Source organism: Ornithorhynchus anatinus, chromosome 10 (genome assembly GCF_004115215.2).
Source record: "Ornithorhynchus anatinus isolate Pmale09 chromosome 10, mOrnAna1.pri.v4, whole genome shotgun sequence".
NCBI lineage: Eukaryota > Metazoa > Chordata > Mammalia > Monotremata > Ornithorhynchidae > Ornithorhynchus > Ornithorhynchus anatinus.
In genome coordinates, this window is record NC_041737.1 from 11,308,153 (window position 1) to 11,438,862 (window position 130,710).

The following is a 130,710-nucleotide window of genomic DNA, read 5'->3' on the forward strand; positions in this document are numbered from 1 at the left end:
CTGAGGTTCTATATCGCGGAGGTTCTAGGTTCCGGGGTTCTGGGTTCCTGAGGTGCTCAGCCCCAGTTTCCAGCCTCTTGGAGAATCCAGTCTCCTGAGGCTCTGGGCTCCTGAGGTTCTAGATCACCAAGGGTCTAGACTCCAGAGTTTCTAGATCACAGAGGTTTGGGATTGGTGAGGTTTCTGGATCGATGAGGTTCTAGACTCCTGGGGTTCTGGATCACCGAGGATCTAGACTCCCGTGGCTCTAGGTTCCCGAGGCTCTTGGCTCCCGAGTTTCTGGCCTCTTAGGGTTCCAACCTCCTGAGATTCCAGGTTCCTGATGGTCCAGCTCCTGAGGTTCTAGGTTCCTGGGGTTCTAGACTCCTGGAATTCTGGGTTCCTGAGGTTCCCAGCTGAGTTTCTGGCCCCTTGGGGCTCCAGCCTCCTAAGGGTCCTGAGACTCTGGAACCTGGAACCTTAGGTGGCTGGAGCCCCAAGGCTCTAGTTCGTTGAGTTTGTAGATTCTTGAGGTTCCAGGTTCTTGATGCTCCAGCCCCTGAGGCTGTAGAGTCCTGAGATTCTAGGTCACTGAGGTTCTAGGTTCCTGAGGCCATCATAATAACAGTGGTATTTTTAAGTGCTTGTACAGAGCGCTGGGGTGGATACAAGCTAATCAGGTTGGACAGAGTCCCCGTCCCCCACGGTGCTCACAGTCTTAATCTCAGTACAGTGCTACAGTGCTTTGCACACAGTAAGCACTCAATAAATACGATTGAATTGAATCAGTATTCATTTTATAGATGAGATAACCGAGGCACAGAGAAGATAAGTGACTTTCCCCAGGTCACACAGCAGACAGGTGGCAGAGCCAGCATTAGAACCCATGACCTTCTGACTCCCAGCTCCACGCTCTATCCACCAAACTCCAGGACCATCCATACTTCAACCTCAGGACCCAAGAGTACCTCAATAAATATCACAACGATTACCACAGTAGCTCAACAAATACAATCGACGGTCTGACTGTGGTAAGGTGACTTAGAAAAAGGTAAAGGCAGCAAAGGATGACTCCCTCTCGCTGGGACGGGGCAGAAGACTCCCAGTGAGAGGGGCATTTCTCTCAGCTTTCTGTTCCAGGAAATCCTGAATCTGGAAGTTGAGTCCCCGATGACTTACCACAAATGCTGCTGGCCCCAGTCCAACACAGTATTTACAGAAGCCAGTAAGCCATAACTCTATTTAAACTACCTTTGACCGCTGGCTAAATTCACATTTGTGTTGACCCACGTGTTAGAGGGAAACCTTTGGAAGCTGGATGCTTTGGTGCTGAAGACCTGAGTTGTTTTGGCAAATAGAAAATAAAAGAGGACAAAGAAATGATGTCTTTAGACCAACTGGAAGCCGACCACAGCTGTCAGGCCGTCAGTGACTTACCAACTGTCCACTGAAGCCAGAAACCAGAGTACTTAAAGAGTTTGATGCTTAAATTGCATTTACCCATCGATCCAGATGTGCCTCGGGGAGCAACAGCTCTGTGAGGTATCTTGAGAGAGACCTGACACAGAAAAAATAATTATTAGTTGGACATGACCTATGGGAATAAGCTCCCTGTCTCCCAGAAAAGCCACTTTCAATGGTCCCCGATCCTAGTTGGCATGGAAAAGGATTCGTCCCACGCTTTCGGGTAATTATTTATCCATTTTTTAATGTCTGTCTCCCCCTCCAGACGATATCCTCCTTATGGGTAGGGAATGTGTCCTTCAATCCTACTGTACTGTACTCTGCCAAGTGCTTAGTACAGTGCTCTGCCCATAGTAAGCCCTCGATAAATACTATTGAGTGAATACTTAGCGCTCAATAAATACCACTGATTGATTGATTCTTAGTGGGGAGGAGGGTGGACTTCTTGTAGTGACAGAGGACAGGAGCATCTCCGAGCAGCTTTGCACCCAGAGACACTTTCCACAGTGAGCCGGATCCCTCTACATGCATAAAGATTAAATAGCGATGAGACGTTTTCGAGGGCGGCGTCCAAGTCCCTCCCCCCAATTTTTGATGGCAGGAACTGTTTTTAATGTTATTTGTTAAGCTCTCACTAAGTGCTGGGGTAGATAGAAGATAGTCAGGTTGGATAAAGTCCCAATCAAGTTGGACACAGTCCCTGTCCCGTTTGGGGCGCACAGTCTCAACCCCCATTTTACAGGTGAGATAACTGAGGCCCAGAGAAGTTCAGTGACTTGCCCAAGGTCACACAGCACACGTGGCTCAGTGGAAAGAGCTCGGGCTAGGGAGTCAGAGATCATGGGTTCTAATCCCGGCTCCGCCGCTTGTCAGCTGTGTGAGTTTGGGCAAGTCGCTTAACTTCTCTGTGCTTCAGTTACCTCATCTGCAAAATGGGGATTAAGACTGCGAACCCCGTGTGGGACAACCTGATCACCTCGTATCCCCCCAGTGCTTAGAACGGTGTCTTGCACATAGTAAGCGCTTAACAAATGCCAATATTATTACAAGTGCGGGAGTCGGAATTAGAACCCAGGTCCTTTCGACTCCCAGGTTCGTGCACTTTCCGCTAGGCCCTGCTGCTGATACTTGGATGACAATGGATATTCATTCAATAGTATTTATTGTGCGCTTACTATGTGCAGACTGTACGGACTGTAGTGTTTGGAATGTACAAATGGGCATGGATATGGAGGAGGATGGCCTAGTGGATAGAACATGAGCCTGGAAGTCGGAAGGTCATGGGTTCTGGTCCCGGCTCCTCCACCTGTATACCGTGCGACCTCGAGCAAGTCACTTCATCTCTCCGTGCCTCAGTTATCTCCCCTGTAAAATGAGGGTTGAGGCTGTGAGCCCCACGTGGGACAGGGACCGTGTCCAACTTTCATTCAATAGTATTTACTGAGCGCTTAGTATGTGCAGAGCACTGTACTAAGCGCTTGGAATGTACTTATATCGACTTGTCCCAAGGTGAACTGGGGTACCCACCATCTCAAGGTCGAATGCTATCCCGTGGCTGCCCGAGTCAGCAAGGTGGAACTCGGATACCTCACCCGCGACCGAAACCTCTAGATCGACGGCCCAAACCGAGAATAGAGAAGGTGTCCCTCGGTCCTGTGCCGGTTAAATTAGGTTCGGAGAAGGTGTTACTATTATTATTTAGGTATCATTGGCTATTATTTTTTTTCTCTTGCCACAGCCCAAATTTCCCTAGGCCTCTAGTGAGTTCCCCACGTAGTGGCCTTCAATAACGACGACTGTGATATTCTTTTTTATGGTGTTTAAGCACGTAATACGTTCCAGCCGCCGTACCAGGAGCACAGGTGATAAATCCCCGCGGCCTCTGACCTCCCGGGCGGCGGATCGAGATTGGCAGCGGCCGGCTGCGGAGTCACCTCTGGCCAGAGCGGGGAGGTCCAATCTGCCTGCAACGAGCGAGGAGCCGTGGGATGGGTGAGTGGCCCCCGAACGCTCGGGGGGGGGCTGGAAACTAGGGTGCTGAGCCCCCGGCGTGGAACGCAGAAATAGATTCCTCCCAGGAGGGACACGTTCGTGGGTGGGAGCTGGATGCCTCGCCAATGCAAACGAGGCATAAGTGAATTCCTCCTGGGTGGGAAGCGCTGGTGGGCGTTTCACCAGATGCAAGTAACGCATAAGTATATTTCTCCCGCTAGGGAAGCTCTAATATCATTACATCATCATACTCCTCCCGATAGGGAAGTTCAATTCGCCGTGTCCAAAATAATCGAAGAATTCAATTCGTCTCGCGGAATAAATCTCGTCTAAAACTCGGCCTTTCTGTCCCCTTTCTCTCTCTCGCCGCGCCGATTCCCGAATGAACCCGTCCCCGGGTGACACCACTTCAGCGCCTAGTACAATGCCTGGCACATAGTAAGCGCTTAACAAATGCCATCATTATGATGAGGAGGAGGAGGAAGAGCATCGATGGAAAAGTTTCAATCCTGAGTCTTCAGGATCAGGAACCTGTGCGAAGGAATCCTTTACTTCACCGGGCCACACCATATTAACCTGTATCTACTGTAGATACGATCTAATCTACCTGTATCTTAGTTCAGAGCTAGACACGTACTGCGTGCTCACAAATACCGTAATTATTTGTTATTATTAGGTAAATTAAAATGGAAAGAGCACGGGCCTGGGAGTCGGTCAGGAGGCCTGAGTTCTAATCCACCATTTACTCTGCTGTGTGACCTCGGGCAAGTCACTTCACTTTTCTGGGCCTCAGTTCCCACATCTGCAAAATAGGGATTTCATACCCGTTCTCCCTCTTCTTAGAGTGGGACCTGGTGAGCCCGGATCAGTGGAAAGATCACGGGCTTGGGAGTTCGTGGGTTCTAATCCCGGCTCCGTAACTTGTCAGCTGTGCAATTTTGGGCAAAGTCACTTAACTTCTCTGTGCCTCAGTTACCTCATCTGTAAAATGGGGATTGAGACCGTGAGCCCCACGAGGGACAACCCGATTACCTTGTATCTCCCCCAGCTTGGCACATAGTAAGTGCTTAACAAATACCATCATTATTATTATTGTTATTATTATAGCTACCCCTGCACTAAGAAATATTTGGAAAAATAACAATAATAATAATAATAATGTTGGTATTTCTTAAGCGCTTATTATGTGCAGAGCACTGTCCTAAGCGCTGGGGTAGATACAGGGCAATCGGGTTGTCCCACGTGAGGTTCAAATTTAATCCCCATTTTACAGATGAGGTAACCGAGACACAGAGAAGTTAAGTGACTTGCCCACGGTCACACATCATGTTGGTATTTGTTCAGCGCTTACTATGCGCAGAGCACTGTTCTAAGCGCTGGAGGAGATACAGGGTCATCAGGTTGTCCCACGTGAGGCTCACAGTCTTTATCCCCATTTTCCAGATGAGGTAACTGAGGCACAGAGAAGTGACGTGACCTGCCCACAGTCACCCAGCTGACAAGTGGCAGAGCCAGGATTCGAACCCATGACCTCTGACTCCCAAGCCCAGGTTCCTTCTACTGTTTCCCTACCTAGTGAGTGCGTAACAGGTAACACAGTTATTAGACGTAGGGCCATTCCGTGCTTCAGTTCAGACTTGTGATCGTTATCTTCTCCACGCTCAGTCGTGAGACTGATTTTCTTAGCCTGCGGTGCGGATCTGGTCTTGGAGCTGTTCAGAACCCCGTCATGAATAGAGAAGCAGCGTGGCTCGGTGGAAAGAGCCCGGGCTTGGGAGTCAGAGGTCATGGGTTCGAATCCCGGCTCTGCCACTTGTCAGCTGGGTGACTGTGGGCAAGTCACTTCACTTCTCTGGGCCTCAGTTCCCGCATCTGTAAAATGGGGATTAACTGTGAGCCTCACGTGGGACGACCCGATTGCCTTGTATCTCCCCAGCGCTTAGAACAGTGCTCTGCACAGAGTAGTAAGCGCTTAACAAATACCGACATTATTGTGAATGAGGTGAACATCACGACTACTTCCACAGAAAATTAGGGAGGTGGAGAGGCCAGTTTCTGAGCGGAAGGTTGCTAGAGAAAGGTGGGCAAGAAGATAAAAATAACGATAATGATTTTTATTAAGCACTTAATATGATACATTCTTCGCTAGATACTGCAGGAGATAAAAGATAATCAGATCGGACGGACCCCGTCCCGCTTGGGCCTCACAGTCTAAAGGAGGACAGAGATCGGGAATTTAATCCCCATTTTACAGAAGAGGAAACTGAAGACTAGAGAAGTGATATGTCCTGACCGAAGCCCCGCAGCAGGCAAATGTCAAGGTCGGGATTAGAATCCAAGTCAGCCGATTTCCAGATCGGTACTTTTCCTACCGGGCCACGACGCAGGTAAAAGACCCAAGTTTGGAAACCGTTTCGACCTTAGCAGTTTCCCATGAACGAAGTAGCATGGCCTAGTGGAAAGGGCACGGACCTGGGAGTCAGAGGCCCCGGATTCTAATTCTGACTCCACCGCCTACCTGTTTTGTGTGACCTTGGGCAAGTCACTTAACTTCTCTGTGCCTTCATTCCCTCGTCTCCAAAAATGAGGCTGCAATAGCTGTTCTCCCTCCTAATCAGATTATAAACCCCAGGTGGGACCTGATTATCTTGTATCCGCCCCAGTGCTTAGTACAGATTTTGGCATTTAGTACGTGCTTAAATAAAAATGAGAAGCAGCGTGGCCTAGTGGAGAGAGCAAGGGCCCGGAAGTCAGAAGGACCTGGGTTCTAATTCCGGCTCTGCCACTTGTCTGCGGTGTGGCCCTGGAAAGGTCCCTTCACTTCTCTGGGCCTCGGTGACCTCATCGGCAAAATGGGGATTATAATAATAATAATAATTGTGGTATTTGTTAAGCGCTTACTATGTGCAAAGCACTGTTCCAAGCGCTGGAGGGCTACGAGGTGATCAGGTTGTCCCACGTCGGGCTCACAGTTTTAATCCCCATTTTCCAGATGAGAGAACTGAGGCACCGAGAAGTGAAGTGACTTGCCCAAAGTCACACAGCTGACGAGTGGCGGGGCCGGGATTAGAACCCATGACCTCTGACTCCCAAGCCCGGGCTCCTTCCACTGAGCCACGCTGCTTCTGACTGTGAGCCCTATGTGGGACAGGGTCCGTGTCCAAGCTGAGTAGCTTGCATGTACCTCAGTGCTTAGTACAGTGGCTGGAACGTATTAACTGCTTAAACACCATAAAAAAATACCACAATTATTATTATTATTGAAAGCCACTACCAACCTCACAAGCAGGCCTCATCAGAAGCCCAGAGAAATTTGGGCTGTGGCAAGAGAAAAAAAGAAACCCAAGGCTTTGGGAGCTCAAATTTCACCCAACTCAAGCTAACAGCTGTCGGGGGAAACTTTAACAAACAGGTTGCGAGTATTCTCACAACTAGAGAAGCAGCGTGGCTCACTGGAAGGAGCCCGGGCTTGGGAGTCAGAGGTCATGGGTTCGAATCCAGACTCTGCCCCTCGTCAGCTGTGTGACTGTAGGCAAGTCACTTCACTTCTCTGGGCCTCAGTGACCTCATCTGTCAAATGGGGATGAAGACTGGGAGCCTGAAGTGGGACAACCTCATTCCCCTGTATCTACCCCAGCTCTTAGAACAGTGCTCGGCACATAGTAAGCGCTTAACAAAATACCAACATTATCATTATTATTAAGTCACTCAACTTCTCTGTGTTTCAGTTACCTCATCTGTAAAATGGAGATAATAATGTTGGTATTTGTTAAGCGCTTACTATGTGCAGAGCAACTGTTCTAATTCATTCATTCATTCAATAGTATTTATTGAGCGCTTACGAAGTGCAGAGCACTGGACTAAGCGCTTAGGATGAACAAGTCGGCAACAGATGGAGACAGTCCCTGCAGTTTGACGGGCTTACGGTCTAATCGGGGGGGATGGACAGACAAGAACAATGGCAATAAACAGCGTCAAGGGGAAGAACATCTCGTAAAAACCGATGGCAACTAAACAGAATCAAGGCCATGTACAATTCATTAACAAAATAAATAGGGTAATCAGGTTGTCCTACAGGAGGCTCACAGTCTTCATTTCCATTTTACAGATGAGGTAACTGAGGCACAGAGAAGTGACTTGCCCACAGTCCCACAGCTGACAAATGGCAGAGCTGGGATTCGAACCCATGACCTCTGACTCCCAAGCCCGGGCTCTTTCCACTGAGCCACACATGGGATGACCTGATTCCCCTGTATCTCCCCCAGCGCTTAGAACAGTGCTCGGCACATAGTAAGCGCTTAACAAATACCAACATTATTATCATTATTATCATTATCATTATGCTGGTCTCCCTGAAATTGGATCTGCTTTGAGCCGGTGGTCACCTGCTGCCCTCTAGCGGCCATCTGCTCTCATTACAAAGAACAGGATGGTCCTGGCGTGGCCTTCTTCATTTTTCCTCCATTTCTTCCTTTTTTTATGATATTTACTAAGCGCCTATTCTATGTGCCAAGGACTGCACTAAGCGCTGGGGTGGATTCAGTCATATTTACTGAGTCCTTACGGTGCATAGACCATCGCCCTCAGCGTTTGGGCAAGTACACTACGGCAGATTTGGTTGGTTTGGTCCCTGTCCACAAGGAATTGGAATTCATTCATTCAATCGTATTTATTGAGCACTTACTATGTGTACATGAGCACTGTACTAAGCGCTTGGAAAGTACAGTTCGGCAACAGATAGAGACAATCCCTGCCCAAGCACGGGCTCACAGTCTAGAAGGGGGAGACAGACAACACAGAAGCAGCGTGGCTCAGTGGAAAGAGCCCGGGCTTGGGAGTCAGAGGTCATGAGTTCGAATTCCGACTCTGCCACTTGTCAGCTGTGTGACTGTGGGCAAGTCACTTCACTTCTCTGGGCCTCAGTTCCCTCATCTGTAAAAATGGGGATTAAGACTGTGAGCCCCACGTGGGACAACCTGATTCCCCCGTATCTACTCCAGCGCTTAGAACAGTGCTCGGCACATAGTAAGCGCTTAACAAATACCGAAATTATTATTATTACAACAAAACAAGTAGGCAATAAAACGAATTGACAGGCCTGGAGAAATGGTGTGGTATAGCGGCTAGAGCACGGACCTGTGAGACAGAAGGTCATGGGTTCTAATCCCCACTCCGCCACTTGTCTGCTGTGTGACCTTGAGCGAGACATTTAACCTCTCTATGCCTCAGTTACCGCTTCTGGAAAATGGAGATTAAGACTGCGAACCCCATGTGGGACAGGCTGATGTCCGGGTATCTCGGCACATAGTAAGTGCTTCATAATAACAATAACAATAATAATGTTGGTATTTGTTAAGCACTTACTATGTGCCCGAGCACTGTTCTAAGCGCTGGGGTAGATGCAGGGTAATCAGATTGTCCCACGTGGGGCTCACATTTTTTAATCTCCATCTTTACAGATGAGGTAACTGAGGCACAGAGAAGTGAAGTGACTTGCCCAAGGTCACACAGCAGACAAGGGGCGGAGCGGGACTAGAAGCCACGATCTCTGGCTCCCAAGCCCGGGGTCTTTCCACTGAGCCACACTGCTTCTCTATACCATAATTATTATTATCTCATATTTACCCCGGTGCTTAGTACGGTGCCTGGCACATAGCACTAAAGCATCATAATCATGACAATTATTATTATTGCAACTAGTTTGTCCCTGGGAAGCCCCACACATTACCAAAGCTTCATCAGCAATTCAGAACATCATGGTGTCACCAAAGAAATTCGGCTGCTCAGGTAAAGCGCTATCCAGGAGTTCTCTTTACATGTGTGGCCCACCAGGGCCTCTAACTCAATCCACAGCAAAAATTACACTCAACCTCCCTCCTAAACCTACTCCTTCTATTTTATTTTCCAGCTCAATCCCACCGCCGTCCCCTCTGTCCCAGAAATTTACAAATCCATTAAAAATAATAATAACGTTGGTATTTGTTAAGCACTTACTATGTGCAGAGCACTGTTCTAAACGCTGGGGGAGATACGGGGTCATCACGTTGTCCCACGTGAGGCTCACAGTTAATCCCCATTTTACAGATGTGGTCACTGAGGCACAGAGAAGTGAAGTGACTTGCCCACGGTCACACAGCTGACAAGTGGCAGAGCCGGGATTCGAACCCGTGACCTCTGACTCCCAAGCCCGGGCTCTTTCCACTGAGCCGCGCTGCTTCGATAATAATGGTATTTGTTAAGTTCTATGTGCCGAGCACTGTTCTAAGTGCTGGGGTAGATGCAAGGTAATCAGGTTGTCCCACGTGGGGCTCACAGTCTTCATCCCCATTTTGCAGATGGGGTAACTGAGGCCCAGAGAAGTGAAGTGACTTGCCCACAGTCACCCAGCTGACAAGGGGCAGAGCCGGGATTCGAACCCATGACCTCTGACTCCCAAGCCCGGGCTCTTTCCACCGAGCCACGCTGCTTCTCTATTACCGATTTTGAGTCCTTTTTCACCCCCTACGTGCAATCGTTAATTCTCCCCATTTTTTCCCCTTCACAGTATTTCCTGAATCTGCTCTTTCTTCTCCACCCTTAGAGTCACAACCCTAATTCAAGACCTCATTAATCCCAGGTGGATTACTGCATCAGTGTCCTTCCTGGTTTCCTCACCACCGGTAGCAAAATATTCAAGTCAAAGGACACAAACACTCTCTCCCTTTCTCCCTCTGAAGTTGCTGTTTACAATTTTGTCAGTGGCCAGAGATTTAAAGTTCTTACCGCTGAATGTGGAAAAGAATACCTAAATCGATCATATCAAAAATACACTTGGCATTCCGGAGGCATTTATGTATCCAAAATAAAAATATTTGGATTAATCACTGACATCCAGACACACATCCCTACCCTTTCTAAAATTTCAGGTTCGAAAACTCCAAGAGCACTGCCCGGAATTACAATTAAGAGTGGTAGAAGGTAAGGAAATTTCCTTCCAATAACACTTGTTGCACGTTGACTCTCTCCCACACCCTAAAGCAAATGGTTGAAGCTCGTGACTGACTACCTTATTCCGACAACCTGGCCTTGTTGATTCCCCTTGGCCCTCGGGAATCAGGGATTCGATTGAGGTGGTAAAATCAGCAAAAATGTTTATCAGCACCCTAAAGACGCGCATTTTCCCAGTCAGCTCCTTAAACGTATAAATATCCAAGCGGTAAGGACACGAACCATGAAGTCCAAAGCCGACTGACAGGTAGAGTGCAAGCTCATCATGGGCCGGGACCACGTCTGCCGACTGTTTTATTGCACCGTCCCAAGCAGTTGATACAGCGTGGCTCAGTGGAAAGAGCCCGGGCTTGGGAGGCAGAGGTCATGGGTTCGAATTCTCCCTCTGTCACTTGTCAGCTGGGTGACTGTGGGCAAGTCACTTCACTTCTCTGGGCCTCAGTACCCTCATCTGTAACATGGGGGTTAACTGCGAGCCTCACCTGGGACGACCTGATTACCCTGTATCTACCCCGGCGCTTGGAACAGTGCTCTGCACATAGTAAGCGCTTAACAAATACCAACATTATTATTATTACAGTGCTCTGCACATAATAAGCGCTCAGTAAATACCACTGTTAATAATGAGTGGGCAGAAAATCAAATAGTCCAACATGGACCTTTTCCCAGCCGGCTCCAGCCCTCTTCCACCTTCCCTTCCCCTGAGGATCTTGTGCTGGGCGTGTCACTTTCCCAGTCACAGAACAGACCTCTGCTGTCTGCTGTGACCTTGGGCAAGTCACTTCACTTCTCTGGGCCTCAGTTACCTCCTCTGCAAAGTGGGGATTAATAATAATGATGGTATTAAGCACCTACTATATGCCCAGCACTTTTAAGACTATGAGCCCCGTGGGGGACAGGGACTGTGTCCAACCTGATTAACTTTTATCTACTCCAGCGGTCAGAGCAGAGCTTGGCACACAATAAGCGTTTAAAAAGTGCCATAATTATTATGATTACCTCCATAAAACAGGCAGCAAAGTTGTGTTCTGGGAAGGTCCTGTCGGGTCTCAGCACATAGGACTGGTGGGATGGGAGGTGGGTTCCCCCCCCGCAACCCTAATCAGCCCCGGCAGCCCAGGGTGTGTCGCTGGGCTGATCCAGGCCGCAGCGATAGATAGAGGGATAAAAAACTCAACCACCTCCTCTCCAGATTCCCCTTTGGTTCACTAAACCGGTCTGAGCAATAGTCAGCAGTCCCCAAACAGTCTTAGCGGGGCTCAGTGGAAAGATCTTGGGCTTCGGAGTCAGAGGTGATGGGTTCGACTCCCGGCTCTGCCACTTGTCAGCTGGGTGACTGTGGGCGAGTCACTTCACTTCTCTGGGCCTCAGTACCCCCATCTGTGGGGTTAACTGTGAGCCTCACGCAGGACAACCTGATTACCCTGTATCTACCCCGGCGCTTAGAACAGTGCTCTGCACATAGTAAACGCTTAACAAATACCAACATTATTATTACCTCCTCTTCAAATTCCCCTTTGGTTCACTAAACCAGTCTGAAGAATAGTCAGCAGCCCCCAAACAGTCTTTAGTGCTCACCTGACCCGAGTATTCCAGACTGTAAACTCCTTGCGGGTGAAGAACCCTTTTGTTTACCCTCCCAAGCGCTTAGTACAATGTTCTGCACACGATAAGCCCTCAATAAATACCATTCATTCATTCAATCATATTAATCGAGCGCTTACTGTGTGCGGAGCACTGCGCTAAGTACTTGGGCGAGGAGGGCAATAAACAGATTTATTCCCTGCCCTCGACGAGCTCACCATTGAGTATGCAAGGGATGAACAAGTCACTTACACAAGACTTATCTGTAATGCCTGTGTGTTATCCACATGCATATGGGCGCACTTCACATGGCGTAGATGTGAAGCAGCGTGGCTCAGTGGAAAAGAGCCCGGGCTTGCGAGTCAGAGGTCATGAGTTTGAATCCCAGCTCTGCCACTTGTCAGCTGTGTGACTGTGGGCAAGTCACTCAACTTCTCTGTGCCTCAGTTCCCTCATCTGTAAAATGGGGATGAAGATCGTGAACCTCATGTGGGACAACCTGATTACCCTGTATCTACCCCTGCGCTTAGAACAGTGCTCTGTACATAGTAAGCCCTTAACAAATACAAAAGTAAATTCCAAAATAGATGCTGTTATTGGACATAGAATCTCTTCACTGCATTATCTGGTACCTAATGAGCAAATACTAAAATAAATGTTTATATAATGGATGCTCAAATGAGGCTGATTAAACAAAAGATGGGTCACACAGCTAAGTGATGAAGATTAATATTTAGGTTTTCAGGAGTGGCGTAATACCACATGGAGTTGAGGAGAATAAGGGGTGGGGGAAAGCATGTCATTTACTACTATGGCAGATAGTTTCTAGAGCTCATCAAAATTGAAGAAATCAAAATCAGGCTTGCCTTTGGAGCTCAGAGACAAAAAATACGTAATTCGACTTAGAAGCAAAATACAATCACCTCCCCATGTTTGTTCTACATGTTCTTTTCTATTTCAAACAAAACTGTGGGCTTAATATAATCTCAAAAGGAAAAAAAAGAGAAAAAGGTTACCCACCTCTCTGCAGAAATTCCATTCTTTGTACGTTATTCAAAATGCACTGAATCAAAAACAAATATGCACTGATCCCCAAGAGTGGGATGAAAATGAAATCCTACTATTGTGTAATCTTGCCTATATGCCTTTCATCGATCATGTATAAGTCATTGCTTTCAGATAAGCAGTCTACTTTGAGTTTGGGTACTCATTGTGAAGATTTTGATAAACGTATTATCCCTTTCAGCATTTCCAGGGCAGAAGATTGATATTACTACACTCATTTTGCGAATGGTGAAAGGAAACACAGAAAGGGCAATTTGTCCTGGTTAGCAAAGCAATCCACTAATTCAAAGATCCATAATCAAGATACAAGTATTTACAAGAAGCCGCATCCCAGGTTTCGTGGGGGAAATTCTTCAGATTTTAACTTTGAAAAAATAAAAAACACTATCTTCTTTTCACTGTTCCCTCAGCCAACTTCCTATCTAACCAGTCAATTCACAATACACCGCTCACACACATTATTAGCATAAGGAGAGTTGATTCTACTATTCCCAATCAACTGAAAGCTGACATTACCCCCACCTCTGCATTTCTGGTATTCTCCAATGTCAAAGAAAACAGCATTAAAAGAACATTAACAAAAGAACCCTCTCCGGCAAGAGGAAAGAAAGCACCGTACGTCCTCGAAGAGAGAACGGAGGCATTGTTGAATTATAAGGTCTCGTTCGCCTAACCCCACACCTAGAGTCTTGATTCCCATTTCACAACTATGAATTCTATTTAGTGAACCACAAGCTGTGGCATTGAGTCAGTCCCTTTTGATTCAAACCACCCACTCGGAGGAAGCAAGGAAAAAAAATGGAGGTCATCAAGATCTTCCGCTCTATGTCATCAGCTCTTCTCTTTCCCCCCAACGTTTGCACACCACCGTCACTCTGCCACTTCACTCCCAGAAATGGGGGACCCACAGCACCGTCACGGTTGAGTCCTATTTCCTTGTCTTCCATCCTTGACTCTCCGGTTTTACTTCCCCAAGCCGAAGCCCTCTTCTATGCCACTGAGCGCGTAGGTCTCCAACGGACGGGTGGGAAAGTACTAACACGGCCAGCCGACGATACCATATACTCATCCGACCTCCTCTGTGCTGACCTGCTGGACGGGGGGGTGAAGACGTGTTGGCTGTATGGGAGGCCAGAGGAAAGGAAGTACAGAGAAAGAAAGGAAAAGCGCTCTAGAACACCACACTACATTAAAACATGATCAGAACCAATAGCCGGAAGCAGCAGCAAGTCAGTGTGAACGTGCAGGGAAAAACTAAACCGATTCAGGTCATTTTTCTCAACTTTTTTTTTTCATATCCACCGAGGAAAGACCAGCTCTCCTCTACAGACGCCCAGTGCTCCTCCAGGATGTCCAATGACCCTATAATCCTTCACGGCACTTGAAATATTCCACTCCCCTGTCCTGAGTAGTGATTTTCTCACCGAGGCCTCTTCAGCTCTTCTAATCTTAATCCTCTTCGGCTCCCCTGAAAGTTGGTGAATGGAAGTTTACAAAATAGCATTCGCTTAAATGATATTGATGGGTAATGTGCTAGATGGTTTGCCTCTATGACCCCAAAAGAATTGGGCCCCAAACCACACTTTAATCTCTACGACTTTTGGGGGAGAAAAGTCCAAACTGGGTCCTCACAGGATATTGGTGTCGCAGATCATCATCATTTACTAATCATGTTGGTATTTGTCAAGCGTTATGTGCAGAGCACTGGTTCTAAGCGCTGGGGGAGATACAGGGTAATCAGGTTGTCCCACGTGAGGCTCGCAGTTAATCCCCATTTTACAGATGAGGTAACTGAGGCACAGAGAAGTGAAGTGACTTGCCCACAGTCACACAGCTGCCAAGTGGCAGAGCCGGGAGTCGAACTCACGACCTCTGACTCCGAAGCCCAGGCTCTTTCCACTGAGCCACACCGAACGCTTACTATGTGCAGAGCCCTGTACTAAGCGCTTGGGAGAGTACAGAGTAGGCAGACATATTCCCTTCCCCCCTCAGTCAGGGCTGAGGATGACTTCAGAAATAATGTGGGACAAGGGAATATTTCCCAAGACTTATGGGCTAAGAAGTGACTCTAAAAATGCAGATGTAGCAATAAACACTTTGAACACAATACAATTTTATAATCACAAATTTGAGCAATGGCACCGAGTTAAGCAAGGGGGAGTCTTCTATTCCTGAAATAACATAATCATCTCATTCTTGAAGATCTTTTAAATCAAACTCTTTGGCAAAACCAATGACGGCAGTTCTATCTTTTATTTACTACCAAACAGGATGTGGTTCAGTCACTAACTAATAGGGTTAGGGCTAGTCTAAAGAGAGTGAGTCTCTGCGAGGCATTAACAGGGGAATTTAGGGCCTTCTCCTCTGAAACACTATAGAAGATTTAAAAACAAGCTAGAAAACCTGAAGAGTTTCTTCGAGTCTTGCCATAACTTGATATTTTGAAATGCAGTTCAGCCCTGAACCTATATCCTTTGGAAGATCTGTTCAACAGGGATAACTCACCTAACATAATAAAGCATATTTCACACTGTGTTCTCGCTCTCCGATTCCTCAAGATTTTGTAAAAATTTCTCCATAATTAAAAGTCTACCAGGCTTTTTAGTTTTAGAAGACAAAAACTTCCCCTGAAAAACTAACCTGTACATAAACAAAACTTGGGTAGAAAAACTACCATACAACTAAAATATTTACGCTCAGAAAAGATATGCTACCAGTAACTGGAATATCATTCAGCCCTAAGGAAAAAAGATGAAGAGAGCTAATAAGAGAAGGAACAAAAAGCTGTAAAAGTTTAAAATCAATGTGAAATTAAGAGAAACATCTGTATGGCAAAATAATCCACATTTATGGACAAAGTATGACGTTTCAAAATATTCTCCTCCATTCGAAAAGCAATCTCCCCTGATGACCACGCTCCATTTGTCCTTTAATAAAGGAGGATGAAGCCTATCGGGTTTTACAGACTAATACCTTAGACGCTAGGCAAGGAGACGTCATTCTGAAAATCCAGTTTTATTTTCCGGGTAGTGGACAGATCCAGTCAGTGTAGTCAGTTTTTCTGCACGTGTAGTCATTTATCAAAATCTGCAAATCTTCCCACAATATTCTTTCTCATCATCTACTCTGAAAATCCTGGGTCTTGCGGCGAACCTACCGAAAGCTCTTGATTTCAGATCGTATCTAGAAATCTTAAGGAAGTTTGGCGAGAGTCTTTTCCTTAACAGTTACTGCACTACAAATGGCTAAAGAGCAATGATGTTTCAAAAAGGGAACAGTACAACAGCTCAGTTCAGAAAAAAAAAGTTTTAGTGCACTTGCTCCAATTTTAGCCAACATGCTACATTGTCCATTTTTTAGCGTACAAAGTGGCCTTGAGGATTTTCATTGTAAGAAAGAAATATGACCGCAAGCGAAACAGTGTTTGTTAAGTTGCCCTTTTTTCTTTAAAGACCTCGACATTTTAAGACAGAAGCTTTGCAAAACATGACACATTTTTTATTAAATGAGAAACAATCTCATTTGTTACATCGTCACATTGCTAGTCAGAGAAATGCTGCAGTGATGAAGAGAGTCAACGCTGGATCAACCAAAGTCCTCATTTCTACAACATTCATTTACAAAGAAATTATAGTAATGTTCAACACGGCCCAACACAACATTCTTGGTTCTCTTCGTAAAGAAGTCCCCAGAGAATCTTCTTCTAACGGGGCATTTTACTACATAAATGAGAGTTCTTCGTTTTTACAATTCACCCCCGAACGGTATGAGATGTATCACGCTAACACTTCTAAAGCTGTGAGGGAAGTCACACGTCGTCGTCGTCGGATGTGTCGCTGCTGCTCGTCTCTGTGTCGTCATTCTCGATAGTGGGCTTGAAAGTGCTGTTTTTCCACGGTCCGAATTTGAAGTCACAGATCAGGCCATTTTTCAAAATGCCATTTTTTCGGAGGCCATTTTTTTGTAACTGAAATATAAAACGAGAGGGGTCTCAGTGAATAACTTGAAAATTCCCAGCCACTTGTTTCAAAAACAAATAACCCTTACCGTCAGCCCAGTGCTGTGTACCAAGCCCCGCCCACAGGAAGCGCTCGATAAAGACCACTGATGGATTACCCAAAATGAAAATTTCCACTCAAAGTCCTGAATCTTTTTTCTTGATAAAAAAATAACTGGTGATCCTGAGCTAAATCTTACAGGTATCCTTCCTGGATTGAAGCCGGGTGATGAGAGAGGGACATGAATTCCACCTGTAGATGTCTCCCCCCCTTCTGGACTGTGAGCCCCTTGTTGGGTAGGGATTCTCTCTGTTGCCGAACTGTACTTTCCAAGCGCTCGGCACAGTGTTCTGCACACAGTAAGCGCTCAATAGATACCACTGAATGAATGAGTGAATAACTGCAGTCCACTAGATGGAACCTTGTGGTCTAGGACAGCTCTTGCACTTCACCAGTCTAATCGGCATCTAGGGAGAAATTCATTCATCTAGCGGAGTAGGGAGCACAAAGTGGGAAAAAGGCCATCCGAATCCATGTTCCGGCAAGCTGTCGGCTTTTCCGAAAGACACAGGACCCACCTCATTTCGAATCACTGACCTTTCTGGCTGACTGAGGAGCCCCATCTTTGATCTACACCAAACCCGCCAGTGTCTGGATCACAGGTCGGGAAATAAGGCAACTGACAGCCCTCCGGGGGTCAGGGACCCGACCGCCTCCCTTGCATCAGCAGAAACCGTGCTTTGGTTTGGAAAGGGGCTAGACTTGGCTGGCCCCCGGCTCAGAGACCGAGGATGCCGGGGGTTCGGGGGTGAGAAACCGGACCCGGGCGGCTTCCTCCCTTCTCCGCAGCCTTGGATTCTGACAAGAGGTGGGCGACTGTCAGCCTCCTTCCAAGCCGGAGGTGCGGGTCACTGGAAAAAGTGTACCGGGAGATCCCTCAGGGCTGAAAAATCAGGGCCATGTCTGCCTATGGGAGTTCACTGCCTAAAACTGTCTACTTCCGCTCTCGTGACTCGTACACGTACTCACCGTTACTCTCGGGGATTTTCTCTGGCTCTCAGAATAAATCCTCAGCCTCAAACTTTCCTGGACCCAGTGAATGCTACCCCATCTTGAAGCGAGCTCTCTTTGCCTCATCTGCTTCAACCCGTCTTCAGGCTGCCTTGCACTCTGGCAACTCAACTCTCCCAAACGCTGCTGCTGCTTCTGCATCTATTTTTCTTACCCTTCATTCCATCTCAGGACCAAAAATTTACTCTCCCTCCCCTAACCTTCTATCTCCACTCCTTAATTGGAAAACTGTGTGCTGTGCCGACTCCACGTTCCATCCTTTCTGCTCGAGTTTAGTCTTGGAGATTAGAGAGCTGAATCCCTAACCTATGAATTACACTGGGTCCGAATCTGCTGACTCAGATTACGACGCAAATTCTTTTTCACACCTGTTCTTTCCTTGTGGAATTGACTGCTTTAACTCCGTCTGCTTGACTGAATGTATTTAGACCAGCTGTTTTTGTACTTGCATAAGACTCGAGATTATCAATTAAAAACAAAAATCCCAGCTCAGCCACTCGTCTGCCATGTGGCCTTGGGCGAGCCACTTCACTTCTCTGTGCCTCAGTTACCTCATCTGTAGAATGGGGATTAAGAATGTGAGCCCCATCTGGGACAACCTGATTACCTGGTATCTACCCCAGTGCTTAGTACAGTGCTTGGCATAAAGTAAGCACTTAGCAGATGCCATTACTATTACTATTAAATTAATGTCAAAAGATGATTTTGCTCAGGTGTCATTAAGGGAACTATATATTTGCATTAGTATCTTGGTCAGATATGAATTGTAACAAAACACTTAAACATTCCCTTTACTCTTTCAACCAAGTTTAACTTTCTTGATGAGTAGACAGTGAAAATGGGAAGGATCAACGAGGCTGGACCACAGTTATTAATTCTTTACAGTCGTGTGACTGACGATCCTACCTCCGAAAAACTCGAAAAAGGCACACGCATCTTAAACCTCAACTCGCTCTCCTACCTGCTGCTCGGATAGGAAAAAAAACTAAGTCACAATTCATCACACTAAGTAGTCCTCCTGCTATCCTTCGGTTATGCTTTGTTAACAAACAAGTAGATGCGATCGTGAATGACTTCACGCCTCTCGGTTAATACCTGTTCACTAATGACCTGGAACTCCCTCATTTCATCTTCAGTTAGTGGTGCACATGTTTCATCATTCTCACCGTCTTCCTGCCAACCCATCTCCTTTAACAACCTGAAAACACAAACACAGGACACAAAAAGTCATGACTTAAAAGTACAAGACGATCGCCCGCTTGGCAGGAGAAAGAGATGTCGCATAGCTCGTGCCCAGCTGGAGATGAGCTGCCACATGCTGACGTTCCCACGGTTACTGAATTTACACTCAGGAGTGAAAAATCATCTTGAAATTGCTGAAGGAATGTCTGACGTTAACTTTGTTACACAGTCCAGGGCTAAAAGGAACAACTGTTCCAGGTGCCTTGGTGGAAGGGCCAACTGTCACATAAAAATACTTGAGAAAACTGACTTGATCTACATAAAAAAACCAGAGTAGCAGTGCTTCTGCTGTCCTTCGCCCACTACGTCCTGCCCCTCCTATTTTGTAGTTCTGAGGCTTTCTGAAAATGCTACTGCTTTTCCAAGATCTCTCATATAATGAAGTTGTAATCAGGGGGTCAGTGAAAACAATGGACGAGAAATACGATTCCAGTATTTAACGGTTCATTCAATTCATTCAATAGAATTTATTGAGCACTTACTATGTGCAGAGCACTCTACTTGCAGACCGAGGTGGAAATTAATACCACCATTGACTTTTACTTATAAAATGTCTTCCTCTGCTGAACTTCCCCCACTTCCAAAATATGGCTCATGCTACCTCAACCACTTAAATACTCCCGTTTCTCTTTTATTCTTTCCTTCCTTGAACTCAGCTAAAACCCACTTCCTTCTATTACTCTTCCCATATTAATCCCCCATGTGCTGATCAGGTTATACCCTCTAGCTTCACATACACCTATGCCCCAGAACGAATTTGTGTTTGCCTCCAGCTGCATCAATTCCTAAGGTTCTTGAACGCCGTTCTGAAACTCCACACCGACCTGGAATAGCCCTCTGCAGGCAGCAGACCCTCAAAAAGTGCTGTTGATTTTAATGTGATGCTGACAGTCAACTATCATTTCACAGGGAGAAATTGATCTTTTGGCAATAAATCACTTCCCCTGTGGCTCCAGACACATTGGAGATGCATTTTATTTTTCGTCTTTGACTGGTGCAACACACAAAGATCTGAAATACGGACTTTATTTCATTTAATTCCAGGCTTTCGCCTGTCCAAAACAAATAGCTAGAGAAGGATGGAAAGTGTGGGGTGATGGAAATGGAAATGGAGAGTGAGCTAGTAAAAACAACTATGTGGTCTATGTCCATTTTTGTACTCATTTAGAAGGCTGGGCTAATTTACTTTCCAAACGCAAGCAATATGGAAAAGCGGGAAGGCGTAAAATAATACATTTGAAAAGAGGGTGAATTATACATAAGCCGACCAGTGGAAGAGAAATACCAACCATTATCCTCAAAAACAGGTGTGAGTGGCAGCAGAGTACCGAACAATACTACTTAACGTCTCACTCACCCTTAAACTAAAATGTACCCTAAGCACCTCTGGCTAAAAAGGCACCCTCCTTATTTATAGATACATCACGTAAACACAAAAGAACCGTCTTTGAGCAATATTAGCCCAAAGGATGACTATCCTTGTTTGCCTTTGGATTATCAAACCCATTCTCTGTTTGAAGGCAGGTATCATCCATGTGGATCAGGATGGCTACAAAAGAATCTGTATTTTAGGAACAGTTCTAACTTGAGATGCTGAAATCTTACACGTCTACAATGATTGCAAGGGATAAAAAAAAATCTAGAGTATTCCGAAAAGCACCACATGAGGAACAACATTTAGATACTCTCCACAAAACAATTGCTTGCTGTCCCTATCATCCATTTCAACCCCACATAAATTAGTTCCTCTCCCCTCTGAACGACAAACAAAAATACTCTACTTTTCACTGGTGGATGTCACTTGTACCCATCCACACAGACAGAGAGACAGAGCCAGTTACCAATGCAGGTAAAGGGCGTAGAGGAACTGGAATGTGCAAGGACTGGCACTCGCTCAAGCGTAGTGCTCACCATGTGAAGTGATGAAGGGTGGAAACAAAACCCAGGAGGGGTACGCCGAAACCCAAGAAGGGTACCTGACCAAAATCATGCCCTGGTATAAGAACCATATCGGCCAACAGATCCTTGGGACAACAGTAGGAGAAATTTACAACGACACGACGTGCCTTTTCCAGGAGGAAAGGGAAGACAGAGTTTCTCCTTGGGGGTTTCATGGACGGTCTGCCCAGGGAGGCCTAGCAGTGCACTGTACGTTCTATATAGAACGGAGGCATAAGGCACATTCTCTGCCCAGAAGGAGTTTCCACTCTAATGGCAGAGGCAGAGAAATACCAAATATGCTCATCTATTTATTAAACCATATTAATGTCTGTCTCCCCTCTTCTAGGCTCTAAGGTCGTTAAGGGCAGGGAACGTGTCTGCTGATTCTGTTGTACTTTACCCTCCCAAGCGCTAAATACAGCACTCTGCATATAGTAAGTGCTCAAATACAGCACTCTACATATAGTAAGCGACTGATTGAGTGATCTCACAAATGCTGGGTACAGAAACAAATAAACGTGTGGCTGATATAAAAGTGGCTGAGGTTGGATTCCGATAATAAGCCAAGGGAAGGCCTAGCAGGGCTGCCAGGGAGAGGGTGACCGGGCAGCAAGCTATTCTGCTACTTAAGCATAGCCAAGACAACCAATCCAACAGCTTCCTCTCTCGCGATGCCTGCTCTGAGCAACTCTTCTCCAGGCTGCAAAGATCCTTCAGTTACTTCACTTCGAAATCTGTGGCTTCTGCAAGTCCTTTGTGAAACTATGCAAAACACTTTTCGGCAGTTGATTTATTGCATCAGGCTTGATTCTTAAACACAACTCCAGCAGCCCTGCCCTTTCAATTATTAGAAAAGTATTGAGGGGTGAGCACCTCTGAGTGTCTGGAGAGTCTAGGGAGGGAATAATTAGGAGGCCTTGAATTTTCACGTTCTTAGCACAACAGGCATAGGCACGGTCAGAGAAATTAAGGTTCAAGTACATTTTAGAGACAAGTGCCCTTAGGTCTCTTATTTAGGGCACAGACAGTTAAAAGGCAGAATCGCTTTTCCTTGGCTCATCTAGTCAGAAGCTAATGACGACTCTACTTTTGGACTGAACTGCAAATGAGGCTCCTAATGTGGTTGGAAACACCAGCTACATGGGAAGAGGAAAATGCTAATGATTTAAAAAGCACCTTTTGTGATACTGGCCCAAATCCATAGTCCAGCCTGTTCTTCAGGTCAAGGACTGATTCTTAGTAGAAAAAGTATATAAGAAAGAAGAAATTAAATTGGTTCTTTAATCCATCACAAAGTGACTTTTTAAATCTAGCTTCCTAGCTTTCAAAGCATACAAAGATCTACAAGGGAAAGGACAGAACAATAAAACATGCAAGGATTCTTGGATTCGCACTTCTGAGTCTGTTTGCTAGTCCATCCAAATGAACTACTGTACACTACGAAAATCCTGACCGAGAATGCACGTTGAGGAATACGAACCTGTGCTCTGCCTCGAGTGAACTTGAAAGTATATCTGCTTGCGGGAAGGTGGACGACCGAATGATCTGCTGGGAAATCACTGAAGCATTCCCATTTTCTTGAGGAATTTCATTTTCATCAAAGTTTCGGTTTATGTCTCTCTCGTGGTGAGGATTGTTGCTATTATGCAAATTAAATGACTCATCATCCTGTTTTTAAAGAATCAAAAGTAGGTATTAAGCAGGTCGAATAGGAAATGCCACAGGACAAGCAGCGCATTCACAAATATATTCTGGCAAAAGTCTCATTTGGATGACAATTCTTAAGGTCACAGTTTAAAATGAGAGTTCTGTCTCAAGAAAACACCCCACTTCTCCTAGAACTCGGGGCTGCGTACTTGCACAACTCCGCATCAAAGGAACATTCACGGGTAAGAGAGTCCCCATGTCCACTGCCAGGCACACGACCGTTTCTCTGGGAGACAGACTTTGTTGCTCTAACACTCCCCAAGATGTACAATAGAAACACAAGTTCCAGCAGAACGAAATGTTCTTTAAAATCAATTCAGAGCTAGAGTGCCAAACTGAAAATGATTTGGTCAAATCTCATTTTCCTGGAATTCTTTTCTTTGGGAACTTGCCTTCTTGCAAAAACCATGCCCCCCGCACCGCTTTTTTTGGTATTTGCTAAGCACTAACTATGTGCCAGGCACTGTAACCAACAAGCTAATCAGGTTGGACACTGTCCCTTGTTCACACAGGACTCACAATCTTAATCCGCATTTTACAGATGAGGTAACGGGCACAGAAGAGTTCAGTGACTTGCCCTGGGTCACACACACAGCAAGCAAGGGGATGAGCCGGGATTAGAACTCAGGTCCTTCTGACCCACAGTGGTCTAGCCACTAGGCCACACTGATGCCCTTGGCCACTGCCTTATTTTCTTTGCTCTCCAGTCCCATCAGCATTGTTTGGGTGGGTAGTGAACAAAAGCAGCTGCACCTCCAGTCTTGCTACAGATTCTCTGACGAGGAATACTATTTTTATGTGATTTTAAAATTTCACTGCAATCAAATGATATTATTCTATTTGCTGTCTTCCCCTACTTAGATTGTAAATTCAGGGGTGTGTCTTAGTTTGATCTTTTGGTGTTTTACTCCAGGATTTAGTACCTAGTGATACTTAACAAATGTCATTAGTAGAAAGAATAATTATCATACTAATTACATATTCTCAGCCAGAGCTGCAGAGTTTCCAACCCCTTTATCAGCGTATCCCCCAAGCAGCTGTGAGCATAGTGATAAGTTCCCAGAAAAAAATGTAATCTTATCTATAAAACAGAAAGAGTCTTTTTCTGTACACAGTCTTGCTAAACCGACCCAACCTTGCTTCGAGTACTACTACAAAATATACCCGTATTTGCAAGTTTTGCTCAGTGAGGTTTTTAAAAGCAATAGGCAAGGAAAAAATTGCCAAGATTGATACCAACGGGAAGTACGTGGCCTGGTGGAAAAAGTACGGGCCTGGGAGCCAGAGGATCTGAGTTCTAATCCCAGATCCATCACTTGCCTGCTGTGTGACCTTGGGCGACTCACAACTCCTCTGCGCTTCAGTACCCTCATCTGCAAAATGGACATTCAATATTTTTTCTCCCTCCTACTTATACTGTGAGCCCCATGTGGGACCTGATAAACTTGCATCTACCCCAGTGCTTCATAGAGATCTTGGCACATATTAGGTGCTTAAATACACAATTATTATTATTATCAATAAGGTAGAGAGGGAGAAGTGAAACCTAAGTCATCTCATCTCAAGCTGTCATGAAATTCTCCCACACATTCTTATCCAAATTGAGATACACCCAAACTTTCCTTTGAAGGAAAACTTCAAAGATGGGGAAGCTACAGACTACTTCAAATACTTCTTGGCACTGGTAGCATTAAACAAAAAAGGAATGTTCACACTCCTCTCTGTCCACAGCTTGTGAAATCACAGCGTGGCTCAGTGGAAAGAGCACGGGCTTTGGAGTCAGGGCTCATGAGTTCGAATCCCAGCTCTGCCACTTGTCGGCTGTGTGACTGTGGGCAAGTCACTTCACTTCTCTGTGCCTCAGTTCCCTCATCTGTAAAATGGGGATTAAGACTGTGAGCCCCACGTGGGACAACCTGATTCCCCTATGTCTACCCCAGCGCTTAGAACAGTGCTCGGCACATAGTAAGCGCTTAACAAATACCAACATTATTATTATTATTATTAAATCAAGGTCTCGATTGCTATCGTCTTCTAGAAAGGGCTCTCCCGCCCCTCAATCCCTGCCCCAGAAGATGGAGTGGTGAGAAACCCTTGTTAAGGAGACACCTTTCTTCTTTCACCTGAGCAAGTGGCTTGGGACTAGGAAACTCTTAATTTTAATTTGTTCATTCATTCATTCATTCATATCCTATTTATTGAGCGCTTACTGTGTGCACAGCACTGTACTAAGCGCTTGGAAAGTACAATTGGGCAACATAGAGACAATCCCTACCCAACAACGGGTTCACAATCTAGAACGGGGAGACAGACAACAAAACAAAACAAGGAGACAGGCATCAATACCATCAATATAAATAGAATCAAAATAGAATTATAGATATATATACACAGGTTTTGGCAACTATAAATGGGATTCGCACTTCCTACTTTCTAGAGTTATTATAGATAATTAATCACTGTTCAGTAGATAGTTGCCTGGAACTTGAGACAGTCATGTAGGAAGCCTTAAAAATTGAAGAAACGCTGCCTATTATTTCATTTTACCTTTTGTTACACTTTCACAGGAATTTCTGTGTGGGGGAATAATTCTGAATGTGCTGGTTACTGGAAAACTCTTGGGCTCTCTTACCCAGTAATATGGGGAGAATGGTGTTGTGGGTGTACTAAGTGCTTAGTACAGTGCTCTGCACACAGTAAGCACAATAAATACAACCAAATGAATTGAATGAAAGGAGTGGATTACAACAAGGAATGGGGAGAGAAACGGAACGGGGATTGCCGTTACTAACTGGGGTGCAGAGAGTCAACCCAGAGTGTCACCAAAGTGAGAGAGATTGCACCCCTATGGCTAGCAATCTTGCGCATATTTTGGTAGATCAGAGCCAGGGGAAACTGAAAACCCCAGCAAATGCACGTATTAAATAACGCATGGTCAGGAAGTCCATAAACACCCATCGAGACTTCATACAGTGCACACCAAGTGTTTGAAAGGGACTGTGGGCCGCCACGGGGTGACTCTGGGATCCACAGGTAATAAGTAGGACTGTGGTGAGGCCACAGTGTCCTCTCTGGGCAGGTGGGAGATTCTGGGAATCTGTGATTCAGTAGGAAAACGAAAGAGAACTTTTTTTTTTTTTAAGCCACAGCCACAAGATGCTTTGTAAATCAAACTACCTTCTCCTGCCCAACATGACTTCCATCTTCGTGCTCCTCTTCCACTCTGTCCCTTTTCAATGCTTTCAAGAACTCACTCTTCTTATCAGTACGCATTCGAGTCAGTTTGGTTAGACGAGGCTGACCAAGTTTGTCAACAGGAGAAGAGGAATTTGAGCGATTACACTAATGAGGAAAAAACAAAAGAAAACATAGAGAAATGGTTGGGTTAGAAATACCTACTAGCTAGTGCACAAAATAAAGAGACCAGGGGAACGATATAGTTTCCCCAATTGAACACTTAAGCTATTTTTCAGGTACCAGCCTAAAATGTGGCTGTGGGACATCTCAGAAAACTAGAAACACGTTAACAATAAAACTGTTCTTTTCCTTTTCGAATCCTTTGCCACAAATTATAGTTTGGCAGGACTTTCCATTCAGAAAAGATTCAAAAATGGTTTATAATAAATCGGTTCTGTTTTTAAACACCCGAAAAGACTCTCTCAAGGGATTTTGTATTCATATCCACTTATTCCCATTAACATTCAGTGAAATGATGTGGTTTTAATTCTATCAGTTACAAAGTATTTCACAAAAGGATAAAAATGTTACTGTACCTCCTTCACAGAATTTGGTGATACACTAAAGTTCTTGGCTGTTGACTTGAAAGAATTGAAATTGCCAATGCCATACGTGGACTCGTGGGAAAAAGAAGTGCCAAGCTTATTTTCTTTAGTTTGGCTTTTCCACTGTATAGGCTAAATAAAACAAAATACAAAATGCAATTACCAGCTAGAAGAAAGTCCTTTGGAAGACAGTGAAAGAATGAGGCATTTCAAAGGGTAACAAATGACCTAAAAGAAATTGCTTTTGCCTTATTTTGTACTTGCATTCATATTTTAATATGTTCGCCACCCAACACTTGAGCATTAAAGAATAAACCACGGCTACGGCGATTCTGTCCAAAGCCTAGCATTTTTCTGCATTTATGTAAAATATTTCAGATAATGCAGTTATTTCTGTACCCGATAGACCTTCTTTTGCACTGCAAATAAGTGGTACTGTCAGTTAACTAACAGTTACGTATCGAGTCATACAGGAACATTTTTAGCAGATTGACCAAATGTCAAACTTTGAGAAAACTGGACTTGGCCCTACACTGCCTAGAAAGGAAAGAGGTAGTTTGGAATGGATAATTTAGAGATGTTCAACATCCATACACCAATTTCCCTCGACCACTATTCTGCTGTGCTGCCCCTTTTCGGAGGTCAGGTTCCACTTTTCCCTACGACCACCAGGCCTCACTAGCATCTTCTCCACGCACGCTAGGCACCTGACCTTCCGAACCCCCCACTTGAGATCCTCTCTTGCAAGGCCGTTGGCCTTATTGGAGAAACACTGCCTCATTCACAATGAGTATCGGGGTGGGAGAGATGAACTGCTCCTTAATGGAAGATTATGCATGGCTTATCTGGGACAGCTGGGTTACTTTCCTTAAACTAATCAGTCCAGTTCATTACATCACCAAATAGGCCTAGCTGGTCAAAATTCCCTCACCGGACGCAGAATGCAATTGAATATTTACAGTTTAGAAAGAGCATAAACTTACCTTTGAAGGGGGAGCGGCAGGTTTAGGGACTAAGCCCTTATAAACACTTGGGCCAGTCCCATTCTTAACTGGCTGAGAGTGGAGATTTCCTCCTACCGGGAATCCAGATATCTGCAAGTCTTTTGTACTCCCTTTCTTAATGACGAGCATTCTTGGAGCTCTAGATTTAGGATTCAGAGGATATTCTGGGCAAACAAAGGGCAGAGAGTTTATACTTTTAATAATGCAATACATCTGTTTTATAGAACAATTTGTCCATCCATTTCCAAAGAACCTCTATATAAATTTTGCCTTCAGCAAGGCATTTAAAATGACTAAAACCAAACAAGATCTCTTGAACTTCAAAAAACAAAAAAAGAAAACAAAGAGGTGCCACAAGCATAAGTTCATCTTGTCAGATAGGTAAAATTGTCCAGTGCCAACCAATTTTGTTCCGCTTTACTGAATTTAACAGGAACCTGGCTGTGCCAAGGCACAGAAATAGGAGAACTTAAATCATTTCACAGTGTGCATTTATAAATTTTCACATGCCTAAAATTGAAGCTATATTTTCTCTAGATAATTGAAACTTTCAAATTAACCGAGATGAAGAGTAACCGGGCTATCACTCGGGAAAGGGGAAGTTTGGGTGGAGACAGTTCTACTCAGCATATAACTTAAGAAACTGTCCCCTCTTAGGGGGAAGGGGTGGTCTGAACCCTAGGAGAAGCTTGAAAAACTTCAGTGAGGATGCCAAGGAAAGAAGGGCCAAAGAAGGAGCCCTCGGGGAAAATGGAAAATAAACAGGAAAACCCAGACATCTTGGTTTAGGAACTTACTGAAATTTCTTTGAAACAATGTGATATAGTGTGAAACCACTGCTGACTAGAGTGCAAGATAAACTGGGTAGGGAATGTGACTACCAACTCTGCTGTGCAGGATTCTCCCAAGCACTTACTATGCTACTGTGCACACAGTAAAAGTGCTTAATGAATACCACTGATTGATACAAGTTGTAAGCTGTTCCATAAAGAGAGAAAGGGAAAAGGAAGGGCATGCCTTGTACATCAAGGTAACTATATCTACTGAGACTGCTAGCAAACAAAAGGCAGCCAATAAACACAGACATTCTGGGCTAAAGCGAAAGATGGAGAAGTCTATTTTAGCCATTTAAGCCAAAGACTTTTTCAGTCAACTCAACAAAGTGGTTCCAGGTCAAGATCAGATGACAGTAAGAGACTATGAATTCCCAGAAATCTATTGGAAGAGCAAGTCGGTGAATCCCAAGTCAGCAAACAGATTTTCTGGATTACCCTGGAGACAATTTTCTTCTGTACAAAATTGAGGCATTGATTAAGGCAGATGTCCCTGATTTGAACCTTACTATGGAAGGAATTGATTGGGAATTCAAAGGTGGATGGAAACTTTGGTAAGGGATCATAATCAAGATCTTAAAAGAGGGGAAAGAGGTGAGTCAGCAAAATACTGGAAGTAAATGGGAATGGGCTGAGGACACGCAAAGGACCTGATGGAAGGAAGGTCTAAATGGAATCCAAGAAAGCTAACTGCTTTTTGAAAAAACAAAATCTCCAGGTTTAGGAAGTTTTGGAACAAGGAAGACTTGAGCAAAGGGAAGACAAGAAAAGCAGCAAGATGCCAAGTTAGCAAAACCTTCCAAAGACCAAAAAAGTATATGAAAAGGTTCAAAAAGTGAAAGTTGGGCCAGAATCCTAAAGAGGAAAATAAGGAAACTGTGCAAGAGTGTTGGAACGAAATTACAGAAACTAAAGTGCAATTAGTGTAAGATAAGAAAATAATCATCAATTATAGGCAAAAGAGGTCTAGCCTGTAAGCTCACTGTGGGCAGGGAACATGTCTACCAAACTCTGTTGTACTGAATTCTCTCAAGCATTTAGTCCAGGGCTACACACGTAGTAAGCCCTCAATAAATATGACAGATTGTCACCAAACCTCCTTCTCAAACTTAGCTGCAGACTTCCTTCCAACTCCAACCAGACTCCCCACCAACCTCTTGCTCCCAACTATCTTCCTGTTCTTCACCAATCCCAATGCTAAGTTCCAGTTTCCTCTTCTTTGGCAACTCCTGAACCAGACCGGGCCCCTGCCCTCATGGTCCTTGGCATGGTTGTGTCAGAGTGACGGGCTCTTCATACATATTACTGTTAATGCAGACGTCACTTCAGGCGTCTAACAACACAACACCGATGTTAGCAACAGGAGTAACCTACCCCTATTCACTCCTCTGCTTGGTTATGCCCAGAGATGAAGCTAGAAGAAGCACTGTTTGACACTGAAATCAGGTTAAGAATAGATTTTGTTTTACAATATTTAGGCCACATTGGATTATTCTAATGCGTTAGCAGGCTGAATCCGACAACTGGATATTATTGTGAACTCCATCATTCCATTACACTTCCCCTGGAGTCTTTAAAAAGCACTGTTTTCCGTCACGTAATAACGTTCTTTCTTCTGCAATGCTAAATTATTTGTCAGTTTAGCTCTGATTGCTATAAAAAGTTGTCTTCAAAAACCATAACTATGGCGTAGGATTAGATCAGACAAAAATTTCTGTGATAAAATGCCATTTACCTCTAGACTGTAAGCTCGTCTCTAGTCTGTAAACTCCTCGTAGGCAGGGAACATGTCTACCAACTCCCACATATTGTACTTTCCCAAGCACTTTGTACCGTGCTGTGCACACACTAAGCGTTCAATTAAATACCACTGATTAATTTATCAGGTAAATTTTTCCAACTAAAAATCCCTTCCCTAAAATGCCAAGTGTACTAGGACTATTAATCTAAGGATATGAACCTTTAAAATACAATAAATTTAGAAATTCAAGTCTTTGGGAAATGACAAAATGTTGGTTACATATGGTTCAGGTTTAGTTAAAATTGGCAAACTACAAATCACTCATTTAAAAAGTTTACATATTTTTGTTCTCACAAAATTTAAGTCCCCTACATGAAATAAATACAAAAATTAGTCATCACTTCAATACAGTCAAGCTTAAGCTGGTTGGAACTTTCGCAAATTACTCAGGAAGTCACACTTTGTAGGCAATATTTCTCTTCAAAAAACCAAGTCTGACTTTTTTAAGACCAAAGAAGACTGCTTCAAACAATGCCTTGGAGAAAACAGGTACACGAAAATGAGAAAGAAAGAATTTCTACCCATTTACTGCACTGTATTTTTAACTTGAAGCAATTCAACAGTTTATCTACTAAAAGTACAGCTCAAAAAAAACCACCAAAAAATACCACTTACCCCACACACCTGCCGCTAAAGATTTATTCTGGTTTGGTTCTCGTTCATATTCAGGATTTAAAGATGGCTGAAAAGAAGCATTAAAATGCTTAGCTTGTGAAAACAGTAATAACACTTCTTGATAAAAGAACAAATGGAATCTTTGCTGCTCTCAAAAAATAATTTGAATTCCAAATGAAATTTTCACGTAGAAAAGAGGATGGAGTGAATTTCTGTCAGCCTCCCATCATCCCCATCACTCACTCCTAAACTGTGGGCGTTTCTCAAGGGACTGATGTGGATTGTCTTCACTTCTCACTTGAAACTCAGTCCCCCAGAGAGCTCTATTCCTATGGCTTAAGCTACCGCTTCTACGCAGACGACTCTCAAATCTACCTTGCTAGCCCCGGCAGCTCCTTCTCTACCATCTCACAGTTCCTCCTACCTCCAGGATTGCTCTAGATGACTATTTGGCACCTCAATCTCGAGAGGTTCAAATCCTAACTATCTCATCCAACCCTTTCACATCATCTCCTTCACCTAAGTTTCTCGCCTCGGTTCACAATACAATCCACCAGTCTCCCTGCCTGTGAGGCTGGCAACCTTGGCATTATCTGACTCCTTGCTCTCATTTAACATTCACTGGAAGGTGGTTACCAAATCTTTTCGGCTTTTCATCCAGCAAGAGCGTGGCTGAGCGGCTAGAGCACGGGCCTGAGAGTCAGAAGGACCTGGGTTCTAATCTCAACTCCAGCACTTGTCTGCTGTGTGACCCTGGGCAATTCACTTAACTTCTCTGGGTCTCACCTGCCTCCACTGTAAAATGGGGGTGAAGACTGTGAGTCCCATGTGGGACAGGGACTGTGTCCAACCTGATTAACTTGTGTCTACCCCAGGGCTCAGAAGAGAGCTTGGCACAGAGTACATGCTTAACAAGTACCATAATTATTCTATTATCCACAACATTCCCAGGATCTGCCCCTTCCTCTCCATCGAAACGGCTACCAAGGTGGTCCGGGTTCTTGTCATATCCCAGTACGAGTACCCCATCAGCCTTTTCACCAACTGTAGTCTCTCCCCTCTCCAACCCTTGGCCCAGATCATTTTTCTAAAAAGTCTTTCTGCGTACATCTCCCAAATACTTAAAAACTTCAAAATGGTACACCCACCCCTCTCCGTATCAAGCAGAAACTCCTTACCATTCACTTTGAGGGTGTCATTTAGTTCTCTCCACCCTATTTATCCACTCTCTTCTCCCAGTACACTCCGGCTTGTACTCTTTGCTCCTCTCAAGCTAGTATAGTCACGGTACCTTGTCTTCCTCTCTACCAACAGTGATCATTTGCTCACATCCCTACTCCACCACCTGAAATTCCTCATCCTATAAATTTGACAGAATCCTGCTCTCCCTGTTTTCAAAGCTCTTCAGAAACCCAGTTTCTTCCAGGGGTCTTTCCCCAATTAATTTCTAATCCCCTCTGTTTATATCCTGGTCTCCCCATTTTCAAATTTCTTCCAGAAAGCCTCCCCAATTAAATTATAATCCCCTCGTTTATATCCCTCAGAATACCTGTTCAGCTCTTCTGCTCCACTTCTGCATGTAAGTACTTTCTTACATATATACCCTCTTACTTAACTAACTTCTATATATATGTATATACATGTATATGTGTATATATATATATATATATTCCCTTTAACTTCTTCCTCTTTACTGAAAAATCCTTGAGGTCAGAAATCATTTCTATTCATTCTATTGTACTCCTCTGTACAATGTTCTACCGTCAGTAAATGTTCAATAACTAGAATTGATTAAGAGAACTTGGGACTCGAGACTATGTCCCACTCCTTGCCAGAAGTCCTTCATAAATTGCTTTGTCCAACTAGTTTTTAATCCAAGGCCAGCTGGACTGTCCTCAGTAGCAAATTCCAAAACTTGCAACTTGAATCTTGCTTTCTGATAAGCTTATCATTCTTGCTATAGTCACGCTGCTGGTCTCCTGCAAAATCTAGAAATGATGGCTCAGATTGAAAATGACCATTTTCGGAATAATTTAATACCAGGTACTCGGACACCTCTAAAATATTCCCTTTAAACTTTAAGTTAATGGTGGAAAATTGTTTTTTTCTTCAATGATAATCACACAGAAATCTAAGGGGAAGTATATGTAGAAAGCTAAAGTAGGTAAAAGTGACTGGAAATATCAATTATGATTATTCATTTTCTCACCAAAAACTGCTTTTCTCTGTTTATCATCGGCCTTATTTGAAAAATGAACACCTGTGTTAATAAGAGTACAGTTGGCATTTGAGGAAAAGAAGACTGGTTTTATAAAAAGACAAAAGTTTTTAATCTAACAACTGGACAAAACTTTGAAAAACAGTACAGTGTCCGCATGCCAAACAATTCGGAAAACTAATTTAAAAACTTAGACTCACAATCATAGGTGGGATCCCTAAGAAGAGATCTCTAAAAATAAGGACCTTTTAAGGAGCTGCATGAAATTTCATGAAGTAACTTAGCGAAATGGGTAAAAATGCACTTGCAGAAGTAATGAAATCTGGTTTGTATTAGAGAGACAAAGCAACTTACAAAATCCTCAGCCTCAAATTTTTTGCGTTCTTCCTTATCTTCTTTTTTCTCGGTTTCATTATTGGGGGCGTTGTTTTCGTGCAATCCTTGGTTTTTTCCAGAGTGGAAAGTGCTGCTACGAGAACGGGAACTTCCACCATGGTAGCCTCCTCTATGATTTACGTTTTCAGTACCATTTCTGCCATGTGTACGCCAACTATTTTTTTCTTTCCTTCCAAAATTACCTTTGGTCATAAGGGAAGATTATTACTACCACACCAAGGCCGAGACAACCGTTACACTGTACTCTCCCGAGCGATTACTACGGTGCTCTGCACACAGTAAGGTGCTCAATAAATATGACCGAACGATTGACTGAAAAGAGTATGCTAACCCACAAGAAAGAAAAAACAATGAATTCTGAGATCTGACGAGAAGACACAGCCAGACACTGTTTATACCTAAACAGATTTTAAGATATCCTTTAGGAAATTTTACCTCCATTGGGACGTCCAATACCAGAATCAAAGCCATCTGAAGAGTTGTGCCGTCTACGATTAACATCATAGCGATTCTCTGCCCACGGGAAGTTTTCAGAATGCTTTTCAAAATTCAGTGATGACTGGAATAAGCATATAAATTACCATCAGGGTACACTCTGTTTTTCCCTACTACACATTTAGACGACTTCGCAAAACGTCAAAAGGTAAACACGTGGGATAATGATTAGCTTAAAACTTTAACAGCAAAAATGCAACTGGAAATGAACACAACATAGTTATTGTGCTATTTAAAAGGCAATGTATTTTTGATATCACAGAGATGTTTGTTGACCATGTAAACTGCCTTCCTTCTAAATACTGAATTTCGCTTCCTGTTTATTCAAGTATTTTAAGTAGTTAAACAAACAACACGCACAAAAAGGCAGTATCACAAACAGAATTATTTTTTCTTTTCTTTTTCCCCCTTTAGAGTATCGGGATCACTGTAGAAATTTTTACAAATCCTACACATGGGTGGAAAGCTCAGGTCACTCAACAAAATAGACATCCAACATATAGTATTACATCAATCAAGTAGAAAAACTAGAGAAAATTTTTTAAAGTTGCCCACTGGCAACATGAACTGTCAAACTTCAGACTTATATTCAGCCATTCTAAAGGGAAAATCCATTCAAATATTCTTGGTAAACTGGATAAACAAGGCATTTGCCACAGAAAATTTTTTGATATTTTTTAACATTCAGCTTTTGAAAAGTGCCACAAACACAAAAGACATTTATCAATTTTGTGAAGCAACTGTGCTCATTTTCCACTCAAACTTCTCACATCACTGAAAAAAAAGTTAAGAATTAGCCCCCAAACCAAAAAATGAGTTCAATCAAGCACAACTTATTTTGAGGCAGCTCCACAAAAAAAACCCCTGAATATATGGAAGTTGATTTCTCATTCCAAAAAGTGAATCCCAGCAAGCAAGAAGTTCGTTCTTGCTATAGGTATAACAGATGTTCATGAATAGTTTGTGGTTCAAGGAAAAGATAGTGTTTGGGAGTCAGAAGTCATGGGTTCTAATCCCGGCTGAGCCACTTGTCATCTGTGTGACCTTGGGCAAGTCCCTTCACTTCCCTGGGCCTCAGTGACCTCATCTGAAGACTTTGAGCCCTACGTGGGACAACCTGATTACCTTGTATCTGCCCCAGCGCTTAGAACAGTGCTTGGCACATAGTAAACGCTTAACAAATACCATCATCATCATCATCATCATCATTATTATTATTACGAGGAGTCTATAATTCTGCTCCTCCAGCCACAGCTCCCTACTGACTCTTGTTTTTATTTTTTGTATCACGTACCTTATGCAGTATTAATGTATTTTTGTTCTCTTGTTCCCAATGCGTCTCTTTTCATAGATTATGACTCCCTCAGGGGACAGGGTCCATGTCTAACCACTTGTATACTCTTTCCCAGAGCTTAATATAGCGCTCGGCACACAATAAGTGCTTAATACACACTATTACTATTATCAATTAATGGTATTTATTGAGCACTTACTGTGCACAGGGCACTATACTAAATGCTTGGGAGAGTACAATACAGGACCGTTAGTAGCCACGTTCTCTGCCCACAACAAGCTTGCAGACTAGACGTCTGGTAGTAATAATCTACTGTTTAGTAGTAGAAGTGATAATAATGTTAGTAATATAATTATAATTAGTAGCATATTAGTAATATTACTCATATAATAATATAATTACTAAAATAAGAAAACGGATTGCAAGAGAACAGTGCCAGAGACAAGGAACCTGACAAGGAGGGAGTTCTAGGAGTTCATCTGAAAGAACTTTTAGCAGTCCATTTCAGAGATTATGAGGGTCTGCACTGAGGATTTGGTATGGTGGTGTTTGTTGAGCACTTACTATGCGTCAAGCAGTTGAGAGAAAGGGACAATCATGCAGTGGCTTTGAAGGGGGAAAAATGACAGATTTTGGCAGGAGCCAGGGTGGAAAAACAGTGGAAAAACGGAAGTTTCTTGCTTAAATTTCAAAAGCTTAAATTTCTTGTTTGTGTAACAGTGCTCTGGAGGTTGTTCACATAAGACTACTTTGGAGGAAATACAGATTTTTCTCTGCTGGGCTGTTCACATAAGACTAATTTGGAGGAAATACAAATTTTTCTCTGCTGGGCTGTTCACGTAATACTACTTTGGAGGAAATACAATTTTTTCTCTGCTGGGCTGTTCCTTTGGGTTGCAATAAAATGTCCTCTTTATTTTCTGTGAAGTGAGTCTGGGGATCAGACTGTGAGTATAGAAGTCAAGCACAGTAATCAGAGAGATGGGTGCCAATTAACAACCGTGACGCCAACGAACGGCGAATCTTGAAGGGATGGCAATAACAATTTAATAATCTTAATATGCCTTTCACCAATGAGGATGAGACAATAATTACTCAATTAGCATGCGAGACAACGGTTACCCTACCAACGTGGGCTTTGTGCCCAGATGTGATGAAGTCACCACTACAGGTAGTCACGAAGAGACTTAGTCTGATCTGTCATCTAAAGCATAAATACACCTACTCCAGAGACTGGTCCAAAATAATCTGTAACACTTCTGATTCCACTTTTAACAGTCTAAATTGCTGAAGTTACTGAAGTTCTCAAAAAAAAAAAAAAAAAGGCCACGCCACATCAGATTACCCCCTTATTCATTCATTCATTCAATAGTATTTATTGAGCGCTTCCTATGTGCACAGCACTGTACTAAGCGCTTGGAATGGACAATTCGGCAACAGATAGGGACAATCCCTGTCCAAAGACGGGCTCACTTATTAGAACGCCAGTGCTCAAGAGCACCAAGGATACTCCCCCTGAGAGGAATGAAGCACTCACTTCCCTTGCCCTCAATCTGCCTCTGTCGTTTTCTATTCTTTGAGAAGCAGTGTGGCCTAATGGATGGAGCGCAGGCCTGAAAGTCGGAAGCACTTAGGTTCTAATCTTGGCTCCGCCACTTCTCTGCTCTGTGACCTTGGGCAAGTCACTTCACTTCTCTGTGCCTCAGTTATCTCATCTGCAAAATGGGGATTGAGCCTGTGAGCGCCAACACTTAGTACAGTGCCCTGGCCCTTACTAAGCGCTTATCAAATGCCACTAAAAGAAGTCACTCATCTAGTGATCAGAGCCTAAAAAAATCTTAGGAATTAGATTTCCCAAGGCCTGCCTCTCTTGTCCAAAGCAAATTCTGAAGCTATCTGTGGAGTTCTGGTCCTCTGACGGCAATGGAATGAGTGATGACAATATGTCCTGACCTACACCTTTGGATGACCACTTCCCGCCGCTACCTTATCCGAGACGGCAGCTCCTCCAGCCTGTTCCTCTTCCCATCCTTTCTGTACCCTGAGTCTTCCCAAGAATTCCAGATAAAATTTCTCCAGAGGACTAGATGTAGAGGTTACGGCGCTAACACTTTCGTCGTCTCAGAAGGTCTCGGAAACACCTAGGATCCAGACTGAATTGGGAACTTGGCTTTCCTCCCTACCTCCCAATTTACAGTTATCAACCCGACGACAGAGCTTGTCTCTACCACCCGTGGCTAAATGTGGCTTATGGGAACAGTCAGGGCAGAGGGAACTGCCCGGCCCTCCTAATCTGGAGATTTCCGAGGGTGCTTTTCAAAATGTCTCCCAGGTGGCGCGTCCCAATAAATGTTCTTCTCCCCAGGTCATCTTCTCCCCATATTTGCACTTTCAGTTCCTGAAACATTTCTGCCAAGATTTATGTGCTTCACTATTTCAGGACTTATTTATTCATCTACCCATCCTTCCGCTGTGTTTCACCTTCTGCTGATAAACTATTTCCAGTCTGTCTCCCCTACTAATAATAATAACGTTGGTATTTGTTAAGCGCTATGTGCAGAGCACTGTTCTAAGCGCTGGGGTAGATACAGGGTAATCAGGTTGTCCCACGTGAGGCTCACAGTCGTAATCCCCATTTTACAGATGAGGGAACTGAGGCCCAGTGAAGTGACTTGCCCACAGTCACACAGTTGACAAGTAGCAGAGCCGGGATTCGAACCCATGACCTCTGACTCCCAAGCCCGGGCTCTTTCCGCTGAGCCACGCTGCTTCTACTAGATTGCAAGCTCCTAGAAGGCAGAGGTCATGTCTTCGGGAGGAACTGACTGTACTCTCAACTGCATTATCTCCAGCGTGTTAATAGGGTTTGCTGGGCACAGTTAGGGCTGGAAAACTACCGAGAAGCAGCGTGGCTCAGTGGAAAGAGCACGGGCTTTGGAGTCAGGGGTCATGGGTTTAAATCCCGGCTCCGCCCCTTGTCAGCTGCGTGGCTGTGGGCAAGTCACTTAGCTTCTCTGTGCCTCAGTTACCTCATCTGTAAAATGGGGATGAAGACTGTGAGCCCCACGTGGGACAACCTGATTCCCTTGTGTCGACCCCAGCGCTTAGAACAGTGCTCTGCACTTAGTAAGCGCTTAACAAATACCGACATTATTATTACCGATGGATCGGTTTACTTAATAGGTGACTCTTTTGGAGCTGCGGACCTCGAACCTACATGCAGTTTAAACCGTTGCCACATGATGGGGCTAAAACTCTATTCGCCTTGGTTCTTACTTGGCCCGAAAAGGCATCATCTTCGCCCTCCTTCTCAAATTTTCATACCAGGCTCCTCCACCCCGCCAAAACTGTGCGTTTGGCCAGATTTCAGAGCTTTCCAAAGGAGCGAATAAGCCCGTCCCATCGTCTCTGTTCCAGCCTTTTAGAAACGCAGAGGATCGTTGCCTATTCTCTACCTATCGCCTTCTCTGCCTACTACTTAGCACCGTGTTGATTTATCTCCGCTTCAGCATTTTAGAAACGCAGAGGACCGTCGGCTATTCTCTACCTTTTGCCTTCTTTGCCTACTACTTAGCGCCGTGTTGATTTACCTCCGTTTCAGCATTTTAGAAACGCTGAGGATCGTAGGCTGTTCTCTACCTATTGCCGCCTCTGCCTACTACTTAGCACGGCGTTCATTTATTTCTGCCGCGGAGGGTATCCCACAGGCTGGGACTTAGCCAACGGGCGGGAGCGCCATCAAGACTGCTTCACCCCAAGCTTGCACCAAGTAGCACTGGGGGGGACCTTCTCCCCGCAACACAGGGGTCCTCTCGGGATTCTGAAGGGCTCGGGCCGCCCCTCAGCTCATATGACCCACTGGAATTAAAAGGCGACGGAGGCCATCGCTGACCCCGGAGCCATTCCATTTCAGCCCTGAACCCTTCGGAACGTCTGAGGTCCCGGGGGGATCCTGAGGAACCCAAGGTCCCCGCAAGCTGCCCCGAAGAATCCGGGACGAGCTACAGCCGGCCAACACGATACTGTGTCATCAGCTCTTTTGCTAGAGGCTGGGAGGGGAGGAAGAAAAGGAAGAGCGGAGAAGAAGGTGCTCAGAGAAAGAAACAGGCTTGGGTAGCCTGCCGGAAATGAAGCAAATTTGGCTGTGTTTTCAGAACGCAGAGAGAACTGTAGGAAAGGGGGATTGAAAATAATAATAATAACAGTATTTTTAAGTGCTTACTATGTGCCAAGCACTGTTCTAAGGGCTGGGGTAGATATGAGGTAATCAGTTTGTCCCACATGGGGCTCACAGCCTTAATCCCCATTTTACAGATGACGGAACTGAGGCCCAGAGAGGTTGAGTGCCTTGCCCGAGGTCACAAAGCAGACGAGTGGCAGGGCCGGGATTAGAACCCACATCTTCTGACTCCCAAGCCCGGGCTCTTTCCATTAAGCCATGCTGCTTCTCCACACTTCACTTCAGGATCCCCGGCCAAATCAAACTCGGATACACTTAAGATTCAAGAGCCTAGACGCTAAACAGTGCTCTGCCCCAAGAATTATTTCTACCGCTCATTTTTAACTGAAGTCTCAACAATACCTACAAATGGTCCACTTTTCTGCGTATTCTTTAAATTGAAGAAAGAATTTAATAAACATCTGAACAGATTCAATTTCTACTAAAATACAAAATGAGGTTCTTCCTGGAAACAAAGTATAATTAAAAAGAACCATGGGGTAATGTTTTGGGCACTCTAAAGATGCCATGGAGAGATGTTCGGGTGTTGAAGTAAATGAAATGACCCGAATCGCATTTGGGAATAAAGGAATCAAAGAGAAAAGTAAAAGCACTTGGCAAGCGTATCTTCTTCATGCTTCCTATGAGTTCGAGAGGAAGTCGGAAAGCCCTGACCTTATTTCACGCAGCTCAGAAAATCGAATAACTTTCCCAAGATCACAAGGGAGCAGTGAAAAGAATCTAGGGCCAGTCTAATTTCCAACCGCATGGCTAGACCCTCTCTCACACTCTAAGGCACAACAGTTGCCAGTGGGTGAACACAAACAGCAGAATACCGTCCCAATCGCAGCGGACCACAAGCTGATCTTCGGTTCTTGTTGCTTTTTAAAAAGCCAATCGGTGGTGTTTGTTGAGTGTTTACTTGTGGTGAACACTGTATTAGGTACTCAGGATTTACTACAGACTGTAAACTAGACTAACAACTCTGTGATAGTGCCTAGAACAGTGTTCTGCACACAGTAAGTGGCCAAAAAACTGACTGATTCGTATACATACAACAGAGTTAACAGACAGGATCCTTTCCCTAAAGGGTTTTACAATCTGGAAAAAACCTAAGACACTTTTAACCACTTTATATTTTAAGATTCCCTAAATGCTTCCCATCTTACTAAATAAATTTTCTGTCACATTCCTTGGGATGGAGAAGGAGAGGCTGACTGCGGTGGCCCTTTCTGAATCAAAAAAACTGCTTCCCCCTCTTGTAGGAGGAAGGCTGGTGGTTATACAAAACCCCTGCTTCATTCCACACCGGTCAGTCGGCAAGCAGGGACTTTGGAAGCAGTGCATGTCTACCCTATGATATGATACGATTCAGTTCCTTGAAAAATGGGGCTGCATCCTGGGGTGTGATTCCTCAGGGATTTATATGTTTTAAATTACTAGATTAATTCAATAAATTAGGCTTCCAGAAACTCTAGGAAAGTAGCATGAAACGAATTCCTTGACGTGTGCTGTACTCTGACAATAAACGTCGCCGAATTACGGCTTAATCTTAAAGTAATTCAAAGCATAACTGTAAATAAACAAGCTGTAATATAATAATGATGGTATTTGTTAAGGTCTTACTATGTGCCAAGTGCTGTTCTAAGCACTGGGAAAGATATAAGGTTATCAGGTTGTCCCACTTGGGGCTCACAGCCTTGATCCCCGTTTTACAGATGGCTCACAGCCTTGATCCCCGTTTTACAGATGAGGGAACTGAGGCACGGAGAAGTTAAGTGACTTGCCCACAGTCACGCACCTGACAAGTGACGGAGTCGGGATTAGAACCCACGTCCTCTGACTCTCAAGCCCGGGTTCTTTCCACTAAGCCATGCTGCTTCTCTAATATAGATGGTTTTGAGGCTTCGCAGGAAGCTACAGCAATAGAAGTTTGTTGGCTGCGCTAAGTTGTTGCTCAACTTGAGCAAAGATCTGTGAGCCCGTCATTGGGCAGGGATTGTCTCTCTGTTGCCAAACTGTCCATTCCAAGGGCATAATACAGTGCTCTGCACATAGTAAGCACTTAATAAAGACTAATGAATGAATGAATGAATGTGTCCAACTTCAGAAGAACAGCAACTGCAGCCTTTCCTAAAGTACCTGTATCAGGACAATTCCTGAACACCTCTGCACGTCTCTCTGAACTCCTCTCTCCGTTAGGGTCAACTGCTCCAATTACATTTACAGATTTCTCTACTTTCTCGAAAACTGACGTGAGACATTTTAATCCCAAGATTTGGGCCGGCAGGAGGGGGGGGCACCGTATCCTCATCTATTCAGAATCACTGAATTACTGAACTGTCGCCGACCGACGATTCCTCTGAAGGAGATGCGATTAACTCATCGACTTCCGCGTCGTCCACTGCTAAATTAAGCTGCCTCCCCAGTTTAAAACATTCTTCAGCTTTTTGCACGGGAGCCTCTATCCAGGTGAACAACTGACTGAGGCGGTCGATATTCCCGAGCTAGTCTCCGGGAGAAGGTGTTTGCCTGAACACTCTGAAAGGAAGCATTAGGGAATAGGAAGTATTTAGGGAATCTTAAAATAATAATTAAAATCGTAAAAGGTGTGTTACATTTTTTCCACAATTTGTAAGATGTTTGAGGGGAGGGATCCTGTCTACTAACTCTACTGCATGTATTCTAATCAGTCAGTTGTATTTCTTGAGCACTTACTGTGTGCAGAGCACTGTGCTAGGCACCTGGAAAATTACACTGTAATTGAGTTGCTACTCTAGTTTGCAATCTGTAGTAAGTCCTAAGTACCTCACACGATCGGAGTGAGGTGCGTGAGGAGTTGGGTTTGGGGCTTGGTCCCAGACGGTGCAACGTCACTACTCAGTTAAGAACTCCATCCACATTTGTAGGAGGGCTTCAAGAGAGCATACATTTTCTTGCCTAGGGCTAGTTCGGGATTCCTTCCGAGTCAAGCTGGGGAGAGAGAGAAAGAACATTTTCTTGCCGAGGGCTAGTTCGGAATCCCTTCTGAGCCAAGCTGGGAAGGGGGGGTGGTGATGAAGGAGAAGCGAAAGAGAGAAAGAAAGAGAAAGTGAGAGCGAGAGAGAGAAAGAGAGAGAGAAAGAGCTACTGTTGGACTCTGAGGAACTCCTGGCTTCAGTGGCTGATCTGGCTCTCTCAGCTGATCAAATCCGGGAGTGGGGTTAATGAGCAACCTGGGGAGAATTCAAAAATCAAACTCCTCACCCACCATACTCTGTGTGGAGAGCGCTATATTGGGTACTTAGGATTTATTATGGACTATAGACTATCAACTCTATTATATTGCATTCTCATTCACTCATTCATTCAATCGTATTTACCGAGCGCTTACTGTGTGCAGAGCACTGTACTAAATGCTTGGGAATTACAATTCGGCAACAGAAAGAGATCATCCCTACCCAACGACGGGCTCCCAGTCTCGAAGGGGAAGCACACTGAACAGTAAGCACACAAGAAAGGCTCAATAAATACAACTGACTGATTAGAATAACCCATTTAGACTGTAAGCCCGTCACTGGGCAGGGATTGTCTCTGTTGCTAAATTGTCCATTCCAAGCGCTTAGTACAGTGCTCTGCACATAGTAAACAGTCAATAAATACTACTGAATGAATGAATACATATAATAGAGTCAGTTGACAGGATCTATGCCAGACCAGGTCTAAGGGACCTCGGTTGAAATATATACTGGCCCACCTACCCAGCACCACAGAAATATTCTGGGATAGAAACAGGTGTGGGTTCTTAGAGATCCACCGGGTTCAAGGCACCCCGCCCATTCCCTCATCCCCCGTGATGGGACCCCCAAAACATAATTCACTTCTGCTGGGGAGGAGGGAGGAACTAGAGGCGTAAGAAAGGCTTCCTCCTTGATATCCATGAGGCAAGTAGGGGAGATTCCTAGGATGTGGACGGCAGTGGGAAATGAATTTTGCATCTGCATTCTCGGGACCCAAGACCACCCATCTAAAGGAACAGGGCTTGGCATCCCTTAGTCTCTTCCCATTGCTAAGGTATTACGCACAATATGCGCTAAGAAATGCAGAATTTAATGATCTGCAAACATACAAATCACACTCTCGTCCTTGACCGTCCCGCCATCCATCCCTTGTTCACACTGTTTCCTGCCTTGGAATTCCTCCCTCGCCCACACCGGACAGACCACAGCTCTAGTATCATTGCTTTTTTTAAAGGATTGGGGGAGGGTGTGGAGTGGAAAGAGTAAAGAAGGTACAACAGCACAAGAAAAAAATATAGCCTATCCAAAACTGAAGGCCTCAAAAGGTCAGATAAAACACTTTCCTTCCATCTGGAACCTAAACGGATGTGGAATACTGAAATGGGCCTGGCAGAGAAAAAGTGGAAGAAGCAGAAGTTCCAGAAATCGTTTTTTGCCCTGTGTTTTTCATTCTTTCTCCATGTTTTTCCCAGTTTTTTTTTCCAGTTCCTCCAATTTTTCACCTCCCCTCAATGCTCTTCTCCCGGTCACTCTATTATTTGACTGGCAGGCAGGTATATTATTTGGGGAAAAACCAGACCTGCAAAAAGTGTCCCTGAATTCTGCTGGCAGCAGAATCCTAGCCCTTTTCTTTCATTCATTCATTCAATTGAATTTACTGAGCGCTTACTATGCACAGAGCACTGTACTAAGCGCTTGGAATGTACAATTCGGCCACAGATAGAGGCAATCCCTGCCCAACCACGGGCTCACAGTCATGTCCTCTCTAGATCTTAAAGCTTACTGGACCTTTTCTGACACATTTTCTGATTTTGTAGAGAGGGGAAAAACCTCAAAAGCATAACTAGGACTAGGGAGCTCGGGACCAAAATAAATGGGAATTGCCCCCTCAGTTCAAGCACCCGGGTCCTCAGGGTTCACATGGAGCTGAAAACCCGAATAACCCGCCCCTGGTGCTATCTCCCAAGGAAGGGATCGTGAATCCTGTACCCCCTAAATGCCCCGCTCGGCACTGCCGCCCAAGGGAATCCGGGTCCCTTTGCTTAATGAGTTGCTGACATGGGGGGCTTGTTCCTGGGACAGCTTGCTGACCACCCGCAGCTAGATTAGACCTAAATGAGGCGTGCCACTTGCAGGATATGAATTCTGACTGGTCTTGGGCAGCTTCTGCCCCCGGGAGGGCTTGCACCCCGCAAAAGGTCGAGGCACTTGGGTGGACCGTGTTCGGCGAGGCCCAGGGGGCCGGTGGTCCGCTAGGTGCCATTTCCACGACTAGGCCTCCTGCAACCCAGGAAGCAGCACAGGCAAGTGAGGCTGCTCAGTTATGGCCGTCACCCTCGAGGGTGACGAATCTATCAACGGGGTCACGGTACATTCACCGTATCTCAAAGAGGGGCTTGTTTTTACGCAAAGTAATTATAAAATGTTTTCCCAACGGTCACCTTCCGAACAAATGTGCAAGCTACAGAGACTTGGGTTATAAGTATAGAGAAACAGCCCGGCATAGTGGATAGACCACGGGCCAGGAGTCAGGAGATCGTGGGTTCTAATCCCATGTTGGCCATCTGTCTGCTTTGTGACCTTGGGGAAGTCACTTCACTTCTCTGTGCCTCATTTACCTCAATCTGCAAAATGGGGATTGAGACTGTGAGCTCCATATGGGCCAGGGACTGTGTCCAACCCGATTTGCTTGTATCCACCCCAGTGCTTAGTACGGTGGTTGGCATATAGTAAGCATTTGACAAATACTATCATTATTATTATATTATATAGATAAGGGAGGTAGCATAGAGAGAGCTAAGTTCCTCATAATTCAAAACATTTTAAGAGGAAGAATGTGCATATTTAGCCCTCTGGTTAATAAATGCATTATAAAGGGACCGAGTATGAAAAAGTTTTGCATATCTGATTAGTCTTTTTCGTATGAATTTCGCTGAGATACACAGCCTAAAAATAGCTAATGAGTTAAATTACATAGGTCCCAGTGTGCATGTGTTACGCATGTGTGACTGAATTGTTCATGTTCTATTATAGGGCTGCGTATGGATGGGTTTCATTAAGCACTCTGACAATGACTGGTTAATCCTATGGCTAATGACCAGATATTTAATTATATGACCATAATTAATACCCGGAGTCCCAAAACGTACTGTAAATTGTAGTTTTTGTTTGTAAATAAAGATAATCTTCCAGATCAGAATGCAGACCATAAAGTATAAAACCTTGAGGTTGATGGGTGTGTTTTACAAATGTTGCAAGAATATCACATATGAAATGAATATACCATAAATGTGGCACGGGGGCAAGGGGAGGGAGGGTACGGTTTCACGGGAAGGTGGCTGCAGGATTAAAATAGGCTCTATCAGTTGGCCGACTGCCTGGGTGGGAAGAATCTGTCCCACGAAACCTCGGGCAGAAGAGAGGCTGCCCAGGATCCAGACCGCGTCGGGATCATCCCCTTGCTTTGATTCGGTGGCTTCACACTTTCAGAGGACAATCTACCTTCCTGCTGTAATTTGGCACTACAAGACAGAACAGTGGGGCCACAGAGTCTTCTCTGAATCGTAGAGGGTGATGAGAAAACTCATCAAAGGGGAAAGGTGCCCTGGTCCACAAACCATGTGAAGCCACTGCTGTGCTCACAAGGGACAAATGGGAAGGTTTTTCTTAATGGATGGGAAAAAAAAAAGTCAAAATGTATCCAAGCAAGCAGCCCTGGGCAAAAACCCAAGCTCCAAGATTTTTTGACACGAAATATTATTTTAAGAGGAACACATGAAATGCCATTACTGGGATAGGCCGATGGTCCACCCAATCCAATATTTTGTCTCTTTTATTTTATGGCATTTGTTAAGTGCTTACTATGTGCCAGGAACTACGTTCTAAATACTGGGATAGATGCAAGCTAAGGGGGCTGGACACGGTTCATGTTCTACATGAGGCTCACAGTCTTAATCCCCATTTTACAGATGAGGTACCTGAGGCCCAGAGAAGTGGACTGGCTTGCCCAAGGTCACCCAAAAGACAAGTGGCGGGGCTGGAATTAGAACCCAGGTCCTCGGACTCCCAGGCCTGTGTTCTATCCATTAGGTCATGCTGCTATCCACTGCCGACAGCGGCCAAACAATGCCTGGAGGAGCAAGCCCTCTTTCACATCGATCCTAACGTTTGGTGGTGGCTCGTCGACCATTCTTAACTTTACCCTCTACGGCCTTGACTTTTGCTTTCGTAAGGGTGGGCCCTCATTCAGGAACCTATCCAAACTCTACCTTGAACTCTACATCCGGCATGGCTACGTGAAACTAATTCCACTAATGTCATGCTCCGTTTGAGCTATGCAGGAAAAGCCAATGAGGAGATATGCAGCCGGGAATTTCCTTTTCCCATTCTTGCCACAGACACCAATAATATGGAGTACAAATAACAAGCACTGATTGTCGGAAGTCTGCTTTCCCAAAAAACAACTTGAGCAATTTAAGAAAGATGACAGTGAGAATAAGTTTAGTATGTGGTATGTAGAGTCTGTAGCACTGAAGAGGCATTTTAAGATGAAAAACCCCATTTTCACCAAACTGGAAAGATCCTGAAAATCTGTTCACATAATTAATTTTTTTAGAGCTATCCTCAAACTTAAAAGAAGACAAGATGGCATATTCTGGTCTGGCCAACTGAGCACATCCTAATCCCTTGGCTGTAATGACCTCATTACCTCATCTTGGAGCATACAGACCATACGGAGAAGGCGGGAGCGTTGGATCCTTCTCCGAAGGAAGGAGGAAGTGAAATGCAGTCCGAAACCGAGAACCCATAAGCAGCCTTGGGAGGGAAGGGCAAGGCTACTTACCCAGCCAGAGAAGATCTTGCCCCATGAGCCAAAAGAGAGTCTAGAAATGATCCCCAGACCACAGATGAAGCAAACCTGGTTCGGCAGTGACCTATTTCCCCAAAAAATACCCTCTCTGCACTAGGGTCAAGTGCACAATGTTTGGAAATGCTTCTCTTCAAGGTAAATCTCTCAATTCCCTTCAATTATTCCATTCAATCGTATTTGTTCGATCGTATTTATTGAGCGCTTACTGAGTGCAGAGCACTGTACTAAGCGCTTGCAAAGTACAATTGGGCAACAGACAGGAGACAATCCCTACCCAACAACGGGCTCACACCCAAAACTATCTCTGCATAACTGCCTTCAACCATTTTCCACAACTATGACTGCATTACAGGAAACAGAAAGGAAAATGCCTACAGGAGAAAAAGCCAAAGGGGAAGGGAAAAAAAAAAACCCCAATCAAAATACTAACCCCCTAAAAACATAGAAGTTTTGGTTATTTTGGAGGTAGAAACCACAAAACCTGGCACTGTCACTTGAGATAAAAAGCAACCCAATACATCTGAGATAAAATGAAGGGGATTTAAAACTGAGTTGTCTTTTAAATACCTTTTGGCCCAATTAGGGAGTCTTCTTCAGAAGGAGATATCTGGGGTTCCTTATAGGATTACAGAAAGGATAGAGGAAAGAGTACCTTTGTTGATGATGGTGGAGTAGGAAAATTAAGCCAGGCTGGAGCAAAGTCATGCTGCGCCATTTAGGTCCAGTCTCTCCAACTCGGGGAAACAAGGCTTCAACACCTCATGGCAAGTCCCTGTCGTTTAGAAAAGGAAGGCGTTATAATTGAGACTCGTAACTCTCGGCCAGTAGTCATCATACGCTCTGTCATAACCTCCCTTTCAATTATTATCGCCAACAAAAGTCATTTATCGGGGTTCCTTAAACATTTTAATATCTATCAATCTTATCGAACACCTGTTCTAGATAAATGAAAGCAGAGCAAATAAGTAAATGCTTTAAATATCAAGGTTTTCACCAACCCAAAGTGACTTAATTGCTTTTAAAACACTTTCAACTTTAGGAATATATATTACCAAAATCCCAATTGCCACGTGCAACTCATCAGACAATCCTATATGTTCTAAAAACCGGCCCACGTAACCTAATTAACCCAAGAGGGAAAAAAATTGTCACAGCTCTGTCCGCCGCTAAACAAAGTGACTGCCTTTTATCCGATCCTCTCCTAGAAAACAGGTCACGGATTAAAAATTAAAGATGCCATTCGCTTTTTGTTTAAAATTGCTTCTTAGACAATAAAATCATGGTTATTAGCAGCACTTGGGAAAAACTTTTGTGAAAAAGTATCCCTTCCATCACCCCCATGTAGTTGGCAGCTCTGGTGAGCCACCAAGAAGCTGTGGAAGGGGTGTTCCCCCACAGAGGGAATCCATGAATCAAGGAGTAGAAGAAGCTGCTTCGGGCTGATGGGCGTATTCCCATTTAGGTGGAGGCCAAGAGCCTATTAAAACTCTGTTTAGCAAAGTTAAGAGGGATAGAGGGAGAAAGGTAGGGAAAGAGGGAGGGAGGAAGGGAGGCAGAGAAGGAAGGGAAGGAGGGAAGGAAAGGAAAGACTCTACCTAGTAAAGTTAAGAGGGGTGGAGGAAGGAAGGAGGGGAGGGAGAAAGGGAAAGAGGGAGGGAAGAAAGGGATGGAGGGAGGGAAGAAAGGGATGGAGGGAGGGAGGCGGAGAATTCATTCATTCAATTCAATAGTATTTATTGAGCGCTTACTATGTGCAGAGCACTGTACTAAGCGCTTGGGATGAACAAGTCGGCAACAGATAGAGACGGTCCCTGCCGTTTGACGGGCTTACGGTCTAATCGGGGGAGACGGACAGACGAGAACGATGGCAATAAACAGAGTCGAGGGGAAGAACATCTCGTAAAAACCGATGGCGACTAAATAGAATCGAGGCGATGTACAATTCATTAACAAAATAAATAGGGTAACGAAAATATATACAGTCGAGCGGACGAGTACGGTGCTGTGGGGATGGGAAGGGAGAGGTGGAGGAGCGGAGGGAAAAGGGGAAAATGAGGCTTTAGCTGCGGAGAGGTAAAGGGGGGATGGCAGAGGGAGTAGAGGGGGAAGAGGAGCTCAGTCTGGGAACGCCTCTTGGAGGAGGTGATTTTTAAATAGGGTTTTGAAGAGGGAAAGAGAATCGGTTTGGCGGAGGTGAGGAGGGAGGGGGTTCCGGGACCGCGGGAGGACGTGACCCGGGGGTCGACGGCGGGACGGGCGAGACCGAGGGACGGCGAGGAGGTGGACGGCGGAGGAGCGGAGCGTGCGGGGTGGGCGGTAGAAAGAGAGAAGGGAGGAGAGGTAGGAAGGGGCAAGGTGACGGAGAGCCTCGAAGCCTAGAGTGAGGAGTTTTTGTTTGGAGCGGAGGTCGATGGGCCACCACTGGAGTTGTTTAAGAAGGGGAGTGACATGCCCAGATCGTTTCTGCAGGAAGATGAGCCGGGCGGCGGAGTGAAGAATAGACCGGAGCGGGGCGAGAGAGGAGGAAGGGAGGTCAGAGAGAAGGCTGACACAGTAGTCTAGCCGGGATATAACGAGAAGAAGGAAGGGGGGAGGGAGGGAGGGAGGGAAGGAAAGGAAAGACTGCTTAGCAAAGTTAAGACGGATGGAGGGAGGAAGGAGGAAGAGAAAGAGGAAGGGAGGGAAGGAAGGGATGGAAGGAGGGAAGGAGGGAGGTGGAGAAGAAGAAAGGGAAGGAGGAGTAAAGGAAGGAAAGACTGCTTAGCAAAAGGGATGGAGGGAGGAAAGAGGTGGAGGAGGGAGGGATGAAGGGAAAGGGGGGCGAAGGAAGGGATGGAGGGAGGTGGAGATGAAGGAAGGGAAGGAGAGAGAGAGGGAAGGAAGGGAAAAAAGCTGTTAGTGATTCTAGCAAGGTGAGCCAGTAGAGGTGGGGAGAGGGAAGAGGCGGGAACTCCCCACCCCCACCCAAAGCCTATGGCACTCCCACCACTGATGGACCGGGTGACCCCCTTCGTGGAAACCTCACATTGGGTGGGGGGAGAAGGGGTCCTCACCACTGCAGAAACTCCCCTATTCTCTGGATGCCAAGCATCCGATGCCTCCAAGAGAAAGGAGAGGCCTCCTGGGCTTTCCCAGGGAGACTGGCCTTAAAGAGACTTTTTCCTACAGCTTAGCTGGGCCAGATAATAGCTGGATGAGTATTAGTTATGATTCACTGGTAGACAGTGGTAGACAGAAAACCAAGGTACAACTGCTTGGCATAAGGGTGAGCCCCTTAGGCGGGAAAACCCTGCATTACACTGACAATGAAGTTCTTCAGGCCTCTCCAGTCTGAACTGCCTAAAGCAATCTATTCTCTGGACTTCCAGTGATGATCACATGATGCAATTAGCCAGCTGAGAAAACTCCCCTGGCCAAAAATACATAATTATATTATCTTTCACACGAGATGACTAAACCCACTACAGCTGCTCTCGGTATCTGAAGATGATTCTACTGACAGTTCACCTCGGAGTATGTGACGGAAAAGGCCAAAACGAAAACAAAAACTGGAAGCCATCGTCCCGGCCACACTGGACCCCCAGAAAGGCTGCCCCTTGTTGTTTTTAATGGTATTTGTTAGGCGCTTACTATGTACTAGGCACTGTATTAAGCACTGGGGGAAATTCAAAGTAATCTAGTTGGACACATTCCCTGTCCCACCAAGAGCTCAAAGTCTTAATCCCCATTTTACAGATGAGGTCACTGAGGCCCAGAGAAGTGAAGTGACCTGCCTCAAGTCACACGGCGGACAAGAGGCAGAGCCGGAATTAGAACCTCGGTCCTTCTGACTGCCAGGCCCGTGCTCTAACCACTAGACCGTGCTGACTCTGTGGAGACGGAGCAGCTAAACGGTACGTCGAACACGGCATTGTATTAGGTGGTGTATATTAGGATTCTTGGGGTCTCTTTGGCCAGTAAAATCTAAACAGAATCACTGCGGCGAAAGCACAATCCCCTCCCAGGGCTCTAACGTGCAGAACAATGGCCGAGCCTGGCGGGGGTCACGCCAGACCAGCGAAGAGAGACCAAGGCAGAAGCTCGTAGGAGCAGCAGGAAAGAGGAAGTGATTCTGAAGAAAACAGGAAGGGTTTCACAGGTGGAGAAAGCGAGAGCAGGAGCGCAGATGGAATCAGCAGGACGATTTGCCTGATACTGGTGGGAGGCACAATCAAAAGCCTGCCCACTGCCCGAAAACCCTGGAGAGCCGGGCCAGGAAGCCAGGTGACCGACAACACAAGCTGGACACCTGCTGCCACGATGATATTGGCAATTCTGGCGAGGGGGTGGAGGGAGACACCCCAAAAAACATTTTTTGACAGCACGTCTCAGGTAGGATTACTGCTCATTTTAAGGTTTGTTCCTATCCGCCTTCCAGGTTACGGTGCTGGGTTTCACAACCCTGATACTCACTAGAGATCCGTGCCTTGGGCCAAGGATTTAAATGCTAAAAATAATTTTCTATGACGACATTGTCCGTGGCTGATTAGTAATATTTCGACTAGGGTTTAAGAATACACAAACTCGGCTATTCCTGGCCAGTAAGGTACACTAATATAAAATTTCCTTACATTTAAGTTTCACTGTGGAATAGAACAACTCAAGCGTTTACAAAAAAAACAAAAAAAAAACAAATATACTGAAGCTAACATAGATTTGCTGTGCACTTGTCCAGCTGCTGAAATTTTGCACAGAAAAACCCACCTAGAGTTCCCAGACCTAACTCCCCTTATCGTAGTAATAACTAGGTCCTTTAACTACAAATTAACCCCAACCCACTTTCGCTTTGGGTCCGGCTTATTTTCAGATCCACCACAGATTTAAATGCTACGGTCCTCGGCTGGGTTCAGCTCATACAGGTTCTACCTCTCGCAAAATACATCCACAGTCAATCGTATTTATTGAGCACTTACTGTGTGGAGAGCACCGTGCTAAGCACTTGGGAGAGTACAATATAGCAGACATATTCCATTCATTCATTCAATAGTATTTATTGAGCGCTTACTATGTGCAGAGCACTGGACTAAGCGCTTGGGATGAACAAGTCGGCAACAGATAGAGACAGTCCCTGCCGTTTGACGGCTTACGGTCTAATCGGGGGAGACGGACAGACGAGAACGATGGCGATAAATAGAGTCGAGGGGAAGAACGTCTCGTAAAAACCGATGGCGACAATAGAATCGAGGCGATGTACAATTCATTAACAAAATAAATAGGGTAACGAAAATATATACAGTCGAGCGGACGAGTACGGTGCTGTGGGGATGGGAAGGGAGAGGTGGAGGAGCAGAGGGAAAAGGGGAAAAAGAGGGTTAAGCTGCGGAGAGGTAAAGGGGGGATGGTAGAGGGGGAAGAGGAGCTCAGTCTGGGAAGGCCTCTTGGAGGAGGTGTTTTAAGTAGGGTTTTGAAGAGGGAAAGAGAATCAGTTTGGCGGAGGTGAGGAGGGAGAGCGTTCCGGGACCGCGGGAGGACATGGTCGACGGCGGGACGGGCGAGACCGAGGGACGGCGAGGGGGTGGGCGGCGGAGGAGCGGAGCGTGCGGGGTGGGCGGTAGAAAGAGAGAAGGGAGGAGAGGTAGGAAGGGGCAAGGTGACGGAGAGCCTCGAAGCCTAGAGTGAGGAGTTTTTGTTTGGAGCGGAGGTCGATAGGCCACCACTGGAGTTGTTTAAGAAGGGGAGTGACACGCCCAGCTCGTCTCTGCAGGAAGGTAAGCCGGGCGGCGGAGTGAAGAATAGACCGGAGCGGGGCGAGAGAGGAGGAAGGGAGGTCAGAGAGAAGGCTGACACGGTAGTCTAGCCGGGATATAACGAGAGCCCGTAACAGTAAGGTAGCCGTCTGGGTGGAGAGGAAAGGAGCGGATCTTGGCGATATCGGAGAGGTGAAACCGGCAGGTCTCGGTAACGGATAGGATGCGTGGGGTGAACGAGAGAGACGAGTCAAGGATGACACCGAGATTGCGGGCCTGAGAGACGGGAAGGAGGATTCCCTGCCCACAACGAGTTTACGATCGAAAGGGGAGACAGACGCTGATATAAGCAAATTACAGATACGAGGCTGGGAGGGGAGGATGAATACAAGTCAGGGTGATGCAAGAGGAAGTCAAAGGAAAGGAGGGTTTACCAGAATGCAAATTAACTATGTAAATTTAAAAAGCAAAACAGCTCTGCTCCGGCCAGACCCAGCCCATATTCTAAGCTGGTAGAGTCAGACCATAATTAGCCAGTTCCTTAAACTTCCACAGGCCAATTTATCCCCATTTGAGGGGGGAATTTCTTGCTTGTGGGTGCACAAGAATTCAGCTAGGACATTTACTGTACATAGGCAGAAATTCCGTTCAGTCTGGAGGGGGAACGGCAATTCTGTTCAACAGCGTACAAAACCTTGAGCGTTACCCCAGGGTCACCGAAGGGGCCATCCAGCCCGATATTTGGTCTTCAAATAGGCACAATGGGATGCTTGGAGGCAGCAGGTACGGATGTCCTCCGGTGAGGGATGAACCATCCAACACCCCTAACATATATATAACACAGTAAGTGCCAACGTGTGGCTCACAGATGTGAGCATGTACCTCCTCCTGTTTTGGCGAGGCCTCTCTTCAGATTCCTGTAGTGTTCACTAGTGATGGCGCCAGGATCGGACCCCACCAGGCCCGAGATTAGGATGAGCTAGGTTGGGTGATGCTGGGACTCAGATTTCTGGGCCCTGGAGGGTGGTTATCCAACGCTGAGTAGATGTTTGTCGACTCCACTCCAGGATCCACTGATCCACAACCCTGAGATGTCCAAGATTGTAAAAATATATAATACGCCCATCAATTATTCATGCCGAGGGGTAAACATAGAAAGGGAAACTGGCACAGTAGATGGCCTGAGTGGCTGAATATTCACGTGTCTCCCTACCTTTCCGATCCCTTCTAACTCGGCCGCAACCTGCCACCAGAGGTAGAGGGATGTACAGGGAAGCTCCCGGGAATCTCCGAATGTGGTCGGGAAAGGAAGCCCGGGGAATGCTCCAGGTGGGTGGAGGCGAACCGAGAGTACAATTACCTCCTCTTCCCCCTGCACCCTCTAGGAGCTTTGCCCATCTCCATATTCCCCCTCCTCTGATAGGAGTCCAGGAATTTGAGGATCAAGGCCGGGGGAGGAGTGCTGAGAAGAGCCCTCCGACAGGCACAAAAATACCAAAAGGACTAATATTTGGACAAAGAAATTTATATAAAAATTATTACAAATCAGTGGCATCTATTGAGCTCTTACTGTGCGTGCGATACTAAGTGCTTGGGAAATCACGATTCAATTGAGTTGGTAGCCGTGATCAATCGATTGAGGGCATGTCTTCACATCTAATGGGTGCAGAGTGCTGTACTAAACACTTGGAAAAGTATAATACTACAGAGTTGGTAGGCACGATCCCCGCCCACAAGGAGCTTACTGTCTTCGAGGGCGGGATGGACATTAAAATAAATTAGTTAGGGGGAATAGAGGAGTACAAAAATATTTATCTAAGTACTGTGGGATAAGGGTGGGCATCAAAGTGCTTAAGGGATACATAATCCTCATAGTGTATTTTTCTGGATTCCACGAGAACTTGGAATGTCAGATCCTCCTAGGGGCACGAACCTTCCTGAGGGCAGGAATCATGTCTGCCTAATCTACTGAACTCTCCCAGGCATTTAAATAGCACAGCGCTCTTCACATAGGATGAATACCATCAAGGAAAACGCGAAAACCCCTTAAAAAAATAAAGATATACAGAAAGGGAAACTCCTCGTTAACCATAACAAAATCCGGTCAAGCTGGAGTCTCTGAAACGAGGGAAAAATTCCTAAATTCACTCCGAAGGCTAAATAGAACTTTCTGGAAATATTAATAGGTTAACTGCTCTTGCTATTCCGAATAAAACTCTGAAGTGCCAGAAATAGGCTGGTAATGTGGAAAGCTACTTTAAGTACTACATTGGAAAAAATTACAACATTCAGTCGAACGGTCACCAAACCTCTACAATGATGACCACCGAATTTCCAGAGAAACACTACAGCAGCAGTTCAAGCTTAACCCCACAAAATGTGCATTCCCATGGATACACCCTACACTGTCTACTGATGGACTTCAACATACCTACTCTCGGTCTTGACGTTGTGTCTTTCCTTACGCCCTCAAACTCTGAGGCCTCCCCCATATTTCTAGTCCTCTCCTGTCCCGCATGCCCGGATTTTTTGTTGTTGTTGTTTGAACTTTAGTAAGAGCCCAAGCTACTACTGTTGTTATGCATGTCAACCTATAGACAGCCTGACCATTCCACCATTTGTGATACAACCACATTTTCCAGGTCAGGCCACGGTCGTATTTCAGGGTTCACTTATAAAGTTAATTTGAGGGACAGGAGAAGTGGGGTTCAATCAACAGCATTTCAATGCTTCTTAGTGGGTGCCTGTGTGCAGAGCAATGTCCTAAGCACTTGGTAGTTCACCAGAAGCAAAAGACATCGTTCCTTACCCTCCATGGGCTTACAGTCTAACGGGAGCTAAGAATAACAGTACCAAAAACCTAGACTGCTATACTTTACTCAGCCTATAAAGGAGGAAAGTTGACAAAGTATGAGAGAGAAAAGCAATAAACTGAATAATTTCATCATCATGCTTCATGACCAGCCCTGTCAAAGATAAAAGATGATAATAGACAAAATCGAAAGCTAACAGATTGCAGAAAATAAATTACAAAATCTTCAAGGCAAAGAATTTTCAGGGAAAGGCAGACCTTACAGGAGGCATATTTTCAATTACAAAGAATATCGTCCATTTTCACTTAAACAACCGCCACAGATTGCCGAGCCCAAATGTAGTTTAATAGAATTTTCTGCACTTCAAGAGATGACAGTAGAGGCACAAAAAGTAAACCACCACTGATAAATCGGAATAATAACAACAATGGTATTTTTTAAGTGCCTACTATGTTTCAAACACTGTTCTAAGCGCTGGGGTAGATACAAGCTCATCAGGTTGGACTCAGTTGCTGTGCCACATGGGGCTCAGTCTTAATCCCCATTTGACAGAGGAGGGAACTGAAACACAGAAGTGAGGTGATTTATCCAAGGTCACAGAGCAGACAAGTGGTGGAGCCGGGATTAGAACCCAGGTCCTTCCGACTCCCAGGGCCGTGCTTTATCCACTAGGCCATGGGGGTGTTACCTGCCTAAATCCTTACTAACACTTATTAAAAAGTTGTAATATGCTAAGTACTGCACTTAGCCCTGGGGGCCATCACAAAACAAGTGAATTCAGCTCTTGGTCCCCAGTCCCAGGGGACTCTCACTCTAACACAAGGTAAAGGGAGTCACAGAAAATTAAAGAAGATAAGCCAGTCAGACAAGTTAGAATTCAACGAACAAAAATATTCACGGTAAAATATCTATGCTGAATCCTATTAAAAACTGGGCTCAACCTCACTGTATAATCACCAACGTCGCAGTTTATACTTTCGGAATAACGGAAATACATCACTGATGCAGAAATCTAAGCGAAGACGCTCGATGGATTATATCACTGCCTGAGAATAAAACCCAAAGGGTGTTTCCCATTTACTGCCACTATCTGGTAAGGATATCTAGATCATTCCACACTGTGGACTAATGAAAAAGTGGTATCCAAATTTTCCAGGTGGCTGAATGACCAACTCCTGGAGAATGAAGATATTGTTTGAAGCTTTGTGGCTGCAACAAAGCCCTCTATTAAAGCGAGAAATTACATCGGCCTCTACCAACGTGACCGGCAAACGAGCATCTCAATGAGATACTGTCTACCAGGGTGCAGCCATTAGGATGGTCGCCACGGCAAGGAGACGATAATACCAGGACTGGTTTGATGAGAATGACTCAGATTAAAGAGCTCCCTACCGTAGCAAGGAAGCAATGGAACATCAAAACTTTGCAGCTCCTTGTAACTCTTACAAAACAGATACTTATCAAAAGCCTACATCGTGAACCTCAGAGCAAAGAAAAGATCCCCCACAACAAGGCTGAAAAGATCTGAGGCAACAAATCAAACCAAAAACCAAGGACTTCAAGCATTCCCGAAAACTGTAAAAAAAAAGATCAATACAAATCCCACCTTCAATAACCCCATCTTCGAATGCGAATGGCCGCCATACAGCAGGACCCATATAGTCCACCATATTAATGAAATGTTTAGGTGCTTCAAAAGTCTGAGAAAAAATCCGAAAGAAGCGACATCATTACTTCAAAGATCTCCTTAGTCGCTCTACCATCCTGAAGAAGAAGAGGTCTCAAGAAGTACACTTATTTACCAACAAGGGAGTCAATCAGTCCTATCTACTGAACACTTACTGTGTGCACAACACCGTACGGAGTGCTTGGGAGAGTACGATTTAACAAGGTTGGAAGACACGTTCGCTGCCCACACCGAGTTTCCAGTCTAGAGGGGGAGACAGACATTAATATGAATAAATTACAGATATGTACACAAAGTGCTGTGGGGCTGAGGGAGCTGCGAAAAAAGGTGGCAAATCCAAAGGCGACACAGAAGGTGGTGGGAGAAGATAGGGTCGCCCTTCAAAATCTATTGGAATGACCACCACAGTTGAAGAGGGTGATGGAATCTCTAGTCAGGAACAATGGATGCGCTCCAGCCCTGAGACGGAAAGCGAGAAGGGGATGTAAAGCTCGGACCCCTGGAAAACTCTCTCAACCTAAGGAACTGGCTGAGCTGAGAGATTCAATGAAGTCCTAAGATTACTCCAAGATGGCAGGACTGGCCATATCAGAATTGCATGGGACTTTCTTATCTTACGCCATCACCAACGCGGTATTATCGTCATCAGGTGAGGGGTCTCGTTCAACCTATTCTATGCACCACGTGTGACGATCCAACATCGGATCTGGGAGTTGGTTTCACAAAACGGGTCGGGTCCTCCAGCTCACTGGCCCAAATCGATAGGCTAAGAGACATCCTTCAAACTCTTTTCATCACTCAAAAAGTAGTCTGCCCATATGAGGGACTGGATTCAAGAAGTTCACAGACAAAATATATCGAGGCAGGAGTAAAAGTTTAAAAAAAAAAAAATTCTAACCTAAATACTGCAGCTCTCGATGGCGGCGGTCAGCAGGGGTGATACGGGGTGGGGACGGAGTGGGATGACAGAGGGTCGGGCCTGCTGCCAGGGGAAGGGCCCGGATCGACCCCAGAGGCCATGCCGGGAGCCACATCCTGTCAGCAGAGGCAAGGAGGGGGTGCCATCACCTTATTTCCACCTCCAGTTTCAAGCTGATCTTCAAATCAATCAGTCAAAAGCAGTCAGCCCCAAGTCCAAGGTACTGTGCCAGCCTGCATCTGGCAAAGTGATACAGACGAACAAAAATGACCATCAGCAGCTCGGAGTTGAGGCCTCTCCCAGCTGTAACTTTAACCCCTGAGGTATTCCTCACAGGAATCTCCTCCAGAGATGGGAACACAGATAAAGTCTTTTGTCCCCCACATTACCATCCTAGAAAGAAGAGCAGTGTGCCTCACCTTCCTTTTGGCCCTCCCTGAAAAATCCAAACTAGTCTCTGGCAGTTGACGCTTCTCAAGATTAAAATCTTTATGTGTACAGTGATTCTTCTACCTAAAGACATTATCCGATTTCCACATCAGCAGAGCCATAATTCTACCTATGTGGCCTTGGACAAGTCACTTCACTTTTCTGTGCCTTAGTTATGTCATCTGTAAAATGGGAATTGAGATTGTGAGCCCCATGTGGGAGAGGGACTGTGTCTAACTCAACTTGCTTGTATCTACTCCAGCACTTAGAACAGGGCCTGGCACATAGTAAATGCTTAACAAATACCACACTTTAAAAAAAAAATCTCTCCAAAGGATACCTGGCAACCAACAAATGTAATTTCACTTCTGAAATTGCACCCATTTAGTAATCAGGAATGGCAAAACTACCTTTGAAGAAATGAGTTTCCTGAAAGGTTTAACTTGGGTTACCTAAAACTGATGTCTAGAGGTGAAAGGAAATCATCTGCCTGATGATTTGGCGGGGCTGGGGGGGGGGGGGGGGGGGGGTGTCAAGACATTTTCAAAAAATGGGAACTGCTTGCTATACGTTGCTGACTGTATTTAAGGAAAAGGTAAAAGACACGTAGATGGCTATGAGTCACTTTACAGCATAAGCACAGTAATATACTGAAAATAAGGCTAAGGAAAATGAAAGTTTCAAAAATTTGGGCAGGACTACACACAACCAAAGATGTGCATCAGCAACACAACACAGCAACACAGACCTTAATAAGATCGCTAACTCCGCTACCAAGGACTGGCTCCATTTGAAATCTAGAAAAGCCAATGCGTTCCAAATCTGCAGGTGCCTTTGAACACGTCCAGGTGGTAAACTGCCAATCAGAGAGAGACAGACCGTAGGAAGGCTTCAATAAAGCGGTGAGTACGCTGAAAACGACTCTGCAGCGCTTTGAGCAAGGAACGTGACCTTGGCTGATCGCTGACTTCCTTCACAATCTCGATTCAACGTGCACGAGTGGCCAAAAAAGCCGACCAAATCCTGGGCATCATCAGGTGCGGGATACAAAAGGCAGAGGTCTGATGCTCCCTAAAATCATGGTACGCGGGCACCTGGTTCTGGTCACCACATCCTGAAGAGGACATAATGGGGCCTGTGGAGATGGAGCAGCTGCTCTGTGGGCCGAGCTGCTCGCTCTAAGGGAGGCCGGGGGCAATGACCCCCAAAGCTTTTGAAGCTGGACTCCTCGTCTTGTTCATTTCAAGCCTCCGACACAACCTGAAAGCTTCCAAACCTGGGAGTCGCAAAGATTCAAAATGGCAGCTTTCTAGGCCAGTGGTTCTTTGAAGCCTGTTCCTTCCCGGTAGCTGTCTCCTCTAAAATCCTCGCACCTATTTAGCCACCATGTTCGGATCATCTTGTATCTACTGCAGTGCTTACTTAGGATGTGGTATGCATTTTAATAAATACTCGACACATTCTTTTTTCTCAACTTCACTCTTATTCTTCTTGGTATTTGTCTTCTCCCCACAGGTTATGAGCCAAGAGGGACAGGACCTGTGTTTTGTTTAATCATTTTGTATTTGCTCCACCACTCAGCATGGTGCTTTCAACGTAAGCCCTTACTATCATCTGTACTACTACTGAATTACTGAATACTGGGCTAGACCCAGAAATGGCATTTTTTATGTAAATTTTCTTCTATTTAGAACATGGTTAACAGATTTGCCTTCAAAATTTGAACTCTTCTGACTTCACAGAATGAAAAAAAAATCTTTTTTTTTTTAACTCAAGTTAAAAATAGTCCTACAAGTAACATATTTTTTACAATGAGAATGGAATATTGCTGTCAGGACATTTGTATTTAAAGGAAAGCCTCAAAAAGTTTCAATTTCTGAAATCTTTTCTCAAGAAATCCCAACAACTCAGTGTTCTGGAAACTTTCACTAATGTGCCTAAAAATGAACCCCTGCAGAAAAGCCCCCAAAAATGACTAAAGGGAAAAAAGGAAAATCAGAATCAAACTGTGGAAAATATGGCTATTTCCACATGCTTTCCGCAGGACTTAATAACGACTCTAACAGAGCTTTAAGAGCACCAAAATGAAAGAAAAGTACAACCACGTTAAGATAAATGCATCCAGAAAAAAGAGCTGCCTGAAATGCCTTCTACAGGCATCACAGGCTCTCATTAGCTTTGTTTCCCCGGTGGAGACAGGAGTCAGGACTGTATAAAGTTGCCAAAATTGAAAGGTCTGTTATCATCCTGGTTGGTGACTTTCTTCTACTTCATTTTGCATGGAAACATTTGAAGAAAAAGGAGGATTTAGGACTCCAGACAGATGAGGAAATAAAGGCAAGGTAACAAAGTGGAGGCCCAAAGAACACAAGAGGAAGAAGGAAGCAAGCTCAGGCCAAAAAGGTAAGCTCAAAAGAAAGAGCAGCAAACTCCCAAGGCTGGTTAAAAACCCCAAGACCCCAGCCATGACACACCAATTTCACAAGGCAAAGTGACAGTCTGCTTCGGTGTCGTGGAACAAGTTCATGCCCTCTCACGGATGCTTCTCTCAGAAGCAACCCAAAAATGCCCTAAAGAACAATTCAATCACACAAAAAGCTTTGAACAGTTCAGTTAAGCCTTCACAAAATGGGAAGTTAGAAATAACTATGCTATTTGATGAGCACTCACTGCGTGTTAAGCACTGTGCTAAGCGGTGGGGTAGATACAAGTTAATCAGGTTGGACACGTGGGGCTCACGGTCTGATTAGAAAGGAGAATAAATGAGGAAACAGGTACAGAGAAGTTAGAGTGACCTGCCCAAGGTCACAAAGCAGGCAAGTGGTGGAACTGGAACCCAGATACTCTGATTCCCATGCCCGTGCTCTTTCCCCTACCACCAAGCTGCTGCTTAGAAAGATCTTAAGTGGAAAAAAGTGTATATTAAAGGCCTTCCCTTGCCATTTTCCTAGTACGGTTCTACTGAAGTGTCAGTTTGGGATATAGGTCTCGTGGTCACTCAAGTAATAATAATAATGTTGGTATTTGTTAAGCGCTTACTATGTGCAGAGCACTGTTCTAAGCGCTAGGGTAGACATAGGGGAATCAGGTTGTCCCACATGGGGCTCACAGTCTTAATCCCCATTTTACAGATGAGGGAACTGAGGCCCAGAGAAGTTAAGTGACTTGCCCACAGTCACACAGCTGACAGGTGGCCGAGCCGGGATTCGAACTCGTGACCTCTGACTCCAAAGCCCGTGCTCTTTCCACTGAGCCACGCTGCTTCCATTTGGCAGCGTGTCTGACATCTAGGCAGCTGGACTTAGGAATGCACTGCTCCCCTGGAATGTGGAAGCCAGCTAAGAAAGGCATCCCTAAAAATTGCCTGCCTCCCCCAAACTCAACCGGGCTCACCAGTAAAGTTTGAAAACAGAAATCACACAAAGATGTTCATCACGACATGGAACATCAGGACACTCTATGATAAAGAGGAAAAGTCCTTTCCCGGGACATTTTTAGCGCATGAGCAGATGTGACTTCACATCACGACGCTAAGTGAAACCAGTCCGTTAGGTGACGGGCCCTGGACGTAGCTTCCTGCGAGGATCTCTTCAGATCAAGAGGTCCAGCTCCTGAAAAGCTGGTTTTGCAATCAGCCGGCCAGCCGTCAGTATTGAGTCTTTCACATCAATCCCAAAGTACAGGAGGCTACCTGGTAACGCCACACCTGCCCTTCAAACGAAAGCACACAACCCCTGCAGTGAACAAAAGGAGAAACTCTGCAAAGTTCCAATGCTCACCGCGGGAGTAACGACAACGGACCAGATGATTCAGATGGAACTTGCAATGCTCGAGTTGGTTCCAGGGTCCGAACGTGGGAAGAAGAGTCTGCAAATCAAAGAGATGGGCCAAATAAAGAGCCATGGCTACCTTTACTCAGTGGCTGTGCTACGTACCATCTTGTGATCACCAGCACGACCCAAAAGAAAGTAAAACCTCCTGAATGTGCCCACAGTGCACTCGTAGACTGTCAGAGAGCGCCGGGCATACACAGCGGCCATTTGTGGAGCAAACTGTGGGCCGGACTAGTGTCCGAGAAGTTTCGAGCTCTCGCTGACTTTATCACCTCTGCACCAAAATGTGGGCTGGACTACCCTCCGAGAAGTTCCAAGCTCACTCTGACTTTATCACCACTGCATTAAAATGCGGGCTGGGATAGTGTCCGAGAAGCTCCGAGCCACGCTGACTTTATCGCCACCGCATCGAAATGCGGCCTCCGTCCTGACACCGGGTCGGCTAAATGCAGAATTTCTGGCGAGAGAAGACATCCGCAGGGAGCTCTGTAGGAAGAGTTCAGCAGCTACATGGAACAAGGAACCCCAATCACAACCCACAATGTAAATAACAAATGGGCAGTTTTGGTTGTCTGCATGCTTATGGTATTTGCTGAGCACTTGCTATATGTTAGGCACTGCATTAACTCTGGGGCAGACACCAGCTAATCAGATTGGACACTATCCGTGTCCCACATGGGACTCACAGTCTTATCCCATTTTTGTGGATGAGGTAACTGCGGCACAGAGCAGTTAAGTGACTTGCCCATGGTCACTCAGCAGATGAGTGGAAAGGCTGGGATTAAAACTCAGGTCCTTCTGACTCCTAGGCCTATGCTCGAGAAGCAGTGTGGCTCAGTGGAAAGAGCACGGGCTTTGGAGTCGGAGGTCATGAGTTCAAATCCCAGCTCTGCCACTCGTCAGCTGTGTGACTGTGGGCAAGTCACTTAACTTCTCTGTGCCTCAGTTACCTCATCTGTAAAATGGGGATTAAGACTGTGAGCCCCACGTGGGACATCCTGATTCCCCTGTGTCTACCCCAGCGCTTAGAACAGTGCTCTGCACATAGTAAGTGCTTAACAAATACCAACATTATTACCCACTAGACCATCTGCTCCTCTGCCACTTCTCCAGGATACTGCCTATTAGACAGTCACCAAGCCATTAGGCTTGCCCGGATGAAGTCACCAGGATTGACTGAATGAAAATGACTCAGAAATAGACTAATTGCAGCCCAACAAATCCTGCACCAAAACTCCTTGCAGCACCTCGTGATTCAGGCCACAGAAAGGCTGACAGCAACCGACATCACGATACGAAAGTCTAGTTTCCAAATATGCACAACAGATGGTGGGCTACCAGGGCGGAAGTGATCGCAGTCTCCACAGATAACCTATAAATGAAGGAATTTCCACATGTTGTTAAAGGAATTTAATGACCCAGTACATACTATTGCAAAATCTCTAAGAGGCGAAGATGGTTCCAGCCTCGCTTAGACAAGCAGGGCATCTTGAAAAGATGGCAACAATACTACAGTTACAGATGGTGTCTTTAGGAGAATATGGAAGATGAGTACATGGAAAACATACGATACCCATCAATAAGCAAAGACATGGCTCATCTCCCAACTGATAAACTGTGCCAAGTACCGTACTGAGGTAGATACAACAAAACAAAATCCCACGTGGGACTCACCGTCTAAGTAGGAGGATGATCGAGAAAATCACCGCGGGTAAGTCATTTCACTTCTCTGTACCTCAGTTCCCTCATCTGCAAATTGGGAATTCAAGACCTATTCCCCGCTCCGACAGACTGTGAGCCCCATGTGGGACCCGATTATTTTAGTACAGTGCTTTGCACATAGTAAGATCTTAACAAAAACTACAGTCCATGTCATGAAAAGTGGCACAGCACCTAGATTTGGTAGTACCCCCTCTGGCATCTACTAGCTTCTACAGAGCTTTAGAGCTTACCAAAGCTTTACCTCAACAACTGAACCACCAAAGAGATGCTGCCAGCATCACCATCTTCAGGAAGAAAGAAGAAAGATCACGGCAACCATCAAGGCCGCTCACTTCTCTCCACTCTTGGCATTATCCTCGCCAGAGCTCTTCAAGCCCAGCTACTGAAGAAAAACCAAATTCTTCCAGAATGCCAACGTGACTTCAGACCAGAGATCCCACAGCACTTATGTGTACAGATCTTTATACCCTGTCCTTTCCTCTATCTGTAATTCATTTTCACATCTCTGTCCCCCTGTAGACTATAAGCTCCTTGTGGGCAAGGATCATGTCCATTCATTTTCCGAAGCGCTTGTACAGGGCTCAGCACACAGTAAGTGCTCAATAAAGAGCACCGGAGTGACTGAATTTCAGAGCACTTATCAAAACACTGAGCACCCACCACCACTGCATCACACTCTGAAAATCTCTCAGCAAATTTGGTTGACCGTGAGTTCATCCTGAAACGGCATGAAGAGTTATGTCAGAGCTGGGGGGCGGGAGGGGTGGGGGGTCCCCATAGCCAAAAGGCTAAACCAGGAAGTAACAGCGTGCCCAGACCTGTTCTATTTATTCTTCAGTTAATTTGGAGATTGTAACAAGGAACGAGGATTTAGGCATTGGAATAGGTTTAAGCTTCTCTGGAAAATTCTTCCCCCCTCGTGAGTCTACGAGCATCATCCCAAGTCTCAAATTCCTCCCCTCAACAATGGCTACATGCACACCACTGCACTAGAAAGTCACATTTCTAAGAAGAAATACATGTAAATGATTGTAAATTGCTTTGTTAAACCCACCAGGCTCAATGGACTGACTAAGTCGGAAGCTGGAGGAAAATCTAACGAATGGATCAGTCTGCACGCATCCCCCGCCTCACGGAGCTGAGAGCAATCACAGAATTGTGTTAGCGAGGTAGCACCCGAGCAATGATAAATAGACAAGGAAGTAGAAAAATCAGATCGAGAATGCCAGCACATCCTTTGGGAAACTGTTAGTGTGCGATGACGAGATGGTATCAGGCATAAGGTCAAAATGAAGGCCTTGGTTTCGTGATCCAGCCACCTCTCAGACGCCACACCTGACTCTTTTGAGCAGTCCCATCTGGGTCATTTACTGGCCATATTTAATATCGAGTGACAAGACAGGATAACAAACCACCAATACTTGGAACAAAGTCAGTCCCCTAGCTGTGCTCACGTCAGTCTCGTTTTGCAAGAACAGAGGACGGCAGGAGAGCCAAAGAGCTGCCGAAAGCGGAACGGAAATTGGGAAACCGAAAGCAAGGTGAACAAAGGGAACGTCGGTAAAACAAAGCCGCCGACGATACTTTATCTCGGCGGAAAACTGGGAATCAACTGTGGCAGAACAGCATGGAGCATTACGATCAAAAACGAAATGAATGTTTCTTTTTGAACGGGGCTTCAAGAGGATCATGAGGCAGAGAGGCAAAGCAAAAGCAGCACCAGGCATCTTGAACAACCAAAACAACAGCCTAACAAAGGGCAGTCTGTGTGTGTGAACGGTGGGGGCAAATCTGTACATCCTACATTTGCTTATCATCCACATAAACACCCAAAGGTGACTCTTTCCCCTTGGAAGCCACATTCTTCAGAAACAGAGAACATACACATATAGAGGTAGATATATACACCGATAGATGGGTACCTGGCGGTTTTCATCGGGAAGTCATTATCAGGGCATTTAAAATGACTGAGTTCTTTGACTCTCGCATATTGTAGAGAATGTAAATTCAATTCCCTGGGATTATCCGGTACAAAGGTATTGCCGACACACAGCTATCACGACTGCGTTCGAGGTCCTTACGCTTCTGCCCTCATGAATCGTGCATATGTGAATCAGTCATGCCCTTCAGAGTACAGGACGTTCAGCCTCATCGGCTGATCGAAAGCATCGTTCCCCCATTTTCCTGTTCCACGACAGGCGTGGAAAAAATGGGGTCCACGGAACAGCTTCAGCCCTTCGAGTGATTACCGCCAACCTACTGAAAAGATCTGGAATGACAACTTAGTGGGGGAAGCAGCTGTACTTTGTTGCCTGTGGAGGCTTTTAATTGCCCACAGCCAGCCCCAGGGACCTTCAACCCACTTCACACTACCCAGAGTCATGGCCCACCCGGGGTGTTGACAGAAAATTAAACTGCTTCCACTTCCTACTCTGCACCTCCAACCCTCTCCCTGGGAGGAATCTGGTGCAGTCCTAAATAGGCTCTTCAAACCGGTCAAGTCATAATAATAACAATAATAAGGAAACTGAGGCCTAGAGACGTTAAGTGACTTGCCCGAGGTCATCCAGCGGGTACGTGGCGGAGCTGGGAATAGAACCCAGGTCCTCCGACTCCCAAGCCTTTGCTCTTTCCACCGGGCCACGCCCTCCAACTGACCGATTGCCCCTGCTCTAACTGCTATGAGACAGATAGGAGTTCGGTCTTAACCGAGGCCGCGCGTCAATCATACCTGTAATCTCTTCCCCTGCCCAGTAATTATTCAGGGAATGAGCAGGCCTCCACCTCACACCTCTCAACTTATGACCAGGGGCACTTAGATTTCTAAATCTTCACCCTGTTTCAGCTGGACCACACCTCCATTTTGACTTTCCAGCACTAGCGTCCTTTATGGCACTAGCTCCATTTGTTTGCTTCCATACTTCACCAGGAGTAAAATGGCCACCACACTAAGAGGCATAGGCCTCCACCTGCCAGGCTGGGGTGAAACCCTTCTGGGTGGCTCTGGCCATCTGTCCCAAGGTATGGCTGGGCAGGGGGCAGAGGGAGACCAGGTTCACGAGTGACACTGAACTCCTTTACAAGAGTACTGGTCTTCTGGAGCGTAACAGAGTTGTGGAAAAAACTCCTTTGCTGGCAATCAGCTGGGGGGCCAGGCAGGCAGGCTTGTCCACTTCTCTCTTCCTCCTGGTCACCCCTTCCTCCAACAAACCTGAAAATCTGTGCAAGGGATTTGCAAGAAATAAATGTCCTGACCCGTGACTGATTGCTTGCCCAGAACAATGGCCACAGCTCCCACTTGCTTCATTTGATGTACTCAACCGAGCGCTTAGTATGGTGCTTTGCGCATAGTAAGTACTCAACAAATACGACTGAATGAATGAACTCTCACAGAATGGCAATGGGGGAGCAGAAAGGTAGTTACAAGTTAAATGCACGAATCTCTGCTCACAAAGGCCTTCCTGAAGAGGAATAATTGCCTGGGCTGAAGTGTAGAGGGGAGGAAGAGCCTAGGGATCTAGGGGTCGGGGGCCTGGGTTCTAATCTCGACTCCACCACTTGCTTACTGCGTGACCTCGGGCAAGCCGCTTAACTTCTCGGGGTCTCAGCCACCTCATCTGTACAATGGGGATTAAATACCAGTTCCCTCTCCTGCTAAAACTGTGAGCCAGGGACTGTGTCTTACCTGATTTTTCATTCATCTACCCCAGCACTTAGTACGGTGCTAGGCTCATTGTGAGCACTTAAACAGATGCAATGATCATAACCACCTGTCAGGACAGTCAAAATCTAGTGACCGTCCATCCGATCTAAAATGTACGGAGGGGTGGAAGCAGGAGTCCAGCTCTTTGGAGCTCCCCCACTTCAGAGCCTTACTGAAAGCCCATCTCCTCCAAGAAGCTGTCCCCGACTAAGCCCTCCTCTCTTTTCCCACTCCCTTCTGCTCTACTCTTACTTGCTCCCATCCCCACAGCACATATGTATATATCTAATTTATCTATTCATTGATTTATATTAATCTCTCTCTCCCCCTCTAGACTGCTACACTGTTACACTGCTATACTGCAATCTCCCAAGCGCTTATTTCAGTGCTCTGCACATAGTAAGCACTCAGTAAATCCAACTGATTCAGAGGAGAAAAAGGCACAGCAGGATTAGGACATCAAACCCTTAGCTGCAGTCCACACAGCTTTAGGTGACCCATGAAACTTCAAGAGAAAGTCTGCACCCTGGAAGAAGTGGCTCTGCCAGTCTGAAGGGACACTCAGGTCTATATCACTGAAGAGCCATGCCAAGAGCCCTAAGGAATATAGGTCAATGAGGGAACGGTGCCCAGAACTCTAGAAATAATGAGTCTGCCGGCGGGACTGGTCTTGCAGATGGAAATGCACGTGTACTACCAGCATCTGGGCTGGACTCACTCTGTACTGACGAAAATACGATCGATCTTGCAGCTTCCCAGGGGAAGGAACACTTCAGGTCACTTGTGCCCTCCCTCCCTCCTCCACTGAAACAAGAAAGGAGCATTAATTAGGGTAGGTTCAGAGACCTCCCCCCCAGAAGTTCTGTGTCTGCCTAGGCCTGTGACTCTCTCCCGAAAGCCTGCATCTCTGTGCAGCTCATATTCTCGTGGCATTGCATGGTCCCAGAGCCCCTCTCCCATCCAGTAGAAGGGGATGGCAGACCTTCCCCCCCTCCTCCAAGAGGCCCCAAGGACCAGAGTAATGGGGAGAGAGTCCAGGACCAGAGTAATGGGGAGAGAGTCCCTGCCTCCGGAGGGTGAGGGAACAACCCCCTCCCTGCCCTCAAAGGAGCAGCTTCAATTCTCCTTCTTTCACAAGTGGGTGGGGAGACAGGAAAATAGTACTGGAGAATAGAGTTTTTATCTTTGCTTTTAGCTTAAGGAGAAGATTTCCAGATTGTAAGCCTGTTGTGGGTGGGGACTGTGTCTCTTTATTGCTGAACTGTACTTTCCAAGTGCTTAGTACAGTGCTCTGCCCACAGTAAGCACTCAATAAATACGATTGAATGAATGAATGAGAAGTGCGAGCCATGGGTGCCCATCCCTTCTCCCGTAATAGCCTAAAGCGGGGGAAAGACATCTTCTCAGGTGTTCTGAGAGGCAGAAAATAGAGGAACTTGCCCAAAATGTAATATGAAGAGAGGAACCACCGTAGGGCATTGGGTCAGGGCAATTATGAGTGCTCCCTTCCCCGGGGCTCCCAATTTATTCCCCAGGGTTCAATATATAAATGAGGAACAGGACTTGAGAGCACAGACTGGATCCAGGAAAAGGGGACTTGGGGCAGGCTTTGCGAAAGGGTATCCCCAAATTAGTCATGCCAGAGGCAGTAAGGGTGCATTGATCTGCCCCTCACAGACAGGTCTCAAAATGCAGGCGAAGGAATAAAGGATTGTCTAACTTATCCTGCTTTGGAAGTGAGAAAAAAAAAATGGATCCAAAAGGTACTGGCTCAGAGTCAGGAAGTGATACCTGTCAGAAGTTGTGGCCAGTCTACTTCAGAGGAAAAGCTTCCTATCTCCCTGGCCTCAGGCCAGCAGAAGGCTTGCAAAGATTTGGGGAGGGTGACGGGTACTGTAGAACAATTCTGAATTTTACAAAAGCAAAAACTATTTCTTTGGGGGTAAAGAGAATGCATATATACAAATGCATTAAATTCCCTAGCCTGTGCTAAACAAAAACTAGCAGTCTGGACCACTGCTATAACAAAGCAATCACTTCTAACCTCTTCATCAAGGTGAACAAACCCATTATTATCATCACCATCTTCCAAAAAAAATCTGGGAAGAAATTTTTGAGTCAGCAACTCTTCACTAAACACATGCTCAGTGGAAAGAGCACGGGCTTTGGAGTCAGAGGTCACGGGTTCGAATCCAGCTCTGCCACTTGTCAGCTGTGACTGTGGGCAAGTCACTTCACTTCTCTGTGCCTCAGTTACCTCATCTGTAAAATGGGGATTAAGACTGTGAGCCCCACGTGGGACAACCTGATTCCCTTGTGTCTACCCCAACGCTTAGAACAGTGCTCTGCCCATAGTAAGCGCTTAACAAATACCAACATTATTATTCAGTCAACAAAATCCCCAATCCACCTTGGCAGTCCAGAGCTCTAGTCATCTTATACCTAGATTTCAACCTTCTCCTCCCTGGATTCTGGTAATAGTTAACCAAACTGACTGACAACACCCTATTATGGCCCAAGGTAGCTTCCTCTTGCCCTATACATTCATTCATTCATTCATTCAACAGTATTTATTGAGCGCTTACTCTGTGCAGAGCAGTGTACTAAGCGCTTGGAATGTACAATGCGGCAACAGATAGAGACAATCCCTGCCCAGTGATGGAACCTAGATCATGACCCTGCTTCAAAACACATGACCTCGCTAGCCACCTTGAAGAGATCATTTTCCTGCATCCGCCCACGCCCCCCAACACCCGGGCAAACTGATTCAATGCCCCTTCCGTTCAATCATCCCACTCTTGCCTTCTCTGCGGTCTCCAAGCCGGAGCTTGCTTCATCTAACTTAATTAACCTCTCCTTAGTTCCATCTAGTCTAAACATGTAATTCCTAGATTTCCTCCCTTTGCTTTCCAAACTACAAAATGCCCACAGAATAAATATCCCCAGTTTTCCTGAAACACAGGGGCCGTGTCTTCTTGCACAACCCCACGGTAAGGAAAACTCCTGTCACAGGGCTCACCGCGTCCAACGCCACAAGCGTGTGCATGTCCACACAACCATTCAGCGTAACGTCACGCTGCACTGAATCCAGAAAGGTTTGCACTGTCGGAAGAAAATTCCCTATTTCAACATGGTGTTCTAGCCGAGACATGTAAAAAACACACATTATCTGCCAGGACTGCAGCGTTTTGCTCAGCTGTGAGAATGAACTTTACTCACTTATTATCAGCCTGAAACCCCAAACTCTTAGGAGAGATACTCATATAACTCTTTTCACTCAGCCACACCCGGATGGGGACTGAAAAGAATGCTTTTACTAACCATCATAACAGCAAGGAAGACAAATGACATGTTTTTAAAGGGTTCCTAAAATATTTTCTGCAGTCTGCTTCTTCCTAGATCTACCTCATTGCTCCTTTAAACTCAGCTAAGTAAGAATTTATCCATTTCCCTTTCATCATTATTAAAGACATTAAACAGGGAGAAGCACTGAGGAATACTAAGAAGCAACGTGGTCTAGAGAAGAGAGCACGGGTTCAGGAGTCAGAGGACCTGGGTTCTAATCCCGGCTCCGCTACCTGTCGGCTGTGTGAACTCGGGAAAGTCAATTAACTTTTCTGTGCCTGTTACCTCATTTGTAAAATGGAGATTAAGACTTGTAAGCTCAATGTGGGACAAGGACCGTGTCCAACGTGATTCTCTTACTTCTACCCCAGAGCTTAATAAGTTCTTGGCACCCATTACGTGCTTAACTAATACCATTTTTTTAAAAATGAATCCTGAGGGGTAAAGACAGATTCTTACAGCTTTCATTTTAAGCACATAAAATAATGAAAGTTTCAAACATGAAATTTTGTCTTTTTGAGGAAAGAGTTAAGTTACATTACCCTTAAGTAATTGACAACCGAGATAAACCATTTAAAACGATGTAAAGAAAAATAATGTCCGGTCAGATCTTATTGAGTACTTAATGAGCCACATCTCTTCACGAAGACTGGAGTAAATTAGGCACTTCATTGACACTCATTCTTTGGGTCTTAGAAGAGCAAGCTTCTAGCTCCTAGAAGGCGTTATTTACCACTACGTGCCCTAAAATTAATTCACCCCCTCAAAGAGGTGTTTACTTCTTCCTTCATACCCAGTAGGTGAAATTTTGTCAAAATAAACCAGATCATTTTTAAACTGAATTAAAAAGTACTGTGCAGTGAGCCAAATAGACTATATTTCACTTCTGTTACACTGTACTCTCCCAAGTGCTTAGGACCGTTCGCAGTAAGCGCTCAAATACAATTGACTGAAAATACGATTCCTTTTCTTTCCACCCACTGCTGAACCCAGGTGCCTCATCTGGCCCCCACAAACTTGAGACTTCACAGCCCTAATGTGGCCCGTGGTCTCTATATCTTTTAGCTTGACCATTCAGCAATGGCCAAGCTTGGAGCTCTGAAGCAACTTCAGCTACCTCTCACTGATGGTGGGAGTCTGGGCTGCCTCCCCTGTTAATAATAGAAATAACAATAATTGTGGTATTTAAGTGCTTACAGTGGGCAGGACACTGTGTTAAGCACTGGCGTAGATACAAGCAAATCAGGAGGAGAATGAATCGTGAGGCACTCCTATGGAGAGTCTCCCCTTTCCCTGTTCATCATGTTTGACTCCTCCAGCTGGAGTGATAGATCTTTCCAGGAGTGAGGAAATCACTGTCTGGAATAGTTCTCCAGTGTCCCTGGGAGAAAAATCAGATGAGCTCTTCTCCTTGGAGTCAAAACCTGGAATAGCAGGTGCCATGATATGCTCAATCGAACAGTAACCCCTTTGGGAAAGAACGCACACAAGCAGCGCCCAATAAATACCACTGATTCCCAAATTGATTCCACCTGCACCCTCAAAATGCTATATAATTGTCAGTGAATCAGTCGATAGCATTTACTGAGGGCTTAATGTGTTCAGAGCACTGTCCAAGCGCTTGGGAGAGTACAATATGACAATGTAATGAAGACATTCCCTACCCACAATGAGCTTCCGGCCTAGAAAGGGAGATAGACATTAATATAAATAATGTAAATAAATTCTCTCTCTATTGCTGAATTGTACTTTCCAAGCACTTAGTACAGTGCTCTGCACACAGTAAGCGCTCGATAAATACGACTGAATGAATAGAAATAGATTACAGATATATACATGAGTGCTGTGAGGCTAGGGTGGGGGGGTGAATAAAGGGAGTTAGGGTGCCGCACTGGGAAAGTATCATTAAAATGACGCCAGGCACGAGGGGAATTCAAGTGGCTTTATTCTGGTAAACGGAACAGTTCCTGCCCTAGTGTAGTATCTGATTGAGCCTCAGAGTCGACGAATCAATCAATGGTATTTACTGAGGACGTACTGTGTCCAGAACACTGTACTAAGCACGGTGGTGACATCGTGAGATAAGTTTTTGAAGGAAGCGTTTCTTAACAAGCAGGTTTAGTTTGTCCTTTCTCCCATGGAGACTGAGCAGATGTCGGAAGGAGTCAATGAAAAGATTCCAGAAGGTCACTCCGACTGGCAATAGATTTGGGGGAAGGAAAATAGCAGGGGTTTCCTTCCTTCATTCATTCAGTCGTATTTATTGAGCGTTTACTGTGTGCTTGCTGTGATCTTCCTCCTCTGTCCCCCACCACCTCTCCCTTCCCCTATTTTTAAATATATGATTTTTTAAAAATTATCCATCTGATCATTTGGGGGGTAAGAAAAAAAGAAAAAAGCTATTCTGCTGACAGTGGAATGGAATGGATTGATGAGAGCAGCAGAAGAGTTGCATCTGAATAGTTACAAGGTTATGAGGAGGCTTTACCTTTAAAATTGACGCCTCCTGAAGAGAGTGTATCAGAGGATTCGGGATCCCTCCAGTTAATTGAAGATATGTTCCTGTAAATGCATCATATTTGGATTTTGGCTCTTTGAAAACTGAAATGGCTGCTAAAATCAATTTAGGAAGCCCACCTTGGATCCCCCATAGAAGATTATGTAAATTTCCTGGTACGGCTTTCGACTGTGGCCAACCGATAAACTACAAAGCCTGGAAAATGGAAAAACATCCCTTGCTGCAAAGACTGGACGTGTATTGACTTTAACACATCTCCATATCAGTTATTTGAGCGAGACACCAAGCTAAATGATTTCCAGCCTTTTCTCATTTGGGGGAATATCAGTTCAGGCGTGCTGCCTGATCAGTTGGGAGGATGGCACACCTGAGCGGAACAACCTCCAGTCACGACTAAGCGCTTAGTAAAGTGCTCTGCCCACAGTAAGCGCTCAATAAATACAACAATGAATGAATGACCGTGACCGCCGGGCTGGACATTCCACGTCTGGCTTGCCATCCAAGATCAAACCAATGCCAGATCAAGGCCAGAAACTACTTGGCTGGAGTATCCACCTCTCAGCCCTTCCCCCTCCCGTCACAAGAAGGGCACGGACAATCCATACACGGACCGTGTTCCTTGGACAGAGAACCTACTCTGAAGGAAGGTCCTCCCACAACTGGTTTCCAGTGCCTGTTTTCGTTGAAAAATCGTTCAAATATTAGGAAGCGTTTCCTGATGACACAAGCCGGTTTGGGTTCAGTCGGCCAAAACTGGCAAAGGAACTGCTTGAGCGCATGCGCTCGCAGTCAAAATAAGGGATTCTGTGGCATGAGCTTTCCTGCACGTGAGGTTTCCCAAGCACGCAACCCTTGAGGTCCTGGAGAACTGGGAGGCTGTCGATCGAAGCTCCCCCCTAGACTGTAAACTCGTTGTGGGCAGGGAACAGTTCTACCAACTCTGCTATCCTGTACTCTCTCAAGCGCTTAGTACAGCGCTCTGCACACCGTATGTGCTCAATAAATACCACTGAGTGACTGACTGGAAGCTCCAGAAATATTTACAAATACTATTTGTCAAGAGAGAAATTAAGCAGTTAAGAAAACGAAAGCAAAAGAGGATGCAGCAGCGAAGGACTCTCACCGAAAACTTTTTGCAGTCACTATCGCCAGTGTAATCATGCGGTGGATGCATCTTTTAAAAATTGGGCTTCTAATGATGAATGATTAGAAGCTGATGGCATCTGGGCAAATACTTCAATGAAATTTTTAATGAGGCTATTTATTATTCAATTTTGTTGGTAGCTGCACCTGAATCGCTATGGCCACACTGAAGAAGCACTGCGCCAGAGGGCATATTAAGAGGATTGCTGAAGCGATAGGTCAGGGTGCACTTCCCCTTTCCTTCTGCCATTAGTAAAAACACATCCTTAGCCCAACCGGGCCTCTGTTATTGCTTAACCAGTCTTATTTCAGCTGCTAATACACAATACAGGCGACAGAAGAAGAAACAAGTCAACCTTTGGGTCACGAAAGAGAAGTAGCATGACATAATGGACAGACCACGGGCCTGGGAGTCTGAGGACGTGGGTTCTAATCCCGGCTCCGCCACTTGTCTGCTGGATGACCTTGGGCAAGCCACTTAACTGGTCTGTGCCTCAGTTACCTCATCTGTAAAATGGAGATGAAGACTTGAGCCCCACGTGGGACAACCTGATTACCTAGTGTCTACCCCGGCCCTTAGAACATAGTAAGCGCTTAGCAAATACCACGATAATAATTATTATTATAAAAAGAATACGTAAGTTTCTAAAGGTTTATAAAGACCCTAATATATATCAAGACAGGTGCCATAAACACCAGGGTAAAATTCTGAGGGGCAAATTAGCATTACTGAATAACATACCGCCAATGGCGGACTACCGATTCCTTTCAAGTATTTTGTTAACACCACTGTGCTTCTCCATTATAAGACAGTATAAAACGCCTAACTTCTCAAAGCTGAAACAGGCGCAAAATCTACTGACAGAGGTACCAAAGACTCTCTCTGGACATGAGACTTTTGACTTTTCCACACCCTGCCTCCCAGTATGCTTCCAGGTCACTCACAATTGGATGAACTGCCCTTCCCTCCCCTTATTATGTGCCAGGCACTGTACTAAGCACTGAGGTGGATACAAGCAAATTGGGGGTGGGGGGGGACGGGAGGGAGGACAGAGTCCCTTGTCCCACATGGGGCTCACAGTCCTAATCCCCATTTTACAGATGAGGTGACAGGCCCAGAGAAGTGAAGTGACTTGCCCAAGACCACAAAGCAGACAACTGGCGGACCTAGGATTAGAGACCGTGACCTTCGGACTCTCCATCCCATCCTGCTTCCGACCACCCCAGGGAGGAAAGAGAACAGCGCTTGCTTCATAGACCCTTGGGAAGTAGCCATCGCTATGGATTTAATCACGATGGATCGCGATGGCTACGGATTTAATCACGATAAGTTCTGTTCTCACAGCTCCCTATTGACTTCCCTTCTTATTTTGTGTTTTGCATATTTGTCCTTATCCCTTATGCCGTTTTGATGTTTTGTTGCTCCTGATTTGTCTATTTCCCGTTCTCCCTCCACCCTTGCTTATATTCCTAGACCGCAAGCCCCCTGAGGGACAGCGACCGTGTCTACTTTCCACCCTATCGACTTTTTCCCAGCAGTTAAAACAATGCTCTGCCCTTAGTAAGCACTTAATACTATTCCTACTAAAATACATACATTTGTCACAAACAGGAGAAAATAACGTACGTACGGAATCTTCTGATTTGTTGCCCCAGGCTTATGGATTAAAACACCATTTCTATAACCATTTAAAGTGAGCTTTATCAGAACTCGTGATCGCATGGATACATTTTCTACAAAATGCGCATATGTCCTTTGAACTTCAGCCCTACGGGTGGCCCCGGGTGGCCTCTGAGATTTACGGGTGCCAAGATAGGCTATGTGCCTGATGACAGGGCAACGGTAACAACTTTCCTTGGTTTAGCACAAGCGAGCAATGAGAAGACAGGGAATCGGGTGGTACTATATGGTGAGAGGACACTAGATGCAAATGAATAGTCCTTCTAGACTATAAGCTCATTGTGGGCAGGGCACACGACTATCAATTCTGTTGTACTGGACTGGCTTAGAACAGTGCTCTGCACATAGTAACGGTTCAATAAAAGCACTGATTGATAGCAATATTTGCTTAAATGCCCCCGTCCGCGACATACTGTACTAAGCCCCTGGGAAGCCCAAAACAGAGACGTGACATGCTTCCTGCCACAAGAAGCATATTTTCTCATGGCGAGTGAGAAGCCGCATGGCCTAGCGGATAAAGCACGGGCCTGGAAGTCAAAAGGACCTGGGTTCTAATTCTGACTCTACCACTTGTCTGCTGTGTGACCTTAGGCCAGTCACTTCACTGGCCTCAGTTATCTGATCTGCAAAATGGGAAATAAGACTGAGCCCCACGTGGGACATGGACTGTGCCCAACATGGCTGACCTGTATTTACCCCAGCACTTGGTACAGTGCGCGGCACGTGGCACTTCGCAAATACCACTTGAAAAAAAAAATTGGTGGCTGGATGAAAAGGGCAGCAGTAATGAATTATGATGGTGGTAGCGGGTGTGGAAGAGTACGATACCACAGAGTTGGCAGATACGTTCCCTGCCTACAGTGAGCTAATACCGATGATGATGATGATAACTAGCCCTTTCCCTTGATATTCTCTCCATACACTTTAATCTCATATATTCTAAATGCAACTTCTAGGTTTAGTGTAGTCTCAACTAAGAAGGAGACTGAGTCATGATGCTGGGTTCTCGCTGTGGCTCCATGACCACTAGTTTCATTGATATGAGCAGTCATTTTACCACCGCTTCTTCCATTTGCAAGAAAATTTTAAATTGTCCCAGTCGATTCAAATACAGACGCCTCTGTAGTGGAGGGGTTTTAAAAAAAAAAAATTATATTTGGCCAATGGAGAAATTGCTATACCGGTTAGCAGTTTAATCAGTGACCACATTTTTCCAGGCAGCCAAATTTTTAATAACTACTGACCTTTAAAAGGGCACTACAAAAAACTACAGGACAACAGTTTTCAGGCTACAGTGCTTTAGCCCTTCATTTTTCTTCCTCTTATCTTGTCTAGGAGGATTTGCAGAATAATCCTCCACCAGTTTTCCTCTACATCAAGCACAAAAGCCACTAATCCTAATCAGACCAGCTCTACCTCGGAGCCCAGGAAAACTAGAAGAACCCTTATTTTCCTTCTGGACAGAACACAGGCCTGGGAGTCAGAAGGACCCGGGTTCTAATCCCGGCTCCAGCATTGTAGGGCACGTCACTTCACTTCTCTTTGCTTCAGTTACCTCATCTTTAAAGTGGAGATTAAGACCGTGAGCTCCCATGTGGAACAGGGACTGTGTCCAACCTGATTACCTTGTATCTACCCTCCAGAGCTTAGAACAGTGCTTGACACATCATCATTATTATTTTTAGCCATCCATTCTTATGCAGCCCAACTTTGACTATTTTGAGTCAGTTATCCAACACTCCAGATCCACCTCGGCTTGCAGTAAGACAAAAGATGAACTAACAAACTTTAAGACAGTATGAGTAGATTTTTTTAAAAAGTCACGAGGCATTTACTAGCTAAATCAGACCGGCTCTGCCTAGCTGCTCCTTCAGGAATAGTTCTTCCCTTGATGCTAAATAGCTGGGGGGGTGGGAGGAGGTAATGGCCCTAAAGTAGGACAGGGACCAAAAGCAACATGCTGAGGGGAGCGGAAACAGTAAAGATAAGAGAAACCCCTCAACAGAAAGCCCTACCATGGTCAGGATTTATTGCAGTGAAGTCATCCCGCTTCTGTGATATCACAGTCGTTTCCAGGGAACTAAATCAGACCTGAAGATTAATTTCATCGCCGGCTATCAGAAGTCAGGCCTGGAAAAACTTACATTTCTTTATGTACATTGTACTGCTTCTCTCCTCTGGCCAGGATTAATGACCTTTGTAAATAACTACTTGTCAAGGAAGTATTATGCCAGGTGGGAAATAAGACTAATTTCATTTATGTTACGACCAGTAAAATTGAGGGGTGGAGGAAAAGATTGCGAACTAGGGATAAAGAAAAGCTTCTGGACAGGTGACATTTAAAAATTAAATTTGCAAGACAGCTTAAATAATACTGCGATAGTACTGTAAAAGGGCAAAGTTCCTGAGATTTCCAAAAGGACTAAATCCTTGTGCTTTGCATGTTCCAGGACCTTCTAAATCAAGCAATCACTAAGCCCTAAGTCCCCATGACCTCCACGCACCGCGGCAATGTCGGTGATGGCCTGGCACAGCCTACACGCTTTTGCGAGAAGCATGGATTCTGTAGAGTGGGTTACTGACCGGATGTAAACTTCTTCCCTTGACTGGCCCTACCCACTATTTAATAGTTTGCTCCAAAACAGTTTCCAACCTGCTGCCAGCGTCAGAGACAAAATACTGGGCTGAATGGTCCCCGGGGTTCGGATTTAAGTTCTTATGCATCTTTTTTTTTTTTTTTAAAGTGGTACCGCTTTGAGCTCTGTACTAAGTGCACTATGCTTTGTACTGAGTGGTCAAACAGAAGATAATCAGGGTGCACAGAGTCCTCGTCCCACACGGGGCTCACAGTCTAAGCAAAAGTCAGACCAAATCTCCCTTCCACAAACCAGAGTCGGGTACCTGGCATCTTAAACAGACAATGAACACAACATAAGGCACAGAAAAGACATGACATTTCATCTACACTGGAAACCAGAGGGTGAGGGAAAAAACAGAGACCTCTAGCTAAGACATTCTGCAATCTGGAAAATCTCCTAGTGTTTCACAAAACAAACCCCTGCTACGGCCACTTGCTCAACATTCTTGCGGCAGCTTGCTAAACTTAGGCTTCCACATTGCCAAGCTTCTTAGCCCCTTAGCCCTCTTTGTAAGTCCCTACCGGACTGACACTCATTTGGGGAGAGTGAGGGGAAGGAGTGAAAGGAAAGGTGTGAAAAGGAGGTGGGGACAAAAAACACGGAAAGATGCCAGACCCAACAGCACCCTCATCGCAATCCTCATCCTCTCAGCCTCACCCCACCAAACCTCCTCTTCATTATCCATCCTCTCTCCTTTGCCTCTTTCCAGGCCCAATGGTCCCCCCCTCGCTCCTCTTTAATTTGTGGCTCCCCTCGCCGTGGGCGGGGAACGTGTCTACCAACTCGGCTGTGCTTTACTCCTCCAAGCTGCTCTGCACGCAATAAGCGCTCCGTGAACACCACTGCTTGATTGTGACCTAGAGCAACACCTCCACGGGCCAGTGCTTCCTGCAGAGAAACTCTCTGCCTCAGCTGAAGCCCGGATTCTTAGCCTGTGGTTGCAGTCTTGGCTCTGACTGTGCCGGTGGTACCGGGCGGAGGAGAGCGTGAGCACCCCCCTTTCTGCACACGTCTGAAAAAACTTCTCGCTTCACCTCATCCCGTTCTGTCCCCGGGTTACGGCTACCGTGAGGCTCAAGTTGTTAACGGTGACTGGAGGATGGCTAAAGTGGTATCACTCCATCATATTTATCGAGTGCTTACTGAATAGAGGGCACTGTACTGAGCACTTGGAAGAGTACAAAACGAACAGGGTTGGTAGACAGGTTCCCTGCCCGCAAGGGGCTTAAAGTCTAGAGGGACCACCCTAAAATTACCTAGGGGCCATACTGAGACGATGCTCTGAACCTCTATTACGAAGTTCTACAGTACTCGTCTCCTGGGCTGAGGTGGATGATGGCTAAACCAAAGGGGTATGGTTTGGCCAAAGGAGCCTGAACTTCCATTTCAAAAAGACTTGCAAAGACACTGATTTGTTGAAACCCAATAGTTTCAGTGGTTTGGAAGTTAGGAATGGATCTCTGTTATTTTATGTAGTAAGTCGTGCCCCTTATGAAAGCGTATCGCAATACGGCTGAAAGAACACTCTGGGTAAGACCAATTCAGACATCCGAATTTAAGCAAATGTGAGAAAACTTGAAAACCGTAACCTACCTAAAAGGCAGAACTAAGCACAACAGAATTCCTTCAGTCAGTCAATCGTATTTACCGTGTGCTTACTGGGTTCAGAGCTCTGTACTAAGCGCTCGGGAGAGTACAATATAACAATAAAAACACACATTCCCTGTTCGAGGCTAAGCGCAGGCCACACCTTCCTGCAAGACAGCGCGTCAAAGGATCCAAAGAACTTTCTGCAGGGTCCGTGCTTGGTCTCAGCTACCTGCACCCCTCAGTTTGTCCCGGGAGAGGTTTTGGGGTGCTGAAACTGACCCACGGCACCTTCTCCAAAGACGGCACCATCTCCTCTCCCGGGGGGGGGGGGGGGGGGGGGCTTTAGAGCAGGAGAGGGGGCTTGTCAAGGGAAGCCCTAATATTTCCACTGCCACCAACGTGCAGCTTTTGGAAATTCCGGGCTCCCTGCCAGCTCCAACCTCACAAACAACCTTGTCACCGATCGAGCCTGTGCTCAGCGGTGCCCAGCTCGGGAACGGGTGCCCAGAGGGCCGAGTCCCAGCAAGGCCAGGCACAAGTCAGGCAACGGGTGCCTGTTACTAGACGTGGTATATTCCCTTTTACAAAGGGAGCGTGCTTTTTCATAACAATTTAAGTCGACCCAATTTGATTTCTTTCTAAACTTGGGTCAGTGCGAACTTTCGGAGGGGCGGAAAATGTACACGACGATGGTCCGTAAAAGTCAGCACTGGGTTTTGAGTCTGCTTATCTGTTACATCTTAGTTCCTCTCTGAGACCATAGTTGTTTCCTTTAGCAATAAACCTACAAATACATCATTTTAAATTTATTTTCAATTAACTAGTTTCCCTGAGGGAATTAAACAGAAGACTAGTACACATTTTAAAAGTCTGTACCTGCCTGCGGTTCACGGATCGCAGGACTAGCGGACGGCCCGAAACTAACGTTTAATGCAATGAAAACGCGGAAAGCTTCTGGACGGACAAGCTCGATCGAACTGCTTAAACATATTTAGCTTCGGTTGCGGAACAGAGTCAATCTTCTCAATCTCAACACCTTTCTTGTAGAGCATAACTGCATATTGGGATCCCTCAGAAGAGAGGCATTAGTGGCGGATGTAAACAAAGGCAAGCATTCGTACCACACCAAAAGTTTAAAACAGTCCCAGATGCCCTGATCCCGCAATCACGACTGTTCAAATCAAACATTTCCCCCCGAAATCTAGTTTTTCTTGCCACATCTGAGTGGGGACAGTGGTCTTTGAACTGTTTTCACTAACAGAACTCGAAGCAAAATCCAGAGCTACTACAAAAGAATCTGAAAGGCTTCTAAAAACATAAAATAAATGTTATACTTTCTCACTCATCCTTGAGGGTTTACTTAAATGAAAACTACTTACAAAATCCAATGGGACTGCACAGGAAGGTGTTAGTTTTTTCTCTGTAATCTTTGTGTTTTCCAGTTTGATTGTTTATTTTGTATCCTTTGTAGTAATATCCAAGTTCCAGGAAGGTACTTGACCTGTAGCTATTTGACATAGAGTTACTTGAAGTCAGCTACCCATCCATTTGTTCTAAAGGATTTACACAGCTAATTCCAGAGCTAAGAATGCAAAATCTTCCAGAGTCGCTCTTCTTTTTTATTCCTCGTACATGTCACTATGGTGAGCATCCACTCCAGGTGAAATAAATATCCGTTTTATGACACAAAAAGCAAAAACAAAAAAAAATTCACATCGGAATCGAAGGGCATTCCTAAACATCAGCATATATACGGAGAAACAGTAAGAGCTATCTCAATACCACCACATGGCTGATTAACAGCAACATTTTTAATGCACTTAAATAAGAGAGAGGAGGAAAAAGAAAACACTGAGATCTAAAGATCTCTTCATTTAAAAAAGAGATCCCATTGCAAAATAAGGACAGACATCAAAATACCTAAGATATGTACGTAAAAATATCTGCCACGAAATTCTGGTGATATTTAAACAGTACTTTGGAACTGTTTAAACTACTGAAATCACAAATCAAACATTTTACAGGTCAGGTATGAGAGTATTAATTTTGGAAAAAAAAAAAACCCCAGCAAAATTCTGAACAACTGAACTACTTTAACCTGTTATACAATCCATTAAGAACCAAAACGTATTGAAGAAAAGGTGCCTGAATTTCTGCGGTAGTGTTGAAATGTCCACCGTTTCAAATCACTTCTAAGATGTTTCTTGACATTTCTAACGAACTTCTGGGTCAGAAAGCGAGCAGGGCCATCATGATCGGGAGAAATTCACTCCAAAGAGCAGAGCGTTTCACACAAGATAACCTAGAAGGGGGGGGAAAAAAGACATCTTTCATAAACTGTAAGTTTCAGAGCTAAGCTTCCCCAGTGCCATAAGCTTCATTTACAAGTTAAAAGCGAATGGAAGAAAAACTAGGGAACTGAAAAATTATTACTGAGCTCACTCTTCATCTTCACGGCACAACAAACGACAACGGGAAAGTGATTCTATCACACCGAGAGGAACTGACACGGAAGCCACTGCCGGGAGTGTTTATTGATTCTGAACTGTGATTATTTAGAAGGGGTTACTTATTTTTATTTTTTTGGCGAGTTACCTCTCTGCCCGAGTACGTACCGGTGCTTACGTTAGCGGTGCTTGATTAAGAGAGCAAAACAGGAGACTTCAAGCTTGAAGACCCCTCAAAGGTTTACAAAAACGAGGTATCGAAGGAGCTCGGAAGAGCGGGGGGGGGGTGAGGAAGGGAGACCCCCGAGGGCGGCCGAGTGTGGCCTCTGCGAAGCGCTGCGTTCTCGAGGTCAACTTCTAGGGGGCTGCCAACGCAAGGGGTTCTCCCTGTACCCCCAGCCCAAAGAAAGGGCGTTGGGGGGTTGAGGGAGGAGAAGCAGCGTGGTTTAGTGGCAAGTAGAGCCCGAGCTTGGAAGCCAGAGGACGTGGGTTCTACTTCCACCTCTGCCATTTGTCTGTCGAGTGACCTCGGGCGAGCCACTTCGCTTCTCTGTGCCTCAGCTACCTCTTCTGTAAAATGAGGATGGAGACCGTGAGCCCCACGTGGGACACCGTGATGACCTCGTATCCCCCGCCCCGGCGCTTAGAACGGTGCTTGACACCTGGTAAGCGCTTAAGAAATGCCATTATTATGATTAAAATGGGGAAGGCGACTGTGAGCCCCACGCGGGACAACCTTCTTACCTTGTATCTACCCCAGCGCCTGGAACAGTGCTTGGCACCTAGTAGGCGCTTAAGAAATACCATTTTTATTATCGTTAGAGAAGCCGCACGGTTTAGCGGCAAGAGCCCGGGCTTGGGAGTCGGAGGTCTTGGGTTCTAATCCCGGCTCCGCCACTTGTCAGCTGTGTGACTTTGGGCAAGTCACTTCACTTCCCTGTACCTCATCTGTACAAGAGGGAGAAAGACTGTGAGCCCCACGTGGGACAACCTCCTTACCTGCATCTACCCCAGTGCTTGGCACATAGTAAGCGCTCACAAATACCGCCATTATTACTGTACCTTCCCCAGCACTTAGAAGAGAGCTTGGCACATAGTAAGCACTTAAACACCATCATTATTAGTGCATCTCCCCCAGCGCTTAGAACAGAGCTTGGCACATGGTAAGCGCTTAACACACACCATCATTATTAGTGCATCTCCCCCAGCGCTTAGAACAGAGCTTGGCACATGGTAAGCGCTTAATACACACCATCTTTATTAGTGCATCTCCCCAGCGCTTAGAAGAGAGCTTGGCACCTAGTAAGCGCTGAACAAACACCGTCATTATTAGTGTATCTCCCCCAGCTCTTAGAACAGAGTTTGGCAAACAGTAAGTGCTTAACACCATCATTATTAGTGCACCTCCCCCAGCGCTTAGAAGAGAGTTTGGCACATAGTAAGCGCTTAAGAAACACCGTCATTATTAGTGCCAGTCCCCCAGCTCTTAGTCCAGCGCTTGGCACATAGGGAGCGCTTAACCAACACGGTGATAAGTGTAAGTCCCCCAGCGCTTAGGAGAGAGTTGGGCACAGAGTGAGCGCTCCACCAACACAGTGATTATTAGTGGAAGTCCCCCGGCGCTTAGTTTAGTCCAGTGCTTGGTATGTACTGAGCGCTTCACCAACACGGTGATTACTGCTGTAAATCCCCAGGCGCTTAGAAGAGAGCTGGGCACAGAGTGAGCGCTTAGAGGAGAGTTGGGCACAGAGTGAGAGCTTAGAAGAGAGTTGGGCACAGAGTGAGCACTTAGAAGAGAGTTGGGCACAGAGTGAGCGCTCCACCAACACGGTGATTATTAGTGGAAGTCCCCCGGCGCTTAGTTTAGTCCAGTGCTTGGTATGTACTGAGCGCTTCACCAACACGGTGATTACTGCTGTAAATCCCCAGGCGCTTAGAAGAGAGCTGGGCACAGAGTGAGCGCTTAGAGGAGAGTTGGGCACAGAGTGAGAGCTTAGAAGAGAGTTGGGCACAGAGTGAGCGCTTAGAGGAGAGTTGGGCACAGAGTGAGCGCTCCACCAACACGGTCATTATTACTGGAAGTCCCCGAGCGCTTAGAAGAGAGTTGGGCACAGAGTGAGCGCTTAGAGGAGAGCTGGACACAAAGTGAGCGCTTAGAGGAGAGGGGCACAGGGTGAGCGCTCCACCAACACGGTGATTGTTAGTGTAAGTCCCTGAGCGCTTAGAGGAGAGTTGGACACAGAGTGAGCACTCCACCAACACGGTCATTATTACTGGAAGTCCCCGAGCGCTTAGAAGAGAGTTGGGCACAGAGTGAGCGCTTAGAGGGGAGTTGGACACAGAGTGCGCGCTTAGAGGAGAGCTGGGCACATAGTAAGCGCTTAGAGGAGAGTTGGGCACAGAGTGAGCGCTTAGAGGAGAGCTGGGCACATAGTGAGCGCTTAGAAGAGAGTTGGGCACAGAGTGAGCGCTTAGAGGAGAGTTGGGCACAGAGTGAGCGCTTAGAGGAGAGCTGGGCACATAGTAAGCGCTTAGAGGAGAGTTGGGCACAGAGTGAGCGCTCCACCAACACGGTCATTATTACTGAAAGTCCCCGAGCACTTAGAAGAGAGTTGGGCACAGAATGAGCGCTTAGAGGGGAGTTGGACACAGAGTGAGCACTTAGAGGAGAGCTGGGCACATAGTAAGCGCTTAGAGGAGAGTTGGGCACAGAGTGAGCGCTCCACCAACACGGTGATTGTTAGTCTAAGTCCCTGAGCGCTTAGAGGAGAGTTGGGCACAGGGTGAGCACTCCACCAACACGGTCATTATTATTGGATGTCCCCGAGCGCTTAGAAGAGAGTTGGGCACAGAGTGAGCGCTTAGGGGGGAGTTGGACACAGAGTGAGCGCTTAGAGGAGAGCTGGGCACATAGTAAGCGCTTAGAGGAGAGTTGGGCACAGAGTGAGCGCTTAGAGGAGAGTTGGGCACAGAGTGAGCACTCCACCAACACGGTCATTATTATTGGATGTCCCCGAGCGCTTAGAAGAGAGTTGGGCACAGAGTGAGCGCTTAGGGGGGAGTTGGACACAGAGTGAGCGCTTAGAGGAGAGCTGGGCACATAGTAAGCGCTTAGAGGAGAGTTGGGCACAGAGTGAGCGCTTAGAGGAGAGTTGGGCACAGAATGAGCGCTCCACCAACACGGTGATTATTAGCGTAAATCCCTGAGCGCTTAGGGGAGAGTGGGACACAGAGTGAGCGCTTAGAGTAGAGCTGGGCACAGAGTGAGCGCTTAGAGAGGAGCTGGGCACAGAGTGAGCGCTTAGAGGAGAGCTGGGCACAGAGTGAGCGCTTAGAGGAGAGGTGGGCACAGAGTGAGCGCTTAGAGGAGAGTTGGGCACAGAGTGAGCGCTCCACCAACACGGTGATGATTATCGCCAGTCCCCGGGCGCTGATTGTTGTGATGACTCTGAGGAGGAGGAGGCGGCGGCGGCGGCCATGGAGGGAAGCCCCACTTCCGGTTTGTCCGAGCGGGCCCACGGAGAGACAGAGGGAGGGAAGCCAGGCGGGCGGCCCGGAGGAGGCGGGGAAGGAAAGCCTCCTTCCTTCCTTCCTTCCTTCCTTCCTTCCTTCTCCTCCGTGTGCGTGTCCGTCCCGCGGGCCGGGGGAGGTGTGTGTGCCCGCCCCGGGCCCAGCCCGCCGCCTCCCTCCGGGCCGGCCGCGCTCCCCTCAGCCCCCCCGCCCGCCCCGCGGGACGCCGAAGGGAGGGCGGCCCGGCCTTACCTTCCGGCCGTCCGGAGCTGCCCGCCCCTGGCCCGGGGGTGCCGCCGCCGCCGCCGCCGCCGCCAAGTCCCGGGAGGAGGCTTTCGGCACTTTGAATGAGCCCCTTTTGCCGCTTTTCCCTCCCTCCCCCCCCTACGGCCGCTCTCCGTCCCAAAATGGCGCCGGCCTCATCCGCAATCTTCGGCCCCAAATCTCGCGAGAGGGAGGAGGGAGGGGGGGCGGGGGGGGGGATCTCCCGGGCCGCCCCTGGCGCCAAGAGCGACGCGCCTGCGCGGCCCACCCTGCGCGCGGGGGCCGGCGGGAAAAGGGGCGGGGCTTGAGGGGAAGAGGGCGGGGCTTGGGGGGTCCGCGCCGTGACGTCAGAAGCAGCTGGAGTCGGGAAACACCGGCCGAAGGCTCGGGAACGTTCGGCGGGGCCCCCCCCCCCCCGCCCCCCGGCCGAGGGGATTCCCCTCCCCCCTCCCCCAGCCCCGTCGGGCCCGCGCTCCTCCATTCAACCGCATTTCCCGGACCCTGCACTCTCTGCAAACGCTCTGCCTGCCTGCCTGCCTGCCTTCCTTCCTTTTTCCGTATTTATTGAGCGCCCGCTGGGTGCAAAGCTCTGCACGCGTTCATTCCTATTTGTTGAGCCCCCGCTGGGTGCATAGCTCCGCCTTCATTCATTCGTTCCTATTTGTTGAGCGCCCGCTGGGTGCAAAGGTCTGCCTTCATTCATTCCTATTTATTGAGCGCCCGCTGGGTGCATAGTCTGCTTTCATTCATTCCTATTTATTGAGCGCCCGCTGGATGCATAGCTCCGTCTTCGTTCATTCATTCCTATTTATTGAGCGCCCGCTGGGTGCAAAGGTCTGCCTCCATTCATTCATTCCTCTATATTGAGCGCCCGCTGGGGGCAAGGCTCTGCATGCATTCATTCCTATTTATTGAGCGACGGTTCTGCATTCATTCATTCCTATTTATTGAGCGCCCGCTGGGTGCAAAGGTCTGCCTCCATTCATTCATTCCTCTATATTGAGCGCCCGCTGGGGGCAAGGCTCTGCATGCATTCATTCCTATTTATTGAGCGACGGTTCTGCATTCATTCATTCCTATTTATTGAGCGCCCGCTGGCTGCAAAGCTCTGCATTCGTTCATTCCCATTTGTTGAGCACCCACTGGGTGCATAGCTCTGCATTCATTCATTCAGTCCTATTCATTGAGCGCCCGCTGGGTGCATAGCTCTGCTTTCATTCATTCAATCCTTTTTATTGAGCGCCCGCTGGGTGCAAAGCCCTGCATGCATGCTTTCCTATTTGTTGAGCGCCCGCTGGGCGCAAAGCTCGGCACGCATTCTTTCCTAGTGAGCGCTCAATAAATACTATTGAATGGATACGACAGAGTTGGTAGGTATATTTCCTGTCCACTGGGAGAGTATCTATCACTGGACCTAGGATTCAAACACATCCTGGTGGAAGGAGAGGAGAGATGAGAGCGTTCGTGTGTGTGAAAAGCATAGGTGTGTGGCTTGTGGCTTCTGTAATTCCCGAATAATAATATGTATTATTCAAAGGAGACCAAGGTTCTAATCCTGCCTCGGCCACTTGTTTGCCGGGTGACCTCTGGAGAGTCAATTAACTTCTCCGTGCCTCAGTTACCTCATCTGTAGAACTCCAACTCTTTGACTAACCCGGGTGTGGAACAGGAATTGCCACCTGACGATTTTGGGTCTATCCTTCATTCATTCGGTGGTATTTACTGAGCGCTTACTGTGTGCGGGGCCCTGTCCTAAGCGCTTGGAAAGTACAATTCGCCAACAAATGGAGAGACAACCCCTGCCCAACAACGGGCTCAGAGTGACTGGCACGGAAGAGCTCAGTCAGTGGAGCAGTCGTATTTATTGAGCGCTCTCTGCGTGGAGAGCACCGTACCGAGTGCTCGGGAGAGTACGATCTAACGATACGACGGGCTCGTTCCCCGCCCACAGTCAGCTTACAGTCTACCTTCGTTATTATTTAATGCCAGGCACATCGCCGGCGCGGCTCAGTGGAAAGAGCCTGGGCTTCGGAGTCGGGGGTCATGGGTTCGACTCCCGGCTCTGCCACCTGTCAGCTGTGTGACTGTGGGCGAGTCACTTCACTTCTCTGGGCCTCGGTTCCCTCATCTGGAAAACGGGGATTAACCGCGAGCCTCACGTGGGACGACCCGATTCCCCCGTATCTCCCCCAGCGCTTAGAACAGCGCTCTGCACCTAGTAAGCGCTTGACAGATACCGACTTTATTATCATCGTCATCATCGATTAGACCGTAAGCCCGTCAAAGGGCAGGGACTGTCCCTATCCGTCGCCGACTTGTCCATTCCAAGCGCTCAGTACAGTGCTCTGCACATAGTAAGCGCTCAATAAATACCACTGAATGAATGAAGGAATCTTCATCAGTCCCCGGCGAATAAGAAGCGACCCTCAGGCTGCTGGCCACTCGGTGCAGTCCGTATCAGGAAAATATCAGAGGATCGGCAAGGACATAACCCTGTCTCCCACTGCCACAGACAGTCCGGGGGAATGTTCACGCAGTGTGGGAGTCAGGGGACTTGGGTTCTAATCCCGGCTCGGCTGCGGGACCTTGGGCAGGCACTTCACTTCTCCGGGCCCCGTTTCCCTCATCTGCAAAATGTTCTCCTCTCTGCTCGGACTGCGACCCCCATGGGGGAATCGGATAATAATAAGGATGGTATGCGTTAAGCGCTTACTATCCGCCAGGCACTGTTTTAAGCGCCGGGGCGAAGACAAGGCAATCGGGCCGTCCCACGCGGGGCTCACAGTCTCAATCCCCATTTTGCAGATGAGGTCACTGAGGCCCGGAGAGGTTAAGTGACTCACCCAAGGTCACACAGCAGACAAGTGGCGGGGATTAGAACCCACAGCCCTCTGACATCCCAGGCCCGGGCTTCTTCCGCTAAGCCACGATGCTTCCCAGTAGCTTCTGATGATCTTCCGTCTACCCTAGTGCTTAGGACGATGCCTGACACATAAGAAGCATTTAGCAAATACCACTGTTATTATTCTCAAAATTGCTCACGGTGGTCTCCTAACACTTTCCCTTCCGAGAGCCAGAGGCCAGCTTGGGCCGACTAAATTCGACTGTAAAGCTCCACGAGGGAAGGGATCGCGTCCTTTACCCCCGTCGGGTGCTTAGTACAGTACTCGGCACCCACAGGTGCAAAGCGGACCGAATACGTGGGACCGAGGATTTCGGCCATCGCGTAGGGTCCACAAGGTGGCTTTCATTGGGTCACGCTGCCTTATTTCCCTTTACCTGCTCCAGTTCCTCTGGGCCGGGAGGATGGGGGGAGATGTAGACTAGGGAGGGATTTTAAATGAGAAATTTCCACGCATCTTCGGAATCTTGCCAAAATAACACGTTTTTAAAAGGCCGATTGTGGAAAAATTACATCCTGACAAAAGGGATTCAGTAGCTGATACAACGGGATGAAAGCGTGAATAAAGGGATCATTATTAAATGAAAAAAACATGTAATTCCAACCTCTTTTCGAGGAAAAAGAGGAACACGAGGATGGTAATAACACCTAATTTTATTTAACACGATTTTTTAGGTGATTAAACCTCAATCCATCTCAAGCCTCTAGGATGCTCAATTTTGCAGGACCAGATTCTCTGATTCCTCCGCAGTCAGGGTTCTTTCAATCGATCGATCGCATTTCTTCAGTGCTTCCCGTGTGCGGAACAGCGTGGCTCGGTGGAAAGAGCCCGGGCTTGGGACCCAGAGGTCACGGGTTCAAATCCCGGCTCCGCCGCTTGTCAGCTGTGTGACTCTGGGCAAGTCACTCAACTTCATTGCCACTGTTCTCGTCCGTCCGTCTCCCCCGATTAGACCGTGAGCCCGTCGAAGGACAGGGTCTGTCTCTATCTGTTACCGATCTGTCCATTCCAAGTGCTTAGTACAGTGCTCTGCACATAGTAAGCGCTCAAGAAATACTACCGAATGAATGAATGAACTTCTCTGTGCCTCAGTTCCCTCATCTGTAAAACGGGCATTAAGACCGTGAGTCCCACGTGGGACAACCTCATCACCTTGCATCCTCACCAGTGCTTAGAACAGTGCTTTTATTTCCCGATTAGACTGTGAGCCCGTCAGTGGGCAGGGACCGTCTCTATCTGTTGCCGGATTGTACGTTCCAAGGGCTTAGTACAGTGCTCTGCGCATAGTAAGCGCTCAATAAATACCACTGAATGAATGAACGTTGATCGGGAGCCTGCATCATAGCAGAGTCGGTAGACCCGTTCCCTGCCCACAGTGAGTTTACAGTCTAGAGCAGCGTGGCTCAGTGGAAAGAGCACGGGCTTTGGAGTCAGAGGTCATGGGTTCGAATCCCGGCTCGGCCACTTGTCAGCTGTGTGACTTTGGGCGAGTCACTTAACTTCTCGGTGCCTCGGTTCCCTCATCTGTCAAATGGGGATTAAGACTGTGAGCCCCACGTGGGACGACCCGATTCCCCTGTGTCTACCCCAGCGCTTAGAACAGTGCTCGGCACATAGTAAGCGCTTAACAAATACCAACATTATTATTATTATTATTAGAGGGGGAGACAGACATTAATGTAAATTCATAAATTGTGGATATGTCCGCGAGTGCTGTGGGACTGAGGATGGGGTGAATAAAGGGTGCGAAGCCAAGTGATGGAGGAGGGAGTGAGAGAGGAGGAAATGAGGATTTAATCAGGGAGGGCCTCTTGGAGGAGATGTGCTTTTAGTAAGGCTTTGAAGGTGGGGAGGGTGACGTCTGTCAGATAGGGAGGGCGGCCCAGGCCAGAGGCAAGACGTGGGCGAGGAGTAGCCCGCCAGACTGAGCTACGGTGGGTAAGCTGGTCGCTTCTCATCCGCGGCTGGACTTTCCGCAGTCAAACCTTCCGGGGTTTTCCCGACTCCTTCATTAACACCTTCACCAGTGGGTAGGCAGGAATGGCCAGCAAGAGGAAATGAAAATCGAATCGGACCCCGTGGGGGCGGGACCCGTCAAGCACTCTAGTAAAAATGACGAGGTTGAAACCAATAGCGAAAATGCGGTTTTTCCAATTCGTACTGACTTTCCTTCATCCTTGGGATCCCGGTCCCTCCTCTGCGGCACTGACGGTTGGTTATCATTTTCTTCAGCGACGCCCAAAACCACACGTTAACAAAGCCCAGTCCAAACCTACGACGGTTGTACCGTCGCGGTGCTATCCTTGTGTGGCCAGTACGGTGGTGCCCGGGTTAGGACATCCCCGGAGCAGCCTAGACTAACAGAACAATCTCCAGGCTAGGAGATTGAGGACCTGGGTTCTCCCCCCACCTTGGGCGCATCACTTAACTTCTCTGTTTCCTCAACTGTAAAATGGCGATTCAATACCTGTTCGCCCACCTAGACTATGCGGGCCGAGGGACTGTGCCCAACTTGATAAATTCGTACCTACCTCAGTGTTTGACACAAAATAAGCACTTAACAAATACCATCACTATTAGTAGTATTATCCCATGAGGGATGGAGGCCAGGGACTGTGCCTAAATTGCTTTCCTTGTACTTAAGACAGAGCTTAGGGGGTTTTCTGTTTGTCTGTTTGTTTGTTTCTTTTAAACGGTATTTAAGTATTTCCTATATGTCAAACACCGTTCTAAGAGCTGGGGTAGGTACGGGTTAATTTGGAAGGTACAAGGACAAGGTCGGAGACAGTCCCTGTCCCCTAATAATAATAATGTCGGTATTTGTTAAGCGCTTACTATGTGCAGAGCACCGTTCTAAGCGCTGGGGTAGACACAGGGGAATCAGCTTGTCCCACGCGGGGCTCACAGTCTTGATCCCCATTTTACAGATGAGGTAACTGAGGCACAGAGAAGCGAAGTGACTTGTCCCCGGTCACACAGCTGACAAACGGCGGAGCTGGGATAGGAACCCATGACCTCTGACTCCAAAGTCCGTGCTCTTTCCCCTGGGCCACGCTGCTTCTCCGTAAGGGGCTCACGGTCTAAGTAGGGGGGGCGGGGAAAGGTACTTAATCTCCATTTTACGGTTGAGGAAACCGAGGTAAAGAGAAGTTAAGTGACCTGCAATTGGCAGCGCCGGAATTAGAACCCAAGTCCTCCAACTCCCAGCCCCACGCTCATTCCACTAGGCCGCACCGCTTCCTAGCTTGGGGCTGTACTTTACGCGATAAAAGAGCCTAACAAACGACTGCCCTGATGATAAGGAAGCAGAGTTGAGTCAGCGGGGTGAGAAAGTTTAAGAGCAGGGAGGGAGCAAGTATTTTCAAGAGGGGAGAGGGGAGGAGGTCCAGGGGACAGACAAGAGAGATGAGATTTCAAGAACAGATGGGGGACTCTTACCTCCAGAGACAGCTGAGGAGGAGAGTTTTGACGGGGAGGCAGGAGAGCGTAGAGAAGGCAAAGGTTGTCCCCCCCGGGGGGAACTCACATCCGAAGGCCTCGTCTTGCCGACAAAATAACCAGCAGAGTCACTGCAGGTGAGAGAGGGAGGAAGTTGGGAAACCGAAGGCTTCAGAAGGAAACTGCACGTTTGGTAGGGCTGCTGACGACAGAGTCAGCGAGAGAGGAGTAGTATGATGTTGTGCAGGTTGTCGTCGTCATCATCATCATCATCATCATCATCGGTGGTATTTACTGAACTGCCGAGCACTGAACCAAGCACAGGGAGAGCTGGTAGTCACGTTCCCTGCCCACAGTGAGTTTACAGTCCGCGGAGGGGGGACACGCATTAATACAAATAAATTACGGCTGCGTACATGAGGGCTGTGGGGATGAGGGAAGGGTGAATAAAGGGTGCAAATTCATTCACTCGGAGCACGTACTGTGTGCAGGGCACTGTACTAAGCGCTTGGAAAGTACAATTCGGCAACAGAGAGAGACAGTTCCTAACCCGATGCAAGGGAGGGAGCGGGAGGTGAGGAAATGAGGGTCTAGTCAGGGAAGGCCTCTTGGGGAAGATGTGCTTTCAATAAGGCTTTGAAGGTGGGGAGAGTCATCGTCTGTAGGATGTGAAGGAGGAGGGCGTTCCAGGCCAGAGGCAGGAAGTGGGCGACGGGTCGGCGGCGAGATGCCAACCTTCTCGCCGTGCCTCGATCTCGTCTCTCTCGCCTCCGACCTCTCGCCCGCATCCTGCCTCTGGCCTGGAACGCCCTCCCTCTTCATATCATCTATTTTGATGCTATTGTTGCCTGTCTACTTGTTTGGTTTTATTGTCCGTCTCGCCCCTTCTAGACTGTGAGCCCGTTGTTAGGTAGGGATGGTCTCGATCCGTGGCCAACTCGTATTTTCCAAGTGCTTAGTATAGTGCTCTGCACACGGTAAGCGCTCAATAAATAGGATCGAATGAATGAATATCAGACAGATAATTGCTCTCCCCCACTTCAAAGCCTTATCGGAGGCCCATCTCCTCCAAGAAGCCTCCCCTGGCGAAGCCCTCCTCTCCTCTTCTCCAACTCCCTTCTGCACCGCTCTTACTTACTCCTTCATTCCTCCCTCCCAGTCCCACAGCACTCGGCTCGGTGGAAAGAGCCTGGGCTTGGGAGTCAGAGGCCATGGGTTCAAATCCGGGCTCTGCCCCTTGTCAGCTGTGGGACTGTGGGCAGGTCACTTCACTTCTCGGTGCCTCAGTTACCTCATCTGTAAAAAGGGGGATTAACTGTGAGCCTCACGGGGGACAACATGATTACCCTGTATCTACCCCAGCGCTTAGAACAGTGCTCTGCACATAGGAAGCGCTTAACAAATACCAACATAATTATATGTATCTATATATGTAATTTATTTATTTGTCTATCTATTTATATTAACGTCTGTCTCCCCCTCTAGAATGTGAGCTCGTTATGGGCAGGAATGTATCTGTTTATTGCTACAGTGTACTCTCCCAAGTGCTTGGTACAGTGCTTTGCGCACAGTAAGCTCTCGATAAATACGACTGAATGAATGAACGAGATGGTCGTGATCGAGGCACAGTGACTAGGTTAGCCTTAGAGGAGCGAAGGGTGCGCGCCGGGTCGGAGTGCCCAAGCAGCGAATACCTACTTAGATTAGGATCTGTAATCGATAAACTTTTTATCCCTTGTACCACCTTGGCTTTCCCATTCCCAGTCCTGATCGTGTCCTGACGCTTCCCATTCAAGGTTGGGCAGAGCCAGAGGGGGAACTATCTGCAATCTTCCCTTGAACAACCCATCCGGGGCCAATTTTCCATTCACTTACCTACACCCTTCCAGCATCTCCTGGATAGGGCACGGGCCGGGGAGTCGGAAGGTCACGGGTTCTAATCCCGGCTCCCGGCCCTTAACAAATACCATCAAAAAAGCCACTGACTTCCCAGAACCTCAGTTTCCTCGCCTAGAAAATGGGGATTCGATACCTGTTCTCCCTCCTCCTTGAACCATGAGCCCTGTGACTGGGTCGGGGACCTTGTCTGACCCGATTATTCTATACCTACCCTAGTGGGTCACACATAGTAAGCGCTTAACGAATGCCATTCTTATTACTTAGGTTCCTTCGGAGCTGAGGGACATGACCCTCCGCCTCCTCCGTCACCCCCAGCCCCCTCGCTGGGATTCGCCGTTCCAGTCGACCAGACCTGCCTAGAATTCTCTGATTGCTACTCTCTCTCTGCTCAAGCCATATTCAGAACGATTTAGACAAATTGCCAAATACAGGCTCCTGTGTTATCGGGGAGGAAATTGAAGGAGAGTTGAGGGAAAATTTGGGGATGGTACCGATTATAATCATTACGGCATTTGTTAAGCGCTTACTCTGTGCCAGGCACTGTTCTAAAGGCTGAGGTGAGCCCCGTCCCAAGTGGGGCTCCCAGCCTCACTCCTCATTTTACAGATGAGGTAACGGAGGCCCAGGAAAGGGATGGGACTTGCCCAAGGTCACGCAGCAGACAAGTGGCGGAGTCGCGACTAGAACCCATGACCCGCTGACTCCCAGGCCGGCGTCTGGGAAACCCTCTTGCTCTTCCGGGGTACGGCGGGGGCCCTCACCTGGCGGGACCATTGGCCAGCGTGGCATCGATCGAGTGTTCATTGTTGATCCGGAACACGTAGACGGTGCGATTCGAGTTGGGGGTAAGGGGAGGGGAGCCAGGTTTCGGGCCCCGGACACGTGCCCCTCCTCCACCCCCCCAGCCCCGGCAAGCCAGGGGCCCGAAGCTCTGGGATCGATACCAGCTAATCAGGGTGGACATTGTCCATGTCCCACCTGGGGCTCTCACAGTCTTAATCCCCATTTTCCAGATGAGGGAACTGACTTAATGATAAAAATAATAACAATAATGATGATGGCCCGCCCCCTTCGCTCCTCTAAGGCTAACGTAGTCACTGTACCTCGATCACATCCATCTGGTTCATTCATTCAGTCGTATTTATTGAGTGCTTACTGTGCGCAAAGCACCGTATCAAGCACTTGGGAGAGTACAATATAACAAGAGACATATTCCTGCCCATTCCTGTTTTAAGCACTGGGGTAGATAGAAAATAATCAGAGCCCCACGTGGGGCTCACAGTCTTCATCCCCACTGTAGAGATGAGAAAACTGAGCACGGAGAAGTGAAGTGACTTGCCCAAGGTCACCCAGCAGAGCAGTGGCGGAGCCGGCATCAGAACTCAGTTCCTCTGACTCCCGGGCCCTTGCTTTTTCCCCACCAGGCCATGCTGTCCCGGTTCTCCCCCCTGCTGCTCTAATCACTCGGCATTGCCCTCTTCCCGAGAGGAGGGGGAGCATCATTTTAATTACCGAGTAACCAACGCAGGTCGGTGGAGATGAAAATCTGGCAGAAACTCCAGGGTTAATGAGATGAAAAGATAAACAACCGCCCTCAGTTCAGTAATTGGACAGAGAGACGAACCTAGTGAAATTACCTGACAACCTGCACGCCCCAAGGAAAAGGCAATCCGGTTCCTGAGATTGGATCCTTTTGGCTGCTAATGGTTTTTCAAATTAAAATGACAAAATTCTGTAGCATGTCTTCATGTGGCAAATTAAGAATGCAGAGGGTTGAAAGATTAATATTTTCACTTTGTGGTGTTCTAATTATCTTCTTAAATTGGGAACCTATTTGAGCAGCAAGTTCTCAGTTATTTATTATTTACTCATTTGTTTATCATTTCCCAAGGAGCCCTAGTGACACCTGCCTAAATTTGGTAGTCCACTTTTCTTTCCCTCTACTTATCATAAGAACACAAAAAGTAGCATTATTGGTCCAACCGCCCAGGACTCTGTCTTCCAAAGTGTCACTGTGTGATGGTCGCCCCTACCATATATCCACGCTCAGGGTTGGATTCGACCCTCCAACGTCCCCAACATTCTCTCTAGAAACCAGAGGCCCTGGTGGGGAATGGTGCCCCAGATTTTTTGAGCTGATGATGATGATGATGATGATGGTATCTGTCAAGTGCTTACTATATGCCAGGCACTGTATTAAGCGCTGGGGCGGATAAAAGCAAATTGGGTTGAACACGATCTCTGTCCCGTCTGGGGCTCGCAGTCCTGATCCCCATTTTACAGATGAGGTAACTGAAGCACAGATTCGCACACTTTGCTCCTCCCAAGCCAATCTGCTAATCGATAATAATAATAATGGTAATGATAGTATTTGGTAAGCATTTACTATGTGCCAAGCACTGTTCTAAGCACTGGGGTAGATACAAGGTCATCAGTCCCTGCCCACATGAGGCTCGCACTCTCAGTCCCCATTTTACAGACGGAGGAACTGAGGCCCCGAGAAATCAAGTGACTTGCCCAAGGTCACACAGCAGCGGCGGAGCCGGGATTAGAACCCAAGACCTTCGGACTCCCAGGCCCGGGCTCTCGGCCACTACGCCATGCTGTTTCTTGTGGAAAGTGGAATCTATCCACTTTCAATTTTCCCATCAGCGATGTGTGGCAAACATCCTTCCATCTCCCTTCAAATCTGCCCAAACCAACCCCTCCCTACCTTCGAAGCACTCCGAAAAATCATCTCCTAAACTGTGCGCCCCGTGGGGGAATAGGGGATGTGTTTGACCCGATTAACTTGTATCCCAGCGCTCAGTACAGTGCTTGGCACCTAATAAGCGCTTCACAAATACTACAATTATTACAACTAACCTCTAACTCCACGGCAAGTCATCCCATTCCCCACTCTTAGCACTGACGTATATATCTTTAGTCTGCTTAGTCATTTTTCTATTTATTTCTCGTTTCTTTTGTTGTTAGCCCGTCTAGCCCTCTGTTTCCATATTCGATTGTCAGTTCCTCCAAGACGGGGACGGTGTCTTCTAATCCTCTGTCAGCTATGTGACTGTGGGCAATAAGTCACTTCACTTCTCCGTGCCTCATTTCTCTCGTCTGTAAAATGGGGATTAAGACGGTGAGCCTCACGTGGGACAACCTGATGACCCCGTATCTCCCCCAGCGCTTAGAACAGTGCTCGGCACATAGTAAACGCTTAACAAATACCAACATTATTATTCTATTTTTCGCTTGGCACACAGTAAGCGCTTAACAAATGCCATCGGTATTATTATTATTATTATTGTTATTCTATTTTGATTGTAAGTTACAAAGTACTTGGGCCTGCTCTCTGCACACAGGAGGACTCAATAAATACCGATAACGACGGTGATGATGAGAAAGATATTCTTCAATTAACAGACGCAGCCTGGCCCGGTGGCAAGAGCCCGGGCCTGGGAGTCAGAAGACCTGGGTTCTAATCCCGGCTCCAACCCTTGCCTGCCGTGTGACCTTGGGCAAGTCGCTTTAACTTTCCTTTGCCTCAGTTTCCTCATTTGTTCTCTCTCCTTCTTAGAATGTGAGCCTCATATGGGACAGGGACTGTGTCCAACCTGATTGTCAAGTATCTCCACGTGTAGAACAGTGTTTGACACGCAGTAAACGCTAACTCGCTGTGGGCAGGGAACGTTTCTACCAACTCTGTAATATTGTACTCTCCCAAGTTTTTAATACAGTGCTACGCACACAGTAATCTCTCAATAAATATGATCGACTGATCGTTTAACAAATACCATGAAAAAATGAAGGGTGATCAGAGAAGAAAGGACATCGACTAAGATGATTTTTACATCTCTTCACAGAATTCGTCCCAACCAGAAAGATAAAGCTGCGAATGCTTTTCAGGGTAGCAGTTTGGAAACATTTGCAGCGTTTGCAGTAATTGTAGCATTCAGAGAGATCACAAATTATGGCTTCGTGTGGTCACAATTAAGAGAGATCGTGATTATTTCAAGTACATCGAATCGCTTAGCGTGGTATAAACAGTTTCAATAAACAAACACTGTCCTTGGCAGAGATTGATGGTATTTGAATCCTTTTTTTTTCCTATTCCTCTCCCGCCATCTGTAGTGGCTGATTGGCCACCCTGCCACTTTTGAAAACCCGCTGGTCACTTGACTGGTGGGTGTGATGTTCACTCATTCATTCAATAGTATTTATTGAGCGCTTACTACGTGCAGAGCACTGTACTAAGCGCTTGGAATGGACAAATGGGTAACAGATGGAGACAGTCCCTGCCCTCTGACGGGCTCACGGTCTAATCGGGGGGAGACGGACAGACGAGAACAATAGCGATTTTTAGGATCAAGGGGATGAACATCTCATTAAAACAATAGCAAATAAATAGAATCGAGACGATGAACATCTCATTAACAAAATAAATAGGGTAATGAAGATATATACGGTTGAGCGGACGAGTACAGTGCTGAGGGGAGGGAAAGGGAGAGGGGGAGGAGCAGAGGGAAAGGGGGGAAAAGAGGGCTTAGCTGAGGAGAGGTGAAAGGGGGGGGAGAAGGAGCAGAGGGAAAAGGAGAGCTCAGTCTGGGAAGGCCTCTTGGAGGATGATGTGTGCTGCCAGGGTTGTGATTTGAATTTTTAAATTTTTTTAACTTTCGGCACTGGCTCTAGGCTGGTCCAAACTCATTAAAAAACAATTAATCTAGTTTTCAGGACCCCATGCGGGCTGAACTTGGCCCTATCCATAATACGCTCTCCCTTGACCTTGACCTCAGCCAAAATTCCGACACCAGGAGTCAGCTCAGATCCCACGCTGGGGAGTAGACACATAAATGCACGCAAACGCCGATACAGAGACCTAAGTCACAGGGGTCCGCATGGGTATTGGGGGGACCACGAAGGGGTCTCTTGGGGAAGGGGTCCTCCCTTTCCCTCCTCAGGGAATGGGAACACAGAAAGGAATAAGAAGTTCCCTTTGGCTGCTGACTTTTAAATAGTAATGATGATAATTGTGGTATTTGTTAAGCGCTTACTCTGTGCCAGGCACCGTACCGAGCGCCGGGGTGGACACGAGCAAATCGTGTTGGACACAGTCCCTGTCCCAAGGGGGGCTCACGGTCTCAATCCCCATTTTACAGATGAGGCACAGAGAACTAAAGCGACTTGACCCGGGTCACACAGCAGACGCGTGGCGGAGCCGGGATCGGGGCCCGTGACCTTTTGACTCCCGGGCCCGTGGCTCTAATAATAATAATAATAATAATAATGTTGGTATTTGTTAAGCGCTTACTATGTGCCGAGCACTGTTCTAAGCGCTGGGGTAGACATAGGGGAATCAGGTCGTCCCACGTGGGGCTCACAGTCTTGATCCCCATTTTCCAGATGAGGGAACTGAGGCACAGAGAAGTTAAGTGACTCGCCCACAGTCACACGGCCGGCAAGTGGCAGAGCTGGGATTCGAACTCATGAGCCCTGACTCCAAAGCCCGTGCTCTTTCCACTGAGCCACGCTGCTTCTATCCGGCCACTCGTCGGCTACTTCACTTCCCTGTGCCTCAGTTACCTCGTCTGCAAAATGGGGATTAAGACCAAGAGCCCCACGTGGGACAAACTGATCACCTTGTCGATAACGCCAGCGCTGAGAACAGCGCTTGGCACGTAGTAAGTGCTTAACAAATACCAGAAAAAGGTCCTTATTAGATACAACGAAGCAAGATCTCAAATGATACACCATAGGAGAGGACAGTAGGTAGAGAACAGTAAAGGATATGCCAGCCTAGTGAAATGGCATGAATGCTCGGGGGAAGCGGCATCGGGAAAATCGGGACGCAAGGAGGGAGAAAAGAAAACGATGTCCGTTACCGGGGCTAACAGATGCAGTCGTGCAGCAAGGGGCCATCTTTTTATGTATTTATTGAGGAAGAGAAGATATCGACCACACCCCCGTAAGCTGATAACAATGTCAATATCGGCAGTGTCGTTTTCGAACCCAAAAGCCAAGTTAGATATGGATGTAGCCACACCTCAGGATTCAGCTGCGTTATTCTCCTCACAGATGGGGGCTTCCAAGCGCTTAGGGCAGTGCTCTGCACATAGTAAGTGCTCAATAAATAATAATAATATTGGTATTTGTTAAGCGCTATGTGCAGAGCACTGTTCTAAGCGCTGGGGGGAGATACAGGGGAATCAGGTCGTCCCACGTGAGGCTCACAGTTTACCTCCATTTTACAGATGAGGGAACTGAGGCCCAGAGAAGTGAAGCGACTCGCCCACAGTCACACAGCTGACAAGTGGCAGAGCCGGGAGTCGAACCCATGACCTCTGACTCCGCAGCCCAGGCTCTTTCCACTGAGCCACCCTGCGACTGGATGAACGAAGAGCACAGGACGGGGGGTCAGGAGACCCGGGTTCTAGTCCCGGCCTCACCCTTCGCCGGGTCTGGGACCTTGGGCAAGTCCCTTGACTTCTGTGGGTCTCAGTTTTCTCATCTGTAGAATGGGGACACGATACCCCTTCTCCCTCCCTCCGAGGCCGCGAGCCAACTTTTTTTAATGGTATTCGTTAAGTGCTAACTCTGTGCCAGGCACTCTTCCAAGCGCTGGAGCAGATACAAGGCAAGCAGGTTGGACACAGTCCGCGTCCCACACTGGGCTTACGGCCGTAACCCCCATTTCACAGACGAGGTAACTGAGGCACAGAGAAGCGAAGTGACTTGCCCAAGATCCCACAGCAGGCCACTAGCGGAGCCAGATTTAGAACCCAGATTCTCTGCCTCCCAGGCTCGTGCTCTTTCCACTAGGCCGGGCTCCTTCTCTCATACCTACGTTGTATCCCCGTCTAATAACGTTGATATTCGTTACGCGCTCACTATGTGCAGAGCACTGTTCTAAGCGCTGGGGGAGATACAGGGTCATCAGGTCGTCCCACGTGAGGCTCCCAGTCTTCATCCCCATTTTACAGATGAGGGAACCGAGGCACAGAGAGGTGAAGTGACTTGCCCACAGTCACACAGCTGCCAAGTGGCAGAGCCGGAACTCGAACCCATGACCTCTGACTCCCAAGCCCAGGCTCTTTCCCCCGAGCCATGCCGCTTCTAGACCGTGAGCCCACTGTGGGGTAGGGACGGTCTCTATCTGTTGCCGAACTGCACTTTCCGAGCGCTTAGTACAGTGCTCCGCACGCGACAAGCGCTCAATAGATACGATCGAATGAATGTATAAGTGGATATATACATATATACGAGCGTGCGTGAGGGCGTATTCACAAGAAGGTCAAAACGGAGGCGAAGAAGGTTTAGAGAAGGGCTCCTGAGATAACCAGAATGATGGACCGGTTAGTCTACACGGGAATAAACGGAAAAGAACAGGCCTCTAGTGTGAGAAGGAGAAGGCTGAGGGACACTGGATGGAAGTTTAAAAAGTCAAAAATGATGCAGAGAAGGCCAACACAGAGCTACCTTGCCTGGAGAAAGACAGGCCACTTGTCAAAAGCAGAGGGAGCTCTTTCCCCAACACAAATCCCATTCTCTGCTCCTGCTAGCCGAAGCTGTTCATCTTTTTCTAAATCACTGCAACTGGGCTTTTCGGCTTTTGTACGCGTCGCTTTCCGCAAGGGCATCGGGGCACCCGGCTGACTCTGACACGCATTTTGCTTTATTCCTCAGTACGACTGCGTCTTTCCGTTCCCCGTGGCCCTGCCTGCCGCTGGCCTTTCCTCTCTTCTCCTGCTCCTCGTGAAGAGTCTGAGGATTATTTTTTTCTACAGGAATTTTTTTTCACTCAACCACGGCGACTGAGCGCTCACTGTGTGCAGAGCATATCCTAAACGCTCGGGAGAAGCATGAGCTTCTTCGGTGGATAGAGCAGGGGCCTGGGAGTTAGAGGGACGCGGGTTCCAAAACCAGCTCCGCCACAGAATAATAATAATGTTGGTATTTTTTAAGCGCTTACTATGTGCAGAACACTGTTCTAAGTACTGGGGGAGATACAGGGTCATCAGGTTGACCCACGTGAGGCTCACAGTCTTCATCCCCGTTTGACAGATGAGGTAACTGAGGCCCAGAGCAGTTCAGTGACTTGCCCGCAGTCACACAGCTGACAAGTGGCCACCTATCTGCTGTGTGACCTTGGGCAAGTCACTTAACTTCTTCGGGCCTCAGTTACCTCATCTGTAAAATGGGGATAAGACGGTGAGCCCGATGTGGCACCGGGACTGTGTCCAACCTGATTTACTAGTATCTACCCCAGCGCTTAGAACAGTGCTTGGTACACAGTAAGCACTTAACAAATACCACAGTTATTATTATTACTATCGGTATTGTTACTATTACATCCGCTTGCTTCGGTTACCCAGCTCCTCCCGCACCTTACCTGACTGGTTTCATTCATTCAATTGTATTTATTGAGCGCCTCCTATGTACAGAGCACTGTACTAAACGCTTGGAAAGGTCAATTCAGCGACAGAGAGAGACTATCCCTGCCCGCCGGCGGGCTCACAGTCTAGAAGGGGGGGGGAGACAGATATCAAAACAAGTAAGCAGGCATCAATAGCATCAATATAAATAAATAGAATCACAGATATATACCCAGCCCAACCCGCGCACGTCGTTCCTCTTGCACCAGCTCGCTCACTGTGCCTCGATTTCGTCGCTATTTCGTGCCCTCCCTGGCCCGGAACCCCTTTCCCCCCCCCCAGATATGGCAGACCACCACTCTTCCCACTTTCAATACCTTATCAAGCCTCACCTCCTCCAAGAGGCCTTCCCCGATTACACCTTCGTTCCAACGGTTCCATCTCTCTTCTGCGTCGTCTGCCCTCTTGGGATCTGTGACCTTTGAGCATTTGATATTCTCCTCTCCCTCAACCCCATGGCACTGATGTGCACATCTGTAAATGGTTTATTCTAAAGTGTGTCTGTCTTTTCCTCCAGACGGTAAGCGCGTTGTGGATAGGGAGTGCGTTGTATCGTACTCTATTGAAATACATCATTTGTTTATATAAATGTCTGTCTTCCCCTCTAGACGGTAAGCCATTGTGGATAGGGAGTGTGTTGTACTCTATTGAAATAAATTGTTTATATAAATGTTTGTCTTCTCTAGATGGTAAGCTCACTGTGGATAGGGAGTGTGTTGTAGTATACTCTATTGAAATACATTTTTTGTTTATATAAATGTCTGTCTTCCCCTCCAGACGGTAAGCTCGTTGTAGATAGGGAGTGTGTTGTAGTATACTCTATTGAAATGCATTTTTTGTTTATATAAATGTCTGTCTTCCCCTCTAGACGGTAAGCTCATTGTGGATAGGGAGTGTGTTGGGTTGTACTGTACTGAAATAAATTATCTGTTTATATAAATGTCTGTCTTCCCCTCTAGACGGTAAGCTCACTGTGGATAGGGAGTATGTTGTGTTGTCCTCTATTATAATTAGTCATTTGTTTATATAAATGTTCGTCTTCTCTAGACGGTAAGCTCATTGTGGCTTAGGGAGTGTGTTTTATTGTACTCTATTGAAATACATTATTTGTTTATATAAATGTCTGTCTTCCCCTCCAGACCGTAAGCTCGTTGTGGATAGGGAGTGCGTTGTATCGTACTCTACTGAAATACATCATTTGTTTATATAAATGTCTGTCTTCCCCTCTAGACGGTAAGCCATTGTGGATAGGGAGTGTGTTGTACTCTATTGAAATAAATTGTTTATATAAATGTTTGTCTTCTCTATTCAATAGTATTTATTGAGCGCTTACTATGTGCAGAGCACTGTACTAAGTGCTTGGAATGATCAAGTCGGCAACAGATAGAGACAGTCCCTGCCGTTTGACGGGCTTACAGTCTAAGGGACTGTGGGTTTTATTGTACTCTATTGAAATACATTATTTGTTTATATAAATGTCTGCCTTCCCCTCCAGACCGTAAGCTCACTGTGGATAGGGAGTGCGTTGTATTGTACTCTATTGAAATACATTATTTGTTTATATAAATGTCCGTCTTCCCCTCTAGATGATAAGCTCATTGTGGATAGGGAGCGCGTTGTGTTGTCCTCTATTATAATTAGTTGTTTATATAAATGTTCGTCTTCTCTAGACGGTAAGCTCACTGTGGATAGGGAGTGTGTTTTATTGTACTCTATTGAAATACATGATTTGTTTATATAAATGCCTGTCTTCCCTTCTACCGTGCAAGCTCACTGTGGATAGGGAGTGTGTTGTACCCTACCAGGTGCTTAGTACAGTGCTCTGCACATAATAATAATGTTGGTATTTTTTAAGCGCTTACTATGTGCAGAGCACTGTTCTAAGCGCTGGGGTAGACACAGGGGAATCAGGTCGTCCCGCTTGAGGCTCACAGTTCATCCCCATTTTCCAGATGAGGTAACTGAGGCCCAGAGAAGTGAAGTGACTCGCCCACAGCCACACAGCTGACAAGGGGCAGAGCCGGGAGTCGAACCCATGACCTCTGACTCCGAAGCCCAGGCTCTTCCCACCGAGCCACGCTGCTTCCCAAAATACAGTAAGCGCTCAAGACACACTGACTGATTGACTGATTGATCTCTTCCAAGAGTCCTTCCCCGATTATACTCTCTTTTTCCTGACTCCCTCTCCCTAGAACCCATGACCTTCTGACTCTCGGCAGGCCCGTGCTCTATCCACTACACCAATTTCTTCTGGGGCTCTGCCCGTTTGCCTTTTAAACCCCATATCAGCTTAGCATCACTTCCCACTTAACACCTTGATCCTCCGGTTCTTTTCCACTGAACGTTCAAACCGCATCATCCTGCTTTGATCCAGGCAAATTGGAGGAATGTTTCTTCCTTAAAAGTGAATGGAACATTTATTGGAACATTTATCACTGAACTGTAATATTTCTTAAGCTCAGTTTGATTGCTATATATAACTTCCCCGTCCTTTCAAATACCTTGTGATACCTATCTTCTAGATAACATTTGTATAATTTCGTTCAGCTATGAGCCTGTTACAGCAAAATATTACTTAGCCACCTGTGTCAGCAAAAACATTTAGTACCAATTTTATATTCCAATCTAGTCTGTTCCCATTCACTTCTTTCTAAGTGTATCTCTTGAAGTTCTAATCCCTGCTGTGCCATTTGTCTGCTGTGTGACCTTGGGCAAGTCATTTGACTTCTCTGGGCCTCAGTGACCTCATCTGTAAAATGGAGATGGAGACCGTGAGCCTCATGCGAGCCAGGGATTGTAGCTAACCCGATTTGCTTGTATCCACCCCAGCACTCAGTATAGAGCCTGGAGCATAGTAAGCCCTTAACAAATACTGTAATTAATAATAATAATAATAATAATGTTGGTATTTGTTAAGCACTTACTATGTGCAGAGCACTGTTGTAAGCGCTGGGGTAGATACAGGGTAATCAGGTTGTCCCACGTGAGGCTCACAGTCTTCATCCCCATTTTACAGATGAGGGAACTGAGGCAAAGAGAAGTGAAGTGACTCGCCCACAGTCACACAGCTGACAAGTGGCAGAGCCGGGATTGGAACCCATGCCCTCTGACTCCCAAGCCCGGGCTCTTTCCACTGAGCCACGCTTATTATTATTACTATTACAGCTACAGGGCTGAAGAGAAATAAAGAATAAGGGGGAACAACAGGATTTTGAATAAAACAAACAAACTGGCTATAAGGAAGATGCAGAGTTAAACAGTAAGTGTTTAACCAGACATATTTCCTATCATAATCACACAGTTGCTTTTTTGTTTACTTAAGTTGCTCCAAAGTGCTGTTACTATTTTTAGTTAGTTATAAACACTACTCTTTTTGGTTCCTGAATTCCTTTTACAATGGCAAACTCATGAAAACTGCTTATATCCTTTTCGACACTATCACATTTTTTTTAAATGGCAAGACATCGCTGTGACTGATAACTGCCGCTGTCATATTTTTAGCGATTTAATATCACTTCCATTTTCGGTGTACTATTGCATGTTCTTATTTGAAACCCGTTAGCCAAATTTCAGTTCCCCAACTAATATAACCTGGTCTCTGATTGCTTCTGATTAATAGAAACTTAATAAAGTAGATTCTGGTGCTCGGCATCTTTTAATGATTTTGTTCAAACGAAGTTCATCCGTTTCTGGTTTCATCATACAATAATATATCCACATTTCTTATTCCAAGCAATGGTTGATCTATAATGAAAGATACAATATAATGGTATTTGTTAAGTGCTTACTATGTGCCAAGCACTGTTCTAAGCGCTGGGGAAGATACAAGGTAATCAGGTTGTCCCACCTGGGGTTCACAGTTTTAATCCCCATTTTAAAGATGAGATAACTGAGGCCCAGAGAAGTTAAGTGACTGGCCCAAAGTCACCCAGCTGACAAGTGGTGGAGTCGGGATTAGAACCCACGTCCTCTGGCTCCCAAGCCCGGGCTCTTTCCACTAAGCCACGCTGCTTGCTTGACCCGGTGAAAGAGTCCGGGCCTGGGAGTCAGAGGACCTGGGTTCTAATTCCAGCTCCACCATTCGTCTGCTGTGTGACCCCGGGCAAGTCACTGCACGTCTCGGGGCCCGTTACCTCATTTGTAAAATGGGTTTTGGGACTGTGAGCTGCATGCGGGACAAGGACCAGGGGTGAACTTGAACTGGGGCTTGGGGGGAGGGAGGGAAGGGGACCGAGCCAAGGGAAGCAGAAAGGAAAGAAAATGAGTGAACAAAACACCAGACGTGGCCCGGAGGCTGATGGGGGAGAGGAAAGTCCCTGGGTCAACCTCAGAGTGCAGTAGTGGGGTGTAAAGGGCTCCTACTTAGACCCTGAACCCTGAACCCTCCTACGCGGGTAGGCTCTGGGGGGCCAGGCCGGGGGAGAGAAGCAGCGTGGCTTAGTGGAAAGAGTACGGACCTGGGAGTCAGAGGTCGTGGGTTCCAATCCCGGCCCCGCCACCTGTCAGCTGGCTGACTTCGGACGAGTCGCTTAAATTCTCTGTGCCTCAGTTACTTCATCTGTAAAATGGAGATTAAGGCTGAGCCCCACGTGGGACAGCCTCATTACCTTGTATCTACCCCACCGCTTAGAACAGTGCTTGGCACATAGTAAGTGCTTAGCAAATACCATCATTATTAATATTAAAAGAGACTCGGAGCAAGCCAGGAGCCCAGCGGGGTGAAGATAAAAGGCCTGGACTGACCCCCAAATCACGGACCCTTCAGTAGGAAGGCAGCATCGTGCCAAATGGCTTGGGAATCAGAGGACCTGGGTTCTAATTCCGGTTATGACACCTGCCTGCTGCGTGACCTTGAGCAAGTCACTTCACTTCTCTGTGCCTCAGTTATTAGTACTATCGAATGCCGTCGAGTGGCTTCTAATTCGTAGCGACTCCGTGAAAGTTACCTCGTCTAAAGATAGGGATTCGCTACCCGTTCTCCCTCCTACTTAGACTGTGAGCCCCGGGTGTAAACTGATGACCTCGCATCTACCCCCGTGCTTAGCACGCTGCTTGGCGCCTAGTAAGTGCTTAACATATATCGCTACCATTATCATTTGGGGGGGGTGGGGGAGATTCAGAAATGGAGCCACTATGATAGCAGCTCCACTTCCAGTCCCGTCGACATCACAATAATAATAATAATAACGATGGTATTCGTTAAGTGCTCGCTGTGTGCCAAACACTGTTCTAAGTGCTGGGGGAAATACAAGGTAATCAGGTTGTCCCGGGTGAGGTAAACAATCCGAATCCCCATTTTCCAGATGAGGTAACTGAGGCACAGAGAAATGAAGGTCACACAGCGGACAAGTGGCGGAGCCGGGATTAGAACCCGCGACCTCTGACTCCCAAGCCCTGGCTCTTGCCGCTAGGCCGCGTGACATCACATGGGACTCCTTCCATAGTTTTATCAGTGTCACTTTAGCCTCAAGTGGCTAAACAGGATCAAGAACAGTGAAGCGCCGGTTAATAATAATAACAATAATAATAATGTCGGTATGTGTTAAGCGCTTACTATGTGCCGAGCGCTGTTCTAAGCGCTGGGGGAGATACAGGGGAAGCGGGTCGTCCCACGTGAGGCTCACGGTTCAGCCCCGTTTTCCACATGAGGTAACTGAGGCCCAGAGAGGCGAAGTGACTCGCCCACAGTCACCCAGCTGACAAGTGGCAGAAGCCGGGAGTCGAACCCATGACCCCTGACTCCGAAGCCCGGGCTCTTGCCACTGAGCCACGAAATCAACCGCCTAGAATCGACGCAACGTTGACCTCAGCCGAGCTGGTGAGCAGAGTCGGGGACGGTTGGGTACCCGTCCCTACTGTGAGCCGAAATGGGGTGACCAAAGACAAAGGGAGGACGGAGGAAAAGCTTTCAGAAACACAGCCGCTCTCAATTAATGGTATTTATGGAGTGCTTTCTGTGCGCGGGGTGCTGTACTAAGTGCTCGGGCGAGTATCGTACAGCAGAACTGGGAGACATTTATTGCTATTGCTCTTGTCCGTCTCCCCCGATTAGACCGTGCGCCCGTCAGAGGGCAGGGACCGTCTCTATCTGTTACCGATTTGTCCATTCCAAGCGCTTAGTCCAGTGCTCTGCACATAGTGAGCGCTCAATAAATACCGTGGAATGAATGAGTGAACATGTACCCTGCCCCCCCAACGAGCTTCTGCAAGCTGAGAGACGCGGGCAGCGGACAGACCAGCCAGAGAGGAAGTCTTCCCTGACTAATCTCTCATTTCCCCACCCTGTTTTCCTTCCCTCCTGCGTCACGGATGCGGTTGAGCCCACACCCCCTAGGTACTTAGGTAATAATAATAATGTTGGTATTTGTTAAGTGCTTACTATGTGCAGAGCACTGTTCTAAGCGCTGGGGTAATCAAGTTGTCCCGCCTGAGGCTCACAGTTAATCCCCATTTTACAGATGAGGTAACTGAGGCCCAGAGTAGTGACTTGCCCAGAGACACACAGCTGACAAGTGGCAGAGCCGGGATTCGAACCCATGACCTCTGATTCCCAAGCCTGCTGAGCCTCACCGCTTCTCACTCACCCCACCGGCCACCTCCACAGCACTAGTGTGTAACACGGCCCGGAGAAGCAGCGCGGCTCAGCGGAAAGAGCCCGGGCTTGGGAGTCAGAGGTCGTGGGTTCTAATCCCGGCTCTGCCACTCGTCAGCTGTGTGACTTGGGGCAAGTCACTTCGCTTCTCTGGGCCTCAGTGACCGCATCTGTAAAATGGGGGTGAAGACTGGGAGCCCCACGTGGGACAATCTGATTACCTTGTGTCCCCCCAGCGCTGAGAACAGTGCTTGGCACATACTAAGCGCTTAACAAATGCCAGTATAATTAATTCAATCTTTCTACACGGTTACTTCCCCTAAAATGGAATTTATCTTCACGCCTGCCTTTCCCACTTAATTGTAAACTCTTTGCGGGCAGGGTCTACTTACTCCGAGGAGCTGGGAGCTAGAAGTCAGGTCCTTTTGACTCCCAGGCTCTTGCTCTATGCACTAGCTCACACTGCCTCTCGGCAACATCTTAATATTTACGCTCCCCTCTTTCACTGGCCCTTAAATTAACTTAATCGGCTCCGCTCTTCCTAGGCAAGACAAGAAACGGCAAACACCTCAGTGGTTCTTTTCCCGCGCTCCGCGGCGTCAACATTTTCCGCCAGCTCCCGGGAAAGCCGTTGAACGATTTCATCATTTTTTCAGCAAACGTTTTAGAAACAAAATAATAATAATAATAATGTTGGTATTTGTTAAGCGCTTACTATGTGCAGAGCACTGTTCTAAGCGCTGGGGTAGACACAGGGGAATCAGGTTGTCCCACGTGGGGCTCACAGTCTTAATCCCCATTTTACAGATGAGGGAACTGAGGCACAGAGAAGTTAAATGACTTGCCCACAGTCACACAGCTGACAAGTGGCAGAGCTGGGATTGCCCACCCCGCCTTTAAATGCCGTTATGACGCCGAAGTTCAACTTGACCAGCCAAGCGAAAGGCAAATGGGAGTCGACACCGTGGGCGGCTCGGGGGGATTTTAAGATTTGGGAAGAGACGGGAGAGACAGGAAATGTTTGATTGGATTTCTTCTCCGAAGGTTTTTCTGAGACCCACTGCACCGCAGAGGAGGAGACAGGAGGGGTTCGAGAGGTGGCAGGGACCCCTCCTGCCTACGCACAGCGATAAGATTTTGATTCTCAGAGAAGCAGTGAGGTTTAGAGGCTAGAACTCTCCCCCTCTAGGCTGTAAACTGACTGTGGGCCGGAGAAGCGTCTACCAACTCTAATAATAATAATGTTGGTATCTGTTAAGCGCGTACTACGTGCAGAGCACTGTTCTAAGCGCTGGGGTAGACTCAGGGGAATCCGGTTGTCCCACGTGGGGCCCACAGTCTTAATCCCCATTTTCCAGATGAGGGAACTGAGGCCCAGAGAAGTGAAGTGACTCGCCCACAGTCACACGGCTGACAAGGGGCGGAGCCGGGATTGGAACCCATGACCTCTGACTCCCAAGCCCGGGCTCTTTCCACTGAGCCTGGCACCGTCCCAACTGCTTCGTACAGTGCTCTGCACACGGTAAGCGCTCAATAAATGTGACTGACTGGTGGATCCGCTGAGGACAACCAACGGGTCAACTAGTTTCCATGGCACAGCGGTGCCCTCCGCCTCCATTTTCCTCCTTCTGTCCGGGAGCCTTTGCTCTGCACCTTTCTTCTTCCTCCCCTCCCCTCCCCGTACCCTCTCCCTTCCTCCTCCACTGCCGCTCTCTTTGCCACTGGCACTGGCGGGTTTGCTTCTCCAGCCCTTTGATCTCCCTTCCACATTTGTTCTCCTCTCCCTCCGGGCTAAGTTACCGAAGCAAAAATAACTTCAACAGCAAAGCGTCTTTGAAGCCACTTCACTTGGAAAGGGTGGTGTCGCCGCCCTTCGGCCTCCATCCCCCCCCCCGGCTGGATTGGAATGGGGTCTCCCAAGGGAAGGCCTCCTCTGTCCTCCACCTAAAGACCGCTCAGTAAATAGTAATAGAGACGAGGGGGAGGATGAGGCGTTAAGGTGGGACCCTTAACACCTCTCGGTTCGGCCCCAACAGGGCCTCGATCCACTGGGTTCATCGTCATATCCGTCATCTTCATAATAGAATCTGGCTTACTATGTGCCAAGCACTGCGGTTCAGTGGAAAGAGCACGGGCTTTGGAGTCAGAGGTCATGGGTTCGAATCCCCGCTCTGCCACTCGTCAGCTGTGCCACTGCGGGCGAGTCACTTAACTTCTCTGTGCCCGTTACCTCATCTGTAAAATGGGGACGAAGACTGTGAGCCCCACGTGGGACAACCTGATTCCCCTGCGTCTACCCCAGCGCTTAGAACAGTGCCCCGCACACAGTAAGCGCTTAACAAAAACCAACATTATTATTAAGCGCTGGGGTAGATACGAGATCATCAGGTCCCACATGGGGCTCATATTCTAAGTAGGAAGGAACCCAGGGACTGAATCCCTACTTTCAGATGAGGGAACTGAGAGGCACAGAGAAATCAGGTGACTTGCCCAGGGTCTCACAGCAGGGAAGAGGTGGAGTCGGGATTAGGACTCAGGCCCCGGGCTCCTTCCACTTGGCCGCGCCGCTTCTCCCGAGAACAGTGTCTCAGCTTCTCTACCTGAGAAGCAGCGTGGCTCAGTGGAAAGAGCACGGGCTTTGGAGTCAGGGCTCATGAGTTCGAATCCCAGCTCTGCCACTTGTCGGCTGTGTGACCGGGGGCGAGTCGCTTCACTTCTCTGGGCCTCGGTTCCCTCATCTGTAAAATGGGGATGAAGACCGTGAGCCCCACGTGGGACGACCTGATTCCCCTATGTCTACCCCAGCGCTTAGAACAGTGCTCGGCACATAGTAAGCGCTTAACAAATACCGACAAATACAGATACTATCCCAGAATCCAGAGTGATTCAGGCATGTCCAGATTTTACAATCCCCGCAGGGTGTCCGTGTCAAACTGTGAGCCCCTCTCTAGACTGTAAACTCGTTGTGGGCGGGGAACGTGTCTGTTTATTGGTATTTTGAACTCTCCCAGGCGCTTAGTACAGTGCTTTGCACACAGTAAGCGCTGAATAAATACGAGCCAATGAGAGAGTGAAGACGGGGATCGTTCCTTCCATTTATCCAGGTGCAGAAGCTGAGATTCTCCTCCAGGATCGGAGGGCTAGCCTAGCCAGGACTTCTCCAGACCTGATGAGAAGCAGTGTGGCTCAGTGGAAAGAGCCCGGGCTTTGGAGTCAGAGGTCGTGGGTTCTAATTCCGGCCCCGCCACTCGTCTGCTGTGTGACCTTGGGCAAGACGCTTCACTGATCCTCAGTTCCCTCATCTGTAAAACGGGGTTGGAGACTGTGAGCCCCATGTGGGACAACCTGATGACCTTGTACCTACCCCAGCGCTCAGAACGGTACTTGGCACATAGTAAGCGCTTCAGAAATACCATCGTTATTGTTAAGATCATGACGATTTCTAATCCAGTGGCCCTTCCCCGAGATTATTATCGTGCCTCTCCAGTCGAGGACACGGCTGGGCTGGGCTGGGCAGGGCTGGAAAGGGCATCCAGTTTAGTCATCCGAGCACCGGAATTCGCCCGCTTGCCTCTTGACGGGGTACACTGATCCGGGACACGCAGGTCCCTGCCGAGCGGGCGAGGTGAGATGCGGGAGCAGCCTCTCTGGCGGGGCCCGCCTTTGAAGTCCGCCACGCTCCCCCCCGGCTGGCACCGTGGATCTTACGATGACGACGACGGCGTCTGTTAAGCGCTTCCTATCTGCCAAGCACTGTACTGAGCGCTGGAGGAGATACAAGGTCATAGGCTGTCCCCCGTGGGGCTCACAGTCTTCATCCCCGTTTTCCAGACGAGGGACAGAGAAAAGTGAAGTGACTTGGACCACGTCACACGGCCGACATCCGTCCCATCTCATCCGTCCCATCCCGAATGGCAGCGACCCAGTAAGAGCCAGAGGTGACTAAATTTCCCGGTCACCTGCCGTCCTGCCGCGGGGTCCTCCGTGCGCTAGGGATCAGAAGGGTCAGCAGGTCCTGCCCCGCTGTTCGCCGGGACTGGGTGTTCTCGATACGCTCTCTGGAGGGTACGCGCCCGGACCCTGACGGGGCGTAGAGGGCACAACTCTGCCCCGTAGCGTCTGGAAGAAGTCCAAACCACCCTCTCAAATTCAAGTTTCCTCCCCTCCCCTCGGAGCACTCCAACCCCCCCACACGCCGACTCTGACTCCCAAACGCTTAGTACAGTGCTCTGCACACACTAGCAGCATGGCCTGGTGGATAGAGCACAGGCCTGGGAATCAGAAGGTCACGGCGCCTGGCTCAGTGGGAAGAGCCTGGGCTTGGGAGTCTGAGGTCATGGGTTCAAAGCCCGGCTCCGCCACTTGTCAGCTGTGTGATGGTGGGCAGGTCACTTCACTTCTCTGGGCCTCAGTTACCTCATCTATAAAATGGGGATTAAGACTGTGGTCCCACGTGGGACAACCTGATGACCTTGTATCTCCCCCAGCGCTTAGAACTGTGCTCTGCACATAGTAAGCGCTTAACAAACACCAACATTATTACTATTATGTGTTCTAATCCCGGCTCCACCACCTCTCTGCTGTACGACTCTGGGCAAGTCACTTCATTTCTCTGGGCTTCGGTTGCCTCATCTGCAAAATGGGGATGTAGAATGTGAGCCCCATGTGGGACACGGAGTTTGCCCAACCTTATTAGCTTGTAAATACCCCAGCACCTAGAACGGTGCCTGGGGCATAGTAAACACCTAGGAAATAACACACGCACAAAAAAGAATCGATAGACATGTTCCCTACCCACAAAGCACCACACTAAGTTCTGTAAATTCTGAAGTAGATACAATTAAAAGAGATAGGACATTAGGCCAATTTCTCATAATTCTAGAGAGTAAGCTCCTTGTGGTTAGGGACTGCATCTGCCAACACCGTTGCAGTCTCCCAAGCACTTAATACAGTGCTCTGCACACAGCAAGCGCTCAATAAATACCACTGATTGACTGGAGCATTTCTCTGGGGGGGTCCCCTGAATCCCCCCACTTGGTCCAGAGCCTCCGTGTCCCCCTCCCAGGTCCAGATGAACGAGGCACAGTGCTTGGGCCGCGGCAGAGTGGACAGGGAGACGTGTCTACCAGCTCTGTCATACTGCATTCTCCCAAGCGCTTAGTACGATGCCCCGCACACAGTAAGAGCTCAATACATGTGACTGATAGAAGAGTGAAAAAAGGATACATAGAAAGACACGTGAGTCTGGGCCAGAACTGGACAGGGGACAGGTCAGCAGAAAGCGGACCGTCCAACGTAAAGCCGGGCCGTTGGCCACCCCTTTCCCTATGGAGGGGGGAATAATCCCATTAAAATGGGACTGAGAATCCTTTGGTCCCAAGATTGGTGCAAGCTCTGTGAGAGAACCGCACCTTCTGAGGAGGAGGAACCCTAAACATCTGAGCAAGGGAGAATTAACCGTGCGCCGAGCTTGAGTTTCACTTCCTCCTCCTTGGGCTGTACCTGGAGAGGAGTGGCTACTCCGATCCATAAAACCCCGGCTGGCACTCCCAGTGCTGCTCGAGACGAGCTGGGAAGGTGGATCGGATTCTAGATCCTGTCATACCGTCTCTAAAATCCTATCGTCCCCCTCCCCTCCACCTCGCCCCGACTCGCTCCCTCTGCTCTTCCCCCGCTCCCTGACCCCTAGCACTTGTGTATATACGTACATATTTACAATTCTATTTCTTTATTTTAATGCCTGTTTTACTTATTGATGTATATATATATCTCTAATTCTATTTATTTACACTGATGCTCCTGATGCCTGTTTACTTGTTTTGATATCTGTCTCCCCCCTTCTAAACTGTGAGCCCGTTGTGGGCAGGGATTGTCACTCTTTGTCGCTCAACTGTACTTTCCAAGCACTTAGTACAATGCTCTGCACACAGTAAGCACTCAATAAATACGATTGAATGAATCAAAGAGAAGATAAAATGACAGTTTCTTTTCAAAGACCCGCTGGGGCATGGTTTCAATGAAGAGGGTCTCTGGATCAACGTCATCCAAAGAAACAGTTTGCTAATTACGCCTTCCCTCTTGGGGACTTTGATTTCTAGAAGCTGCAAAGTTTCCTTTTCCCGTCCCTTTTCCTTTCCCTTCACGAGAGGCAGTGTGGCCTCATGGAAAGCGCTTAGTACAATGTTCTGCACAAACACAATAAGCGCTCAAAAATACGGTTGAATGAATGAGAGAGCCTGGGCTTGTGAGTCGGAGGGCCCGGGTTCTGATTCTGGTTCTGCCACTTAATTACCGTGTGACCGTGGGCAAGTCGCTTCACTCTTCCGTGCCTCAGTTCCCTCATCTGCAAAAATGGGGAGTCAATGGCAGTTTTTGCTCCTCTTTAGACTGTGAGCCCCACGTGGGATCGGACGATCTCGTAGCAGATAGTACCGGAGAACGGCGTCATAATTTTCATATAGGATGGCCCTTAAGACAATAAACTCATCGTGGGCGGGGAACGTGTCTACCGACTTTGTTATACTGTACTCTTCCAAGCGCTTAGTACAGTGCTCTGCCCACTGTAAGCCCTCAACAGATACGATTGATGGATTGATGATCAGAGCTCTCATCCGAGACAGGTTAACCAGGGCCGCTATCGCCATTTCACAGGCGACATGGTGACCGTCCACGACTGGCTGGCCATTTAGAAGTGACTTCGACTCCACATTCCTTGGGAGAAGAAGAAAGCCAGGTGTCTTCCCACTGGCTCCTCACATCACTATCCCGGCTGTGTGTCAATTAAAAGACGCATTGGGAATTGGAATAAAATCCCCCGGTGCTGACCGAAACAAAGGAGGAATACCTGTGGTCTTCTGATGAGCATTTTCTTTCTCCTGAAATGCCGGCCCTGGTTAACTAGCCCTGAGCTCAGTAGGCGTGACTATGTGCTAGTAACACCGCGATGGTAAAAACTGCTCACATAGTCTGACTGTTCTAAAAGCATATAATTCTCTTTCCGTAGAAGGAAAGTCATTATTATAATGCACCATAGGGTGACGTATCGTAATCCCCAGTGAGCGTTAGCGTGGTGTTTAACATCTTTCACTCTGGAAAGGGAGTGTTTTATTACGATTCGAGTCCCGGATGAATTAATGAAACGGTTCCACCCACTCCAGTGCAGAGTCCAAAATAGCCACGGGTCTCATTGGTTTTCTGGGAGTGGAAAACTCCTTTTTTAATGGTGTTTGTTAAGCGCTTACCAGGTGCCAGGCACTCTTCTAAGCACTGGGGTAGTTACAAGCTAATCGAGTCCGACACTCTCCCTGTTTCACATGGGGCTCACAGTCTCAATCCCCATTTTACAGGTGAGGGAACTGAGTCCCAGCAGGGGGAAGTGCCTTGTCCAAGGTCACACAGGCGACAAGCGGCAGAGCCAGGATTAGATCCCCGGTCCCTCTGACTCCCAGGCCCGTGCCCTTTCCGCTTGGGCCACACGGCTTCCGGCCTTTAGGACAAAATATCATCAAGGGCCGGATCTACACACGCTTAATCTGTGATTCGCCGAAACCCCCCCTTTTCTTAGGTTGCGCCAGTGGAGGTGACCTAAAAATGAGAAATGACCTTCCCCGTTTCCAGCCTCCCGTTGCCTGGATCCAGTTTGCACATTACTGTCCAGTGAAACTCTAACTTCCCGTGTCCGAAATAAAGGCGAGCAAAACGGGGTTGGAAATGAAGGGCCTCGTTTCATTTAGTAAAAGAGCGGTAAAGCCGAAAGCCATTTAAAGTATGTGGAGTTTGCCCGTGCTTCAGTGCACTAGGAACATCACGTTCTACTTTGTGTTAGCCAGGAGGTATTGGGGCAGGGGGTTGCTCTGCCCCCCAGGGCCTCCACCCCCCAAGACTTTGCACGGAAGGTAAAGGAAAAAGAGTGAAGAGAGGAGGTGGTTCCTGGCCCATGAAACCCACTGAACTAGCGAGCGAAGCCAGAGGAATGGGAAAAAACATGCTTCCCTAATCCCCCAGGAGTTCTCTGAATGGGTCAAAAAAATCACTTGGACAGAGGGGAACTTGTACACATCACGTATTCAGATATTCTAGAAGCCTCGATAAAGACCCAAAGGCAGGAGATCAAAGAGAAGGCTCTACTCTTGATTCTCTATCTATTGCCATCGTTCTCGTCTGCCCGTCTCCCCCGATTAGACTGTAAGCCCGTCGAATGGGCAGGGACCGTATCTGTTGCCGATTTGTCCATTCCAAGCGCTTAGCACAGTGCTCTGCACATAGTAAGCGCTCAATAAATGCTATCGAATGAATGAATTCTATCCCTCAAGGATCGGTGCGGGATGAGGTGTGTTTAACGTATACTGCGTAACTGATCTGGAAGAGAAAGGGTGCAGCAAAATTTCCAGGCCCCAGTCAGCAATTCCAAGTGGTGAGATGCCACGCAGATGGGGAAAATTGCGGAAACAGGCACAAAGCCAAGTGGGCTGATAAATAGCAAATGCATTACAACCGGCATCGGAGCAGCGAAATGCACCTAGAGACAAATAATCCAAACTGCAGTGATGCCGGTTGGAACCACGCCATCGGTCAGGATTCAGAAGGTAAATGTTTTTGCTGGCCTGTTTGGTTTTTTTAATGGTATTTGTTAATGTGCCAGGCACTGTTCTGAGCACTGGGACACAGTCCCAATCCCCGTTTTACAGATGAGGTAACTGAGGCACAGAGAAGTTGCAGACAAGTGGCGGAGCTGGGATTAGAACCCAGGCCTGTGCTCTTGCTACGGGGCTAAGGAGCTTCTCTTGGATTATAGCTTTAATAGGCAGAGGCTGCCAGAAAAGCCAACGAAATATCGGAAATACGTTTTTGGAAAAGACAAGGTGAGAATGAAACCGTGGTTCGTCCACCCCTCAAATCCCGCTTAAAGAACACCGCATCTTAGGACGGACAGAACAGAGCAAGAGATGGGACAGAGAAGGACAACCGAGATGAACAGAGATGCATACGATTGTCCTTTGCTCCCAAATTGACCCCGCTGACACTGAGACTGAATCTTGCGGGCGGGGAACGTTTCTACCAACTCCGCTGCATTGCACTTTCTCGAGCGCCTAGCTCAGTGCTCTGCTTGCAGTTAGTACTCCATAATTGCCATTAATCATGAGGACGCTCAATCGGTCGTATTTACTGAGCAATTACCGTGTGCAGAGCACTGTACGAAGCGCTTGGGAGAGTACAATACAGCAGAGTCGGTAGAGAGTTGAATCCCTGCCTGCTGTGGGGCAGGGATTGTCTCTGCTCCCGAATTGTACTTTCCAAGCGCTTAGTACAGTGCCCTGCACACAGTAAGCGCTCAGTAAACGCGATGGAATGAATGATGGTTTGTCCCAGAGAGAATCTTGTGGACACTGGCTCCGGGGGATACAACAGTCCACCTCTTCTGGCTCCTTGTCATTCCGAGGGAGCTTTGCTCAGCCTCACTGTGGTCAGGGAATGCGTCTGTTTATCGTTACGGCGTACTCTCCCAAGTGCTGAGTGCAGTGCTCTGCACACGGTAACCGCTCAATAAATGCGACCCAACGAACCAGTGGTTAGAACGGGCAACGACTGGCTGGTCATGCGTTTGAGGTTTCTTTTATTTGCGGGCGGCGGGGATGGGTTTGTGCTGATTCCTTCCAACTTCCCCACCCGGTCCACCTGGGTCCAGCAAGAAACACATCGCAAAATGGCAGGTGGGAAGAGCGGGAACTGAATATCTGAGACCTGAGAGGCAGCAGACTAAATAAAGGTGTTGAAAAGAGAGGACCTTTTTGCGTTCTTGCAAAAACCTGTCCACTGCAAGGTCTTCTTCGACTAAGCCCTCAATTCCCCGTCCGAGCCCTCCCTTCTCTTTCGTCTACGCGATTGCGTCTGTACTTCTTCAGCCCTTTTTTAATGGTATTTTTTAAGTGTTCACCACGTGCCAGGCGCTTTACTGAGCGCTGGGGTGGATACCAGCTGATAAGGTCCCATATGAGGCTCACGGTCCTATCCCCCAACTTACAGACGAGGTCACCGAGGCCCAGAGAAGTGAAGTGACTTGTCCAGGGTCACACAAGCAGACAGGTGGCGGAGCCAGGATCAGAACCCAGGTCCTTCTGACTCCCAGGCCCCGGGCTCTATCCATTAGGCCACGCCGCTTTCCATTTAATATTCACCCCTCCTCACAGCTTCACAGAACTTCTGTACATGACCATCTGTAATGTATTTTAGCGTCCGCCTCACCCTCTAGTACGTAAGCTCCTTGTGGGCAGGGATCGAGCCTACCTACTTCGTTGTACTGTACTCTCCCAAGCGTTCAGTACAACGTTCCGCACACGGCAATCACACCATAAATACAGTGGATTGATTGATTGATCCCTCCCTCTCGCTTTGGTGACGGTGCTGAGGTGCAAATAGACTGGAAGAGAGGGGTCTGACGGGAAATTGAAACCGATCTGATTCTGAAAAGGAGTTGGGACACAAAAAAAAGAGCATGCCCCCCCCCCATGCCGTCTCCGCTGAGAGGAGTGAGGAGATCTGATTGTGATCTGCCTCCTCGACTCCTCAACAAAAGAGCATTTTGTCTTTGTCAAAGCAGCGACTCTAAGGGCTATATAAGTTTGGTGTCCTACCTGTAAGATAGTAGGCATTAGAGAAGCAGCGTGGCTCAGTGGAAAGAGCACGGGCTCTGGAGTCAGAGGTCACGGGTTCAAATCCCGGCTCGGCCACTCGTCAGCTGTGTGACTTTGGGCGAGTCACTTCACTTCTCGGTGCCTCAGTGACCTCATCTGTAAAATGGGGATTAAGACTGTGAGCCCCACGTGGGACAACCTGATTCCCGTGTCTACCCCGGCGCTTAGAACGGTGCTCGGCACATAGTAGGCGCTTAACAAATACCAACATTATTATTAGGGGGATCACCTTCATTTTGAGGTGGAGCGACCCACAGACGCTTGCTGGTACAGTCCCGGTGAAAGATCCGAAAGAAGACTCGGCTTGTATTTGAATCCTGGAAAAAAAAGGGGGGGGGGGGGGGGAGAAACATTGAACTCGTCTTAGGAGCGGCCTGACTCAGTGGAAAGAGCACGGGCTTAGGAGTCAGAGGTCATGGGTTCTAATCCCGGCTCCGCCGCTTGTCAGCTGTGTGACTTTGGACAAGTCACTTCACTTCTCTGTGCCTCAGTTACCTCATCTGGCAAACGGGGATTAAGACTGTGAGCCCCACGTGGGACCGGATTACCCTGTAACTACCCCAGCGCTTAGAACAGTGCTCGGCACATAGTAAGCGCTTAACAAATACCAACATTATTAATTTTAGGCCAAACTACCTCCTTTGGTCAGTGACTTGACGCTGAGCAGTTTTGCAAAAAACACAGTTGAGATCTCCTTCAGGAAACATTCATTCATTCAACAGTATTTCTTGAGCGCTTACTATGTGCAGAGCACCGTACTAAGCGCTTGGAATGGACAAGTCGGCAACAGATAGAGACCGTCCCTGCCCAGTGACGGTCTAATCGGGGGAGACAGACGGACAAAAACAAGACAACATAATCACGATAAATAGAATCAAGGGGACGGACACCTCATTAACAAAATAAATAGGGTAATAAAAATATATACAAGTGAGCACAGTGCTGAGGGGAGGGGAAGGGAGAGGGGGAGGAGCAGAGGGAAAGGAAATAGCAATCAATCGATCAACTGTATTTATTGAGTGCTTAATAATGTAATAATAATGTTGGCATTTGTTAAGCGCTTACTATGTGCCAAGCACTGTTCTAAGCGCTGGGGGAGACACAGGGGAATCAGGTCGTCCCACGTGGGGCTCACAGTCTTAATCCCCATTTTCCAGATGAGGTCACTGAGGCACCGAGAAGTTGAGTGACTCGCCCAAAGTCACACAGCTGACGAGTGGCCGAGCCGGGATTCGAACCCGTGACCTCTGACTCCAAAGCCCGTGCTCTTTCCACTGAGCCACGCCGCTGCTTACTATGTGCAAAGTACTGAAAGTACTGTACTAAGCCCTTGGGTTAGTACAGAGTTAGCAGACACGGTCCCTACCGGAAAACGAGCTTGCCGTCTAACAACACCATTATTTCCTCTTTTTGCCTTTTCGGAACCCGTGAATGCTCTCAGTCTCCCTTTCCGGGTGGGTTTCACAATATCGCCTTTACCTTAAATTCTCTGTATTGAAGGAAAACTTATATCAGGAATTACCAGTGTTAAAAATGGAAACGTCAGATCAATAACAGTCCGAAATTTATGAGTCCCAGATCTCCCAACTTGCTTACGGAATCTTGGGTTTCCTGCTTTCCCTCTCATTTGTCTACCAGAGCGTATTTATGGGATGGAAACACTGTAAGATATTCGAGAATCTTAATTTTTTTAATTTTCCAGATTTCGCTGAATTGGTCATTAGGTCGATCAAAGAAAAAAATTGATGTTGAATCTCCTAGGTTTTTATAAAGGAGAAAATACAGCTTTCTTCCATCTATAGAATGGACCTCCCATCCTCCCCTTCCCTGCCCCTACCCGCAACCGACCGGAATAAAGCTGGCTAGATTTTGCGTAGCCTGAATACCCAAAGCGACAACTGCTAATAATAATGATGTTGGTATTCGTTAAGCGCTTACTATGTGCAGAGCACTGTTCTAAGCGCTGGGGGAGATACGGGGTCATCAGGTTGTCCCGCGTGAGGCTCCCAGTCTTCATCCCCATTTTCCAGATGAGGTCACTGAGGCCCGGAGAAGTGAAGTGACTTGCCCACAGTCACACAGCTGACGAGTGGCAGAGCGGGAATTCGAACCCATGACCCCGGACTCCCAAGCCCGGGCCCTTTCCACTGAGCCACGCTGCACCGGGGTGGCCGGCAGCATGGCCTAATGAATAACACGCCGGGCTAGGAGCCAGAGGATCTGAGTTCTAATCCCAGCTCCTCCACTTGTCTGTTGTGTGACCTTGGGCAAGTCACTTAACTTCCTTGTGCTTCCATTTCCTCGACTCTAAAATGGGGATTCAGCACCTCTTTCTCCCTCCTGTTTAAACTGTGAGCCCCTTGTGGGACACGGGTGGTATCCGACCTGATTAACTTGTGATGATCATAATGTTGGTATGTGTCAAGCGCTTACTCTGTGCCGAGCACTGTCCTAAGCGCTGGGGTAGACACAGGGGAATCAGGTGGTCCCACGTGGGGCTCCCAGTCTTCATCCCCATTTTCCAGATGAGGGAACTGAGGCCCAGAGAACTGAAGCGACTTGCCCACGGTCACACAGCTAAGTGGCAGAGCGGGCATTCGAACCCATGACCTCGGACTCCAAAGCCCGGGCTCTTTCCACCGAGCCACGCCGCTTCTTGTATCTACCCCCAGAGCTTGAATTGGTACTTCACACTTAGGAAGCGCCTAGCAAATACCACTGAAAAAACAAAAAACAGAACTTGCGGTAACTCTCTGGCTAAGCCTGGCAGACTCTCTCAAGCAACATCATCCGCCAGCTCTACAGCTCCCCCGTTCCCCAGGATTTCTTGCATCGAGAAGAAGCAGCAGCGCGGCTCAGTGGAAAGGGCCCGGGCTTGGGAGTCAGAGGTCATGGGTTCGAGTCCCGGCTCGTGTGACTTTGGGCAAGTCACTTCGCTTCTCTGGGCCTCAGTGACCCCGTCTGTAAAACGGGGATGAAGAGCGTGAGCCCCATGAGGGACAACCTGATCACCTTGTATCCCCCCAGCGCTGAGAACAGTGCCTTGCACGTAGTAAGCGCTTAACAAATCCCAACGTCATTTGAATGCCAAGTTCCTCCGGCTAAACCTTCCCACAGTTCAAACCGGAGAACGCCCGCGCCGAATGAAAATCTCCCTAGCCTCCCGATGGATCAGAAATCAAGAGGTACACGGTGTCTTTCTTCCCCTTCGTTGCTAATGAATCTCATTTTATTTGCGGCGATGTGACTTTGGGCAAGCCGCCTCACTTCTCCGGGCCTCAGTTACCTCAACTGTAAAACGGGGATGAAGGCTGCGCACCCCACGGGGGACAACCTGATGTGACCTTGTATCTACCCCAGTGCTTAGACCAGCGCTGGGCACATAGGAAGCGCTTAACAAATACCATAATTATTACCAACTGCTCCGTGCCTCAGTTATTCCATCTGTAAAAGGGGGATTAAGACCGTGAGCCCCACGTGGGACAACCTGATTACCTCGCTTGGACCTGGGAAGAGGCTGGGGGAGGAAGGGAGGATCAGGGCAGGGATATCTGTTGCTTAATTGTACTTTTCCAGGCCTTACTACGGAAAGCGCTCAATAAATACGATCGATTGATCGATGGGGAGGGGGCTGGACGGGAAACCTGGACCTGGAAGAAGTTGGGGAAGGAAGAGAGGACCGGGACTCGGGTATTTGTTGCTGAATTGTACTTTCCAAGAGCTCAGTGCCCGGTACATAGCGAGCGCTCAATAAATCCGACTGACTGATCCATCGAGCGTGTCCACCCCAGTGCTTAGAACGGTGCTTGTACTTGGGTGACTTGGCCCTACTCTGCGGTCTTCGGGTCGGTCGCGCGGCGGATCGGTGTCCCCGCCCCTAACCCTCCCACCTCACCCCTCGGCGTTGACCGCGGGCCACTGACCACTTCGCCAGGCCCGGGGGCTTGAATTTCCGCCCCCCCCGGGGGGCAGGTAGGGCCAGAGGGGAAAGGTTTCCTCCCTACGATAACTGTAGTTTGCGTTAGGCCCTTACTATGTGTCAAGACCTGTACTAAGCGCTGGGGAACGTTTACGAGATCATCCCGTCGGTCGGTCCTTGGCCCACATACAGTGGTGACGAGACGCGTGGTATTCGTTAAGCGCTTACTATGTGTCAAGCACCGTACTGAGCGCCGGGGAACATTTACGAGATCATCCCAAGTGGGGATCATAAGAGTGGTAATTGTTAAGCCCTTACTACGTGTCAAACACTGTACTAAGCGCTCGGGAAGATTTACGAGATCATCCCGTCAGTCGGCCCAAGTGGGGATAATAAAAGTGGTAATCGTTAAGCGCTGACTATGTATCAAGCACTGTACTAAGCGCTGGGGTAGGTATAGGAGCTCTTCACATCGGACAGTCCTCTTCCCACATAATGTGGGGAAAATAAGAGTGGTATTTGTGAAGTGCTTCTTATGTGTCCATTACTGTACTAAGCGCTGGGATAGATACAAGATCATTACATTAGACACAGTCCGGGTCCCTCTTATGAATGGTACTTATTAAGCACTTACCATGTGCTAAGCACTGTACTAAGCCGCGGGGTAGATCCCGGATCACCAGGTCCCACGTGGGGCTCACGGAGTTAGTGACAGGTGGGACGCGGGGGGGTGGAAGGGGGTGATGTGGTGGCTAGAACTCGGGCCTGGGAATCAGAAGGATCTGGGTTCTCATCCAACCTCCTCCACCTGTCCGCTGGGTGATCCGGGGCAAGTCACTTGGCTTCTCTGGGCCTCGGTTTCCTCATCTGTAAAACGGAGATTGAGACTTTGAGCCCCATGTGGGACAGGGACTGTGTCCAACCCGACGGGCTTGGAACCACCTCGGTGCTCAGTACAGTGTTTGGCACATAGTAAGCACTTGACAAACCCCGGGCGGTGGCGGCGGCCCTGATCCCGGGCCGTCCTTCCCTCCCTCCCTCCCTCCCTCACGTAGTAAGCACTTAACAGAAAATGCCATAATAATAAAATGCATTATTTTTAACCAGATTAGCTTGCATCCTCCCCAGCGCTTAGTACAGCTCCGGTCACATAGTAAGCGCCTAACAAGCTGCTTAGAGAAGCAGCGTGGCTCCGTGGAAAGAGCCGGGGCTTGGGAGTCAGAGGTCATGGGTTCGAATCCCGGCTCGGCCACTCGTCAGCCGTGTGGCTGTGGGCAAGTCACTTAACTGCTCTGTGCCTCAGTTACCTCATCTGTAAAATGGGGATTGACTCGCTCACGTGGGACAACCTGATGACCCTGTATCTTCCCCAGCGCTTAGAACAGTGCTCTGCACATAGTAAGCGCTTAACAAATACCAACATTATTATTATTAGTATCAAATACCGCAATCGTAGTGGTAATTATTATCGACCCGAAAGCGCTTAAGAAATCCCGTTAAAATAAGAGGAAATTATTATTAACTCGATTGGCCTGCATCCACCTCGGGGTTTAGTACAGCGCCTGTCACACAGTAAGCGCTTAACAAATACCATAATCATGGCAGTAATTATTCTTCTTATCAACCCCAAGGCGCTTTAAGACATACCATAAAAAATAATAATAATTGTTAACCCAATTGGCTTATATCCACCCCAGCGCTTAGTACGGCGCCTGTCACATGGCAAGCGCTTAACACATACCATAATCATAGTAGTAGTTATTAGTATCAACCCGAAAGCGCTGAAGAAATACCATAAAAATAATAGTAATTATTATTATCAACTCGATCGGCCTGCATCCACCCCAGCGCTTAGTACGGCGCCTGTCACACAGTAAGCGCTTAACAAATACCATAATCATGGCAGTAATTATTCTTCTTATCAATTCCAAAGCGTTGAAGAAATACCCTAAAAGAAATAGTAATTATTAACCCGACTGGCTTGCATCCACCCCAGGGTTTAGTATAGCGCCTGCCACATAAAGACCATAATCACGGCAGTAATCATTATTCTTATCAAGTCCAAAGCGTTTAAGAAACATCATAAAAATAATAGTAATTATTAACCCGACTGGCTTGCATCCACCCCCAGGGTTTAGTGCAGCGCCTGTCACGTAGTAAGCGCTTAACAAATACCATAATCATAGTAACAGTTCTTATTATCAACCCGAAAGCGCTTAAGAAACACCATAAAAATAATAGAAATTATTATTAACTACTCGATTGGCTTGCATCCACCCCGGGGTTCAGTACAGCGCCTGTCACGTAGTAAGCGCTTAACAAATACCACAATCACGGCAGTAATTATTATTCTTATCAAGTCCAAAGCCCTTAAGAAATACCATATAAATAATAGAAATTATTATTAACTCGATTGGCTTGCATCCAGCGTGGCTCAGTGGAAAGAGCCCGGACTTGGGAGTACGAGGTCATGGGTTCGAATCCCACCTCTGCCACTGGTCAGCTGGGTGCCTGTGGGCAAGTGACTTCACTTCTCTGGGCCTCAGTGACCTCATCTGGAAAATGGGGATTAACTGTGAGCCCCACGTGAGACGACCTGATGACCCTGTGTCTACCCCAGCGCCTAGGACAGTGCTCTGCCCATAGTAAGCGCCTAACAAATACCAACGTTATTATTCTTACAGCGCCTGGCACCCCGGGGTTTAATAAATAAACGATGGCATTTGTTAAGCGCTTACTACGGGCAAAGCACTGTTTTAAGCGCTGGGGGAGATTCAAGGTGATCAGGTTGTCCCCCGTGGGGCTCACAGTTTTCATCCCCATTTTCCAGATGAGGGAACTGAGGCCCAGAGAAGTGCAGTGAGTTGCCCAAAGTCCCACAGCCGACAAGGAATCGTTAACACAATTGGCTCAGATCCACCTCAGCGCTTAGTGCGGCGTCTGATACATAGCAAGCGCTTGAGAACAGCACCGTCACTACCACTATTATTATGAATAACCGTATTAATATCATTAATAAGAAGTCATTGTTATTAAGTGATCGTTACAGAGAAGCAGCGTGGCTGAGTGGCAAGAGCCCGGGCTTGGGAGTCCGAGGTCATGGGTTCGAATCCCACTCTGCCCCTTGTCAGCTGGGTGACTGTGGGCAAGTCACTTCTCTGGGCCTCAGTGACCTCATCTGTCAAATGGGGATGAAGCCTGGGAGCCTCTCGTGGGACAACCTGACGACCCCGTATCTCCCCCAGCGCTTAGAACAGTGCTCTGCACAGAGGAAGCGCTTAACCAATACCAACATTATTATTATGAAGCCAGAGAGCCCCACGTGGAACCCCCTGATGAGCCCGCATCTCCCCCAGCGCTTAGAACAGTGCTCTGCACATAGTGAGCACTTACCACATAGCAACAGCAGCGTGGCTCAGTGGAAAGAGCCCCGGCTTGGGAGTCCGAGGTCAGGGGTTCGAATCCCGACTCTGCCACTTGTCAGCTGGGTGACTGTGGGCCAGTCACTTCACTCCTCTGTGCCTCAGTTGCCTCATCTGGGAAGTGGGGAGTAAAAAACTGAGTCCCACGTGGGCCAACCTGATGCCCCTCTATCTCCCCCAGCGCTTAGAACAGTGCTGTGCACAGAGTGAGCTGGAGAAGCAGCGTGGCTCAGTGGAAAGAGCACGGGCTTTGGAGTCAGGGCTCATGAGTTCGAATCCCAGCTCGGCCACTTGTCGGCTGTGTGACCGTGGGCGAGTCGCTTCACTTCTCTGGGCCTCAGTTCCCTCATCTGTCAAATGGGGATGAAGACCGGGAGCCCCACGTGGGACGACCTGATTCCCCTCGGTCTCCCCCAGCGCTTAGAACAGTGCTCGGCACATAGTAAGCGCTTAACGAATACCAACGTTATTATTATTATGAAGCCTGTGAGCCCCCCGTGGGACCCCCTGATGACCCTGTATCTCCCCCAGCGCTTAGAACGGTGCTGTGCACATAGTGAGCGCTTAACCAATACCAACATTAGTATTATTATGAAGCCTGTGAGCCCCAGGTGGGACCCCCTGATGACCCCGCATCTCCCCCAGCGCTTAGACCAGTGCTCTGCACATAGTGAGCGCTTCAGAACTGGGCGCCCGTCAGTGGGCAGGGACCGTCTCTATCTGCTACCGCATTCCCAGCGCTTAGTCCAGTGCACAGCGCTCTCGGCTGTGTGACTGCGGGCGAGTCACTTCACCTCTCTGGGCCTCAGTTCCCTCATCTGTCAAATGGGGATGAAGACTGGGAGCCCCACGTGGGACGACCTGCTTCCCTTGTGTCCACTCCAAGGGAATGGACATCAACATAGGAATGGTATTCACAAATACCAACAAGGAATGAATGAACATGGGGTTTATCATTAACATGGGAATGGTATTCACAAATACCAATATTATTAATAATAATATCGAAGGAATGAATGAACAGGAGGATTATCATTGACATGGGAATGGTATTCACAAATACCAACATGATTAATAAATAGTATCGAAGGAATGAATGAACATTAGAAATATCATTAACATGGGAATGGTATTCACAAATACCAACATGATTAATCGTATCATGTTGTATCATGTATCATATCGTATCATGTATCGTATCATGTATCATCAATAGTATCGAAGGAATGAATGAACCTGAGGATTATCATTGACATGGGAATGGTATTCACAAATACCAACCTTATTAATAAATAGTATCGAAGGAATGAATGAACATTAGAAATATCATTAACATGGGAATGGTATTCACAAATACCAACATGATTAATAAATAGTATCGAAGGAATGAATGAACAGGAGGATTATCATTGACATGGGAATGGTATTCACAAATACCAACCTTATTAATAAATAGTATCGAAGGAGTGAATGAACATGAGGATTATCATTGACATGGGAATGGTATTCACAAATACCAACCTTATTAATAAATAGTATCGAAGGAATGAATGAACATTAGAATTATTATTAACATGGGCCGTCAAACGGCAGGGACCGTCTCTATCTGTTGCCGACTTGTTCATCCCAAGCGCTTAGTACAGTGCTCTGCACATAGTAAGCGCTCAATAAATACTATTGAATGAATATTAACAAATACCAACATTATTAATAAATAGTATCGAAGGAGTGAATGAACATGAGGATTATCATTGACATGGGAATGGTATTCACAAATACCAACATGATTAATAAATAGTATCGAAGGAGTGAATGAACATGAGGATTATCATTGACATGGGAATGGTATTCACAAATACCAACCTTATTAATAAATAGTATCGAAGGAATGAATGAACCTGAGG

General features: G+C 47.2%; 1 protein-coding gene and 1 non-coding gene across 6 annotated transcripts; both read right to left on the minus strand.

Annotated features, from left to right (window-relative positions):
* Nucleotides 1-10,561: 10,561 nt before the first annotated feature.
* MIR1407 (microRNA mir-1407) lies at nucleotides 10,562-10,702 on the minus strand. The gene is given in 1 exon segment (NR_034876.1): nucleotides 10,562-10,702. It is a non-coding gene; the product is annotated as a microRNA mir-1407 (primary transcript).
* Nucleotides 10,703-16,070: 5,368 nt separating this feature from the next.
* Nucleotides 16,071-87,619, minus strand: GPBP1 (GC-rich promoter binding protein 1). Of its 5 annotated transcripts, none has more exons than XM_029073145.2 (13): nucleotides 87,514-87,619; nucleotides 83,403-83,606; nucleotides 82,684-82,811; nucleotides 48,209-48,328; nucleotides 34,115-34,238; nucleotides 33,638-33,861; nucleotides 31,066-31,132; nucleotides 27,796-27,980; nucleotides 26,804-26,944; nucleotides 26,208-26,372; nucleotides 22,804-22,991; nucleotides 19,236-19,338; nucleotides 16,071-17,038 (listed from the first exon to the last, which is right to left on the minus strand). In XM_029073145.2, the coding sequence occupies exons 4-13, from the start codon at nucleotides 48,269-48,271 to the stop codon at nucleotides 16,880-16,882; spliced, it is 1,419 nt and encodes a 472-aa protein (XP_028928978.1). In that variant the 5' UTR covers nucleotides 48,272-48,328; nucleotides 82,684-82,811; nucleotides 83,403-83,606; nucleotides 87,514-87,619; the 3' UTR covers nucleotides 16,071-16,879. The 5 variants fall into 5 exon arrangements, with proteins under 5 accessions (XP_028928978.1, XP_028928977.1, XP_028928976.1 ...); XM_029073144.2 differs by having other exon boundaries at nucleotides 82,684-82,958; XM_029073143.2 differs by adding an exon at nucleotides 54,165-54,368 and having other exon boundaries at nucleotides 82,684-83,606.
* Nucleotides 87,620-130,710: the final 43,091 nt, after the last annotated feature.

Excerpts from the sequence above, each read along its gene's own strand:
- GPBP1 (XM_029073145.2), bottom strand. The coding sequence starts at position 48,271 with ATGGCGCAGCATGACTTTGCTCCAGCCTGGCTTAATTTTCCTACTCCA. Across the intron at positions 31,133-33,637 it reads AATTTGAGGCTGAGGATTTT|CCATCTTTAAATCCTGAATA; the intron begins GTAAGTTGCTTT and ends GCTTCTTTTCAG. Across the intron at positions 17,039-19,235 it reads TCCAGGTCATTAGTGAACAG|TTACAAAAAAATGGCCTCCG; the intron begins GTATTAACCGAG and ends TTTATATTTCAG.